Genomic DNA, 137,642 nt, shown 5'->3' with positions numbered 1-137,642 from the left:
TCTTGCTAAGCTTACACTTGAGTCGGACGCCTTAGACCACTCGGCCAAATTGACGGGCTATTTTTCTTCAAAATTTGAACATCCAGGACAACAACTTTAGGGCTAGGGATAATTACCCCAATAAGTAATAATTTAACGTTCTCCCCCCATTTTTTGGATCCAAAGTGCTTTATAAAGCGGTCATGTCATGATTGGTTGTTTTAAAAGTGTTTGCGATCGAATTCGAACCTAATTATCTACCCTTGGATTTGTTTCTTACCCACCCAACACTTACCATTCTGTAGTTGACCCCCACTTTGATCACATGACCCGACTGATAGGCTTCGAGGGGTAAGCATGTGCATTTTGTCAGTGCATGTTGTCCCAAAATCTCGACTTCAGTATACTCTTACTCAGTACCAGGTATTGAACCTGCAGATCTGCTGTGGATACGGAATGGCGAGTGATTTTGACCCTGAGCTCGTTCTCTATAATCACATGTTAGTTTTGCCACTGGTCCCCAAATCTTCATGCGTTTCAGTTTCGTGTTTTTCACATGCTTTTCTGAAACATCTCGTGCCTGCCTCTCAGTCTGCACTTTGGCCTGCAACTCGTATATGGCTCCTAATGCCAGAGTGATGAGGAGCGTGATAACGACGTTAACATTTGCCGTGACTAGAGTGAAGGGGTGTGGGTGGGTGGATCGCTTGCTAACTGAAGCATCCGTAGGTCCAAGTGCTTGTAGAACAGTAGCTGCAAGTAGGTACCCCAGATGATGAAGTGTGGGGTACGTTTGTGCTTTTTAAAACACGTTGTAAATCGCCCCATAAGTCGTTGCTTTTGGGGGACAGCAGATAATTGTGGATGGTTCCTAGGTGGTGAGGTTTGTAGGGTGATATGAAAAGGGGCACGTTTCCGTCCTTGTTTGCACACCCTGTTATGGTCTAATTGTTGTCAGAGCTAATTAGTTTTTCCGCTAAAGCAGGATTCACGGGAACAAGTTGTGAAAATAATAGTGCCATACTTGTACATACTGTAGTGCTGATAACATCGATAGGGTCTAATTTAGCCTGGGGATATTGTCACCTTTTCTGCGCGGCACTTGTGCCCGTATCGTATGTACTATACCGGCGCTTGTATTGGAGGAGTCGGGGCGTTTGTCTCCTCTCACCGCTAGCTCTCAAGGAACTCGTTATCGTACATACGCTCCCCATGATACGCGATCGATGCAAATTGTTGGGTTTTTGAACGTGAATTCGCTTTCCCAACAGCTTTACGAGCTCAGTGTACATGACGAAGAAGCAAGAATGTGATTGCACGTACAACCGCAAGGGGAACGGTCTTGAGGCCACAAACTACACAAACAGAAGGTCGGGCTCCAAGACCACACAATACGACCCCAACCCGCGTCACCCATTGTCCCCCTCTGGCCGGAAAAAATGTGTGTCTGACGAGGTGGGAAGTAATAGACGTGCGGCGATGCATTGAGTTGCCTTAGCCCCAGCTTCGAAATCAAGCTTTCCATTCCTGAGCCTGAGGAATGGGACGGAGGGGGTGAAAATTGGGGCTGGAAGTCGCTTGAATAAATTCTCCGAAATGGAAATCCAAAGACCCCAAGTGGATTTATTTTTTCGAGATTTTACAGATATTTCTCGCAGTTTTTCACGTCCCCTTGTCCTTGTCCTATTGTTTCAAATAAACTCTCGTCTACTGATTTCACATGGAACCTTTGCTATTTCGGGGATAACCCCCTTTGCCATTGCACGATGGACGTGGCAAAAGAAAGATCGCCCTGCGGGGATACTTATCATGTGGTCACATGCTGTGATTAGAAATAAAGAAAAAGGTGCTTTTTTGGCGCTGTGATTAACATCTCGTCTGCCGTGCTCTACTAGTCGCAATAGCAAAAACTCGCTTAATAGTGTGCATAGTGCGGGGTAGCAGGATACTGAACTACAGTACGATTTGCTTGCTACTGCTTGTAGCAATTACCTTTACTGTAGGGACCACACCTCCTGGTTTCAATGTCTTTCCTCGCCTCGACAAAGCAAAACTGTCACCCAATCACACCTTGTTCATATTCATTAGTGCATCCGTTAACCTTGACATGACACTTCTCATACTAGTGATAGGGCTGTAGTTGAGACAAGTTGATTCACACGGATACATACAAAGCCTCAGAGAGCAAATGTTATATACTCAGGGACCGACCAATCAAAAAAACACACTCCTAATAACCACCATTTCCATCTACGCGTACTCACTCTGTCAGCTGCCCCACATTGCCCAATGCACAATGCACAATGATGTGTGCAAACAACGCAATCAAAAGTCTATGCATGCTGACCAAACTCTGATCACCAAGTTGCGAACATGAAAAAGAAGACCTGTGTATATATAAGTAAGGGGGAGAGCCCTAACTAGATCTTTCGAAAACCCCCCGACCTTCACCTTCCACAACCATGATCATCTTATACGTTTTGGCCGTTGCGGTCTCCTTCCTCATCTTCAAGAGAGTCACCTACACGATGCGAAGCCGAGAGCTCGCCAAGAAGTGGCACTGTGAGGAGCCTCACAACCTGAATGAGTTCCCCCTGAACTTGCCGCTCTTCTTCCTCATCATCAATGCCTCTCGACGACACGAGCTGCTCGATACCCTACTTGGCCTTTTCCGATCCTTTGCTCCCACCAAGACTGTTAAGCAGGTGCTTCTGGGCTCCTTCACTATCATCCCCACCAACGATCCCGAGAACATCAAGGCCGTTCTGGCCACTCAGTTCAAGGACTTCTGCCTGGGCCAGCGACACGGCCAGCTTGCCCCCGTTCTGGGAGACGGAATCTTCACTCTGGACGGCCAGGGATGGCAGCACTCTCGAGCCATGCTGCGACCCCAGTTTGCTCGAGACCAGGTGTCTGACGTCGAGATGATCGAGCGACACGTGCAGATGATGTTGCTGCGAATTCCCAACAACAAGAAGTTCGACATCCAGGAGCTCTTCTTCAACCTGACCCTTGATACTGCCACCGAGTTTCTGTTTGGCCAGACCGTCGGCTCCCAGACCGTCGAGATGCCCAACGAGGACAAGTCTACCGTCTCTGATATGCCCAAGGATATGCGAAAGTCTTTCCAGGAGGACTTTAATGTGGCCCAGCACCACGGTGGAATCCGAACTAGATTCCAGATGTTCTACTGGCTGTGGCGACCCACTGAGCTCTTCTCTTCCTCCAAGCGAGTCCACGCCTTTGTCGACCACTACGTCGAGAAGGCTCTTGCCAACTCCGACGAAGAGAAGTCCGACGACAAGTACATTTTCCTGCGAGAACTGGCCCGAGAAGTCAAGGACCCCCGAGTTCTGCGAGACCAGGCCCTCAACATTCTGCTTGCTGGCCGAGACACCACCGCCGGTGTTCTGTCCTGGATCGTCTACGAGCTGGCCCGACACCCCGAGGTGTGGAAGAAGCTGCGAGCCGAGATTCACCAGGACTTTGGTGACGGCAGCGATCTCTCCCAGATCACCTTTGAGGGTCTTAAGCGATGCGAGTACCTGCGATTTGTCATCAACGAGACTCTGCGACTCTATCCTTCTGTTCCTCTTAACGTCCGATACGCCTCTCGAGATACCACTCTTCCCCGAGGAGGAGGACCCGACGAGTCCAAGCCTATCCTTGTCCGAAAGGGAGACACCATTGTCTACAACGTCTTCTCTATGCACCGAACTGAGGAGTTCTGGGGCAAGGACTGCGACGAGTTCCGACCTGAGCGATGGGCTGAGAAGGGCTCTCGAGGCTGGGAGTACCTGCCCTTCAACGGAGGACCCCGAATTTGCCTGGGCCAGCAGTACGCTCTCACTGAGACCTCGTACGTCATCACTCGAATCTGCCAGCTGTTCACCAATATCGAGAACGCTGACACAGCTGTCGAGCCTCCTCAGAAGCTGCACGCCCTCACTCTGTGCCATCTTAACGGTGTGTTCGTTAAGATGACCCGGGACGAGGCTGCCTTTGCCGAGACCGAGAAGCTCATTAACGCATAAAGGGATGTATACTTGTACTGTAGATGGATTAATAAATTATTTATGATGAACAAACATTGACTGAGAAAGGCACCATATTGTAGCTTCAAGTACTGTACTGGTAGAAGTAAGCCTGTCGTTACCCACTTATGGAGATCCAATATTGTTTGATGCGGCCATCGGACTGCTTGGAGCGTACAGAGAATTGGTAAAATGTGGTGGCTGGGTTGGTTTCGATTGAAATTATCAAGATCTCTGAGGTATTCTTGGTGTTGAAGGGATGTTCTTGGACTACTGCTTGTAACATAGATGGGATGTAGGGATGGCATGGGGTATAATCGAGACAACCATTGTGGAGGTAGGCAAGAGCTCTTACAAGTACCATACGAGTACAACTACTGAGGCATAATGTCTGGAATTCCCGGTTAAGTCCATTACAGTTGATATCATTCAAATCGGACAGATATTCTCCGAGGTGATACATCTCTGTCCCCGAGAGAAGCTGATTTGGAGCACATCCAGGTTACGGGGGGAGAGAAATTTATGTAATGTGAGGATTTTTTGGAGCTGAATAATAAAGTCCTGTTGATCTAGCTTCAATTGAGTCAACATCCGCCAAGTTGAATGGTTCTGTTTGCTCACAGACATTCCAAACAGGACTGAGAAACACACTTGGGCAAGTTTTGAGGTGTTGCAAGAGATACTCAGTTTGCTTTGTATTTAACAGGTTGCTTAAGATCGAAATCTCAGCCGATTGTAGCATATTTAACAGAGATTGTGTAGATATTAGCCCTGTTAGAGTGTCCTGTCAGGTGATTGCCCGCTTGAACGTTCCGCCATGATGAGGACTGACTAGAGAGACTGGTTTGAGATATTTTCGGAGTATGTACTGTAGATGGAGACAAGCTTATATGGGAGGATATATTGGCAAATATATTTCAAATAAAATCTCAATAGAGCTGGCTATAATTAAATCACTTCTAAGCAAATTGGACAGTGCTGTTTGTGATAGAGTGGAAGATCGATGCAAGGCCAGGTGGTGTAAGAGAAGAGACGGAAGATAATTGGTATACAAAAAGGCGTTCCTATGTATCTGATTAACTATTCACTCATTATAAGGCTCAAATCAAGCCAGAAAACAGGGAGTTCAGTGAATCTCCAGCTAGACAGATACACGGAGGGGAGCACCTACCGTAGGGAAGTGTCTCAATGAGGATGTTGGAGTCATTGCACAGGCTAACGAACATGAAAAGAATAACCAAAATCGATATACTCAATCAATTTCTCCTTTCTTGTCCAGATCCGCTTCGTATCACAGAATTTGATGCTCTGATCCACAACCCCTATATATCGATACATTATCTGCGATCCTTCAAAATTGTCTACACACCAAACGGCGTCAAGACGCTAATGAATCGCTCCAAAAAAAACAAAACACCCTTTTTGCAGTTACATTAACCAAAAAGTATCGACAGCAAATGGCCCAAAAAATTTAGGTCGTACCCGGAATCGAACCGGGGTTACTGGAAATCGAAGAGTGCTTCAGAATCCAAGGTGATAACCGCTACACTATACAACCAGATTTTTTTTGAGTAGAACTCAGGTCCCGTGACTAAGCAGACTGATGACTCAGCCGCTGGCGTACTAGGTATATAGCTGTAATGAATCATTAGAATAAAAAAAAAGATTGTTTATATTTGATCTGTTAGCCATGATTCCCTACCACGAGACCACGACAAGGACAATAACGAGACGAAGCGTCTACAAACCAACTGACATGCGCCTCGCAGCTCACACCGCAATGATTCAGAAGTGTATGATTTATTGAACGCCAATAACCCGCCTTACTACAAGTAGGTATATAGCTGTAATGAATTCATTAGAATAAAATAAATAAATAAAATAATAATTATCGAATCATTAGAATAAAAAAAAATAAAAAATGAATCATTAGAATAAAATATATAGGCTTTAATGAATCATATTAGAATAAAAAAAAAAAAATATACTGTAATGAATCATTAGTATAAAATACTGGTTCAAATCTGAAAAATCAAAAAAGCTTGATAACGAATTGGAGAAAGGACGTGTAGTTCGAAAGATCACGTCAAAAGAAGTATTTTATACACCCGCAAAAAAGTTATCTCCACCAACATGAGGTCCTATTACCCGGGGGCAGGCAAGCCGTAGTAGATCAGTCACAACTCGAAAATAGGAACGTAGGGGTGCAAAGTAGATATATCGGTAGAGAACAGAGAAATTAACGAGTCGGTGAACTAATCTGTACCTCTAAAATGTCATGAATACAGCTAGAACGGATAAAATCGCAAGAGAGAACAGATTTGCGTATTCCAACATCAAGATACTGAGAGAAGTCGACTCTAACGACATTCTGTAGAGATTATTACATCAACCGTGAGAGAGAAATAACTACTGTATGTACTGTACACACTGTAAAGATACGAACGAACAACCAACTCCTTACCACCGTTACTCACCTCACCAGGTCAAATCATGGATCATTAAGCAATAAACAAATAAATAACTAGACAAAGAAAGACTTTGCTAGGTGGACGGCCTTACGCCATCCCTTGAACTGGGCCTCGTATTCCATCTCGGCCAGGTCCTCTGGAGTATCGTGGTAGCGGTCAGTCTCGACATCGACATCTTCCGGCTTAATAAGCAGAGTAGTTCGGGACCACAGTTGCCATCCCAGCCAAAGCAAAGGGAAGACAAGCAGTTCAATGTAATAGGAAAAGAAATCTGAGACATTCCAGGGTGCGAACGAACTCCATCCCTGGATCAGAATGATAACTGCTGAGAGAATAACCACCACCCAGGGTCCCCAAGGGTAGGTCCAGTTGACGTACTTGAGCTGGTGGACCTTGCCCTGGATGTCGAGCGCCTTTCTAAATCTGATGGAGGTGACTCCAATGAGCATCCAAGACAGCTGGTTAGACACTCCGACAAGGTTCTGGAGCCAGGACCAGAGTGTACCTGCTCCAATGAAAGAAGAGCCGAAACAGAGACCCGAGAGTAGCGAAGTGAAGAGCAAAGCAACGTAAGGGACCTTGGCCTTGGTCAGTTTACCGAAAAACTTGGGGGCGTATCCCTGGATGGCCAAAGTGTACAATAGTCGAGTTCCTGCAAACAGAGCGTGGTTACCAGCTGAGAGAACAGAGGTCATGATGACGGCGTTGATGAAAGATCCTGCAACCTTGGAGCCGGCCTTTTGGAACACAAGGGTGAATGGGGAGGTGGTGGTTTCCTTGGAAGACAGATTGGGGTAGTTGTAGGGCACGTTGATGCCGATCAGTAAAATCGACAGGACGTAGAAGATGATGATACGCCAGAAGACTGTCTTGATGACACGGGGCATGGACTTTGTGGGGTTCTTTTGTTCTCCGGCAGTGATTCCAATGGACTCAGTTCCTCCGTAGGCAAAGGCAGCAGTGACAAACACAGACGCAAAGCCCTTGAAGCCGTTCACAAACGGAGCTCCCTCGAGGTGCCAGTACGAGAATCCAAGGTACTCGTGGTCATGGTTTCCTCCACAGTTGACGACAATGCCGAGAATGATGAACACGATGATGGTGACCACCTTCAGCAGGGCCAGCCAGTACTCGAGCTCTCCATATGCCTTGACATGGATCACGTTGAGCACGATCAGAAAGACCCAGAAAATGAGAGAGATGGCCCAGCCAGGGAATTCGGACCAGTACTTGAACACGAGCTGGAGGGCGACCAGATCGGAGGCTGTGGAGGTGACGTCATTAAACCAATAGTTCCAGGTGAGGGAAAAGCCCACAGACTCAGACACGAACCGCGAAGCGTAGGAGCAGAAAGAACCTGCCACAGGCATGTAAGTGGCCATTTCACCAAGCGACAGCATTGTCAAATACACGAGAAAGCCCATAATGGTGTAGCAAATGAGCATTGAAGCTGGTCCTCCGTTCGCCAGCGACTTTCCAGTGCCCAGAAACAGACCTGTACCAATCACGCCGGCGATAGCAATCATCTGCACCTGTCTTCCAGACAGAGATCTTGAGAGACGATCCTGGTCGACGGGGAAGACGGTATGGTCTGCTGTTTGTGAGTTGGCATCATCGGAGAACTCATTGAAGGCCTTAGGGTATTTTTCCAGGTCGACACCAATGTCGTGTTTGACTGGCACTGCTTCCACAGTGATGTTACCGTCTGTTGAAAGACGAGACATTTAGGATGGAGTTGAGAGAAGATCAAAGTGTAGTGTACAGGAGAGGAAGAAGCGGGATATTTATCTACAGCTCACGCGACCTTTTTTTGGTCTTTCTGGAAACATTGTCCGTATTTGATCGGCTAGCATAGAGTTGGTGGGGCTTAATATTAGCTTAGATTAATGCAGCGTACAAGGCGATATTTAGCGTGAAATTAGGGCGATTTTGCCAATTTTTTTTGGATTAATCAATTCTCCTGCATTACAAGAGTTCATTTTCATGTTTCTTTCCCCATATTTCTTTCCCCAACATTCTCATTTTGCTTGTCCAAATATGTGGCTTATCAACAAGGTTTCATGCATATTTGCCGAGCATACCGGATTTCTGTGCTGGCACAAGGAAAACGTGCAGGTCACGTGAAATGGTCCCATATCCCAACCGATTGCATCATAGCGCTCTGGGGACATTGGGGGCGCCATGGCGCAAGTTTTCCCGTCATTCTGGCTCTTTTGGACACATTTGAAGAGATGTAACAGTGGTGGGGATCAGCAGGAAAAAATCAACCTGAAAAATAGTTACACTTTAGACTCGAGCTTGTACAAGCCACACGCTCGGGTGTGGCTTTGGACGGCACTCTTCGTATTGGTTACACGGTTTGAGTCTGTGGATTTGCTACCCGGGGGGTGCATGTGTACATCAGTCCAGTACGAGTACGACTAACGGTACAAGTACGAGCCCATCTCCCCAGATAGACCATCCCATGTCTCATATAGTCAGCTTATGAACAGTAGATGTGGCTGGTACTACTCGTACAGTACCGTCCTGTAGACAAGATCTAGACATCGCTGTCTTCACTTCTTGGAAGCTTGGCAATCAAACTGTCAACTGCCCGGGCCCGAGTCGTGTGAGACATTATCAGGACAGGAAGCATGCAGAAAGATGCCAAACCCTGGTTTTTTTCGACCCGAGGGGAATGAAGATCACCAGTTATGTGGCTTGCCAAGACGTAGGAGTACTTGTGCAAGTATGATAAGAACTGCCAATAAAAGTTGAGGCACTGTACGACTGTTTCATTGTGGAAAATGTTTCTTTGGATGATTTTTTTTCTGAATATCAACCGACTTTCGGTCTTGGCGTGACTGTACAGGTAGTACTGCTGGCCTGGCCACCAGCATGACCTCTCAATAGTCTAGACACTGGCCACTGAAGGTGCTACAACTACAAGTATCTGACACTTCACCACTCAATCCCTAGACACGCCACAACCGAGCCATTCTACAACACGAGGGTTCTGAAAGATATCGCAGTGGCCTCCATAGTATAGCTCTCTAGGAAGAGGCTGTCTTAGCGCGGTCGAGGAGTGTGCCATTGAACTGGGCCGTGGGGATGATACCATTAGAACAGACTAGAGTGCCTTGGACCAATAGAACAGCCGTGGCTTGTCTTCCGTGACCCATAATATGCTAGTATAGTACAAACAATTTCTAGACTAGATAGCCAGGTATATCCCCATTGTCCTACAATCTTGAGCCGAGGGCCAATAAAAAGCTACAAAGAGGAGCAGGGTTTTGGTTAAATGATTGGAAATATCTGGAGCTCCCGAATGGTATTAAAATCTACGTGGCTGGAGTCTTTCATGTGCTCTTGGAGTGAATTTTGAGCTAGAGAGTCGTATAGTTAGATTAATGGTTAAGGGAAAAGCCAGCTGGGGGCCCAAATTCGATGATCTAAATTCGCCAGGGATATAATAAATTTCTAACCAGAAAGAGGACAATGAGAGATTGTCAATAATGCAACTTTTGAAAAGTATTTCCATACAATAATTCATTTTATTGCTGTATGTCGAATGATGAAGACTCAGCCTAATACTTAGACTTTGTTTAGACAGAATTTGGAATCATTCGAACAACCGAGGAAGGTACGTGAATAACGAAAATTCCGCGAATGGGTTTGGAAATGCTCATATATCACAATATTCTAGGTTACAGAACATTCAACTTCTCTTCGTGAAGTTATAGCACACCCTTGTCTCTGGTCTGGTATTAGCACACAGCACCAAAACACTCTGGTGAGGACAAACACTGTATAATCTGCTCAATTGGTTCAATACTGCACATATCTGTGTCCCCAAGGTAACCCACGACACGATACTACAGTATTATTTGTATCAGTTGAATCCTAGGTTGAATGAACTCCTATAGGCTGTTATTTTCCATCGCCCATTGTCAAGTCAAAAGTGCGCATCTTTGATGTACTTATAGCCATGATCCCTATGTGTACACTGCTAACCGCCCTTATGAGTGATGCGACTAAGCCGCAAGAACCCGACACAAGAATATATATATATATATATATTAATCAGCTTAATTTCCCGTAATTTTCTCGATTTTATCCGTATTTTGTGTCTTTTTTCCTACTGTTCTTCCACCCGTCTATGCTCAACTGTGATGCGGCTCGGTGGCGAAATTTCATATATCATTTTAACATCAAATTACAATGCCGTAGAAGCAGCTGAGACAAATTGAAAAACGGGATGGAGTTCCGAAATACACCACAAGACCGAAAAAATCGGTTTAAAATGTTCTTCTGTCCTTTCCACCGCGTCCCGGAGATATCGGAGTTAATCAGTGCCCAAATAGGCACTGTAAGCTTAAAGTGACCGATCCAAATTTCAGTTGGGAACTTTTCTTATCGTGCAGTGCATCTCAGCATCTCAAGCCCGCTGCACACCTCTCCGACACAAGACCATGACAGTATCCGGCGACCTTTCCAGCGAAGACGGCGGCGGATTTGTGGTCAGCGACGCCAGTCCAGCCCCCGAAGCGCCCAAGAAGGAAACAAAACTGCCGACGTTCAAGCGGAAGCCGAGGACCGCTGCAACTAACAAGGCCCAGCTCAAGGAGTTCGATGACGAGGGTAATGAGGTGGTTCAGGACCCATCCAAGACCAGATCTGCTTCAAGTCAGGAGCCGGCTGCCGCGCCTAAGAGACGTGGCCGTTCCAGAGCCGTTATTGATGACAATAGCGAGGCTTCTTCGTCGTCGTCGCTCGCTACACGAGCTAAAGTCGCCACCCGATCCCGAGCCACAAAGCCAAAGGCGACACGCAAGCGGGCAATAGTGGTGAGTGACGACTCTTCCGGTGATGAGTATAAGGCCAGCGATGAGTCTGATCGAGAACAGGCCGTGGAAGATGGAGGGTTTATGATTGCGGATGATCTGGAGGAGGGCGAAGAAGAGAAACCCAAAAAGAGAAGAGCTCCAGCTAAAAAGAAAGCCAAGAAGGACGACTACGATGAGCTGGATGAAGACGGAAACAAAAAACCCCGGTATCTCAAATACTACGACCGGACTACCAAGGCTTTGTTTGAACAGCATCCTGAGTTGGAGAACACCTTTATTGATCTCGACAATAAACCGAGGATCCAGGTTGAAAAGGCCGAACAGCCAAAGTCTATGGCTGTAACTCTGCTGCCGTTTCAACAAGAGGGTCTCAACTGGCTTTTGAAGCAGGAGGAGGGAGAATACAAGGGCGGTATTCTTGCTGATGAAATGGGAATGGGTAAAACTATCCAGACGATTGCCTTGATCATCGCCTCGGGAGTCAAGCCCAACCTCATTGTCGCCCCTACCGTTGCTCTGATGCAATGGGCCAATGAAATTAACGACCATTCTGCGGGCTCTCTCAAAGTGGCTGTTTACCATGGAGCCAACAAAGATTCATTCTCTGTGAAAGATCTGGAGGGCTACGACTGTGTGATGACGACCTATGCGGTTCTAGAGAGCGTTTACCGACGTCAACAGAGCGGTTTTGTGCGCAAGGGAGTCGAGGGAAAGCAGTACAAAAAGTCTCCTTTGCATCAAGTTCAATGGGGAAGAGTTGTGCTAGATGAGGCTCATAATATCAAGGATCGGGCAAGTAACACCGCCAGAGCCGCCTTCAATCTCAATACCGAGAAACGGCTTTGTCTCTCTGGCACTCCTCTTCAGAACCGAATCGGTGAAATGTTTTCGCTGATTCGGTTCCTCGGAATCAAACCGTTCTGCGAGTATTTTTGCAAAAAATGCCCCTGCCGATCTCATGACTGGAGCTTTGTCAACAACCGAACATGTGTCACGTGCGGGCATCGACCCATGGACCACACAAACTACTTCAACCACGTGCTCTTGAAACATATCCAGAAGGGAGGTATCAGCAAAGAAGGCAAGGAGAGCTTCGGCAACATCCAGAAACTGCTCAAGCACATTATGCTGCGTCGAACCAAGGTCGAGAGAGCAGATGATCTCGGTCTACCCCCTAGAATCGTCACTATTCGACGGGACTTTTTTAACGAGGAGGAGAAAGACCTCTACCAGAGTATCTACTCGGACGTGAACCGGAAATTCAACACCTATGTGGCACAGGGAGTGGTTCTCAACAACTATGCCAACATTTTCTCTCTGATTACTCGAATGAGACAGATTGCAGATCATCCTGATTTGGTTCTGAGACGTGCCAACCAGGGAGAAGGAGGATACATTGACAATGCTATCATTTGCCAGCTATGCGACGATGAGGCCGAAGAACCCATCAAGTCCAAGTGTCACCACACGTTCTGTCGAGTGTGTATCAAGGACTACTGTTCTGGAGCCTCTGACTGTCCCGTCTGTCATATCAACCTGACTATCGATTTGAATGCCCCCGCTATTGAACAGGAGACCAACTCCAAGGAGAAAACATCGATTGTTCAGCGAATCAACATGACTGGTGGCTGGCGATCTTCCACAAAGATTGAGGCATTGGTCGAGGAGCTATACAAGCTGCGAAGCGACAGACAGACCATCAAAAGCATTGTTTTTAGCCAGTTCACATCTATGCTGGATTTGGTGGAGTGGCGGCTTCGACGAGCAGGGTTCCAAACCGTCAAGCTCCAGGGTAACATGTCCCCTACCCAGCGACAAAACTCCATCAAATACTTCATGGAGAACCCACAGGTGGAGGTTTTTCTGGTGTCTCTCAAGGCCGGAGGAGTGGCTCTGAACCTATGCGAGGCATCTCAGGTGTTCATCCTGGACCCCTGGTGGAACCCTTCGGTGGAGTGGCAGTCTGGAGACCGAGTCCATCGTATTGGACAGCATCGACCTGTTAAGATTACTCGGTTTGCGATCGAAGACTCCATCGAGTCGCGTATCATTGAGCTTCAAGAGAAGAAGGCCAGTATGATTCATGCGACTCTGGGACAAGATGACGGAGCCATCAACCGGCTAACCCCTGCTGATATGCAGTTTCTTTTCACTAACTAGAAGTATAGACATGATAGATGTTACGTATGCTCTATGGAAGTCTGTAGGTCATGTAGAAGTGACAGCGCCTGTCAACCGAAAGACAACTTCCTATGGAGCATTTGAGCCGTCAAAGATTCTGTATTATCAACTGGATGTCAACCTTTCTATAAACCATGGAATAACCGTCAACAAACACCTCTGTGCAATCTTGCGATGCTCGATCTTGGAGAAGCACGCCAACACCGTGTGCATTCATGGAGTCTACACATGCTGCGATATTTGGGGACGAAAAAGAACTTGTGGTGTCAGAAGAAGGAGGATGATGATGGTTTGAGTCCTGTAGTGTCTGGAGTGTTATCTCCATATCCAGAGAACAGTATATGAGCTGCCAAGTCTTACCACTGTCCAGAAGCCAGGCCATGAGGAAGCCAGAGCCGTAGAAAGCCTCGAACATTGAGAACTGGGAAAATGGGCTATGGGCCGTCAACACGTCCACAGCGTGCCATCTACCGGCACCAACATCAACTCTTTAGTTTGGCAGTCTCACTTCTAAGGAGTAGGACTACGATACGAGGTACGTATGGCTAGGGTCTGTCAGAACGTCAGAACTGATATTGACCCGTTGCGAAATCGAAAAACTGTGAGAAAAGTGCAAAATCGAAAAACGCAAAATCGAGCTGCACACCAACTAATTATCGTGCTAATTATACCGATGAGACCTGTTAGAAGCACCGGATTAATCGTAGAAGAGAGAACAAGCGTACGGTCAAGAGGACGAGAAAGAACAGGTACAGTATCGTAAATAGAGTGTGCAACTGTCTAATACAGAGACAGGTCAGCCAAAACACACAATCACATCACCAAAACAGACAGAATGCCTTTAGTTCACCCGTTCCCATTGCTTCATGCCGAGGTAGGACTAGTCTAGTCCCACAGCTCATCAGCATGTGGACATGACTGCACCAAAAGTAGATGGTGGAGAGCCATTTGGTTGGAGCCAGCATGGACTGAGGCACCGAATCGTCTTAGCCGCATCTTGGCGGGTTCTGACAACAGGGCTTTGTGTATCGTACAAGTACACACTAGTGCAGTACATACATACAGGTGTTTGTAGGTGGCTGGTGATGTCTGTTACTGATTCGGCTCCGGTGAACAAGCATCGAAAAAAGCACATAGTGGTTGCTTGTGATGTCCAAGCGAACCAGTCGTGTTGCAAGTAGTACGAGAATAGACAGTCAATGTACAGCAGAGGCATGTGATTACACAAACCCCTTTAGCTCCTTACACCAGTCTAGGATGGCTGAAACAGAACTACTTGTAACATGGTAGAGTTGAATCGTATATACTATTGCCAAAAAAAGTACGAAGCTCTGTACATACGATATTGTACTCATACGACTCTGGTACCTGTTTCTCACGTAATCTCCTCGTGACCACCGTCACCCATTCATCCACTCAGTCTGTTCAAAATAGTCGTCTTTTCTTGTATGTGCTTGCGCGTGTTTGTTTTGGTTTCCTCGTACCTATGCCTTTCTTCATGTGCCCATGCCCCCACTCGTGTATAAGTGTGCCTCAAACATGGGCTCCATGCGTCCACACGGTCTCAACCCGGACACCAAATGACCACGCCAAACCCGGGAAATTGTAAATACGCGCTTCATCCAGCAACAACTCTACTCATAGAGCTTCAGACTTGCTGCTCCCATTTTCACCTTCATAGCCGGACTGTTATAATTAGCGACCCTACAACTATGTATATACTAAGTTCGGGCTAATGTATAACAAGGACAGATGAAAACAATGCATCAGGCCCCAACGGTGTTTGTTTGCGGGAGCGGGAAGCGGGAGGTCCTGTGACCCACGTGACACGCCTCCGTGTGACTCCACATTGTTATTATTTTGCCCCCTTTGGCCTTGACGGGTTCGGCACTATTTTTTTCTTTCTTTTCTTGCTTTTTCTTTTCTCTCCGTGCCCACATTTTGACAGTTGCATATTGTTCACAAGGTGCATTGTTATGGAACCCAAATTAGACAGGGTGTGTCCCGTTTAAGACCACGCCCAAAACATAGTGTGGAAGGCTATCACGGGATTACCGGGACATGATTTACATACCGACTGGAGAAGTCTACTGGTAGCTCAGAAAAAGGAATTCCACGTAAACAAACCCACCAGGATCAATTGTAGATCGAGATACTAACATGGTTGGGTGTTTATATCGTCTTGGCTACGAGTTCGACTACTACATGTCATCCAACTTGCCCTGCTTGAGGCATTTCCCCACCATGTCTCACTCATTTATTGGTTTTAGTTCGACTGGAGATTCCCATGCTGATGAAAGACCCTGTGAAGGACTAATCAGAATGTGCAGCACTGGTAATAGCATATAAACCTCCGTGGGCTAGTACGTACGTGAATAAACCAAAAAGACTACGCCGTCAAATAAATGGGTATTCGACGACTGGCTCACAAATACCGTACACCCGATTGCTGCAATGTATCCCATCTCGCTGCTTCCGGCTGTCTCATTCACTCATTGTCTCCGGTAAAATAATTACTGCAAGGAGTTGATGATGACCTCACAAGTGCGATCGAGCTATAGTTGATACAACGCTTTGTCTCCGAACCCACATTTTCCAACATTGCTTTTGCCATAGAGACGTTGTATCACTCTGAAACGGTACTGCCAATAGAACACCCTCTGGAAAACTGCCACCACTCAGGAGAATCAGAGTCCATGAACGTCGCAAGGAGAGCTATGGGGGAATATATATGAGACACGAGACTCAGAGCAATGCAAAAATCAGAGGTCGAGAAGTCATACAATATCGACTCAATCGAATTGTCTCATGTCTCACAACATGTTCCAACTTTGGAGCCAGTGTAACATCACATCAGGAACAGGTTTGTGCGTCGATCGAAAAAGAAATGTCTAGGCGACCGTTACAAAGAAGAGAACATCACCACTACTTGTGCAAGTTGTATGTGCACTTCTAAGAATCAATCTACTTCTACCGTATTGTACTTGTACCTTGTCATTATGTGATATACATTATTATGTGTATTATGTGAGATGGAACCGTTTCAAAACGGCACCGAAATATGATGCAAACTAGACATGGCTAGTGGAAGAAGATAAAAGATGATTTCCAACGTTGATGAACGCGAGTTTTAGTGGAGAGGGCACACCGATTAGTCCTGGTTGTCCTGGCCGGGGTTGGAGGTCTCGTAGTCAAGGAACTTGAGGGTGTGGTAGAGACCAACAGAGAAGATGGAACCGAGGATAGGACCGACCCAGTAGATCCAGTGGTAGTGGGGGAAAGACTTTCCAACAATGCAGGGGCCCAGAGATCGAGCGGGGTTGATACCAGCGCCGGTGGGGAAGACGGCAACCAGATGGCCAATGAAGAGAGACATTCCAATGGGGAAGGGAGCCATGAAGGTGGCTCGGTGCTTCTCGACGGCGAGGAACAGCACGGTCAGACACAGCTGGGCAGTGCAGAACATCTCGATCCACATTCCTCTGGTTCGGGACACACCGTCACCGAGAGTGTTGATGAAGGTGACGGGGCCGGGGGTCAGGGCGTCGGCGACACCAGCAGCGGCCATACCGGCGAGGAGCTGGGTGATGGCCAAGCACAGAGCTCGGACGGGAGGAACGGCACCAACAAGGGTGAGGGCGAGAGTGACACAAGGGTTGAACTGACCTCCGGAGACTCGGAAGAAGATGAAGACGTTGACGAGGAGGGAGAAGCCGAAGCCGAAGGAGATCATGATGATCTTGGCGGCGTTGGGGCCGGCGACGGTTTTGTCGTAGTTGGCGACGGTGGCAATCAGGTAAGCGAACAGCAGGAACATGAAGGTACCGACAAACTCACCAATGCAGGCAATGAAGAGGTTTCGCATGTTCTCACCGAGACCCATAGGTCGAGACCGGGTGTAGGCCTCATCCGGGGGGACGTAGGCGGTGGGGGGGATGGCGTCCACGGGCTCAGCGGGCTGAGAGGTGGAAACGGTGGGCAGATTGTGCACAGACTCCTTGGTCATTGTCAATGTCGTGGGTTTGTGTTGGGGGGTTTGTGTTGGTGGAGTACAGAAAGGGAAGGCTGTAGAGAGGGAAAGCGAGGGTCTATATATACCCAACTGGAGTCACGAAGAGAGAGAGAGAGCCCGTTACCCAGACGCACAAACACACATGCGATTTAGACACCAGCCTAACACTACTCTGTTACTTGAACTGCTCTTCCCAAATTGGCTTTTACACAAGGTTGATTCATGCTGAGAGTTTGAGCTTTAAGTAGAGCAGGGTTCTCAAACTTTAACACCTGAGGTTGTCATTTTTTTTCGTACATACTTGCCACTAATCCATCGTGTTTAAACCGCTCAATATTTGGACGCGTTGTTTCATGTGATTAAGGAGTCCACCCATCACTTGTATCGAGTGACGGGCTTCCAGGTACTTTTCATCAATCCTCCGAATAACCTTCAGGACTCCACCATACGGCTACCTTTGTGCAACGCTTGTGCGTGGTGTGCGTGGTGTGCGTGTGCGTGCAGCCCAGCTCTCAAAAAAATGGTTCCCCAAACGTGCATTGCTTTTTCTTAGGTCCTGACAACATCTGTTTTTTCTTTTTCCAACGATTTTCATTTTTTGCGTTTTATGTCAATCCTCGTTTCATATCGTCTTGCCAGCAATGAATGGTGGAGCGAATGGTCAGCGCTATCTCGCAAACCCACACACATAATATTACGAGTGTCCCCACACACCCTCTATTCCCGGCAGCTAGTAAGTATCGAATGCTGATCACTCAGCTGATTCTGACCGAGACGCAGCAAAAGTAGTTGCATACAAAGACTTGTCCACAAACCCAATGTACGAACCTTGTTTATACGGGGCTTTGTGTTCGTCTGCATGGGGCCGCTTCGGGCCACCAAATGACCTACAGGGCATAAGACATAATGGCGCAACTCACAACGGGGTTCAATTAAGGCGGCTCTGGCTTGGAGGGGGTGCCGAAAGAGGCGGTTGTGGACCCCAAATGTGCTCGTTCAGGACCCCACTCGCCCTCGAAACGGCAGCATTGGGCCAATTGAACTAAAAATGTATTACTAACTCTTAGATATAAACCCTACCCGCTCCACTGCAAAACACTTTTTTTTTTTTGTTGCTTTTCGTTTTTCGTGTCGACAATCACATTGGGCTCTGGATAAACTTCCGTCAATTCCGGGAGCCGAGTACATACAAAAAGCTGTGCGCTGTAGTTAGGGCCCGTCAACGTCTCCCAGGCAACGACGCCCAAAAGGAGACAACCATGGGCTCGAAACAGATGAGCGAAGACAAGGCAACAATATTACTGTACGTGTGCCTGCGCTCTTGCCGTTTCGGATCCTGTGCGTCCGCACGTCTTGTATTCCTCTTGTCGAATGTCCTAATCCGGTATGGTAATCATGTTTGCACTGTAGAGACAAATAGACTCGAAAGGATCGCTGGAGGTGAGACCACGGGACCTCGAAGGAATGGATGGATGGATGTAGGGAGGGATTATCCTGCAGAGCCACTCTCAAGCGTTTCTGAGAGGCTTAGAACTGGATCGACATGGCTATATTTAGACAATGCCTATTGTCTATGCAGCCTCATGCATGTTGGAGTTTCACTTTGCTTGTTCCAATTCGGAGAGATCGTGTGCCAGACGTTGACGTATTGCATTTCTGACGTCTGCAAATAGCACGGGGCAAGTCTGCTGATATATATACGATATTATTAGACAAAAAATAGGGTACAATTCTGTGAGGTTTTCGTGTAGCGACCTACTACCCCTCAGTTGCACCATGCATGGAAGTTTCCATGCTCTATTGTGTGGTGTTCATCAATGCAAGTCTAAATGGCCCACCGTGTCTCAAGACGAAACCAAACCCAAGAAAAGTTTTCCTACCATTGTTCGTCGACGATATCTAATTATAGCCTGTCAGATTGACGGGTAGATTGGCGTCCGTCGGTGAATTTGCCGTGGCCATGTGATTAAGACCATTGTTAAGGATGTTACAGATCGTCGGGAGTAGAGCTTGTATTCGGCTTGTCGCTAAGATACGGTCTCCACAGATGGGGTTTAGTCATTGTTACTCACTCTCGTCGTCTCCACATGCAACTAACTCCTCGATGAACCCCTTGCTTGAGACCTTGCGTGTTGCAGGCCGTCGCGTTGTTAGTTGCGTGGCTGGCACTAGTCCACGATACTTGTACATACAGTAGTTCAGTCTAATGTGAGCTAAAGTATTGCTAGTCTCATGGTACGATAGAAGTCCCATATGGGAATTGGTTGCACAAGCGGCGGCTCAGCAAGGACTTGTGTACTTGTGATGGGGCATCTTTCTGTTCTGCTCTTCCACCAACCTCCGCGGTGCTGCCTAATTTGCTTTTTCCGAACCCTGAGTCTCAGATCGGAAGCAGTGGCTCTGTTGTGTGCGTTTTGCTCGTCAAAAGAAACGACAGTGAGGCATACCAGCGCAATGTAGCAATGGCCTGAGGATGGCCGATGACCCTGGAGTCTTCCGGCAAGGCACCAGATCACGGGCTGGGCCATAATATGAAACGATAATGGCCGGCTACGGAACCGGAACAAACTCTGTCTCAGCCGCGTGTGAAAAAGTCTTCACCGAATACATCTCACCCGGATGAGACAGCCAATGGCTCGTGCAATCAGACCGGTGTCCTGCCGTCCAAGTCCAAGTACAAGTGCCGGGAAATGTAGGCACAAATGCGAGCCTCTTTATTATCATGTATGTGCGATGTACTCCTCCCACATGGCTCGGTAATATTATTGCTATCAACCTGGGGAGCGAGATACGGGCACTTGTAGAAAACCCAGCTTCTGAGTTCAAGGCAAGATTAGGCTGGGATTTATGATAAACGGCGGCAAGGGATAGACGGCAGGTGGCTATTTTTGGCTAACAAAAAGTTATTACAGGTCCTTGGTTTCTTTTTTGCGTGTCTTCAGGGTTAACAGTCAGTCATGTCACCGCAACTGCAGTAGCTACTGCTACTGCAACTGTAACTGCACAACCGTCCTCTTGCAGAGGCTTGTAGTTTTTTGTTTGGTTATTCTGAAACAGTCGGTAATTAGTGTGAGATGCGTCTCAGACAAGCATTCTCTGTTTCTGGGGTATTCGGAGCCGAAAGCCGAGAAGTTTGCCTGACACGAGCTACTCGTAGTGCTACCGTATGTACTTTTAGTGTGGTTTTGAAGAGACGGAGAGCTCAGCTGTCTTCCAACTGTCAACGTCAACAACGTCTGACGTCCGTGCAGTTTCCTAAACAAGTGCCATAACACGGGCAGAGCCGGACATCTGGCAAATTCGCCCCTGTCGGAACGACTGGTGATATCAGACACATGACGATGAGACAGATGAGACTTGACGGAGCTGCTGTTCCATCTTGTGTCACCGAGTTTCGATGGTTGAGATTCAGAAGTATTACCTGTGGTAAGTAGCTCTAATGACTGGCAGAATTGAGAATAATGGGCTGGTACTGTTTGTATACCAGATTGGGCTACAAGTGGCTCCATTGTACTGTATGAGTTCTTGATCAAATCATCTATTGCACGTCTTGAGGCTTGTACATAGAGTAGCATGGAAGATATCTTCAGCAGGATACTGGTTATAGGATAACAGAGAGTGTTATTTTTGTGGGTACAATATGTACTCTACACCAGTCCTCTCTCGGTTGTAGCATTCCATAACTATACCAAATGCGTTTTTATTATTTCTTTTCATACAGTACACTAGCTAGCAATGTCCGTGGAATGAGAGAGAAACCAGCCCTTCAGTTATGTGAAGACAATAGCCGAATGTTTCGAGAAGAATCGTGTAAAGATGATCACTAACAAGACCATTCAAGAAACTGGTACAATCTGCCAGGAATAAGTGGATAATGGCAGAAAGAGCCGTGAAAGGAGAATACCATACCCCAAACGGTGACCAACGTAGCTACCAAAACTTTCATACCTTTGCACTTACTCAGTATCCGTGATTGGGTCAGCTCGAATCATCTACAGATGCCTCTGGACTAGACTAGATCCACACGTGTGGCTCTCGACACATTCTGATACAATTTCAAGTTGTATAACACTACTTTACTGTTCGGAAATGGCTCTGCTATGTCTCATAACAGCTGTGTCTAACAACAGCTATATCTAACAAACAATCACTTTTCATCTGTCAGCCTGATTGGATCGGTCGGCGGATAATAGCCAATGAAATTCATCAGACAAGGCCGGACGTGCAACTTGTATTCCTTCCAGTTGGGATAGAACTTGTCACACCAGTCGCAGGTGTAGCTAGCTCCCCGTTCGGCAGGTTCATCAGTGAAGATTTCGTAGTTGGAGTGCTTTTCGTGAGCCACATACGGGTCCACGCAGTAGTTGCTGATAGTCATCTTGGTGGTGATGAGATAGAATGGTGAGAGTGGAGAGAGATCGATACTGCTGCTTCACTTCTTCCGCCGTCTTAAGTATTCCAACATCTTAGTACTAATAGTACTCACAGCCCATTCAGAATCTCAATCCAGCACGCTCAATAGCCAGACCCAGGATGTACATAGACATCCAACATGGGGCTTCAAATGAGGAACTCATTGAGGCTGTTTTATTGAACATTATAATCAAAAGTCATTTAATCTCCAACCTGCTGCGGTGAACTGCTTATATAAGCCATAATGTCTTGTCATCCAGCCTGTCTTGTCATTTGTGTGTTTTGTTGCGTGTTGCGTTGAGCATTCTCAAACCAGTTTCAACAACCGTCGCATCCTCGAACTGCCGACACCCCCAATACGGTTCTACCAAATTATTGTACAGAAGTCCTAACAGTTATTGGACGACTCATACCACCGAAAAGACCCCAAAGAGTAGCTTTTGATCACAAAAAAAGTAATGAATTCCCATAATTATAATATTTAAGCAGGGTTATCTACTTTTAAACACCCACAAGAGCCCCACCTCTCCACATCATCAGTCTCACACCATCCATCTCACCTCCTGCTTCCACCACCACCAATTAGTCTTTCCATACCACGATCTTCCAACTCCACCTGGAACTGATAGGGCAGTAGAAAACATAATAAAGACGCAAAATCGTATAGCTGCTAACATTCTGTAGTCCTTACATGAGCTCAGAAATCACCCTTGGACGTTGGTCGGTCTGTATCCCCCACACACGCCTAACCCTAACCCATGCAGTATCTCAGTGAAATTTCTAAACTATCGCGAGATCAACTTTTCTCCACCAAACACAACACAATGCGCAGGGTGTGTCTGGGTTTTCGGCGCATGTCCACCAGCGCGGGTGAGGCGTGGCAAGCCGACAGGTTTGGGGTCTTGAGTCCGGCTAGCGAGAAAATCTTGCCGAAACCGCTCATCCCACAGAAGAACTACAATAACAAAAACGGAAAGCCAGTCTACACACCGCCCGAGGAGATTGGGGCGGCCGAGGTGCTGAAATTCAAGAAGCATAAGACGTTATTTGCCAAGGATATCCACCAGATTTTGAAATTACTCGGAGAAAAGCTCTACAAAGACCCGGACTACATCTTGGCAAGACACATCCCCAACCAGTCTCTGAAACGACTATCTTACGCTATAGACCGAGAAGGAGACCCTCAGGACAATTTGGTGGCGCTGGTGGTGGATCTGGCAATGCATTATCTCGAAGCCCGGGATCTAGCGTCGGTGGAGGCTGCATTACGACACAGTGAGGTGTTTGAGGACGCTGCGTTCGGCAACTATGAGGAACACGGCTTCTCGTCGTATCCTCAGTGGCTCGGGTACCAGATTGTGTCGTTGGCGGTGTCTCAGAACCTGCTCACGGCGGCTATAGCCATGACCTCAAGGTTCAACAGCATTTTTGGACCTCATCCCGCTGTGGCAGATTTGCTGTTCAAGGCCATTGCATACCATCCGCTGCACAAGAAAGCACAGCTGCTGAAACAGTTTGCTGCGATTCAAAACCTCACAAACGAGCTGGACCGTCAACCGTCTTACGTCATAGAAGAACTCATGGACTGGGCTCGGTTTCAACAACGTGTTCCTACTCCTGCAAATGAGCTTGCCGAGTTCTTACTCAAGGGATACAAGAGCAAGGTCTCACAGACGTCATTTGTGTCCCTACTGTGCCAGAACCTCGACAATGGGAACCCCTGGGGAGCTGCTTATTTATGGGAGCTGTACAAACCTCGTGATCTGATGACCTTGCCGCCAGCCATGATTTCTTCTATGCTTTCCAAGCTCACAACTACCCCTGAACTGCATTATATCTGCCGCGATATCATTTCCAACCTGCAATTTGACTACACGGCTTCTTTGGGAGCGTCCGTGATCGAGTTTTGCGCACACACTAAACAACTGGAGCTCGGACAATCATTTGCGCTGCGATGGCAGCAGATTTCCATCTCCCAACGACCCCGTCACGTGCTAACAGCTCTCTTGCATTACGCTGTAGTGTCACGTGACTCGGATATCACCGAGGAGCTTTCCCAGGAGATCAAGCGTCGAGACGGTCGGCTTTCTCTGTATGAAACACAGCTTCTGGTGACCCATATGGTGCGGCAATCGGTCGAACAGGGTCTGGAATATATTTCCAAGATGGACGAGCATGTGGGTATGCATATGTATGCCGCTGTGGCTGTGATTCTGCGTGACTCTGAGCCGGAACTGGCCCTACAGTGCGTACGGGAATACCAGCAGTTTATGGCTCGAGGAGGAGTTTCACCCGACCAGCATGTTATTGACTCATTTGCAGAGACGCAGGTTCATTTGGTACTCAACAGTAACCGTCCTAATGCCACAAGAGAGGCGCTAGCTCTTATTCAAGAGTGGGTAGCCTTTGATGGCACAGATCTACGCACTCTTAGTATTTCTGTAGAGGAGAGACCCAGCAGAGAGAGCCGTATGCGGATGTTGTTCAATGTGATCGGCAACTGTGAGAGAACGAAGAATCCCACTGCAAACACAAGGGGCAAAACCAGAGGTAAAGGTAGAGACAAACCCGTGTACGAGGCGGCTTGGGAGCATTTGAAAAAGGACGGACTGGGCGATTCCACCATCGACTTTGTCCTCAAACATTGATTGGAGGAATCGATGCTGTATATACTATTTATATAGGTAACAAGTAGATACCGGGTAAGGAGAGTCGGGACGTTTGTGAGACAAGGTGGTAGTCATCCAAAGGGTGTGGAGATCACAGCATTTTATAAAGGTGCTGTAAAGTGTGTTGTTGTGTGTTGTAGTGCTCAGCTATGTTGAGGTGGAGTTCTTAACTACACCAGGTAGTTTTAGTTGAGATCTCAAATAATAATAGTTATGGAAACTGAAAAGTCGTAATACCGGGTATTTCGAGCCATATTACGCACCCTGCCGTAAGCTGTAGCATTCTATTAGTCTGAAATATTGTCCACTTAACTCTCCACTAAATGTTTGTCGATTATAGCGTCGTTGATATGTTAATTGCTGCAAAAACAAGATGTTACTGGAAAAACTGTGACAATTACGGCATAGAATGATAGAGAGGATTCTGTTCTAACGTGTGACTTTTTAAAAAATTTCAATCCGGTCATGTAATGCTGCCAAAATCCCATTTTAAAAATTTACACACGTGACTTATATGGTCTAATATAAGGGTTCAACGCCGTTTTTTTTGTAACGGTTGCGGCCATATCCTGGTGAAAATACGGCTTCCCGTCCGATTAGCCATAGTCAAGCACCAGAGAGCCTAGTTAGTATTGTAGTGGGAGACCATACGAGAATCCTGGGTGCTGCAATCTTTTTTGATGAAGCCCTTGGGCAGAACAAATAACAAATGTGTTGTATGCCCACCTGCACTGCATCGTACGAGTACAGTACATACCCCCTTTTGTTGAGACTCGTTGATCATTGCATTTCTTTTGTCTCTAAATGAGCCAGAGGCTCAGCTCGTACCCAATCATCCATTTATAGCAATCTACAAGTACAGTATACTGTTTCGTCAAATTGTCTCACATATGGTTGGGTCTCATTTCGTCCCGTTTTTAGACTGTGCGCTGTTCAGATGTTTTGGGGAACCATGACACCCGTGACTTGCCAGAGTGGTTCACTGGATGTAGTGTGGGTCCTCTGTTACACAAACACAATGCCTGAACCTATATAAGTGTGCACAGCCACCTTTCAAACTGCTCCTGAGCCCCGCTATGCCTCCTATTCACTCACTTACATCTGACACCTTTCACGTATCAAACTGGCGCCGCGTCTAAAGTTCTTGGACGTTGCTTGTTAGTGGTATGTGCTCACACCAGTATGTACAGTAAGTAGGTTGAGACTGAGCTACAAGTACGAGGGAATGTTGCGGCGATTGTCGAGTATGAGAGAAAGGGAAATGTAGGGTCACGTGATTTCCCCATGACGCCACGTGAAGCCACGTGATTGGCGTTGCTGCTCCGGCTATTAATCACATTCACATGGTGCTGTATTTCTTTCCCCCTCTCCCTTCATACCCCTACAGCTACCTGCACATTGCACGTGCTGCTCAACTTTATTGCTCTATGGTGAACGTGTTCCAACTCGAGCTACACAGCACCCCACACAAGACAACAACAGCCAACATGGACGACTTTTCTTCGTCTCGAAAAGAGATCGAGGACGCCTTTTCGTTCGAGGGCGATAAGACCGATAGACTGGCTTCATCGCTCAATGATTCGCCCGAAGAAAAGATGATCCGAAACCATCTCGATTCCGTGCCTCCCCCCAACCCCTTCACGGTGCCGCCTCCCATGGCGTTTGACGAGAAGTCGTTTGAGAAGGAGCGATCGTTTGATCGATCGTCAGCTGCGGCGAGTCCATCTGCAAGCACGTTCCGTCAATCTGACTCGTTCGAGCCTCTCCTCACCAAAGACGATATTCTCGGAAGAAGCAGCAGTGAGAGTGTCAACAAGATGACTTCCCAGTCCCATGGAGCACCCCCTGTGCCCTCGTCTCGACCTCCGGCCTCTCGAGTTCCCGTCTCCGGCTACGACTCTCATGACAGCCACTCTGTCAGCTCGTCTCACTCGTCCCACTCACCCGTCACCACCCACCACCACCCTGCTCCTCCTCCTCCCGCCTCTAGACCCGTGAGAGAGTCTGGCGTGGCTCCTGTGACCGCCCCTGAACCAATTGCCGCCCCTGAACCAATTGCTGCCCCTGAACCCATTCCTGCTCCGGAGCCAATTGCCGCCCCTGTTCCTGAGGGACTCAAGTCCGAGCACAAGCCCGTGGAGAGAGAGCACAAGCCTGTTGAACGAAAGCCCGTGTCTTCTCCCGCTGAGAAGTCCATTCCCGCTTCCTCCCCCGTTCACAAGGCTGCTCCCACTCCTGCTGCCTCCCACGCAGTTCCTACCTCCCAGAAGTCTGCCAAGTCGACACCTGGCTCTTACGCCGGTATTCCCTCGCTCCAACTCATTGACGGAAATAAGGAGTTCAACCCAGACGTCTCCTCTTACTTCAAAAAGGTGCATCTTGACCGTGCTGGTCTTGACTACCATGTAGTTGCCGTCTTCGGTTCCCAGTCCACCGGTAAATCGACTCTCCTCAATGCCCTGTTTGGCACCCAGTTCGACGTCATGAATGAAACCGCTCGTCAACAGACCACAAAGGGTATCTGGATGGCCCGTGCTCAGCTCGAGGCTCCCCACTCAGCCAACTCGGCTCACAGCCAGGATTGTTCCGACTCGGGAGTGCTTGTGATGGACGTCGAGGGAACTGATGGTAGAGAACGAGGTGAGGACCAGGACTTTGAGCGAAAATCGGCTCTGTTCGCTCTCGCCACCTCCGAAGTGCTCATTGTCAACATCTGGGAACATCAGATTGGTCTCTACCAGGGCGCCAACATGGGACTGCTCAAGACTGTGTTTGAGGTCAACCTCAACCTGTTTGCCACCTCTCAGAACAGGTCGCTAATCATGTTTGTCATCAGAGACCACATTGGAGCTACTCCTCTAGCCAACCTGTCTACAACCCTCAAGACGGATATGGGTAAGCTTTGGGACTCTATTAACAAGCCCGAAGGTCTGGAGCATGCCAAACTAGAGGACTTCTTTGATTTGCAGTTCACAGCTCTACCTCACAAGCTTCTGCAGCCCAACGAGTTCTACGCCGACGTGGAGCAGCTGGCATGTCGATTCACTGTGCCCAAGGACCCCAACTATGTCTTCAAGCCCGTTTACCACCGAAACGTGCCTCTGGACGGATGGTCTTTCTACGCCGAGCAGGTCTGGGACCAGATTGAGCAGAACAAGGATCTGGATCTGCCCACGCAGCAGATTCTGGTTGCGCGGTTCCGATGCGACGAAATCGCTGCCGGCGCGCTCGATATCTTCCTTTCTCTGCTAGTCAAAATCCGAGATCAGCTTTCTGGTGGCGCTGTGGCCTCTGCGGTGCTCGGAGGGCTCATGGGAGAGGCTCGAAAACAAACAGTGGACGAGTATGACTCCCAGGCGTCTCGATACACTCCCTCGGTGTATTCCGCGACTCTTGAAAAGCTGGAGGACCGCGTCGACAACGACTTGGGCAAGGTGTATCAGTCGTATCTCGCCCAGCTGAAGCGTGAATCTCTGGAACAGTTCAACGCCGCTCTGGAGTCCTCTTCTGCTCTCACTTTTGGCGAAAACCTCTCTCGAGCCTCCAAAGCTGCCCATGCTCATTTCATCGACAATGCCAAGCAGGTGACTGCTGCCATTGGCCAGCCCAATTCGTCGCACTTCTCGTATGACGACACACTGGCTGCTCTGGAACAGGAGCTGGACACTCTGCGTGACCACAAGAGCAAGGTTGAGATTGACCGGCTTATTTCGCGGTCTGCCAAACGGTTCAAGAGCTCGTTCCACGAGGAATTCGACGAGAATCTCAACAAGCCCGATGAGACAGTGTGGGACCGAATTCTGGAGTCCTTCGAAACGCTTCTGAATGCGTCCATCAAGAAGATTGACCCCAACTATTCGCCTTCCGCCCCCAGTGCGTTTTCTTTCGGCTTTGGTTCACCCAAAACTTCTGCCGAGGGTCTCAAACAGATCCAGCAGGAGGCCTGGGCTGTTTTCGGTGCTGAGCTCAAGGAACTTTCCAAGGAAGAGCAAGTTCTCAGCCGTCTCAAAAACAAGTTCAAGGAGTCCTTCCGATACGATGCCAATGGAGTACCCATTGTGTGGCGTCCTGGAGATGATATCGACGGCGCATTTGCCAAGTCGCGAGAGCAGGCTCTGGAAATTATGCCACTGTTGTCGACTGCAAAATTGAGCTCTGGGAAGTCTATTGAGCCTACTGTTGCTCTTGAGGATGACGAGGACGACGATGACGAGACTGCGTTTGCAGTGATTCTGACCCCAAAGAGACAGGCGTCGCTGATTGAAAAGTTTAAGAAGCAGGCTGAGGGTCTGTATCTTGAGGCCAAGCGGTCCACCATTCAGTCCACTACCCAGATTCCTCTTTACATGTATGGTCTGCTGCTTCTGTTGGGTTGGAACGAGATTATGGCTGTTTTGCGATCGCCAGTCTACTTCATGTTCCTTCTGGTGGCTGCTGGTGCCGCCTACGTCATCCACACATTGCATTTGTGGGGTCCTCTGACTCACATGACCAATACCATGATTGCCGAGGCCACGGACATGGCCAAGGCCAAGCTCAAGCAGGTACTGAACGAGGCTCCTACCGGCGAAACTAGGGAGCGAGAGGCTCCTGTGGGTTCGTCCAGAGATGATGTTGAGCTCAAGGACTTGTAAGTAGAGTAGATTTATTGTATTGCCAGATGGAATGATGAGTGCGAAGCACCAGCTGCTTTTGCACCTGTAGAGTCAATTGTACGACTGCAGAGTGTCGATGTGCTAAGTTGGAGAAATTGCAGAAACAGGACAGACTTGGCTGTATCGAGCTAAAGACTGTCTGCGTCTTCCACTTGTAGACACTGTCATATTGACACGACCAAGAGCATCGTCCGTTCAAGTTACTAAAAATACAAACGATCAATCGTTCTCACTAAGCCCTTAAACATCTTCTACACTTTATAACTATGAAGTCTACTGCCATCATTTGCTTGTTAATAGGGGATATATACTACTACAAGTAGTAGCACAAGTTCCTTGAAATGACGACAAGCCTACTTGTAGTTTGATAGCTTGTGCAATAGTCATCCCGCGCTGGTCGTGCTACGCACTCGAAGCACACCCATTTTCGAAGTTTTCCGAGTCCCAGGCTTCTCGCACTGCGTAAAACATAACGCGCTTCATTAATCATCGTCATCGTCATCATCATCATCGTCAAAGATGTCCAGACCCGCCAAACCACTCCTTCCGTTCATATTCGTATCGCCATCATTATCGCTTCCGTAGCCCGTCGATAGTCGTCGTTCCATAGCATATCCATTGTTGTGGTTCTGAGCTACTCCGTTGGCCACGGGAGCCGCTCCATTGGGAGCCACACCATTTGCAGCGGTGTGTGCGAACTTCTCCGGGTCCGCCAGCTCTCCGAGCTCCGTCTTGTCCTTTCCTACTTCCATAAGAGCCAGCAATCCCTTTCTCATCTCGTCTTCAATTGGCCAGGGCAGCTTCGAGTGCTCAGGCCGCTCTCTAAAGTACGGAGGAGCTGTGGTGAAGTTTGCAATTCGCGTGGCATATGTCAGCAGATCTGCCGACGACAAGGTCGACTGGTTCTCGTTGTTGGGCTGGTAGTTTCGCAGCTCTCGTCTGCACTCTGCCAGTTTGCGGATCATGTCTCGAATCTTGTCGTCCAACCCTTCACTGACACGTTCCAGTGCCGCGATTGTCTGTGCCGCCTGTTGGTGCTCCACCAGCTCGTCCACGGCCTCACAAAACTGCGATTCTGTCTCCATCAGGGTTTCTGCCAGATCCTGTCGAAAGTCGTACTTGGACAACGCCTGTACGAACCGAAGCAGCGTATTTTCAAATGCTGGTAGCGCCTGATGAATCAACAGCTCCTTGTCTTCATCCATGCAGATTCTCGCCGAAGAAAGATGTTCCAGATGTGCTTCATCTTGAGATCGAATAGACGGCGACTCTCCCGCTTCACTTGCACTATCGGGACCTGGAGACACTTCCTCCACGTTTTGAAGCATTTGCAGCAGCCGCCGCCGGTCCGACACACCCACCACGTTCGACGACAGCCGTCTACGGGGCTTGGACCTGGTCAGAGCTATTGGTGCGGGCGTTGCAGCCGAGGAGCCTGGTGTGAAGGGTTGTAATGGCGGTAGAGGCGTTGAATTGGCCGGAGTTGAGTTCATTATGTGTGCTGATTTTATCCGATGGCTTCCACTCTTTTTGTGTTAGTTGGACTTGTATTTGGCGGTGTTGTGAATCTCCGATAGTCCATGCTTGTCGTTTATGCTCAGCGCCAAATTTCAAACCTTGTGGAGATAGTGGTGAGTAGCACTAGGCGAGAAGAAGGGGTGTTAGCTGCGATGGGTACAGTTTGTAGTGATAAGAAAGTGTTATTCGACGATATATTGGTGTATTTGAACGTTTTTAGACCTACAAAATGGCTTCATTGAATGATATCGGTGTACGTATTTTACTTGGTCTTCAACTTACATCAAACTAATTAGTTGACCATCTGACTGCAATAGTTAGCTTGTTTCGTCTCTATGTGAGTCATTTTGTTTACTCTTAGTTCACGTCCCACTTACCTGTACCTAACACGTGCCTGACCCTCGAGTCAGACACAACATAGCCTCGAGATATTCGTAGATTGATTAATTGTACGAAGTCACATCACAAGACCTAATAGAATCACGTGAGACAGGTGTGTATTTCCACCAGTCCTTGCTTCGTAGCTACTGTACTAATGGAGTGCCTCTTAGTCATAGTCACCTTCACACCTCTACATTCAACCATGTAGAGCAACTTATCGGGTGTCTCTAACAAACCCTTTAGGTACGGGATTAATAGATAAAACCCTCCACAGCAATCCTTGGAGTCACGTAACCCATACTACACCCTCCCCCCTCTCCATATCTCTCTCTAGAACCTCTCTCAGGTCTCTTGTCTTGACTGTACCCCCCTATATGCCAACTTTATAGGTGCTTAGTTCAGATCTTGTCAGCGGCCGTTTTTTTGGGAGGGACGGTATAATTAGTGTGCATAAAACATACATACAGCACAACCGCACAACACCACAGCACTGCGCAGAAGGCATAACAAGACACTACGACTGTACGTGACGACCCTACCACGCCTCCACTAGTGCAGACGACCTCCTCCCGAGAGTCGTGCCCCACCGTGCAAAGTGAAACGAACACACCGACGACTACTCTCCCTCCCCCATCAGCCTGTCCGTCTACTGCGCCACGTGTACGTCAAGGGCGTCACTTTTCTCTCCAACCAATACACCCGCCGTATGTCGGAAAGTATCCCCTTGGCCAATCTACAGCCACACATGGACGAGGACAGCGTGCCACTGATTGGCGACGGTCCCCAGACCGAGCGGCGAGGACACCGAGACCATCGCAACCGTCACAATCAAGAAGCCGAGGCAGAAGAACGGGTCATCGACCCGCGACATCCCGATCTGTCCACCTCCAACGCCGTGTCCAACGCCAAGTACTCGCCCTGGTCATTCATTCCAAAGATTCTCTATGAGCAATTCAAGTTTTTCTTCAATCTCTATTTTCTGCTGGTTGCTTTGTCGCAGGCCATTCCGGCACTGCGGATCGGCTACTTGTCGTCCTACGTCGTTCCCCTGGCCTTTGTATTGACGGTAACGATGGGAAAGGAGGCATGGGACGACATCCTGCGACGACGAAGAGACAATGAATCAAACTCAGAAACTTACACGGTTCTGGATCAGGTGACCCAGGTCGCTTCACGTGACATCCATGTCGGCCAGCTCGTCCAGATCCACAAAGACCAGCGTGTCCCCGCAGACATGGTGCTTCTCCAGTCGTCGGAAGAATCAGCTGAGTGTTTTATTCGAACCGATCAACTCGACGGTGAAACGGACTGGAAACTAAGAATCGCACCTCACATCACCCAAAAGCTGTCGGAAACCGATCTCAAGGATCTCGTGACAGTCACGGCAGAACCGCCGCGAAAATCCATCCACCAATTTGAAGGAAAGGTCACTGTTGGAACCGACTCCATGGGTCTCTCAGTCGACAACACAATGTGGGCCAACACGGTTCTCGCCAGCGGAACAGCCGTTGGAATCGTTGTTTACGTAGGCGCAGAAACCCGCCAGGCTCTCAACACATCTCGAGCAGGCACTAAAACCGGTCTGCTTGAACTCGAGCTCAACTCTCTGTCGAAAATGCTCTGCTTCTGCGTCTTCTTGCTCTCCTTTGTTCTTGTGGCACTCCACGGATTTGGAAAAGAATGGTACGTCGACGTGATGCGCTTTCTCATTCTTTTCTCCACAATCATCCCTGTTTCTCTCCGAGTCAACCTCGACATGGCCAAGTCGGTCTACGCATACCAGATTGAGCATGACTCTTCCATTCCAGACACTGTTGTGCGAACATCCACCATTCCCGAAGACCTTGGCCGAATCGAGTACGTGCTTTCCGACAAGACAGGAACACTTACCCAGAACGACATGGAGATGAAGAAGATCCATGTGGGCACTGTTTCGTACGCCGGGGAGGCCATGGACGAAGTGCGCGACTTTGTCAACTCTGGCGGGGAAGCCGGACCTCGATCAAGACGAGAGATCGGAAACCGAGTCAAAGACATTGTCACAGCTTTGGCCATTTGTCATTCTGTCACTCCTTCCTACGAAGACGGCACTCTGACGTATCAGGCTGCATCTCCCGATGAAATTGCCATTGTCAATTGGACTGCCGAGGTCGGCCTTCGTCTTGTTCGTCGAGACAGAAGCTCTATGGTCTTGCAACTGGAATCTACCGGCCAGCTACGGGAATACGAGATTCTCAACGTGTTCCCATTCACATCCGAATCGAAACGAATGGGCATTGTTGTTCGAGATGGAGACGACTACTGGTTTTTTGAAAAGGGAGCCGATACCGTCATGGCTAGCATTGTGCAGACCAACGACTGGCTGGAGGAGGAGACAGCAAATATGGCTCGCGAGGGTCTACGAACACTGGTGGTGGGCCGAAAGCGGCTGTCCAAGAAGTCGTACGAGGCCTTTTCTGAAGCATATGCGAAGGCGCAGATGGCAATGCATAGACGAGATCACGCGATCGCTCACGTGATCACGGAGCATCTGGAGCACGATCTGGAGCTTCTGGGTCTGACTGGTGTCGAGGACCGACTCCAGAAGGACGTAAAGGTGTCTCTGGAGCTCCTGCGAAACGCAGGCATCAAAATCTGGATGTTGACCGGAGACAAGGTTGAGACGGCTCGATGTGTGGCCGTATCGTCCAAACTTGTGTCACGTGGCCAGCATGTGCACACAATCACAAAACTCAAGGGCCGCGAGGCTGCTTTGGATCAATTGGAGTACCTGCAGTTCAAGACTGATGCTGCTCTGTTGATTGACGGAGAGTCCTTACAGCAGTTCCTGAACCTCTACCAGACCGAGTTCATTACTGTGGCCACAAAACTCCCCGCAGTGATTGCTTGTCGATGCCATCCTCAGCAGAAAGCAGATATGGCCTTGTTGATCAGACAGCATACAAAGAAACGGGTGCTCTGTATTGGAGACGGAGGCAACGATGTTTCCATGATCCAGGCTGCCGACGTGGGAGTTGGTATTGTTGGAAAAGAGGGCCGACAAGCCAGTCTGGCAGCTGACTTTTCCATCACTCAGTTCTGCCATCTCACCAAGCTGTTGCTTTGGCATGGAAGAAACTCATACAAACGGTCGGCCAAACTGGCGCTGTTTGTCATTCACCGAGGACTCATTATCTCCGTGTGTCAAACTGTGTATTCTGTGTCATCTCGATTCGAGCCTCTGGCTCTCTATCAAGGATGGCTCATGGTAGGCTATGCTACGGTGTACACCATGATGCCCGTCTTTTCGCTGGTGCTCGATAAAGATGTGGACGAGCACCTGGCCAAGCTCTACCCGGAGCTGTATAAGGAGCTGACAGAGGGTAAGTCGCTCTCATGGAGCACCTTTTTCATCTGGGTGCTCATTTCCTTGTACCAAGGTATCATTGTGCAAGGACTGGCCCAGGTGTTCACCGGTCTCGACCAGACCCTCTTCACCACCATGGTTGCTGTCTCATACACGGGTCTACTTCTCAACGAGCTGTTCATGGTGGCTCTGGAGGTGATCAAGTGGAACAAGACCATGGTAATTACCGAGGTGGTATCTCTCGGGCTATACTGCGGTTCCATTCCGTTTCTGGGCGAGTACTTCAACCTCGAATACTTTCAAAAGCCAGACTTATACTGGCAGGTGGCTGTCATTCTTTCGGCTGCCCTTATCCCCGTGTGGGCTGCCAAGGCCATAAAAGCAAAACTCAAGCCTCCTAGTTATGCCAAGGTACAGGATGCTTAATAGACAGTGCATGTTAGATTAGGAGGAGAGTGGTATCGGAACGTTAGATCAATAATATACGCAATATTACTGTCGGTTGTGAGTGTGAGTTATGGTACAGTAGAAGCACACGAGAGGGGCTTCAATTATGAGCTCTCCTATTATATAGTATACATACAAGATACACTACTGATTCAGAAGTGTACATAGAACGTTGACCGTCATACACAACTCATTTATTCACTCAGACGCATTTTTCTACTCCAGGACAGGCCAGAACTTCTTCTCCATCTCGAGAAGCTGCTCGGCAAAAGCCTTGGTTTGCTTTCTCACCTCCTCATAGTGCTCTGTAGACTCTCCATCAAACTGCACCTTATCGAACTTGTTCGCCAGCACACCCAGCTTCTCGACAAACTGTTCAAAGTCGGGTTTGGCCCACCATGAGATCATTGAGTCGATTCCCACACCCTCGATGGTCTCGGGGACTGCCTTGGGTGAGTTGATGTTCTTCTTCCGCTCAGAAGCAATGTAGAACATGGCCTCCTTGTAGACTTTCTCGAGCACCCACATGCCGGCCACCAGGGTCCGGATGTCGAGCTTTGAGTTTTGAGAAGACTCGATCATGAAGTTGATGTATTCCCAGACAGGAGGGTGGATCTTCTCGGAGCCATGGGACGACAGAGCCTTGAGTTGATCGAGTCGACCAGAGCTGTTGGCGAGAAACTTTTCGTGCTGGGCAATGGGATCGGGATCCAGACGCTCCAGCTCGGTCATTTTGATTTGGCGCTTCTCTCCAATCTCCTCAAACTTGACCATTTCGTTCTGGGCCACCACGTAGCAGCCGGATAGCAGAGTATGGAGCTCGTCGACGAGAGGGCCGTACTTGGGCTCGACCTTGGTCCACATTGGGTCCTTTTGCAGCTTTTCCAGCTCGGTGATCATTCGGCTGACGTAGCCTCCACATCCTCCGACGTAGATATGGTCTGAGAAGAGCCAGTGGTTGAACTGCTCATCGGTAATCTCTCGTCGGCCGACTTTGACAACCCACGGAGCCTTGATGGACGCAATGTCGAATTGTTCTTGAAGATCGGGCCATTCCATGGTGAAGTGATTGATGTTTGACGGGTTTTATTGGAGAGAGAAGGGAGAGAAGGGGACTTTTTATACCCGCTATATAACTCGAAAGACTCATTAAACTTTCGGCTACCATGCAACCTAGTCATCGTTTGACTCGTCTTGAGTCATCTGTCCAATGAGGAGTGGGGTGCAGCTGCAGGAAGAAGGGAGACGAAACGACATGTTGAGAACAGCGAATGGGTCACAAAAGTTGTGTTTGTAGCTGTTTCGCGCCCCAATCGTCCAATGGGATTGTCGCATTTACCCTAACTCCGAAACTCTACATCGAAACCACCATCCACTCATGTGTACGATCTACATCAATCGATCAACGAGTCTTGGTTTGACCCAACCCCCAGTATAGATAGGAAGCAATTTTATACGCGACGAGGTTGTTTCTGATGGCAAATGAGTGGTAATTTGCACGTATATCAGTCAAGGAAACGTTCTAAATCTTCTACGCAATAGCCATTGACCTCTAGCTACTCTTTTCCAGCCTTCTCTGAGGTGTCCAGTTATCTCCAAAAAGTCGTCGAATAACCTCTCTGGCTGCGGCTACTGGAATACGAGAAGAGGGTAAGATACGAGGGAGAGGGAGAGAAAGAGAGAGAAAGGTATAGAAAGAGACAAAGAAGTTACTAGTATACCTCACTGTAACAATGTATTATGGGTACGGTACGAGTACGAGTGCGAGAACCTGTATCAGAACTCATGGTGCTAACTGAACGATTCTCTCATGAGATCATCTTTGGGTGCGGCTTTTGTCAGCTCATGTCTTCTGTAGTAACCAACTACAAGTACAGTACAGTATGTACCGATATTGTAGACCGACTGAAATGACTATCCTATCACATTTCTGTTACCAACTTCAGTTTCTTCTTCGCCCTTTATTTTTTATTTTATTTTTTTAGTTTTTTGTCATGCTTAGCACTGTAGCTACAGTACAACTACTGGCGCTACTGTAACCTAACTCCATAGACTTCATAGTTGAACTTTGTTAAGAACACAAGTCCGCTGGATGGTTTTTTTCGGAAAAAAACAAAATTCTGACGTTTTAAGAACCTCACTGCTTGGTAAAAGAGTCCATTTGGGCAACAGAATTGTTTTTAAAAAAAAAGACTAAAATAATTTATCAAAAAATGTTTGTCTTACATTTACTATTATTAAGAATGTTGAATTTGGGCAACTCCGGTGAAGTGTGTGTAGTTGTATTTTTAGTTCACTTTAGTGACAGAACTACGCAAGGTTGGAAAAGCGTCCTGAATCCACAAATTCCACCCCCAACACCTCAATTTTTGTATCATCAATTGTAGCAGAAATACATTTCAATAATTTGGATCCATACACATGTTTACCGTTTTATCTCTCGCTACAGTAGCTGAAAGGATCACCACTTCTTCATTTGTTACAAGTAGCCACGATGTGAAGAGGTCAAGGTACCATCCCAATATCTTTGAGCAACCAACATACTGTGTAGTACAAGTACAGTACCTGTCTCCTCTAGTCATCCACAATTGGAGAGGATAGCCACAATTCATTCACCAAGGAACGCAACTCTTGGGCCTCCAGATGAGACATGGCTTCACCAAGAGCGGCATCGTGCTCTTCGGAAGTATCTCGTATCTCTCGCATGTGTCTGGAGGCGTAGTTCTTAGCACGTACACTCTTCTCCTTGAAGCCCAACCGCCACATGGCTACTGTCTGGTGGATGTCCATTGGGTTCGTATCGAGGTACTGAGTTGCTAGTTGACGCAACACAAATATCTTATGATGCTCGTAGTAGGTTATCAAATTAACAGCTTCCGAGTGGTCCATCTCTGGCTCCGCGTCGTAAAAGTGCTGAGTAATGAACACCAAAGTTGAATGAGGTAGCTTAAGTAACACGAACGAGTGTCCCTTACTTCGGGCTTCAAAAAAGGCCGTTTGGAACACCTTCCATCTCAGCAGAAAGTGGAGTGGGTTCTGTATACCCATGGCTTGTCGGTCGCATTTGCTGACTAAAAGAAACTCGCGTTCTTGGAGAGGATATTGTACCAAATCGAGGCACGTGACGGGGTGGAGTTTTCGACCCATTTGGTAGAGAGATGGCGTGTTGCACGTATAACTGTACTGTAGATGATGACTTTAGAATGTGTGTATTTGACGTGATTTAGAAAAAGGGAAAAATGACGTATCGCTTGTTAAAGTACAACACGATACAGACACTCCCTCTCAGCTTAAACTGTTCCTGTTTTAGATATGTCACCGAAGAGAAAGTGTTGTGATTGCGATGTATGGGAGCTATATAAAGCACAGAGATAACCAAAGCGCTTACAATAGGATCGTTTGATCGTCCATGATACATGTTTAAGACGTCAAGAGGAGCCCCCTATTGTAGTTCCCCTTCATTGGAGTCTGTGTTTTTTCAAGTACAGTACAATATCTAATTCAACTAATATTTGGAGTATAGTTAAATACTAATCCCTTTCTCGCTACTACTACTTGTACGAGACTTTCCAGTGTGCTCGTCTGCTACTCCTTCAAACTCAACAACTGCCCCCTCCAGCGTCGTTTTCGGACCAGTGTACCATCTGTAAGCAAACAGATAATAGTACATCAAACACCCTCCCCAGACCACAGCTACAATGACACAGGTGTAATTCATTGTATCCTTAGTAGGATGGGCAGTAGTCTGTGGGAACTGGATCAGTACTAGACTGAACATCAGAAAGACGCTGGCAAAGCCCCCAATCAGCTTGGAAGGAAATCTTCCGAGATAGAAGGGGCCTGGAACGAACCGGTTCTTACCATACAGCAACTTCAGAGAAATTGGAATCAGCCATCCCAAAGAAGTTCCTCCTGCTGCCAGCGAAAACAACGCCTGAGCAGCCGCCGCGTTGATCATACACAGACATCCGATACACAGAGCCAACAGGGCACTGCCCCAGACACATCTGATTGGGTTGGAGTACTTTTGGTTGACCACTTTAAAGAAGTCGGAGAATTGCAGAGCCCCGTCTCTTGAAAAAGCCCAGGCTTGTCTCGATGCAGAAGTGACACTGGACAACCCCATAGTCCATTGTAGGATGAAGATGGCCGTCATGACTCCAATTGTCCATTTCTTTCCCAGAGTATCATACACCAATTGAGCAAAAGGTTGCTGATAGACTGTCTCAAGAAGAGGCTTGACATCGTGGGGCATAACTGCAACCAGGACAATGACGACAACAAACCCCAGAATCCAGCCTACACTGATAGACGCAATGATTCCAAATGGCACTGCCTTGGTAGCATTTGAAGCCTCTTCTGACATGTGAACACACGAGTCGAATCCTCCAATGGTCCACGAGGGAGCTAGCCAGCCCAGAAAGAAGACCCAGGCGGTGGGCCATCCGTCGGTGGTGTTTTCAATTTGTCCAAACATGTAAGAAGCGGAGTTGAGATGGTTTCGCGCGCCTATGGGAAGTGCTATGATTAAAACTAGAGCGATAGCGACATTACCATAGATACACACGGTCTGTAGCCTAGCCATATGTCTGGTTCCCATGGACCCCACGCAAGCATGAGATACTACGCAGGCTGCAAAAATGCCGTAAAGCACGTAGGCACTTGGATTCCACTGGCCGTCTGTAGCCACAATGATCATACTGACCAGCATTTGAGCAAATCCATAATCAATGGACATGAGGCCTCCAGTGAGGCCCAGGAAGCTGCTGTAGCCTGCGAGAAAGCTCAGGGGCCGTTTTGCCTTCCCAGGAGCAAAATAGTACGACCACCAGTATAGGCCTCCTGAAGTTGGTAGAGAGGAGCCGAGTTCTGCTAGAGCCAGTCCGACTGTCATGATGCATACCGAACAGGTAAACCAACCCCACACCATTCCGTATGGGCCAGCCTGGAGAGAGAAAGAGATGGTTGAGGCTATGGAGGGGATCAGGCCCATGAGTGAAAACGCAATTCCAAACACTTGAACAGTGGAGAAGTTGCGTTTCAACTCGGGCTTGTATCCAATGGTAGCAAGAATCTCCGAGTCGTTGTAATATGAGTCGGGGACTTGTTTTTCGAGTTCTGACATGGTGGGTCGTGGTAGTAAGGCTCTCGTATACATACTAAAGTGCATGTCTTCAATTATATATAGCTAGAGAAGCCAGGTCTTATCGGAAAAGTTCTGTGGACGAGTTAGAGGCTCAAGGTGTCATCATTTGGTTGTAGAGCTGATCTCCGGAAGTTACACATTGTCTATTGACATGCTAAAGTCCAGTAGCTTCGTGAGACACCCGTGCTTGTAGCGGGAGTCTGAAGTCTACCAACTGACGCAATTGGCTGTCTAGGGGACCAAAAGGATCAAAAACTCATAAATCAAGTACTAGAAATGTTTCTGTTTTTCCACTGTGGTCCCTACTACCCTCAATCACTTGGCACGATCTCCCTTCTTCATTCTATGCAACCTTGACATTGACAATTCGTGGCTGAGATCCAAAGCCACAATTAACAAGTTTTTTTCTGAAATCCGTGAACGTAGCCACAGTATACGACAGATTGCATTGTGCCACAGAGCCTCCGTGTAATCACAATCGGATCCTGCCGTGCCCCAGAACGGAACTTGAACCCGCACCCCATGACTTGAGTGCATGGATAATGCAAGTGTCTTCAGTAATCGTGTTAACTAATAAAGTGATCTGTATCAACTATCGGTTTGAATAAAGTCAACTAAATACTTTGAGTTTTAATTTGCTACTGTCGTCACTAAAGAGCCCACACACTCAGCCAAGCGTCACCATCGGTTATTTATCACGTGATTCAATGTCCTTCACACATTCTGCCATACGCTTACAACGTAATTACAGTACTTGTACCCCGGATTTACACGTCGCAAAATAAGGGGCGTCTTTTTGGGCTGGTTTGAGGAATTTAAATTTGGACATGGGCATGGATGGATGGACAGTGCGAGCACCACAGATCAGCTAAATGTGCTATCAATAGACCAGAAATTGACGGATTATCACGTGACTAACGGTTGGCTAGCCCATTAAATACATTCTGGCAACCTTTGTCGTCATTTTCTACAGTTACAATCGATTTTTGTCGTAGGTCAAATCTCTCTGAAATGCTCTCAAAACAGACAGTCTGCACCACCCAATCCCCAATCCTCCCAATGTTATTTTGACGTCATGTGCGTCATCATTCCCACCTCCCCCAAACATGTATAATGATGAAGAGGAGAGAGCTGTTAGAACACTTGTATGGTTGTTGCGGTGATAAGTGCCTGTTTAAAGGCCCCAAATATGAACAAACAAGTCTCCCCGGATTAGCCCCAGGTTTTTGCAAGCGTCCATCGCTCCGCCAATGCCCAGTAATCTGCCCCTCCTCCTTTTCCCTCTCACGTGACCCTGCATACCCACTACGCACCTAAACCATAGCTCCAGCTCCAGTATCGCGCACACAGCTAGACGGACCAACAGCCAACATGAAGCCGCCACATCTGACGGACAAGCAGTGGCGGATGGAGCTGCTGGACAAGCTGGAGATCGAGGCGAAAATCAAAGATGGCGCGGAAAACATGCTGCAGGTGCTGGACAAGAAGGAGAAGTCCAAGACGGACACTACTCGGGAGGGAATGCGGTCGCGGGTGGAGAGTGAGCTCAATGCCAGTGTGGCTCGGATAGCGCTTTTGAACGAACAATTGCGCGAGGTTCCGGTCGGCCATGATGTGCCGATACGGGGTATTCATCAGCAAAATCACATTCACACCAACAACCACATGAATGGAGGAGGAGACGGCATGGATACAGACGACACCAACAATGAGAGCCCGTCGTGGCTCATCAGCAACATTGTGCAGGCGTTGGACGACCCGGCGGTCAATGCCGACGACCTCGTGACCAAGTGCAACGAGCTGGTGAGGGTCTTCACAAGATACCCCCTGCAAAAGTACGATCTGGTCTTGTCGCATGTGGGCGACCGGATACAGCGGCTGCTGTTACACAAACGCACAGAGGTGGTGGCGGCAGGGTACAGAGTGGCACGTCATGCTCTCACGGACATTTACTCGTTGAAGACAGCCCGGGGGTTTCAGACAGATCTGTTTGTGATTCGCAGTTTGGCACGGGACAACAGGTGTCATTTTGAGCGGCTGCAGGCACTCAAATTTATTCGTGCATTCACAGACGTGCCGCAGGGAGTGGCAGAAATCAGCATTGGAGTCGTGCGAGCTATTGTCGCTGTTGCAGAACAGACTGATGACAGGCTACGTGTGGCGGCTTTAGAGACATTGGCTGAGCTGCTGGTTCTAGATTCACATCTGGTGCATAGAGCAGGAGGAGTGCGCCCATTGCTGGCGCTGTGTGTGGAGGGCCCGTTTGAGCTTGCAGCTCTAGCTACCAGAGTTCTTCTCTATACTCTTGACTCACCAACCACGCGTCACGTCTTGCAAGGAGGTAAGGATCTGGAGTTTCTAGTGTCCGTGCTCACTGAGGTGCAGCAGAAGGGTCACGTGAATCCAGAGACGTTGCGTAACTCGTGCATGGTCATTGGTGTGGTTTTGTCGTCCTGGGCAGGTCTCATGTCTTCAGAAGGAAGTTCGTTGGTGCGAGCTTTGATCCAGTGCTTGGCCCTGCCGCTGCCTCTTCTTCGAGACATTGTTTTGTCGCTTCTGTTTGATTTGTTTCGCTTAGAAGCCCCCTTTTGGTCTCATAGCTTTGTGGCAGGCAAGAAGCTCACTTCTCATGGCAAAATCGAACCCAAGGCTAACAACCGGAGGCGCCCACGGTACATTAACCACTTTCTCGCGTTACTTCTGACCGTCTTCTTCAAGGAGGGGCTTCTCAGGGAGCTCCAGCAGGTTATTACCACCAAGGAAGACGAAACCAGTACTCGAAAGGCTCTCCTTCTAGTGTCTGAGCTTCACAAACTGGCTGGAGAAGTGCTCCCACGTGAGCTCTTGAGCGAGATCGAACGACTAGAAACACTGGTTATTTCAGCCCAGGTCCAGTCGTCTTCGGGACCCAACGCTGCTGCTGCAAACGCCATTTGTGCCATTCATCGCATTGATGCCATTTCGCGTAACCAGCATAAAACCGCGGCGCTCAACTCGTCCACTACCGTCAAGGTGCAGATGGGTGTGCAGATTGATGATGCTCACTTCCGGCAGCTCATCACAGACACAAGAGTGCTGCAGACAAAAAACTACACCAAATGGAACTGGAACGTACTGTTGGAGTTGATTGAGGGCCCACTGCTGAACCCAAAGCGGCTGGAAGAAGTCACTATCAAGCACTTTTCAAAGTTTGCAAAACGACTTATGTCGTTCTACAGACCATTCAAGTACCGGTTTTCGGCTATCAAAAGGACCAAATACAACCGGAAGTACGTGGAGACCGGTTGTGCTCTGCTTAAAACGTTGTTAGCCACCCAGGAGGGAGTTGACTACTTGACTGAAAACAAGTTACTACGGCAAATGGGCGAGTGTCTGGCTCAATTGGATCCCATGAGCGGAATTATTTCTCTGGAGCCTCTCTTCTCCGCCCAGAGACTCGAATCCACACTTTCCTACGGCTACTTTGAGCTGTTGGGGACCCTTTCTCAAGACAAGAACGGTCTGGCTATGATGGAGCGATGGAGAATGTTCAACATGCTGTATCACTTGACAGACGTGCATGAACGTCAGGATCTCCTCATTCTGATCATTGGTTCGCTAGATTACACAATTCCGAACCATACCCGGATCATCCTCTCTAAGGCTCTCACTACAGGTCCTTCTCCCGTCAGACTGTTTGCCACCAAACGTCTGGGATCTCTATTGCATGTGGGAGGCTACACTCAGCCTCAATCTAGTCCCCACTGGGCCATATCTCTTCTTGTGGGCCAGCTTTATGATCCAGATGTGGAGGTGTGCAAGCTTGCTGTTCAACTTTTGCAAGAGTATTGCTCTGTGACTGAAAATGTGCCACATGTGGTCAAATGTCGGCCTGCTCTTGATCATCTGGGTGCTGTTGGAGCTCCTCTGCTCTTGCGATTTCTGTGCACCTCTTCAGGTTTCCAATATCTGCAAAAGATGGATTTCGTTGCTCTGGAGATGGACAGCTGGTTCCACGGTCAGAATGAGGCCTATGTGGGTCGAATCGAGTACTATCTTGAGCAGTGCATGGTCCCCTCATTTGGCACTGTTCTCGATCTACAAGAGAAGGACGCCAAGGACGATGCTCTGGCATCTCCTCCTCCTCATTTCTACGGCGAGCTGGCCATGACAGAAGAGGGCTGTCAACTGTTGCAGAAGCGTGGCCACTTTACAGAGTTTGCCGATTTCATTCGTGAACACGGCCTTACTGCCCAAGACAGAGACACAGTGCTCAAGCTTAAGGGTTGCTTGTGGGCTGTTGGCCATGTAGGGGCTACGGAACTTGGAGCGCCGTTCCTGGATCAGTCGGGAGTCGCAGTGGATGTGGCTAACATTGCAAAGCATTCGCCAGTGTGGTCTCTCAAGGGCACCGCTTTCTACGTGCTTGGTTTGATGGGTACTACGAACCTCGGTTCTGAGATCATCGACGAGTGTGGGTGGAACAGCACGCTTGACGTTTATGGCAATCCCAGGGGCTATGCCTTGCCATATGAGTGGGATGGGCTGTTTACGGAGAAATCTACTGTTGTTCGTACGTCACAGACAGTGCCTCCCATTCTGGAGTTGCCTAAGATTTCGTCCGATCCGATCCGACGTAAAATCATGACGGCGCTGTCGAATCTGAGTAATCATATTCTGGCCAACGATGCATCGCGCACACTCATCAAGCTGGACGCGAAGTACCACGACCGGTTCGACTCGCTTACGCTGTTTCTGGAGGTGGTAGAGCTGCTGGAGATTTATCGGTATCGGCTTCCTCAGCGGCGATTTATCTTTGAGCTATTTAACACCCCGAAGATGCTGGAGAGGAACGCCCGACGGCAGAGAGAAAGAAAGAGACGAAGCCAGAGGGATTAGATTTGCATTATTTATAATATTTATCGCATCAAGAACCAACTACATTCTAACCGCGAGCTTTGCGAGAGTGTACAGTAGATGTAGACATACAAGAACTGGTACTTGTACTGTACTGATGAAGTGACTGACCGCTGATTGTTGAAGTATTGTTCATGAAGAAAAAATCAATATTTGTTTCGGTCGATTCCTGTGTGGTTCCTGAGAAAAGTGCCTGTTCGCATTGAGATGTTTTGGTGCTATAACTCTTCAGTTCAGACTGCACAACAGAGAGACAGAAGATGATGAAACAAAGGAGACTTGCTCGAAACCCGCCATACAAGTACAAGTACTCGTAGACTAATCATATGAGTATCTCAAACTATCCATATGATTTACAACACATTCTTATATGTCATCGCCACCTCTGTGTCTCTAAGGCCATCTTCATCCTGGCCCAAGGTTCTCCGCCAACAAATTCAGTAGCTTTAGTTGAGAAACTGCCAACACCGTATTGGCCAACTAGGGCCAACTCTCTGCGAGGTGTCGCAGAAACGTAGGAGTGACGAAATCACATCGCTAGAGCATATACTGTTAATACTATAAGATAAAAAATACTTCTGTTATATTATCCTGGAAAATTCATAGTCATGCCATAAACCGTACTAGAAATACTTGAACTATTACTTAATAATTACTCCAAAAAGATTAAGCTTACTTAGCTGTCTTTCCAGCAAGCTAATGTTAGAGGCTCTTCACATTATTTTCTAAAAAGTCAAACAACTGCCATAACAACCAGGAAACACACTAAAAAACCAATGTCATTGAGCTGTTGTTCACTTCACGTGACTTTTTTCCCACCCGTGCTCTCCCAATTACCTTGGAAGCGATTCCGTCGCCACCCATCTATCAGATGGTCTTCCCTAACCCTACCACTTACACCTCCAGACGCCATGCAGCTAAATACAATTAAACCGCGTCGCGTCATGTTTCTCTCTTTTCGCACCCCGACAACGCGTCGAGTAGTATTCAACATGGCCAAGCAGCAGACGTTAAAGTGAGTATGCGAAGCGATGGACCGAGGTTGGATCACATTGTTAACGCAGTTTTTTCGGCACTAAGAGAAAGGCTTCGGAGGAGGTGGAGGATAAGAAGGTGGCTAAAGTGAAGATTGAGACGAAGACCACCAAATCTCCTGAGCCCGAGACATCCAGCAAGCAGTCGCCAAAGTCGCCTAAGAAGCAATCACCAAAGTCGTCAAACAAGGAGTTGTCAGCCTCGAAACAATTCCTCAAGTCTTCTACATCGACAAGTTCGTTACCGTCTACCAAAACCGTCTGTGCTGAAACAGCCAAGAAACTAGCTGAGGAAGGATCGGGACATACCCATGGCCCGTTGCTGTACCGAACCATTGTGGACACATTTGAAAAGATCGAAGCGACTACTAAACGGCTGGAAATCACGGCCCATTGTGCCGCTCTGTTTTTGTCGGTTCTCAAGAGCCATCCTCAGATGATGGCCACTGTGGTCTACCTATGCATCAACCGACTTGGTCCCGACTACGAGGGTCTCGAATTGGGCCTCGGAGAGTCGCTTCTGATGAAATCCATTGCCGAAAGTACCGGACGAACGCCTGCCTACGTCAAGACCGAGTACCAGAAACTCGGTGATCTGGGCAAGGTGGCCCAGTCGTCCAAGAGCAACCAGCGAGCCATGTTTAAGCCCGAACCTCTCAAGGCTGCCAACGTTTTTGATACCTTTCGAGAAATCGCCCAGACAACAGGTAAAGATTCTCAGAACGCCAAAATCAACATGATCAAACGAATGATGGGGGCCTGTCAGGGAAACGAGGCCAAGTTTATCATTCGAAGCCTGGAGGGCAAATTGCGTATTGGACTGGCTGAGAAGTCGGTGCTGGTGTCGCTTTCTCAAGCCTTTGTCACCTTTGAAGCTGAGAACAAAGGCAAGAAGGTGAACCCGGATGATATCACTGCAGGAGAAGAAATGATTCGAGATGTGTTCTGCCAGCTGCCCAACTACGCGCTCATCATCGACGCCATTCTGGAAAACGGAATCATGCGCCTTTCTGAAACTTGCAAGATTTCCACTGGTGTTCCTCTCAAGCCTATGTTGGCCAAACCCACCAAGTCTATCTCAGAGGTCCTGGATCGCTTCCAAGACACAGAATTCACTTGCGAGTACAAATACGACGGAGAACGAGCTCAGATCCATAAAACCGAGTCCGGGGAAATGTTTGTGTATTCTCGAAACTCGGAAGATATGACTGTCCGTTACCCTGACTTGGTTTCCATCATTCCCAAGTTTGCCGGAGAGGCCAAATCCTTCATTCTCGATTGCGAGGCAGTTGCCTGGGATAGAAAGCAAAACAAAATCCTGCCGTTCCAGGTTCTGTCAACTCGAAAGCGGAAGAACGTGAACGAGGAAGAAATTACTGTCAGAGTGTGTATATTCGCATTCGACATTCTGTACCTCAATGGCGAGTCTCTTTTGACCCTACCTCTTGCCGAACGACGTCAGAAACTCAAGGAGGCCTTCACTGAGGTGCCGGGCGAGTTTCTGTTTGCCAAGTCGATGGACACGTCCAATGTTGAGGAGATTCAGACATTCCTGGACCAGTCCATCAAGGACTCGTGCGAGGGACTGATGGTGAAGCTTCTGGAGGGTAAGGAGTCTGGATATGAGCCGTCCAAGCGGTCGCGAAACTGGCTCAAGGTCAAGAAGGACTACATTGACGGAATTGGCGACTCTCTGGACCTTGTTATTCTCGGAGGATACTTTGGCAAGGGCAAACGGTCTCAGTGGTATGGAGCATTCTTGTTGGGTGTGTATAATCAGGACTCGGAGGAGTTCGAGACAGTCTGCAAGACAGCCACGGGCTTCTCGGAAGAAATGCTGCAGAAGATGTACGATAAACTAAAACCCACGGTGATCGAGACCCCCCACAGTGATGTTTCGTACGACTCCACGCCTGCTAACTTGCCAGACGTGTGGTTTGATCCTTCTACTGTGATTGAGATTCTGGCGGCCGACTTGTCTCTGTCTCCGGTTTACAAAGCTGGCATTGACCAGATGGACCGAGGTATTTCACTTCGGTTCCCTCGTTTCATTCGAGTGAGAGACGACAAGGGTATTCATGATGCCACCAGCAGTGACCAGATTGTCGAAATGTACCAGAACCAGGCTGCGCTGGTGGGTTAGCGGAGGACGATAGCATTCTAGTATAGCATTAATACAACATTACTTACGAATAAATGAACGATATGTCATCAAAATAAGGAACTAGACATCTCTCATTGTGGACTAAACATCAGTTGTACAGACTCGAGTCCAAGAGTTTGAGCAGAAGTTGTCATAGAATCATAGAAGACGTGGAAGTATATGATTGTATGTTTCGAAACGAGACGATTCCAACGGTCTTGTACGTACTCAAAAAAAATATCTGCATAATACATTCATTAACGACAACTTCATAAGCACTTCTGGCCCCCAGATCCTTAAAATAGAATATTATTACTTGGACTTCTACTTACACAGTACTCACCTTAGATAGCTTTCAAGGCAGGGCTGACTACAAGTGTTATACATACCATTCAGCGGACTTACCACTTTGTGTACAATATACAATGCATTTCTCCCTCTCTACTTAATCTTTCATAAGCTGAAAGTTGCTGTCCTCGTCATCATCATCAAACTCCTCCTCCTCTTGTTCATTGTCCTCAGCATGCTCAATAACGTCAACCTTCTCGTGCATCTCTGCTGCTCCAACCACAGCGGCCTCGTCCACATCCACCCAGGGCTTCATCTTCTGCACTTGCTTGGCGCATCGGTAGCAGTTCCATCCATCTCCGTCCCCTTGGGCCAGCTTGGTCACTAGACACACGTAGCAGTACACGTGTCCGCAGTCTGCCTGGTAGGGGTTTGTGACATCTGTCGAGTAATGCGACGCTCCTCCGCCTCCTTCCTGCTCCTCTTCGTCCCTGAAACAAATAGCACAGGTCTTCTGAGGCAGATGGGCCAGCTCGCCCTCAGAAGCCTCCTCCACGTTACCCACACGAGTCACATTGAGACTCTGCAGCTTGCGTTCGATTCGCCGCTTGAGTTTGGGCAACTGAAGCAGCGGTAGGATGAAAATGAGAAACTCGGTGAAGGCGTTCCACACGAGCTGTCTGTTCTGGAACTCGTACGACACCTGTCGAGATGACGTTCGCTGCGAGGGCACCAATCTGATCCGTAGCAGTCTCATGATCACGGTAGCGTAGCGGCCAGTATACAGAAATGCCACAAAGTTGCCGAGGGTGGCTGCCGAGTAGAGCAGAGATGCAAAGTTGGCCACCTTGAGAGCGCCTCGAGCCGCACTGGCTCCACGCACAGAGGTTCCATCTGTCGCCACGTCATCCTCCGAGCGCGCCAAAAGGTAGCCCTCGATTTTAGACCACAAATACCCGCCTCCCACTACTAGAATGCCGTATCCGAGTTTCTGGATCACACTGGGTTGGATCTGTAACTTTGAAGAGTGTCGTGAGTCGATGAATTTGAGGTTTTGCAGCTTTCCACCGTAGGTGATGGCGTGATCCCATACAGTCAGCTTGAAGAGAATCAGCTTGAGCGCCAGAACCAACTCAGACTCGTACTTGTCTCTGAATTCGGGATGGAAGTTTGTGAAGCCCTTGAACAGCTGGTTTTTCAGCAGATCGACGAGCTCGGCGTCGAGGAGAGATGCGTCCAGCTGGTGAACACGCACATTGGGAACAGGCGCTCCGATCTTGAAAAGTCGTAGAACCGAAGACATGAAATCCTGTTGCGGGGGTGAAGATGGTGATGTGCAAGTCTAAGGTGTACCTCGGTAAAAGTGTAATTTCATGCACCCCAGCTTTTCACCTGTACTGTGAAAGTGGCAAAGAGATCTGGTAATGTGTATAAAGGGGAAAACAGAGAGTGTGTGTGCGTGGGTATATATCTGAGTATCCCGATGGAGGGGTCAAATTCTACGCCTGGTTTATTCTGTTCAACGCCCAAAACACTGACAAGCTTACTAATCAAGCCCTCTCACACCCTTGATGCCTGGACAGTTAAGTTAAGTTCCAGTCGGACACGTTGATGACTAATCAAAGTTGGGCGTGGACTGATAAAAAGTACATTCCAGCGTGTCGAGTGTGAGTCGTGTTGACATCAGAGACAGTGGACGAATACTTATAAGCTACTTGTAGGTTAAGGCGTATATACCTGGAGTATGGAGTTGCATGTGGAGTACGAATATAGATATTGTACATACCGTAGGAGAGGGAGAATGAGTTGAGTGAATAATTGTGTTCTGAACTCACTACTTGTAAACAATCTCCGCAAACGCCTCAGATACGTCGGATAGCCCGCCTGGATAGGTTTGGCTTGTAGATCTTCATCTTTGAGTCCAATACGACTAATTATTGAGACCTGTGTGAGACATGATGATGATCCGTATCGTACGAGTGTGATGTGGTGATCCTGTTCGAGGACTCGTTTGTAGTGGGGCAAGAACTACATTACTGTAAGTATTATTAGTACCAGTAGTTACGGTACCATACTTGTACCTACTGCTTTTTTGGTGCTGGAGGGATACACGCCTGTCTCTGTTATGTTTCAGTTGGTCCCCATGTGAACTATGAGCGTCCTAATTAAGCCCGAAGTAAGCAAACAACGTCTGTCTCTGGCTCCTGTCCACGGGCCGTAATTAGTGGAATTCGACGGGGCCCTGTCCGTTGACTGTCTCTCTTTGGTGAGCAGATTATATCTGTGAGATACATTGTCTAAGATAAGAATGTCTGATGGGTGCATACAATACCAGCAGGCGTATACTGTACTCGTATTTGTACTGTACTCTTCCCGCAGTACTAAGTAGATCTATACAAGGGGTTGTTGTTTGCCGGTTCACTTCCTGTTATTACCCTGTAACATTGAACTCATCAGACCCTGCTTTAGAGGGGATTCTGGAACCTCTTGGAACCCTCTACTGTATTGTACACCCCTGTCGACGAGACCATGTCGGTTCCTGACGGAATGTGTCTCACGCATTTCCATGTCCAGGGTGTGCTCCACGGAAGGGCCTAGCGGGTGAGGGGTGTATAGAGGGTGGTTTATGAAGGGTGAGGAGTCATGGTGACAACTTTTACACAATTCTGTTCATGTTGTACTCGTACTGTACTCGCTCTGACAGAGTTGTACGAGTAGGTAATCAAAGCTATACGGTTATCAGACCGCCATATCCTCCCACCCACTCAAGGACATCAATAAACAAACTCCATTTACTCAAATACGACCCAGGCTCGTATACCTCTCCTCTGTACAATGTGTTTGTACCGAATGTACAGTACCACCATGTCTCATGTCTATTCAGCGTGTGCGTTTTATCTCGGTTTCTCCTTTGAGAAGACAGGCTGACAGAATGAGGTGTAGACATGAATGATTGAGGGCGAATACGCCAGCAACAATGGGAGAACCAATAACTTTCAGGCAATATTGATAGACGGAAACTTTGGAATCAAAGTCTCGTGCGAGAAGCGCCAAGGGTGTGGAAAAAGAAAATTCCTATTTGATCACACTAAAGTACTCTTAGCAACTGCACAATTGACGGCTTGCATTTGACGGCCCAAGACAAAGTGCCTATCCCGCTGTAAGTCTCACTACTTCTACTTGTAGTAGCAGGGAGTCTTGGTTATTTGTCAAGTTCAGAGTGTGCTCGTGCTGTATAGTTACTGTAGATGTACATACTTGTACCCTGCTGAGCGTGCAGAGACCAGTAACCATGACGACCGGTGGATACAAAGTATCCACCACGGGTCTATTAATAACCAGCTGATTATTGCGCCTGTTGAACTAATACCTCCGATTATTGATACCAGTGGTTGTTATACGTCGGTGTACAAGCCCTAATCCGAGTATATTCTGCGGTGCTTGTGGGTCCACATCCCAAATGAAACACCCCCTAAGTCGACATTCCAGCCCCTCATAATATTTCGCAGTAATTTTGCTCAGACACGAGTTGAAGAGGTGCGGGAGTCAACGAACAAACGGCTATCTCATGTTTTCTCCTCTGTCAAACTTTTCTATTTGGGCTGTATTTGGAGTTTTTGTTTTTGCCTCGTCTATAGAGTTAACCTCTCGGGGTCGACGGAAGCCGATCATGATAGACAGTTATGCCAATCCAGTCAACGGTACGACGAGGGCGGGGGACAGCAACGGTTGCCGCAGTTGCCCCATAAGCCGCAGCTGGGGCTTCTTCAGCCTCCACGTGTACAAACACTTGTTCTGAGGTATTGCAGTCTTGTCAGGTTTGACTTTCGGTAGTCAAATAGACTTGCGGTCGGCGTGGAGTTTTTGTCCTCCAGAATTTTGTCTTTCCAACCTCTTTGTAAGGCGATGGGGTCGGTGCATGATAGCGGTTACCAGGGGTGGGGGAGGCTGGTGGGGTGACGTTTGTCTGTGACGTTTGGTGAGAGTGACGTTTGTGGGGTGGTCGTCCAGTTGGGGTGCTCTGTATTCGTCCCGTAACAGTACAGGTAGTACTGCTTTCGGTTATGGCTGTGAGCCTCTCCGATGTCTCAGGTATCCAGTCTCATTTCCAAATACCCCCATTCAAAAAAGGTCAATGTCTCAGTTGGTTCATCCGCAACCGTCGCACGTTCAGAGCGCAAAAAACACCTCCATATAATGCGAGAAGCTGCACACATGCGCTTTCAGCGGTTGTTTTCGGAAGCACTGTACCATAGTAAAGTGGTTTGACGTCTGTATTAGGACGCATCAGTGCCTTCTTAGGTGGGGGTAGATGTAATCACGGTACAACATGACAGACAGATATTGAAAACTGTCACGGGATAAACTGTTCTGGTATAGTGACACCTCCCGACGTCTGAAGGACCAGGGCACTACCTGTTTGGGCCCGTACATTGCACAGTGCCCAGACTTCAAACCATACGCCCTGAGCAATCACTTTTGGTCTCCCCGGTACAAGTAGTTGGTGAGAGTTCAATAGGTCGCTTGTTCCATTTTGCTTTTTCAGCTCTTCTCCAGTGGGGAAGCGACAGGGGTGGTGCGCAGGAAGTCAATGTTGCAGACAACAGAAAGAGACGAGCAAGAGGACATGGTAGCTGTAGAGATTATGGGCGGCAGTGACGCTGTGTTTGGTCATGTGACATCAATCAATCAATCCCAAATCGCAACTGTTTTTTCCCCCCGGCACCTATACTTATCGCTCCGCGCACGCCGCACCTACTCCAGATGCCCATCTTCGCCCCACGTCATGGCCAAACCTATATCAGATTAGCGCAACTTTAATAGAGGGGGAGGGATACGAGACTCATAAAAAATGGCAAGGCAATTTTGCAAAGGCAATTTAGAGAAGGCAAAATAACAGAGCCTGGCAAAAGAGATTGCCAAAGGTGGAGTGATAGAGCGATAGACATCTGGCAATGTCAGCATGTCCGAATAGACGCTCGATTCGAGCGGCAGCCTGACGTTCATCAGAAAGCCGCAATCTCTGCAGACTAATCATTTCGGCATACGGCTGCCAGGCACTAGCCTCCGTTGTCGGGGTCTTGGCCGTCACGTGAATACTTATATTAAGTAATTGCCGTAACTAATACACTCTCAACTAGTGGGCTCCCCGCCTCCTCCACCTGCAATACACACTGACACTCAGATGCGGATGAAGCATAGACGATCACCGCAAGACAAGAAGATCAACCGTCAGGCTTGTGTTGATCGGTGCGCCGGCAGTACGATAGAAGGGTTGATCATTGAAACACAAACGGAGATACGGCAAATGAATATGGCAAACAGACACACCACACCCTATACACACAAGATACTCAACACAAGTAATGTCTCCGTCACACCTCCACGCGACGCGTTGGCTGAGACAGTGAGATATTTTGTCCACAACTGGCCACAAGACATTTTTTTCGCCTGTTCGTCAATCCCAGACTTGCTCTTTGTCCCAAAGTAGGTTGAGCTCTCCAAGACCCAATGTGCATTAAACCTCAGCATCAGGGATGGCACTCCGACAACCTGGACTTTGTCTCTGCAGAACCATGTTGATGCTTGTTTCTTTTTGTGTTTTTGTCTCGCTCAAGCTCTGCGTTTCTTTTGTGTGCGGTGAGCTGAAAGCTCCCTTTCAGGACCCGAAGCTCCGACTCCAATGACATATAAAAAGAATGGTCCCCTCTCGAACATCAGATACCCCAAGCTAACAACAATCACACTCGTTTGAAACCACAAGCAATGGTCTCTATCACAAGGACCCTCCTGGTGGCCCTCCCACTCGCCCTGGGTGTCACTGCTACCCCAACCGACTACGGCCTCGTTGCCCGACAACAGCAGAGCTCCTGTGTGCCTCCCGCCGACATTGGCACCCAGGCCGACTGCTACAAGAAGTGTACCGATGCAATTGGATCTTTCTTGAACTGCAACGGAGTGCAATCCTGTGTTTGTAACGTTCTCGATACCTCTCTTAACGTTGTGGACGAGTGTATCACCTGTGGAGCCATCTTCCCTTTGGTCCACGACTTCATTGAGAACACTGTCATCAAGAACCTCCTCCAATGCGACAATTACAAGCCTCCGGCTCAGACCCCTTGTGAAACCCCTTCTCCTACCCCCTCCCCTCCCGCCTGCGATCCCGTTGCCGCAGCCTTCGCCGCAGACGACCCCAACATTGTGACCATGTGTGTTGCTGATCCTGCCACTTACACTCACAACATTGGAGATCTGGGAACTTGCATTACTGACTGTCTGTACGCTGTTTTCCGAGCAAAGGAATGCAATGGTCTACACTCGTGTATTTGTTCCGCTCTTAACGCTGTGGTTTCGTCCGTTGCCCAGTGCTTCAAGTGTGGTACTCTTTATGACGAGATCCACGGACTTGTTGAGGCCCTTCTGATCCCTAACCTCCTTGCATGTGATCTTGATCCTCGACCTTCTACCACCTATGTCATTTGTTGGGATGGCCAGACCACTGCTGTCCTTCCCAGTGGCTGTACGTCTATTGTTCCCTCCGGAACGTCTCTGGCTACCGCTACCGCAACTACCGCCTCGGCTACCACCTCTGCGCCTAGTTCTTCCTCTGCTCCTGGTTCTTCCTCTGCTCCTGTCACTTCTGGTCCCCAGTCTTCTGTCGAGTCCAGTGCTCCTGCTTCTTCGTCTGAGGCTTCCAGCTCTGCTCCAGCTTCGAGCTCCCCTGAGTCCAGCGCCTCTTCTCAGGCCACTTCTTCCTCCCCTGAGACTAGCCCTTCCTCTTCTGCAGCTTCTGGTACATCCTCTACCGGAGGTATCACTCCAATCACCACTGGCGGCCAAACTTGTTTGCCAAACTCTGAGATTGGAACCCAGGATGATTGTTACAAGAAGTGCACAGACGCAATTGGCTCTTTCTTGAACTGCAACGGAGTGCAATCCTGTGTTTGTAACGTTCTCGATACCTCCTTGAACGTGGTGGACGAGTGCATCACCTGTGGGGCCATTTTCCCCTTGGTTCACGACTTCATTGAGAACACCGTTATCAAGAACCTTCTCCAGTGCGACAACTACAAGCCTCCTTCTTACACACCTTGCGAGACTGCCGTCCCTACTCCGTCGCCTCCTGTCTGCGATCCTGTTGCTGCAGCCTTCGCCGCAGACGACCCCAACATTGTGACCATGTGTGTTGCTGATCCTGCCACTTACACTCACAACATTGGAGATCTGGGAACTTGCATTACTGACTGTCTGTACGCTGTTTTCCGAACAAAGGAGTGCAATGGTCTGCATTCGTGTATTTGTTCCGCTCTTAACGCTGTGGTTTCGTCCGTTGCCCAGTGCTTCAAGTGTGGTACTCTTTACGACGAGATCCACGGACTTGTTGAGGCCCTTCTGATCCCCAACCTCCTTGCGTGTAATCTTGATCCTCGACCTTCTACCACCTATGTCATTTGTTGGGATGGCCAGACCACTGCCGTTCTTCCCAGTGGATGTACGTCTATTGTTCCCTCCGGCACCTCTCTGGCTACCGCCACAGCAACAACTGCTTCGGCTACCACCTCTACTGCTGGTTCTTCCTCTGCTGCTGGTTCTTCCTCTGCTGCTGGTTCTTCCTCTGCTGCTGGTTCTTCCTCTGCTGCTGGTTCTTCCTCTGCTCCTGTCACTTCTGGTCCCCAGTCGACTGGCGAGACCAGTGTTCCTGCTTCTTCTTCTGAGTCTTCCAGCTCTGCTTCAGTTTCGAGCTCCCCTGAGTCCAGTGCTTCTGCTGAGGCCTCGTCTTCCACCGTTGAGTCTAATACAGCTGCTTCCAGCTCTCCTGTTTCTTCAGGAGCTTCTGGATCTGCTTCCGCCTCTTCTTCGCCTGTTACTTCATCCCCAGCCTCCTCTGGTGCATCCTCTTCTGGTACTCTCACTCCTATCACCACTGGCGGGCAGACCTGTTATCCCAACTCTGAGATTGGAACCCAGGGTGACTGTTACAAGAAGTGTACCGATGCAATTGGTTCCTTCCTTGAGTGTAACGGCCTGCAGTCGTGTATTTGCAACGTGCTCGAGACTTCTCTGAACGTGGTTGACGAGTGTATCACTTGTGGTGCCATTTTCCCTCTCGTCCATGATTTCGTTGAGAACACTGTCATCAAGAACCTCCTTTCTTGTGACAACTACAAGCCTCCTCCTTACACTCCTTGCGATACTGCCGTCCCCACTCCCTCGCCTCCTGTTTGTGACCCTGCCGCCGCCTTTGCTGCTGCTGACCCCGCTATTGTGACCATGTGCGTCGCTGATCCAGCTACCTACACTCACAACATCGGAGATCTTGGCACCTGTATCACTGACTGTCTTTACGCAATCTTCCGAACCAAGGAGTGTAACGGCCTGCATTCTTGTGTCTGCTCGGCTCTCAATGCTGCTGTTTCGTCTGTCGCTCAGTGTTTCCGATGTGGAACTCTCTACGACGAAATCCAAGGTCTTGTTGAGACTCTGCTGATTCCAACCCTGCTTGGATGTGACCTTGACCCCCGGCCTTCTACCACCTATGTTATCTGCTGGGGTGGTCAGACTACCGCTGTTCTCCCCAGTGGCTGCACTTCCATGGTGCCTTCCGGTACTTCTCTTGCCACTGCGACCACTGTTCCCGTTACCAGCGGAGGCTCTGCAACTGGTTCTGTTACTGCGCCCATTACATCTGAAACTGGCGGTGCTGTGGAATCTTCTACTGACAGTAACGGTTCGGTCATTGGAACTGCCACTGAGAGTGGTCCGGAGACTGTCACTTACACCACAACTGATGACCAGGGTAAGACAGTGACTGTTACTTCATGCCCTGTTTGCGAGTCCAAGACCGCCTCGGCTTCCAAGTCACAGGCCACTGATACTTCCGAGGCTGTCACTGTGACCACCACTGACGCTAATGGTTCCACGTTTACTGGCATTATTGTGCCTCCCAAGACAGAGACGATCACCACCACTGATCAGCACGGATCTACCATCACCGTCACCGTCTGCACCGAGTGCACCAAGGAGCACCCAGAGTCTACTAATGTGGTTCCTCTTCCTACCGGATCTGATACCCCTGTTATTCCTGCCCCTGATGTCTCTACCCAGTTCATCACTTCGGCGAAGACCATCACTCTGACCACCACCGATCAGCACGGAAGCACAATTACCACCACTTTCTGCCCTGTCTGCGAGAACGGCGGTGGCCCCGGTCCCCAGCCTACTTCTGGCTCTAACCCTGAGCAGCCTGGTTCTGGTTCTGGTTCTACTCCTGGATCCCCTGGTTCTGGTTCTGGTTCTAACCCTGGTTCTCCTGGATCTGGTTCAGGCTCTAACCCTGGTTCTCCTGGATCTGGTTCAGGCTCTAACCCTGGTTCTCCCGGCTCTGGCTCAGGCTCTAACCCTGGTTCTCCTGGATCTGGTTCAGGCTCTAACCCTGGTTCTCCCGGCTCTGGCTCAGGCTCTAACCCTGGTTCTCCAGGCTCTGGTTCGGGCTCCACTCCTGAGCAGCCTGGTTCTGGCTCTGGCTCTACCCCCCAGTCTCCTGGATCTGGTTCTGGTTCTAACCCTGGTTCTCCTGGATCTGGTTCAGGCTCTAACCCTGGTTCTCCCGGCTCTGGCTCTGGCTCTAACCCTGGTTCTCCCGGCTCTGGCTCAGGCTCTAACCCTGGTTCTCCTGGCTCTGGTTCAGGCTCCACTCCTGGTTCTCCAGGCTCTGGTTCGGGCTCCACTCCTGAGCAGCCTGGTTCTGGCTCTGGCTCTACCCCCCAGTCTCCTGGATCTTCTAAGCCTGGCAATGGTATTGCTCAGGCCAACGAGGGAGTGGCTGTCAAGCCCACCATGGTTGCCATTGCCATCATTGGTCTAGTCATGATGGTTTAATTTATTCTTTCCATATAGTGTCTATTTGATTTCCCCGCACGAGGACGAAGTCCGAGTGTATTTAATGATTAAAATTGTCTGATTTTAGTTGACTTTTGTATTTAATGTTTTTTGTTTTTTGGTTGGATTCTTGGTTGAATTTTTGTAAAACACATGAATATGTCAATCGTTTTTCTCATTTGCGGTTAGAGTATTTGTTATAATAGTGAATGGCTAGATTTTTTCGTTATAAATATTGACGAGAAACTAATAAAATATATAGTACATAAAGAGACATCCACTATAAGTAGTGCAGCTCAAAGGATCTCGCAATGAGGACTGTCCAGCTCCAAAAAGTCGCTCCAAAGAGCCCCATGAGCATCAATGCCACAACTGGGATGCCCATGATCCTGTGGTTCTCTTGATACAGCTTGCGGTACTAGCTTCGACGACACGGAGTAGCTGATTGAAAAACAGTAAACAGCTATATTGAAGGAACTTATCTACAAGTATTTACATACTTTGATTAATCCATAATCCATACCATTATAATACATACTATATACATGCTAATTCATTGTATTGACCGAGTTCATGGAGACTCGCCGCCATTTTTTGGGAGCCAGCAGCGGGGTGCCGGGCATTGACGCCGTCTCGTTGGGGGTAAGCTCGTCGACAAAAGACTCCTCGTTGCCGAAATAGAGAATCTTGATGATGTTTCCAAACACCACGGCAATGGACTTTGTGCCGTAGCGCGTGACAGGGCCCACCGATCCGATTAGAAGACGACCCATGGGCAGATGTGTGGCCAGCCCGACGCCAGGCACCGTTTGCGAGCAGTCGCCGCTGTCACTCTGCTGCTGCTTGTTCTTGGTCTGGTTGATGAGCGACGTTTCGGGAATGTCGTAATACGACACCTTGCCCGACGCGCTCATGATCCAGCCCTCCCATGTGACTGCCAGGGGAGGTCGCTTCTCAATCACCGAGCTCAGCTGCCTCTTGTTGTGAGAGCTCATGGCGTTGAGCCGCGAGTACACCGAGTCGGGGGTCTGGTAGGGAGATGCAGACGTTCCAAATAGCGACGTGTCTCGCACGGGGTCGCTATAGGAGATGATCTCGCCCGTGTCGGCCTCGTTCGGCTGCTGTTTGCGCGACACACCCATGATCATGTTGATGCCAGTCGTCTCCCAACCTTCGACGTTGCTCATCCAATGCTGTTTCTCCTGCGACGCCTCGAACGACAGGCATCGGATTTCTCGGGGATCTCGCTCCACTCGCAAGCAAATGTTGGACTTGGACCGCGAGTCTAGAGTTACCGTATGGCAGATGACGAGCCCGAGAGTTTCGTAGTCTGAGTAGGCCACCGAAATAGACTCAATAGACGTAGAGCCACAGAACCGGCAATGAATGGGGTTGGAGTGGAACGCCCGCAGAGTTCCGCGCTTGTAATGGCCCACATGCATGCGTTTGACCACCGTGCCGGTCTGCAGGTCCACCAGCAGCACCTCCAGGTTGATACCAATGAGCACCATGTTGAGCTGCGGCAAAGCTACCAACTCCACCATGTCGGAGGGCAACTGGAACTGCCGCGATGCTGCCGCACCTCCTCCAGTCATCATGTGAACGCCGGCAAAGCGTCCCATCCCCATGGGGCCACCGGGACCGGGTGCAGAGTGGTGAGAGCCAATCTCCTGGAGATCCAGGACCCGGAAAATCCACTTTTTGCGCATCGGCGACACAATGAAGATCTTGTTGGATGCTGACGCCATGACGATCCGCTCCATCATGCGGGGGGTATTGATGCGGGAGGCCCAGATGATGGTGTGGTGGTCGAGATGCAGCTGGTCGGGAACGGGGCCGGGGCCAGCTGTGATCGACTTGGTCAGCATATCCACAGGCACACGAGTAGCTGAAATGGTGCCTGCATCCACGTCTGAGGTGTGAACAACCACCAGATAACCGCAGGAAGTCACCACCAGCAGGTCTGTGTTGCGGAAAAACGCCAACACGGGCTTGTGTCTGAAGAGAGGGGATTCTAGGCATGTTACCACCTGCCCAATGCGATAGTTGAACACAATCACGGTGCTGTGCGACTTGGAAAACATCGCCACGAGCTGGTGCGACGTGTTGAGCTCGCACGAGTGCAGCGGCCAGTACTTGCGGTGCACGGGGATGGACACAGGTTTGTCCACGAGTGTTCCACGGTGTGAGCCGGCCGAAACGGCATTCCACAAAAACACTTTTCGGTCCATAGACACGGTCAGTACATGCGAGCCCTGAGTGTAGATTTGCAGGATGTCCAGCATGTGGTACCCAATGAGATCCTTGGCGAAAAACTGATTTTCCGATACAGGCACCTCATCGATCGCATCTGGCTCAGGAGGCAAAATAACCTTGAGAATGATGCCTGTAAGCGAGAGAATAAAGGTCAAGGACGCGATAAACTCCAGCGCAAACGATATTCGAACCGACGGCAGGTACGACAGCACGTCTCCGTCAGAATACAGAAAAGCGGCTGTTGCTGACGAGCCATATTTGCGCACAATGAGCGGCGAAATGACGTCCACGGATTGCGAAACAACTGACTTGACCATGCTGGGCGTGAACAGAGCCACAGAGTCGACTCCGTAGCGGCTGGGAGGCAATCCAACCAGAATAGCCGCAATGTAGAGCACAATGAAGACTGCTGTGGTAGTCTGGGTCGTGTAGGGCAGCTTAATATTGTGGAACGACGGGTGCAGGTACACAAACGCTCGCTGGTGGAGCTTCAGGCGTCGTCCGTCTTCACCGGACGAGTTTTCGAACCGGTCAATGGGAAGCTCCGTGGAGATGAGGTCTTCCAGCTCGACTCGTCGGACATCCACTGACAGCACCGACAGAAAGTAGGTGAAGTGCAGAGTCAGATCAATGAGTACGGCTAGCGCTGACGCCAGAAAGACCATGGACGCCTGCGGGAAGTGTGAATAGGAGGCGGCCGATGCAAGGACGAAAATGGACACGTCCACGGCCACCTGTTTGATTGTGAGAGGCGCGGAGGCCAGTAGAGCTGTCTTGAGCCGTGTGAAGGGGTGGTTCTCCTCGGGCGTTCGGCTCACGGCATTGACAAGTCTGAACATGTTGCCGGTGCCGATGACAACCACGCTAAACGGGAACAGCACAAAGCAGTGTGTGGAGCGGGGCACAAACGCCGGCACAAACAGCGAGATGATGGTGCATGCCGACAGCACCGAGAGCGCGCACTGGACGCAGAAGGACACAAAAAGTCCGAACCGCGACCGCACCGATGTGATGTTTGACAGCGACAGAATGATGTATACAAACAGCAGCAGGTAGGCCGCGAAAAGCGTGATTTCGCCGAGCCGGTGCGACACGGACCGCTGCGACTCGTACAGCAGTCCTAGCAGCGACTTGCCGAACGGCTCCGATAGCCGCTGGACCCTGTGTCGTGTGGGGGTGAGTTGTCGTCGGTGTGATGGGCTGTTGAGAATCCGGCGCCACGTAGTCTGTGCGGGTGTGTTATCAACAGTCTCTCCGTCTACACGCTCCACCAGCGTGAGAATAAGCCCCTCAGCGTCCACCAACTGGCCGTTGCGCACCCTGGGGTGGTAGAAGAGCGTCTCGAGAAGGGTCTCCAGAGTAGGATCCAACGGCAGCGGCAGCTTGGGCGGCTGGGGCAGCTGGGGTAGATCACGGTACGACAGCAGATGCGAGGTCTGGATGCGGCCCAGGTCGATGCTGTCGGTGACATTGTCGTAGTAGCTGTCCAGCTGTGGGTGCAGCGTGTCGAGAATGGGGGCAATAGAGCCCATGAACTCTGGTCCGAACACCGAGTTGTCGGTCGCAAATATCGTCTGCTGTACCCGGAGCGCTGCGCTGGAAGTGTTAGCCGCGCCCACATCGCTCACCGACACGGTGGGGATGCACAGCGACACCAGCAGAATGATGTAGGGGTACGCCAGGGTGAAGGAGACCGAGGAGGGCCACAGAATGAAGGCGTGCGGGAACTTGACAATGTTGGCCGCCAGCATCGCCAACCATATGCGGATGCGCTCTTCGGTCCGGGCGGACCACGCCACCCTTTGGTTTTGGCTGGCCATGCGTTTTTTCGACCCTGTTGAAGAAGTTGCCTTCATCGGTCCATGCGTTGTGTCTGATGTGGAGTGTGGTTGAGACTGTATCGTGTATTTGTGCGGAGGTGTACTGTGAGTGTCGATGCTCTGGCTGGTTCTTGGATGCCTTCTGGGCGCTTTAATATCAAAAAATGCAGTCGTGTCAGTAGTGGTGTTGTGTAGTCTCCGAGGTCCTGTTGGTGAATTTTTCTGAGGTAAGCAAAAGTCGCCAGAAAGTCTATTTTCCCTTGTGTGTGTGGTGGTGTGTGTATGGGTGTAAGCCCCAGTGGAAGACAATCTCTTGTTAGCGGGTAGCGTCTGTACGGGGGAGGTTTGATATAAATTGGGCGAGCCAAACTGGCAAGGTTGGGTTCGGTGAAAATTGAATTGGGTGTGAGTGCGTGTGTGGGGAGATAGAAAAAACTGGCCATGAAAAATGTAAAGTCAAAGGGATTGAATTGAGACGGACGGAAAAACCTCCGGCGACGATTAGAAAACGATCTTGAGAACTCAACCAGCGGGATCGCGTGGTTCCTCTTAATTACGGCCTTGGAGTTGGGGGGAGGGGGCTACGTCTTCGGCATCTGGGACACAGCTCTGTAGTATACTGTACATCTGCTCCTGTATGATAGGCCAGTCAAAATAATAAAATCAGGGCAAAAATCCGATGAAAAAAAAGAACTGTTTGAATGAATGTACTTGTACAGTGCACAATGATTATAGACCGCACAATGATCATAGACAGAACAAGGCCCGCGCTCCACCCGTTCCGTCGTCAGACATCAGACCAACTCTGACTGTACACTCATTCACTCTAAAACGACAATCGAATGTTGTCGTCTGTGCGGTCACATGAGAACATAGCCTCGGACTGGCGGCAGTCTGGGACCAGTTTTCAGCCTGACCCAGATTTTCAACCGTCTCTCCCGTCAGTGCTGCAAAAAGCAACGCCAGCAACAGAGTCTCAAACCCTGTCGACGCACTGGGACATGGTATTATGTGGGTGGCCCGGAGGTAGCGGCACGGGTACTCGCAGACAAGACCCTGTCATGCAGTGGTGTGCAGGATATCTGGCCTTGCCAGAGAGCCTATGTTTGTTGTCTCTGGCCAGACCAAGAGCCCACGACTGCGACGTACAGTAGACCTCGCCCTGCATCCGTTCGCATCTCTCGTATCCACACAAAAACAAGCCTCGGCGGCTTTTCCTACCTTGTTAACGTAACTTTCCTCGGCAAGGTTTGGGCTATGAGATGAGATGGAGGTAGGCAAGAGCTGAACTGAGTCTCGTTCTGGACTGATCTGGACACCTGAGTCAGGCTAATAGTTTGATTGAGCCGTGCTATCTGGGCTTTGCTAGCGAAATCGATAGTCTTTGGCCATTGGGGGTGGCTCCTGCACAAGCTGTTGTACAAGCTGTTGAACATGCCCACTTGTTCCTTGTTCTAGTGTCTTCTGTTACAGTAGGTGTTGTACTTTACAGACAATGATCACATTCCAACCCCCTTCCCACCTGTCAAATTACTCCCCAGTCCTATCTCCTATACCACCTGTCCCGTATATGCCGCGCCGTGTACGATCAACAGCCATACTACCGAGATGGCATCCCCGTGACCGCACGCTTCTCGCCTCCAGTCGGATCTACCCTACCTTGTCAGACAATGGCGCAACACATCATGTGCGCTGAGCTGTGCTGTGCGGTGCTGCACCGGCAGCCAAAACACAAGAGCTGGCTTCTGCAGGAACATGTAATCGAATCTACGGGAAAAACCGAGTGCAACAAGCCAGCACTGTCGTATCATGGATTTTTGTTACTAGTCGAGTGATTCGGTTTTAGCGCCTAGCTACAAGTAGTGCCCATCAGAAAAAAGTGGTCTTATATATCGCATGACGTGGCGTTCGAAAAAACACGAGCGAGCTGCGCTAATGCTGGCGCTAATAGTACACTCCCGGTCCGATCAATCTCCTCCACACAACCCGTCTCGTCTGTTTTTCCGTTACCTTTTACCTTCTGCCTTGTCATGCGTAGGATGTGCAACAGTAAAAATTTCAGAACCAAATATGGTCCCAAATCTTGCCCACGGTTGGCTTTTTAGTTGCAAGGTGGTCCCATATGGTGGTCATGTGGTGAAGACTCCTTGGGGTAACTCAACTCAGGTGGCCCTAAGAACACGGCACTACCACCGGAAGAACCACAGCGCGCATTCTAGAAGACGTGGAACTTGCTAGAACGTAGGGCGTGCACATGGTTGCAGCCCGTGGTCTCCACTCTCTCAGCATCCTCTCTTCCTTGCTTCCAATAACTCACTTCGACAGCAGTGGTTACGCCCTGTTGGACAAAAGTGGTTGTGTGGATCGGAGCTGGTAATTATACGAGTTTGCATGTTGCAGTGTATGTCGGAGGATAATTGAGCACAGAAAGCAGTCTTGTCGGTGTTCTGTAAGAGTATAGTACACTATGTACCGGTACTACTTGTAGTTACAACCCTTATACCACTGCTATGTGCTGGTAGCTGCGTTTGTATATACGATCGATACCGCTACAGTATGTATGAGTGCTCGTACATATCACAAGTAGCAGTGACCGAAGGTCTCTACTCGGGGTACGAGTACCTGTTTTTCAAACAGTAGTTGCCCTATGTCCACTCTGTGGCTGAAAAGCTGAAAAGTCGTTATTACGTCTCACTAGCCACACGCTAGCCACCGCCGATGAGTCGTCTTGTGATTGGTGCAAGACGAAGATTACAACTGCAAGAACCAGTCGGATACTCGAGACCGACCTGACGATATTAAATCGGGGGAAATCGATAAAAATAAAGACCCACCCTCGTTATTACATGCTTGCAAGGGCTTTAGCTGGTTTTCTTGTGAAGTGGCCTACATCATGTGTTGACCCTCTCTCTACCGTACACTCTCCCCATATCGTATCTATCGTGTGGATTGGCATCTGTTGAGTTAGCCAAATTAATTGCAGCTGCAGGGGCGCCATCTCGCACGACATCAATAATGGGGTCTTTGAAATGGGAAAAGTTGCCGTGTGTTGTATAACGCCCTTATGAAGTGATTACCTCCTTGTCTTTTATACCCAAGAGACAATTGAGTCTCCTTGACTGTTGGTTTTGAGGTGAAATGTTCCTCAAATTCAGCATGTTTTACTTAGATCTGTACTTGACAGGTTCAAGTAGTCAAAAAAGGAATAATAAAAACACGCTCGATTGCACATCCACAGCCACGGTTTCGACCTCTACCGACACCCATAAACACAATGTTGAGCAGTTTATTTCTCATAATATATCTTGAATAGATCTAGGCTTCGTAAATCTCGTATTTACCCAGCCATGACGTCATATAGTGCTACTAAGGGGGATATTGTCCCCGTATGTATCGTACTGCCTCATAATTAATTACTGTACTCACCACAATTGGTATCGTAGTGCGCGCGCGGCTAGCTCCTTTGGTTAGCCACTCCGTCTTCTTATCCACGCCTGATTACGTCAACAGTCTGACATGTGCTACATGTGATTGTTGGGCGGCAGCTACCAGGTTCTTTTACAATACGTGTCTTCAGTTGTATTTCGTTCATAATGGTTCAATAAATAAGGGTGGGTTACACCAATAAATCATGCTGAGGAAGTTGACTTCGCTCCTTGTGTTACTCGGTCAGTTTGCTCTTTCTCATAACTTCAACCGTGTGCCATTCTCTGGCCAGCCATAGTAACAGGCCAAAGGCACACACCTGGGCGGGGAAGTTGACCATGAAGCCAAGGGACACAAACCCCAGCACCGGATAGAAGCCCGCGGTGTAGGTGGGTCCCAGGAGCACAGCTGAGCCGATCACGGCCCATTGCAGCCACTCATAGACCACGTGGGATGACAAGGGGAGAGCTGTGAAGATGGCCAAGAGGCCAAGCCAATGAGGTCGCTCCGAGAAGAAGTTGTAGACGCGTTTTCCGGTCGAGATGATTTCCATATTGTTTGTCGAGTTTGTGCTTGTGCTTGTGCTTGTGTTCTTGTTGCTGGAGTCACGCGACTTGATCTTCTCTAGCTCAGTATCGCTATCGGATTCAATGGCGGAGTTGTTTGCAGAGGAGAGTCTGTAGTTTTGATGTGTAAGCGAAGGGGCAGGGAACTCCTCTTCCGGTTCCAGGGGGTCGGCTTCGTCGAAAATCTCCACGAGAAACACGGTGGCCTTTCGCAGCCACTTGAGAACGGGGCCCTGGGACTGGACGGACTGGCGTCGTTGTCGTTGGTACGCGTCGGTGTCGAATGAGAACCGTCGCAGCGGTCTGTCTGAGGATGCGGAAGATTCGGAGTAGCGTCGATTCCACACCTGGGGCACGTGCGACTGCTGGGGGGGCGAGAAGGATCGCTTGGGTGAGATGGGCGAGATTGGTGACGGCTCGCTGTCACTAGCTGTGCCGAGATGCGTTTCAACTGTGTGGGTATGCAGGGCGTGCAGCGCTGACGGGGAGGTCTGCTTGAGAGTCGAAATTTTGGGCAGGGAGCGGGGCTCTAGCACGTTTTTGAGTCCGAGGGCGGGCGCGTCGTCAAAGTCGGACGCAACCACAAATCCTTGGATGGGAGACGGATACATGGGTGGCGACCAAGGTTCATGCATTGTGTGTGATTACGTGGTGGGGATGAGGTGTGTGTAGAGGGCTGGTAAATGGGGGGGGAGTTGCTTTTAAAGTAGGAAGTATTGATGAGATTTGGTTTTAGTCTGGTCGTCACTGGTATCGCTTGTGTGTCTGGATCTCCGACTTAGGGGGGGGATTACTGGCTGTTTCTCTTTACATCCGGATTCGTGTAGATATATATATCTGAGCAGTGTCTAACGCTTTGAGCGCATCCCTCATGTTCGATAGTAACTTTGCCGTTTGGCTTTTTTTTGGGGGGCTACTTTGTAGGCTCTTCAGCACAGTTAGACTCATATCACCGGACTTATATCCAGCAAATGTGCTATCCAATACAAGCACTACAGTGCCCATCAAGGGGGTTCTATCATAGTCAATCTGCCTTAGTGCGATAGACAAGAGGGTCTTAGCCTGTGCCAGACTTGGCTGGCTGGCTGTAGCATGTGCTGAAATGGCTGTTCCTACGTAGGGTGCACCCACAGTCATCTCCACAAACCATGTTAAATCCCTAAAAGTGCTCGACAGGGTTGTAGTGGAAATGCTCTCGGAGACCCCAAGTCAAACCCCACGGTGTATGAAACATTGCTGGGTGTCGGGACAGCGGAAACGAGCTGTCTGTCGAACGGTGGTCTGGACCGTCTAGTTCCTAGTTCCACAACCTGCCCCACATGTATTAGAACGAATTGGCTATATGGCCTATTGGCGGGGGGAGGGGGACAATGTACCACCGTCTTCTTTCGAGATTCGGCTCCAACCACCCAGAGATATGCCCGAGAAAGCAAGATGGATACAAAAAAGACGCCTGTCTTCACGCTCGACGCAAGTTAGACACGGGACAAGCTCCGGTGGCAACGCTTGAGTCAGGCAAGACGGGCGCTTTAACTTGATCAGCCGAGCCACTCTAGATTTCTCATCCTCATAGACTCCAGGTTGCACTGTCACATTCTCATAACAACATACCCCTCATGGCCAAGTAAGATATGTGAGCTAAGAGCTGACTATTGCCTACCGCTAGACTCTTGTATTGTGCGCTGTGGGTGTTTAATTGTTCCGTACTTGCAGTAGAGAGAATCCGACAGTCGAGACTTGTACTGTAAAATCCCCCCCCCCCCCCCCCACGACGCAATGATCTGCTTGCAGGCAAATTTTTTGCTACTTGACAACCTCTCGAGAGGTTCGGCTCTACCTCTTAAGTTCTCGGGTGAAAGCTACTCTCTACCTTCTACGGAGTTATCGTTATAGCCAGTACAGTTTGTTCTTGGACACTTTTGGTAACATGATAACTGCGTGCAACTTTGGTATTTTATACCGTACCATACAGAACCTGCTTCGGGACACAGTCACCGGAATCATTCGGAACGGCCATGTGGGCTATCTGCACATCTACGTCGTACGTGAGACAAATAGGGGTATCACAAGTTTTATCGTCATGCTTCTGACCCCAGACAATTCACTTCAAGGTTGGGTTTCAGGTCACGAATCTGAAAGCCGGCCAGTAGATCAAAAAAAAAGTGAGTGCATAGTGGGCGGGCGAGCGAGCTGAGTCATTGAGAGAAAACGGCTGTGACCACGAGGTGAAAAATTTGCCGTAGTGCCGTTTGCCGCACTGTGTGGCACAGTTGCTGTACTCCAGAGTGCGGGCACATTGCATTCCACACCACATACTTGGACTTGCTTGTCTCATGACGATCAATTCCAGCACATACCTCTGGGTCTCACAAATGACGTCGACGGACTTGTAATGGAATTTCGCACCTTCTATTCAACGGTCACGCGCCCCCGGCGGATACTTTTTGCTCTTTCCCCCGGTCGTGAAACAAGAAATGTGAACCTCATCTCGGCCGCCTCATCTCGGCTAACAGGTGTAATGCCCACCCTGCAGCCACCGTCGGACATATCGGCTTGACAAGCTTTTCATTTCCAGGTTAATAGTGCATGGTAGGAGGGACAGACAATGTGACAGTAGTGGAATATGGCATGTTGAGCTCAACTACCACCTGTAGAGACCAGTGAATCTATCACCAACAAGTTTTCTTATCTGCCCTTCCTCCAAAATGTGGGCCAATGACAGCATGAGCCATGTAGCACTGTTCCCCGCTATATCGTGTTGCATTTATTTATTTGGCCCTATTAGCGGCTTTAATAGCACTCTTGGTATCATAATTGGTGATTATGAAGGAGCTGCGAAGATCGTGAGTCGGACCTTCTGCTAGACATACAGCAGACGGGAGAGGCAAGACAGAGGAATGGATTGAAATGTCCGAGTAACGAAATGAAATAATGTCAGTGACATGTCCGAAAGAAGAGTATAAATACAAATACAAGTACAAGTACAAGTACAGTAGTAATCTGTCGCCAATATGTCGATCAAATGGCCGTTCGTAGAGCCGTGTTTTAGGATAGCTAATTACTATTTTATTCGTACTTCTATCATATATTTCTTTATATCCCGAATGACTCAAACTCCCAACCTGAATGCACTGTTGGTACAGTATCACCAAACTCTACTCACAATATCCCCCTTTTCAACCCGCGCCAAACTCGAACCCACACCTTTTCGTCTCCCCATATGCAAACAAAATTTGCGGGGGGGGTGGAATTCCCACCAATAACCTCAGTTACAATCAGCATTCGCTAATGGGGGGTTGTCCGGAGGTTGCAACAAGTAGGTCGAGGGGTGGATAATGTGCAATTTTTGAAATAAATATATACTAATTTACATGCGGCCAATCATATGCCACGTCTAAAACGAAAATTCACCCACCAATACACCCACTGTAGACCATTCGTGGCCTGCGGCCACTCATTTCAAGGAACCCTAACCTCGTCCCTCCCAACCGTCAGCCAATGAAAGCAAGCAAAATTACGTGACAAGCTTAAAGGTGTAATACTGCTTGGAGAGGGTACAACACCACACACATCACCACCACACACAAACCAAAAAAAAATGTTGAGTCTGGTCCGACCCGCTGTCACCCGATCGATTCTGCGAGGCGCTCCCGGATCCATGCGGCTGCTGTCCTCCACAGCCCGGCTCCACGCCCCCGCCACAGACTCCGCCATCAACATCTACGCCGGAGGATCTGCCGCTGCTGCTCCCCCAGCAGGCTTCCGAATTCACAGACCCGCCACCTGGGAGGAGAGCGAAGAGGGCGCTCTTTCCAAGGCCACCAAGTACTTTTTGCTGGCCGAGATGTTCCGTGGCCTGTACGTTGTGCTGGAACAGTTTTTCCGAGCTCCTTACACCATCTACTACCCGTTCGAGAAGGGACCCGTCTCTCCTCGATTCCGAGGCGAGCACGCCCTGCGACGTTACCCCAGTGGTGAGGAGCGATGCATTGCCTGCAAGCTGTGTGAGGCCATCTGCCCCGCTCTGGCAATTACCATCGACGCTGAGGAGCGAATCGACGGATCGCGACGAACCACCAAGTACGATATCGACATGACCAAGTGCATCTACTGCGGCTACTGCCAGGAGTCGTGCCCCGTGGACGCCATTGTCGAGACTCCCAACGTGGAGTACGCCACCGAGACTCGAGAAGAGCTGCTGTACAACAAGGAAAAGCTGCTTGCTAACGGAGACAAGTGGGAGCTCGAGCTGCAGTACGCTCTGGACGCTGATGCTCCTTACAGATAGAGAGGGGAAATGCATTTTTATTAGGAGAGCGAGCAGTTGGGGTTGCGGAAAATAACAGGACTGTAGCGACTGTTGTTTTACGGCTCCATCTGCGAACGAGTGTAGCTATCAGTGTCGTAATAAGAGCCAAGCACTACAACCGGAGAGCGCATGTGTTGTAAGAAAACACTTTCTATTATCCGCCCATCTGAGTGTTGTAGGCGCTCTCTTTACGGTCAATTCAGTTGTAGTGCTTATTGGCGAGCCACATTATGTACGAGTAATGTGCTCGAGCGAATACATAAATAACTGTGCGGAGACAGTATTCATCATATTAGCACCTTGTACAGTACAAGTAAAGTCTTGTCCATCCTTTGAGATTGCTTTTGTCGATTCAAGATGGATATTGTATAAGTACTCGCGCAATTGTACACACAGTATTGTAGATCTGCAGGATATGAGTGGATGCAGTATGTTACGTGTGCTACACATTACCACGTAAATCACGATAATACGGAATCTAAATGGTTCTGCGGCTCAATAACACTCAATAACGGACAGATTCTGGACGGATTCTGAACACATGTCTTGCCACATGTCTCTCTTCCCTAGCCTAAGACAACCTCCTGACCTTCAAGTAGAGTGTATATCTCATCATCTCAGCATCAAAGTGTAGTATCAACAAGTGGTCTCGATATATTTGCAGCTGTAGACTTTTGGGCATCTTTGTAATGTCGATTTAAAGCCCCAGATTAGCGAAATCCAATGATGTATTTTTCATGTCATTGGACGTTGTATTCGTTGTTCTAGGTCGACGCTGGTTGTGATTACTGTAGTCTCTAGTCGACATTTTAGTTGACAACTTGTTGAGGCAAAAATACACCTGGGAGTTCGTTTGTAGTGTTCCCGCAGGGATGGAGAGCTAATATTTATATTTATAGATACAAAATCATCTAAATAAAAGACTTATCTCGGTTCAAATGATCTACATCAAGATCATGGATGAATATGTGCACTTCCATGTGTATTCAACCTCCATAGTTAGTTGACAAATTAGTGAAATTGGAATACACTTTTTTGGAGATCTACAGGACAGCAGTTGGTGAGCGAGAAAAATCACGTGCTGTTGTATTATCAGTGAAAGTAATGCAACAAACTGACACTGAAATTTCTCTTTCACTCATTTTGGGCCTTGTACTGGCTCGTTATGTTGAAAATTGGCCATGTTTGAAAGTATCTCTCAAATCAGTCAACTAAATAAGACCCTTCTCAAAACCAATTGTTTTTTTGATTATGTAAGCTTATCATAACTCTGCACTTGAGCACGAGGTGTCTAATTAAGACATCCCAGAGTGATCCAAAATGGTTTAAATTACTTTAAATCCATATAAACTGAGTATTTATTGTATTTATAAAAAAACATTAGCCGCATATCTTCACATTGCCCTTCCCTTATGGCACACCAAGTTGGAGATATGCTGTAGAGTCTACTCTCATTAGGTCCAACACCAGTCTTAGGAGGTTTGTATGGAAATGAAGTCTTGTGATCTGAGTAATAAAGCCATATAAGCAATATTCTCTAGTCTAACAGTTTCTCATCGAGTTCCATTCGGCTGTTATATGGCTTTGATGGCGTCCAAGATATGAAGTTCATCCAACTTGGATGTCTGACATGAGTTACGAGATAAAATATGTGTGAATAATACTTTTCACGAGATTAAAAACAAAAATGTCTTTCAATATTTCCGATATAGCATCGCTAGGGCCGGTTTATACAACCCAGTGCTCCGTCCCTCCCTCGCTTATGTAATACAAACCCTAAACCTCGACATGCATGATTTCGAAAATTATTTTTGTCGTGCATATCTGTATCCAAGACAAACTCATCACCACCACATTACACACAAAAGATGGGCGTTTCAAGTGCTTCTGAGGCCACCGTTGCCAAGCTACTGAGCCGAACGCTTGCTCCGTCCGAGGACGTGAGCCGACGAGTGCACAAAAAGAAGTCTGCGACCCAGCGAAAGCTACGGCAGAAAGAGCAAAAACAGAAGGAGGAGCTCAAGCTGCTTCTGGACAAGGAGCTCGCTGACAAGAAGCGCAAGGCTGAGATCAAGAAGAACGCGCGGCTGGTGCGATCCTATGACGTCAAGGAGTCCGAGTACGCGATGGACGAGGAGCAGCTTCAAGCCCAGATCATGAAGCACGTCAACTCCAAGCGGGGCTCCCATATGCTCAAGTCCAAGCAGCTTGCTGAGCTCACGGGTCGTCTGCCCAAGCCTAAGGTGAAGCACAAGACGTATCCCAACTATGTCGAGCCTGAGGAGGAGGAAACTGAGTCTGAGGGAGAGGATGAGTTTGAGCGGTACAAGGGTCAGCCTGGCTTGACTCCTGGTCTGGCTCCTGTGGATTACGAGTCGAGTGACGAGGAGGAGGTGGATGAGTGAACTTTGCGAACGAGCGAACCCATCTGACAGCCTGAAGGTCGTGCTCAACATTCCTCGCCGTGACAGTTGTACGGATCAAACGACCCGTTATTGAGTGGGCTGTTGCAGAGATATCTGCAACATTACTGGACGATTGGCAAATCATTCACAGCTGCATCACTATGGCAGACGACAACAGCATGGATTTATTGCATTAATTTATTGTTATTAGAAGTGAAGTACTGTACTGTACTGTACTTGTAGCTCGTACTTGACAAACAGAGGTCTACTCTCTCGAAGGTGGTTATTTGGTGTTCTGGTAGCTAAACCCCTTCAGGGTACATTAGTCCAAACTAATATAGGTAATGTTGAGTCCTACATTTTGGTCAATCCAGGTATATCGAAATATATTAATATATATTCGGCTACATTTTTTTCTCAAAGATCCTCCTTGGATCTCGAACGACGCTGGGATCTGTATTGAACCTCAAGCTGGCATTTTCTCTAACTAACTTCCAAGTAAATGATCCGACAGAGGTAAGAAAAGCGTACATTCATTTCAAAGGTTATTCTTTCACAGCAAAGTTATAATTAAATGAATGTATATGCAGGAAAAAAAAAAAAAAAAAGTAACGGAAGGACAATGGTAAGCCAGCTATAGCAATCTGCTGATCAGATTTCTGCAGTTCTTTTCAATCAATCAACCAAGTCATCCAATGAATCTAATGGACTTGAGTGGTTCAAAATAAATCTCTTATCCAGCAGATCAAGATGTCTCCATCCAGTCCCAGTAACATACTACTACAAGTAGGAGTTCCGATGTGAGCACCATCACACGAGGCTTCAAAAGCTGTTTCAAGAGGTATTTCGGACGCTGAAATTCATTTATTCAGCCCGGCCACCTTCTTAAAGCTTCTAACTGCTCCAAAATCGTTATCGATTCAATACCAACGAAGTTGCAATCCTTCACCGTTGGTTGTTTTGCTACTTGAATCTTTAGTTGACTCCCCTTCTACTTGTCGGTAATTTTTAAGCCCATCTACACATCACTCTTTCTCAGCTCCTAGAACACCCTAGAACTTATCTCGTGGACCCCAAACCGGTCCCCACTGACCACGAAACTTCCATGCTGCTTCGATTGCGTATACCTTGCTATCTGAGGCACCAACCCACGCCCCAGCACGTCGTTTTTACTCGTGCCCAGCGTGCAATTAGATTGTGCATCAGTGATTAACTCGAGACAATTGGGATCCGAGATGAGGCGGTTGAAGGGATGAATAAATATCACGCAAAAAGAATCAAAATATACTGCCCATGGCACACGTATATTTATCACTATTTTTGCGTGATATTTAATTGTGTCCCCACCATCGCCCTTCCTCGATGCGATCCCGCTCCCGTACCTGTAAATTATAACTCGCGATTACGTCACTAAGTTGAGCTCATCGAACATTGGGGAAACTGGAAGAAGGTCTTGGAACAAGAGCTCGCACAACTGAACACTTTATGCACGACGTCAGAGACCCCAAAACGGCCGCAAAATGGAGCCAGAGACCCGATTTCGCGTGGCAAAAATACACAGCAAAAAACCACTCCCACGCCACCCCACCAACGCCCTTCTTTCTCCACTGGCACGGGACTGAGCAGGCAGTGTCTGGATCTTTCTACACCCTTCTTTGTGAACCTTATTCGCGTTAAACACTCCCAGTACTCTTTGTGCCCTCTAACTTTCAGGCCCATCCTCAAATTTTTTGGCAGTGTATATACAAGCCAATCTACGAGAAGTTGAGGCCTCCTGGAAAAATTAGACCTAGACTCTCACAACAACACAAACACACGACACAGACAAAATGGTCAAGGAATCAAAACTCTACGACGTTCTCGGTGAGTATGAGAAGAGAAGAGAAGAGGAGAGTGAATGGACGGAGCGGTTGAGATGAAGCTGAATAGTATGAAGACCACACACAGACTTGTGATCAGAGTCTTATCATATCAAGGATCAGAAGCGAAGCGAAACTGTGGTGATGTTGAGTGGGAGGGATTGGCAATGTGACAATGTGACAATGTGGCAGTATGAATATGAACACAGTGCAATCTGAGGATGGTTCTGTGTTTGTGTACATGACTGGCTGTTCATCTGGATTTGTCACACTGGTTAGTAGCAATGTTGCGGCTCTCTCATTACCATCCTGCGATTGCCATGACCAAACCACACAACCTGGTATTACCAGACACGCTACGTGCTCCCACATCTCTCCTGTCTCTCGCTCAGTCGTGCCACGCACCCCGAAGTGCTTTACTAACCCAGGCGTCAGCGTAACCGCCACCGAAGTGGAAATCAAAAAGGCATACCGAGTTGGTGCTCTCAAATACCACCCCGATAAGAACCCCGGCAACGTCGAGGCCGAGGCCAAGTTCAAGGAAATCTCCATGGCCTACGAGGTTCTGTCAAACGACCAGAAGAGAGCTGCATACGACAACTTTGGAGAGGCTGGCCTCGGCGGAGGAGCCGACGGAGGAATGGGCGGCGGATCTGCTGAGGAGCTGTTTTCGCATTTCTTTGGCGGCGGCGGTGGCATGGGCGGCATGGGCGGCATGTTCGGCGGCGGCCAGCCCCAGGGCCCCCGACGATCCCGTGACATTGTTCACGCCGTGTCCGTGACCCTCGAGGACCTGTTCCGAGGAAAGACCTCCAAGATGGCTCTCAAGAAGACCGTGCTCTGTAACGGCTGTGACGGTATCGGAGGCAAGGCCGGCTCCGTCAACAAGTGTGAGACCTGTAAGGGTCAGGGATTCAAGTTTGTCACCCGACAAATGGGCCCCATGCTGCAGCGATACCAGACCAAGTGTAACGACTGTAACGGCGAGGGCGAGATCATCGACCCCAAGGATCGATGCAAGGACTGTAACGGAAGAAAGACCAAGGAGGAGCGAAAGGTGCTCGAGGTCAACATTGATAAGGGTATGGTCAACGGACAGAAGATCACCTTCTCTGGTGAGGGTGACCAGGGTCCTGATATTATTCCTGGTGACGTTGTCTTTGTGCTGGATGAGCAGCCCCACGCCCGATTTGTCCGACGAGGCGACGATCTGTACTACCACGCCAAGATTGATCTCAACACTGCCCTTACCGGTGGCTCTTTCATGATTGAGCATCTTGAGAAGGAGGAGTGGATCAAGGTGGAGATCATCCCCGGCGAGATCATTTCGCATGGCACCACCAAGGTCGTGGAGGGCAAGGGTATGCCCTCCTACCGACACCAGGTTCACGGCAACCTGTTCATTCAGTTTGAGGTCGAGTTCCCCGCATCTGGCTCTCTCAACGAGGAGACTCTGCAACAGCTGTCTGCTCTTCTGCCTGCCAAGCCTGCTCTTCCCAGTGTGCCCGAGAGTGTCCATGTTGACGATGTTGTTCTGGCTGACGTGGATCCTCTCAAGCACCGAGGAGCTATGGGCGGCGATGATGAGATGGACATGGATGAGGATGGACCTGGAGGAGCCCAGGGTGTCCAGTGTGCTTCTCAGTAAGAGATTAAGTACGGTTATATAGAAACTCTATTTATGTTGCAACCTTGGAGGTGACAAGATAGTAGGTAGATAGAGGTTAGAATGGATTGATGATATGAGAAGAGAGCCTGAGGATCTAGTCCGCTGAGGATCTAGTCCGAATGAGAACAGTAGTGTAGAAGGAGATGTGAGTATAATTGTTTGTAGTTCGGCTGTCTCCACGGATATATGAGTACAGGATGTACAGCACAGTACATATGTTGGTGACAATGTAGGTGTGTGTACATGTTCGCGCAAAGCTATGAGGATCCCACTGATATCTCCGAACACATGCCATATTGAAGTTAAGAGGTACATTCGATCGTATTTATTTGCTTTTTGATCTGGTTCCTGAACTACTGTAACATGACTGTCTAGGCTCGAGAGCACTTCTTGTACATGTAGTGTTCGAAGCAGAGAAGGGTGGTGCTATTGATTCCAGGGTAGTTTTTGGTTGTTTGTGCCACTATGTGATAGCTGTTTTGGTATACTTGTACAGTAGCTACTTGGTTTAGATGAGTAAGCGTACGTAGTTATTGAACAGTATAGTGTTCTTAGTAGCTAACACCCATATATAGATATATTGACCCAATTGGATCATGATAAATGAGTTGTCTGTACAGTACTTGTACAAACCGGTATTATGAATAATGGCGGACCTTGTCGTATCTTTTTCTATTTGGATTGATAGGAGCAACATTCAAGCGTCTTGTTCTTGGGCGTTGGCTGTGTTTGGACACATACCAACATCCCCCTTTTTTCCGCCATTATTTGTCTATGTTAATAAATCACTAGAGAAAAAAGACGATGGGGAATCCAACGGTAGTATTTAATCACAGGAGGGCTAGTGAATGAGACTAGTTGATGGGTTCTTAGAGGGGGTTTAAGGTGGTGAATCAGTCGTAACGTTCCTGCGTTACAATAAATGGTACAGTAGCGTGTCTGATGGTGAGTCTAGAGTTCCGAGTACATGACCGAATGAAACGGGAGTTGCGGCTAACAGATATTCACAGAATCCTTGAATGATTAATTGACTTATTTTCCTCATGTCATGTTTTCCTCATGTCAAGTTTTCCTCATGTGGGTATGTTTTCCTCATGTTATATCCTCTGGATGTCCAGTAGGGGCTTTGCTGTTTGACTGAATGGATGGATACTGGGGCAGTAGTCCTGTTACAACTACAGTACTGGTTGCAAATACTCATCTACTGTTGACATGAGTAGTACATACTGTGACACCCAGTACAGACTACAAGTACTTATAGCATGTTATTTCGGGCTCCCCTAAGATGTCGGTTCTTGTCGTTCAGCAACTGAGACACCAACGGTAGATAATCGAATGACCCCGCTGATTACTACTTGTAGTGGGAATGGGCAAGCTGGTGACGCTCCTTTTTACCGCTCTCAAAGGCTCAACACACTCTCGTACTCGTATCTACACATACCAGTACATTGTTCGATTGACATCCAAAGATGAAACATTGACCCCACCATACAAGATTGTCCATTTCTCACAAGTTTTCGGCTCCATCTCTCACACCCACAGTTTACATCTGTGGCTTCTCTTCAAACAAGCTACCTGTACTTGTAGATGATTAGGTTGGCTTGGCTCTCCATTTGAATCCGTCGCTAGCTCGAAAGCAACTCGTATTCGCTTCTCTTTCCGTTCGCTTAGCTTTGCTTCCCCCAGCCTCTCGCGAAGTCGACAAGACGCCGCCTATAGCTACATTTGTAGGTATGTCCTTGAGCTGACACTGTGTGACTACGGGATCAGCTGATGGGTAAGAGTTATGGACACTATCCGCGCTCTACAGTAGTGGCGCTAGGAACTTCAACTAAGGCGGCTCTCCGCGCTACTGCTCTTTGTGATGCTTTAAAACGCCCGTTAGTGTGGCTAGACGTGATTTGTGGGCGTAAGGGTGAGCCCACTGGTGGATAAATGTAGCGTGGACTCCAGATACATACCAGTCTTGATTTTCTTCGCCATTCTCTCCGCCACTCGTGTCTCATTGAATGCAGGTCGTCCACGGAAATGCACCCATGTCGTATCCAAGGTCTCAGAGGACGTGACCATACTCATTCGATGCTGTTCCACATGTCTTTGGTAGCAAGCAAGTGCCGTGTCTCACAAGCGTGCACTTGTACACTTGCTCGACGCACTGATACGACCACAGAGGCTACTAATCGAGCTACAAGTAGAGACAAGTATCGTACATGTCTGGGTGGAGTTGAAGTACAATTCAGCTGTACTCGTACTGTAGGAAGGAACCAAAGGCAGCCAACTATCGACACAGCCCCAGAACATTGGCTTCTGTACGTTCATATCTTGTGCCTTGCTCTGTACCTGCACCAGCACCAGGAACGGATCGAATATGGTAATGCAGCCATACATGATGGACGGTTCGATAGAGAGATTCACTTTGGGGTCGCTCTCTTTTGCCTTTGGTGGGCTCGACAAAGAGGTGGCTGCAAGATGAGATATGGACAGATGAGATGTCCTTGTGAGACTGTAGATCGTGGTGCAGTAGGTGGGAGGGGGGTTCACTTTTGAGTATGTTTGAGAGGAGGTAGTCTGTTTGAAAGCCGTTTGGTCAATCAATTGAGCGATTCTGGGTCGATTTCAGCTTTCCTCTTGTCTCTGCGACCTTTACTTGTCCGTTATACCTGTCTCCTCTCGTCTCGCGTCCATTTCCCATTTAGACCGTGTTCATCGCGACCCAGACCCAGACTACCCTTAACGCATGGTGCCGATCACGCACACCCTTTTCCACACATGGTTTCAGTTTGGAATGATGGTCGACGTGTCCATATCGAGCTTCCTGAGCTCTTCTTCCAGCCTCCTCATGTCAGGGGTACGTGTCATGTGACCGCGTCGGATCCGTTTATAACAATTTTCTGTATGTACTGTAGATGCTAGATGCTCGGTAGACACTTGTGGTTGTCACACTTCCTGTAGAGTCCCATTGGCCCTCCACAAAGGCAGGCAGCCAAATTATGCTGGGGATATTATTTGAAAATGAAGACAAAACAATGCCAATATTACGAGCTAGCGTTTTCTAGTGAAACGTCTTGTGAGAAGACTCTGACAACTGACACACAACTGCTGGAGCCCCCGGAATCTACTCGGATACGTCTACCTTTGGTCGCAGTACAGTTTTATGATTGTAGGGTTATTTTGGCTTGATTTACTCCTTGATTGAGAGACTGGGGAACAGAGCCCCTACGGGCAATACCAAGGAAAAACGGTGCTCGCGCCGGAGTGTGGTACATTCCGAGGCCTTTGCAAGTGGATACCCTGGACAATGTCTGCACGTTGAGCTGGTTCTCGCTGCTGCTCCCACGTTCATACGTCATCCCATACCTCCGTTGAGAGTGGTCCTGAAACCAACAACGAAAAGCGTGCAGGCCTGCCAAATCTAAAACCGCAGGTTTCACTTGGGTGCACTGGTGTCGGTTAGTTTTAGTGCGTGAAAAGATGCATTTAATTTTTGCACGTCTCACGTTGAAACACGGGTGCAAAACAAGGGTGCTTCAGATGCGACTATCAGGAATGAATGTGAGTCGGCGGATGGCTGGAGGGCACGTGTGGCCGAAATCTGGGGGACTTGCAGCTGGTTTCGGACCGTCCTAGCTGGGTATGTACACGTTGTACTGTACGAATGTATGCCGACTCTGTTGATACTCCCCCTCCCGACGCTCCCACACAGTCTTGTGTTGTGCACCCTCCACAGTAACAAGACTATAATCAAGTACTGTAAATCAAGGATGTCAAAAAAAGGACAAAAAGGTCAAAAAGAGACAGTGACAAAGGCAAGGGGTAAAGAGTAAAGGGCGAAGGCAAGGTACGAGTGGAGGACTCTGCTGCCATGACGCCAAAGTGAAAACCGGAAAAATCAATGTTGGGCCCCAAAAAAAAATTACAAATGCCCTGCCCAATCTCGCGGCGCCGTCCTCACGCTCCAAGCTGGCGTTTGGCCATCCCACAATGGATATTTATAGCACCACAGCGCTCACATGGGAGCACAATAAACTCACATGAGCTACCTCCCACATGTGGGTGCGTACACAAAAATAGATCAGAGTGCCAGCCTCAGACGAAGGTTAAAAAACAAGGTGCACACTAACTTTGCCAAAAAGCCAGAATAGACTCCCTTGTACATACATGTATATTGAATATACATTGGCCTCACCACCACCGCACAACACAACACACACACACACCAAAGTGCGACGTACTCACGCCCGAGAACCAACTCATCTGGATACTCGCAACCCCCACGCGCACCCGGCACTCTCCCGCAGCTCTCACGACTCGAGTCCCGTAACGACAGGCCCAGAACCAACCCCAACTCTCCTCACCTCTCCCAGATACCCATGAACTGCTCGGTGGCCGACATGGCGGGTTCGCACGTGCCCTCCAACCACCACCACCCACAAGCACAACAGATACACGATCCCGACGCCATGGACTCGTTGCCGGCGCCGCCGCGCCACCTGCCGTTCCGACCGCCCAAGGGCAAAAACTCCAACACCAAAAACCTGTCGTTGATGGTACCTCAAGGTAGCAACCAGAGCCACAACAGCCACAGCAATAACAATGTCTCGCCGCCTCACACATCTATAGAGCCTTCGATAGCGGCGCCGCTGCCGTTTGTGCTGCCTGTCAGCTCGACGCCCGTGCGAGCGTCCGCCCCCTCGGTTGCTGCTGCTTCTCCTCTGGCAGCCTCCTTCTCGCTGGGACTGTCTCGCAAGGGTTCCGTCAAACGATCCCACGTCGACGCCGAGCCCGAGGACGCAGCCTACGACAGTGACTACCGCAGCGAACACAAAAACTACCACTCCAGAACCTCCCCAAAGAGACAGTCCCCCAGTCCGCAGGTACAACCAGCCGCTTCTGCCACTGTGTCTAGTGTGCCTCCCTTCAGTATGGAACCACCACCGTTTACGATGCAGAGACGAACATCGCAACTGAGTATCAGTATCCCGCTGGCCACGTGCTCCGGCTCAAACACTCTGCCTGCCCCCTTGGGCACCCCGACGTCCCAGTCGCACCATTCCGCCAACTCCGCGGCCTCTCAGCTGTCGCTGTCGGACTCGGAATCGGACCCCAACTCCGATAACACTACACACACTACACCGCCACCAAACTACGACGATGCGCTTCCACCCAGCAAACATCACCTGTTCGCAGAGGAGCTCATGACTCCCTCCGTGCACCATGAGAACGCATACCCAGATGGACCCTTGCTCATCTACCCCAGCAACGTTTACCTGTACTCGGAGCCTTCTGTGGAGCTCGCCCGTACGTTCGACGTGGTCATCAACGTGGCCAAGGAGATTGACAACCCGTTCTCCGAGGAGCAGTATGCTAATGATGGACAGACCAACCCCGAGTACGTCTACGTGCCCTGGGGACACAACTCCAAGTTCCTGCCTGACCTGCCGTATCTCACGCAGCTGATTGATGACAGAAGTGCTGCTGGCAAGCGTGTGCTGGTTCACTGTCAGTGTGGAGTCTCAAGAAGTGCGTCGCTGCTGATCGCTTACATTATGAAGAAGCAGCAGCTTGATCTGAATGCAGCCTATGACTGGGTCAAGTACCGGTCGCCGGAAATCGGACCGAACATGACGTTGATTTTTCAGTTGATGGACTGGCACAAGCATTTGCTGGGCGAAAAGGATGCGTTGGAGAGCGACGAAGATTAGGTGCCAGAGGCTTTTGTCAGTCTAGGCCGGCTACACGCTCAGTTTTATGCGAGCCAGAAGTCCTGCCTTGAATTAGGGCTCTACAGGGGACTTCACCATCGCGACACCCGGTCTACTGAGTCCTGGACCAAAAGCACTCGAGTCTGAGCATTGATGCAGACTATAGGGCTCAGAGGAGGATCATCTGAAATGAGGCCTCCATCTCAAGGCTCATATCTGGAGCTTGTGATCCACAAGATATTTCTCACCAGCTTCAAGGACACTAATCACTTTCCCTCTATGCAACACAGTGCGTTTGTTTGGGGCCTGGGCTCTCACGCGCAGGCTACTGAACCCGTACTTCTACTTTTTGTCACTGGATGACTTCGATGGACACTCAACCCACCATATATTTATTCTATTGCATCTTACTTGCAGATTTCATTTCAATACATCTTGATTTCTATCCGGGGTTGTAATAGAGTGAGGGCTAGCCGTGGCCATCTTGGGCTCCTTTCGGGACTCTCGGGACTTATTTAGGGGTCGTCATGACTTACTTAGGGGCCTCGAGGGTCTCTAGATCATTTGCTTATTTATTCTAATTTATTCTAACTAATTATAATAACTGATTAAGACCACCCTATTATGTACTGTACCGGTACTGTAATCACGAAACGTCTTTCAGACCGTTATATGTGACATTACATACTAGTGCTGATACTGTCACATCTGATACACACACTCTACTATGTTATACACGCTGGTCTGCTATTTATTTTGTACAATTAATTTTTTGTCCCTCTGCATGTCAATATTATGTCGAGTATATCCCATATTGCTGTAATGTAATTACAGTGACTGTCAACAAGTGTCAGTCTGAAGAATAGTATCAGTTATGGAATCGTTCACAAGTATAGTACAAGCTCCGTGCAAGTACTTGTACCGTGTAATCCAGGAACACCACGCCTGCTGCCAGACTCTGACATTTGTCCGGATGTTTCAACTGCACCCTTCACCTTGTGCATGGGACATCTTCTCATGACAGAAAGGGAACAGAGTTCGGTTGGTGCACAATTATTACGTCACTGAGACGGGTGGGCAAGACACGGTTGCCACCATGTATAACAGCTGTCTCTGGCCATCTCCATCTGACATGCCTCATGTATCTGGGATGGGCTCTGGCACCTCGGCGGAAGAAGCAAAAGCAAACCGATGTGACAGGCAAAGCCAGTGCTGTACAGTACATACTTGTAGGCGGCGGGACATATGTCATCAGCCATCACAGATGACCGGATACAAGTATGACTGTACCTTGACAACAGGTCTGGGCACTTGTACGAGTATGCATGCACCAAGTGCTCTATTAATAGTGTAGACTCTGTCTCCTCTCATACACACACAAATCCGGCCATCTGCACAACCCGTTGCATGCGTTTTTCCGAGTGGAGATGATAGAAGCGTGAGTAGCAAAGCCGTGGAGACCAACGGTGGCGTATATAGATTTTTGATTTTTGATTTTTTGAATTTTCACTTTTTCATCCGAAATATGACTCTCTAATGTCATCGGTCCCAAAAATCACGTGAACCTGAATATGAAAATCTGTAGCCGATTGGTAGATGATCATCATATGGTATGTAGTTCTGCCAGTAGATCTACAAGTACTTGTACGATACTCGCAACGCCCCATGACTCTTCGGAAACCGTGACCCGGGTCACCTCACCACTGTCTCTGTTTCAAAACAAAACGGCTGAAACAGAAACATGTAGCCGAGACGCTCCAAACACAGATAATTGATCCTTACTGTAGACTGCAATACGAGCTGGGTGCGTGCGCAACGGTGTGGGAACTCGACAAGATGAGGGGACAACTTAGTGCTGCACCTCTCTTGATGTGCGTTCGGCACGAGTTCATGTACTGTACGATGGGTACGAGAAGCGAGGAGTCTACAATGTCGGTTAATTGACTCTCTCAAGAGAGTACTGTACGATTCAAGTGCACTAGAGTAATCGTACCCTTGGGCATGTTAACAATAGGCACCCGTCCTGAACAGGTTCTGTACAGGTACGAGTTGGTACAAAGAGTAGCGTCTAGCGTCTAGCCCTGTTGTTCGGTATACACGGGTAACTTACATTCCTGAAGAACTATCTATAAGTAGCCTCCTACATACTCGCATCACCCACTTCAACCAGAGCCGTATTAAAACCGTTTACTTTCTCTTCTCAAAGTAAAGGCTACAGGGCTCTTGCAAGCGGCCTCTCACTACCGCGCGTCCGTTTATACTCATTAACTATTCATCTAATTCATGTCCACAGCCCGTCTCCTACCCTATGCGTGAGCCTTCTTGATTTCGGCAATGTCCTCCAGAGCCTTGGTGGAAAAGTAGCGCACGTCCACATCGCCGTCGGTGGAAAGCCGCTCCAGGTGGGGGATCACGGTCGATGTGCAAATCTCCTCAATCACCTCAGGCGAGCTGATCTTCTCCTCGTGCAGAGCCCGCACCAACTCTGTGTACGTCTTGGCCACATTGAAACGGATGTTGGGGATGGGGTCGTTGATGAGCTCGGCAATGAACGGCAGAATGGATGTCTTGATCATCGACTCGTCCACCACGGGGATGAGTGTGGTCACGGCACAGAGGGCCGTGAGTCGGTACAGGTAGTTGGAATCCGCAGCAACGACGATAATGTGGGGCAGAATCTCGTCCTTGGCCCAGTCCACACCAAACACCTTGGTCAGCTTCTTGAGGTTCTGTGTGGCGGCCTCTCGAATCGAGTAGACGCTGTCCCACAGCCAGGTCATGCACAGGGGACCCAGCTCCTTGTCGAAGAAGGAGACGCCCAGCTGTGTGGCCAGCAGAGGGATGTACTCGATGATGGCCAGGCGCACTCGCCACTGCTTGTCCTGCGCGAGATCCGAGACTGCAGGAAGCAGACTCTGGCTCAGTAGATCAATACCAATCACCTTGTTGACCAGATGAAGCTTGGAAATAATGTTGAGCCGCACATCGGGGAAGTCATCCTTGAGCATCTGCAGAAATGTAGGCAGCAGAGTCTCAATTGTCTTCTCCTTGCCGAGCAGCGGTGCCAGGGCCGAGATCTCGGAGCCCAGAGCAGCCCGCACGTGCTGGGACGAGTCCTGAGATAGTTCCTCGACGTTGGCAACAATCTTGTCGAGGTTGGCGGGGGTAACGAGCCGGCAGAAGCCAGGCACCTGCTTGGCCACCGCTGTCCGGACCTCAGCCTCGCCGTCCTGCATGAACTTGATGAACTCGGGCACAAAAGCTCGCTCCATCTCGTCCACCTCCGTCTTCTCCACGCCCTCCTCAGGCACCACTGAGGTGAGCGACTCGGCTAGCTTCTCGAACCGGTCGGCGCACATGTATCGCACCCGCCACGAGGGGTCATGGAGCAGTGCGAGAGCAAACTCGATCAGCGAAGACGTGTGCTGCGAGTTGCCCTGTCGCTTGAGCTTCTCGGCCTTGGCAATCAGCACGTTGACCGACAGCAGTCGCACGCTGTCCTGGTCGTCGCCCACCTGTGCCTTGAACATGGAGTAGATTTCGTCGTCGGCCTCAGGAGAATCAGCTTCCGCGGGCAAAGCCTCAATCACTGCAGGCAAGTGGGTGGCGGCAGCTCGACGGACCATGGGGGTGTCATCTCGTGTGAGCTCTCCATACTGCTTGAGAAGCTCGGGAACAGCCTCGGTAGGACAGTGTCGAATGGCAGCAGCATAGAGACCGGTGGCAGAGACCTTGGAGGAAAACCACTCTGCAGAAGAAAGCCGTTTCACCAGAGGCAGGATGGTCTGGGCCACGTGATCACGTGACGGCAATCCCTCACAGATTCGGTTGATGGACTCCACGGCCTTGTCCCGAACAACAGGCTCCTCCATGCAAGACAGGGTCTCTAGAGAGGGGATCAGCAGGTGCGAGTACTCGGGGCCTCCGATGTAGGGAACCAGGTTGGCGAGCTCCTCAGCCAGCACGGTCAGGACCTCGTCCTCGTCCTCCTGTGTGACATCCTCCAGAAAGGGGATGAGTTCGTCACGGCATCGCTCTTGGCGTAGGGCTGCGGCGATGAGCTGCAGTTTTTTCATAGCAGAGATTCGCAGCGAAAACTCGTCGTGTTTGAGCTCGTCCATGAGCAGAGCCAGGGGGTACAGCTCGTCAGGAATGTCAATGTTTTCTTGTTCCATCTGGGTTAGTGGGTGGGACCAGGGGCAGAGCGCGGGCGGCAAGTCTCATGAGTGAGTGGAGCAGATCTGCTATCCCATCAAAACTAATTGCCGTCCTTTTGTGTCACTGTTCCTTCTCCTGCGGTTCTTTCGCCCTCTCATACTCACGTTGATGGCTATGTTGTGTGGTTGTTGTTGTGAAGAGAGTGTGGTGATTGATGGTCACACCCAAGCTCAGTTTAACGTGCATGTCGAGGGTTTGTCGCAACCCTGGCCCTGGTTCGGGGGTCGGGTTTGTGGAAAATTGGGGCCATGTGGGGGTCTGAAAATTATCGAGATTGGTCAGACGGTCCACAATTGTCTAATGATGTGTTTTTTTCACGTCTCTAGCTGTACTACTTTGGCCTCATCAGACAATTGTCTTCTAGTAAACACGTACATGTTTCTCTCGCCGTATAGTTTGATGCACTTTCTCCCAACCTCGACCCGCGAGTGAGCAGTTGGAGTTGCAGTAGCAAGTGAAAAAAGGACTGGGCCCGTCAATTATGAGGAATATTTGGGGCACGAATTATTCAATTGGCTCTTAATCTATAGGCACGAATTACTCAATTGGCTCTTAATCTATAGGTGCACGAAAGTTTTTTCCACTAACAAATTGTCACATTGTCACATTGTCACATTGTCAAATTACCACCCATTATTATCGTGCATGCCGCCATTCCACAGATCACTATAACCTCACAGGTTAGGACTGGCCTGGGGAGATGAGTAGAACCACTTTTGGGGCGATAGAAGGTACATTTGAGGTATTAGAACTTTTATGGTGGTTTCAGATTGCTATTGGTATATCGGCTGCTGACTTTTATTGATTATTTTTTCTCTCCAAATATGATTCTGAGAGACATGTTCTGTTCATATATGTACAGTGTATGTACTATTCAGTCCTAAACACTCTAAATCGATGATGTATAGATAAGTTGGAATAAAAGCTGAGCCGGAAGATTTTGATCTATTCAGAACTCTCAACATCACGAGAACCCCCAGAAATGTACATGTAGATCCGTGCAAGTACCTGTACTCGTAAAAACCCACCTGCTCATGGTCGACAGTCAACCCGCCCATTACCCTACCGTCAGTGTGGTGTTGTGGGAATTGCACCCGAGATGCGAGTGGGGGGAGGTTCAGAGAAGCAAATTAGGCAAGCCAGAAAACATGAATTTTTTAAAAATATGAAGAAAAAAAAAATGAAAACCAAAATTTCAGAGAGAAAAAATAGGCCAGACTCGAATGTGAAACATGTATAAAAATTGCCAAAATCTGCCGGAAAAAAGACACGGGGATTACGTACCATCTAGTCTTCATCATTTCACTGGAATCACCGGCTTTTCTCACACCACTCCGGTCTCTCAGTAGGGTCACATCAGTTGCTGTATCCATGCTACTCACTTATACTCGTACACTATGTACTGTATCGGCACTTATACCTCGTTTAGCAAGGACAACAAATACTAGAGATCTGTTGTTCAGAGAAGAACAGATTTCCCCACGACTTGATATTCAACAACGTCACTGATACAGTCACGTGATTACCACGACGTCGCCATCAGCTCTGAATCTTCTCACTCAACAGCATGCCCACACTCAGGCGGTTCTACGCGATTGATCCCACCCCTTTTCCGGAGCTCAACAAGGATGAAAAGCTAGACGTGCGGGCGATGCAGCGCACGTTCGAGGGCGCGTACTATCGGTCGGCCATGGGTCAGTTGGGGTTCGCGCTGCTGGTGCTCAAGGTGTTCAGCGTCAAGTTCATGCCTGTGGGCACCACCTTCACGGCCTGTGGGATTCTCATTTTGGTGGTTGCGCTGCGTCGCAAACGGATCACGGACCACATGATGTATGAGGAGACGCTTGGCAATCGGATCTTCATCACCAGTGGCAACGCCGTCATTTGGTTCGCAGCCTTCAGTTTGGCCAGTTATATTGTCATGTTGGTGTTGCTCATGAGACTGGACTAACGAAAGGACAGGCGACAGGTGATAGAAGAAGATCACCAATGATAGAAGAATAACCGGGCAGGGATTGCCAACGACAACCTCAGCTAACTATTTATTACCAATATTTATAGAAACCACTAATGACACTGTCCAGCGCTGAATTGGCAATTGGCACTGGTCATTCTATGGTAGGAGCTCGTAGAGAAGCCACGTACTGATCTGGGATAGTCAGTGAACGGTTCTCGTTCATGTTCTCGTGCCGTACTGTAGTGTACGGTTCTTGGTCGTTCTGGAACTAGATTAGACCCATTCGGACTGATAAACGGGTCACGCCGTGTATTGAAATTCCTATCCCAACTAAAGCTAAGTAATTATGGGAAAATTCTTAGAGAAGAGAGATGTGTACTCGATGATAATCTATATGAAGTGAGCATTTCTACTACAATGCCAGGACCATTTCACTCTACATAATGTCGATATCAATCCATATTTTATGACCAACCCCTGTTTCAATCCCCAGGTGTATTTCACTTGACCAATTCCTTCCACTAAAATCTAACTAACTTGGGCTTTAGGAAAAACCTTCTGAACGAGCTATCTAGGAGGAGTCTGGCGAGTGACGTGATGATAGGCAATACGTTCCAGGAGCAACCCCGAGATATAATAATCCGACAGTGCCATTAGTCAATGACCGGGCCCCTATGTTGATAGAGCTACTAGTCCTCGGACAGTCGTGGTAAGAGGGTAGACCCAGACAGACCGCCGCGAACTACTTGTAGTTTTGAATAAGTCTAGACTTGAGGTTATAAGACGCTAACAGTGTCTCACGAGTGGGCATATTGGATCCCCTGGGCTAAGCTCTTTTTGGAAAAGTCCACTACAGTAGCTAGAGTTAGGTACAAGTCTAGATCGAACTGCTTTCAACGCAGGCCAAAGACCCTTGTTCAACCCAGTCTAGTGTCTGGATTAATCCATAAAATAGGCCAATTTAACGAGTTCCCCTGGTCTAGAGATTGTATCTACACTTGTAGGGGTACAACTGTAGTTGGTTGTACTGATAGTCTCGGTCCTAGATCAGAGGTTACAGTTCCCCAGGTCCACATTTGATTAAAGCAATCAATTACTATTTCGTTACATCTCCTTATCAATCTCTTTTGCTGCTTGTAACGGTCTCGGGAACCAGAAGACGCAGAAACAAAGGTGGTATATCATCTCCGCAGCTAGCTCTCCACAGGCTGGAAGGAACCATTGGTACTCAAACAAAGTCCAGTTTTGTTGCACGTGTGCTTTAAAGGTCAGGTAGACACCTGCATAGACGATTCCCAGAGCCAGTAGAGCCATGGTGAGCATGGCACTTCGTCTGGCCAGTGCCGACTGGTTAGTTTTCTTCAGATACCGGGTGGTGACAACAAGACCCAGCATGATGGGGATGTAGAAGGTGATCTTGAGAGCCTCGGGAGAGAAATCAGACATGTCAATGGGGAGATTGAGAGGCTTGAGCAGGAAATAGGCCACACAAAACCAACCTCCCTTCACCACCCACGACAGAAAGTAGAATTTGAGAGACTTGGACTGGACAATGGTTCCATAACCTAGAGACATGACAATCAGAAGAGACAGAAAGAGCGAGTCGGCCACAGGCTTGACTATGGATGCCACCGTGGCGACTAATTCAGGCGCAGTTTCGTATTTGTTCGTCATAGACAGATTGACAAACACCAACACGGACTTGAGCACCAGTAGACCCATGGCCTTGGTGAGGTACTTCTGGACAGGTACCGCGTGTTTCGAGTTCTTTTTATACGCGTAGAACCAGATGGAAAAGGTCACAAAATGATAGATGATTGAAATACGGCTCAGTAACAGCAGACCCACCTCGCCACCTCCCAGAAACCCATATGCGCTTTTGATGGACATTTTGGCGGCAAAGTCATCGTTGGGGATCACAGGGTGCACCATGGCACAGTACTGGCCGGATTTAAACACCGTGTACCGGAACTTTTGGATGCTCTGGAGATTCAGAGGAAAGGAGAAGACTCTGGAGTACAGGTTGTCAGTCTCCTCGGGCTTGACCTTGAAGGTGGCATATTCATGCTCTTCACATTTATTGTTGTCGATGGCAGCATCGTCACACACGCCTCCAATCCGGTCATAATCTCTCCACTCGAAAATCGCCAAGGCCATCACTCCAGGCGTCTCCAGCTCGTCGAATGAGAACTGGATGTACGTGTCCTTGGCAGGGCCCACACTGTCTTCTCCAGCGTTTACATTTGCACATGCGAGACGCGTCTCGTTATCCAAATATAATACTTCGCCTTTGACCAGTGTCAGCCACAGCAAGAGTAAGAATTGGGGTATCATGTTTACTGGTATGGTTGTGATGTCAATGTGTCAACGATATGAGATTACTGTAAGTTACCGCTTGAGTGGCACAGTACATACAGTTATCGGATGATAAGTAATTCACAAAACTACGGAGGGAAAATATTCAGAATGACAGATTATGAGTATGGACGACGAAGCTGGTTTTTCTTTTGATTTTTTACCCGACCCTTGTATCTCAAAGTGTTGTTTGTCTCCCGCTGACTTGTTTTGTACCAACTCCTTCGGCTATCATGCATGATGCACGTCACGGTTACGCGTATGTTTGGAGTGATGAAAAGTACAGTGTAGAGGGCTCATTTTGGATCGAAAAAGTATCGGGTTTTAACAGGAGACCCAAAACTGCGAGAAGAAGTCTGTCAGAAGTTTTAGATTCGAAAACTGACAAGAAATGAACATTCTAGATCTCTCCGTGATCTCGTCAAGATCTGCATCTGTTAAGCATATCTAACATTCCAGCTCGGAATGTCGCTGGTGTCCGTGAGAGTGTAATACCGGAACTTGTAGAGAAATGGACTCTCTCTGATCTTTGTAGACAGTGATTTGGATTGGCCTAATTGCACCAAATGTCTTTTTTGTTTATAACACATTTAATCAGGGTTCTTTCATCCATCTATTGGCTAATTTCTCTTTCTTCCAGACTGATCCCTCTGGGTACAGTAGCTACGAACAAGAACTAAACTCCTTCATATCTAGCCGATTCGTAGGAGCTCAATTGGAATCGACTCATATAACAGATTGAACTAGACCATCTCATACATATCAGTCTGTAGAAATCGCTCATGCATCCTCAAAGAGACACCTTGCGTTTGCTGTATTACAGTGCATACTATTCTTTCCTTTTCTGTAACAGACGATTCCAGATCCCTCAATAATGACTTGATTAGTACAAAATAAACAGGAATAGATATACGAAACGATAATAAACAATCTATCTCTTAAAAAATAGTCCCCATATCCACTCAAAGTGTCCCAAAGCAACGTCTCTTTTCGCTCCCTGCGAGTCGAACGAATGATTCATGCACCCACCAGACACAATGTCCTCCAACCTCCGAATATTATTAACTCAATCGTTGTACACTCAATGGGAATCAACCAAAAGATCCCTTCTTAACAAATTAAACCATACAACAACATCACAAGCCACCGAGAACCTCCTTCAAAGCCGGTCCTTTACTTTCTGCACATTCTCGCGCTTACATAATCACTACGTTCAAACTTTATTTTAATTCACCACTACTCTATCTGTGTTCACTCCAACCCACCTACACATACATCACCACTTTTGAAACACCACCATGCGCGACTATAGCGACGTCTCCGAGGCCGAAACGGAGGTAGCGCCGTCGCCATACAAGCTGGGCAGCCGACTCAAGCGGCTCAAGCGGCGTATCGACGACGATGACGACTACTCTTCCGACGAGGGGCCGTCCAACCACTCTTCACAGGTGTTACGCAAAGAGCCCAAGCGCAAAAACTCGTCGGATATGAGCCGGAGTGCCACACCCATGCCACGTGTCGGGTCCGGTTCGCGCAAGAAACGGGACGCAAACGGCAGAATGAAGTTACAACGAATGTGTGACAAGGGCAAATACGAGGAGGCGTATCAACTGGTCAGGGATGGCGCGGATGTCAACGACAGAGACTATGCCGGCAACACAGCGCTCCATGAGGCGGCTCTGAAGGGCCATGTGGACATTGTCAAACTGCTGTTGGACCACAAGGCCATAGTTGACATTCGGTCGGGACCTACAGATCTTGATACCCCATTGATTGATGCGGCGGCCAACGACCACGTTGAGGTGGTGCAACTCCTGCTGGAACGTGGAGCTGATCCGCGTATCATCAATGCGCTGGGAAAATCTGCCATGGACTCTGTGGACGAGGAGATGCCGCACTCGACGAAGATCCGCTCGTTGATCCAGGAGGCGCTTCACAGCTTCCGCAACCGGCCACGACCCCCAGAGTCACGCGAGGACGACCCCGAGGCGTTCCCCGACCCGGAGCTGCACAAAATCTACAACCATGGAACCGGAGGAGGAGAAGGAGGAGGAGCTGGAAGCGATACGGGATCTAGCAGGAGACGTGGTGTGCGTGCGCAGGCCATGCGCAACGATCTGTTGTGGCTGGATCTTACCTCGAAAAACGGTCGCGAACAAATCTATCAAAAGGCCGCCGACGGAGATATCGAGTTCATAGGCTCCTCACTGGAGGGAGGATGGAAGCCAGATACCCAGTCCTTGTGTCTGGCAGCACGTCACGGCCACACAGATGTGGTGGGGTTGCTGCTGGCATTTGGATGTGAGTGTGACGAGCCTGGGGAGGATGGCGAGACTGCACTGTTGCGAACAGTGGGCCGGGGTCACGTGTCGACTCTAAAGCTGTTGCTAGATTCTGGAGCAAATCCGTTACGCAAAAACTCACAAGGCAAGACTGCTCTTCAGGTTGTCAAGGAGCTGAGTGGCTACGAGGAGGAGGTTACCCTGTTGGAGGAGTGGACTAGTAAAGGGAGTGGCAAAGACAGAGGTGACAGCAAGCTTGTCAAGTCAGAGAAGGCAGATAAGTCAGAAAAAGCTGACAAGTCTGATCGCGATAAGGCCCGACTTGAAAAGATGGAAAAACGAAGGATTGAACGGGAACGAGAACGAGAGAGGGAGAGAGAAAGAGACAGAGAAAGGGTCAAGGTGGAGAAGGTCGAAAAGAGTGAAAAGTCTGAGAAGCGAGAGAAGCGAGAACGAACTAATTCTACTTCTGAGAGACACAATTCAACGGCTTCCACACACTCTGAGCGACACAATTCGACGTCAGAGATCCGAGACCGTGAGCGGGAACGTGAACGTGAACGAGAACGTGAACGTAAACATGTCAAGAAGGAGCCTGTGGTGGATACCCACGCCAACATGTCGTCTTCATCTCCTCATCACGTGGCATCTCCCCCCCGAGTTGCCTCGCCCTCCCAGATGTCTCCTGTTTCGACTCCTATGTCTCGTACGTCTTCTCAGGCCGACGAGAACAAGGGTTCTGTGAAGCACGAGCGGACTCCAAGCATCTCTTCTATATCTGATAAACTACTAGTCAAGAAACGTAAGCTGGCTGGTGGCAAGGAAGAGATGGAGCGACGCAAGAGCAAGGAGGAGGTCAAGGTGAAGAAGCGGTCTATTTCGTCTGCTTCCGGGGCTTCCAACAAGCCACAGTCTGTATTCGACAAGCTGTTTGGCTCTAAGCAGAAGGAGAAAGAGGAGCAGCAACGTGTGGCTCGCGAGAAGGAGGAGGCTGCACGGCTGGAGCGCCAGGAGCGGATCCGACGTAAGAAGCAACAGCAGCAGGAGCAGCTGGAGGAGGAGAAGCGCAAGCTTGAGGAGGAGAAGCGCAAGCTGGAGGAAAAGAAGAGGCTGGAAGAGGAGCGGCTCAGGAAGGAACAGGAGAAGCGTGACAAGGCCGAGAAGGCTGAGCGTGAGCGCGTGGAACGAGAAAGGAGGGAGAAGAAGGAACGTGAGAGAAAGGAGAGGGAGGATAAGGAAAAGAAAGAACGGGAAGAGAAGGAGCGGGCCGAGCGGGTTGAGAGAGAGAAGCGTGAGAGGGCTGAGCGGGCTGAAAAGGCCGAAAAGGAGGCCCGAGAGCGCAAGGAGAGGGAGGAAAAAGAGCGCGTGGAGAGGGTGGAAAAGGAGAAAGCCAGGGCTGAAAAAGCTGAGAAAGAAGCCAATGAGGCAGCGAAGGCTGAGAAGGAGGCCAAGGACAAAGAGATCAAAGAGGCTGCTGAAAAGGCTCAAGCCAAAGAGGTCAAAGAGTCTAAGGAATCTAAGGAGCCTAAGGAGTCTAAGGAGACTTCCAAGGAGTCATCCAGAGAGTCTCTTTCAGCTTCTTCATCTGCTGCTGCTTCCACTACTCCCTCAGCTGCCACTTCACCAGACAGTCGCAAGTCTCCTCTCATCAAGCGGCCCAAGGAACTGGACCGTCAAAAGTCCAAGGAGTCGCTTGACCGGCGGGAGATTGAGCGGGAGAAGGAGCGCAAGCGGCTTGAGCGCCAGAGAGCCATTCTCAAGGGCATTGAGGAAGACGAGCGGCGGCGAAACGAGATGCGACGACGCGAACAGGAGCTCAAGGCTGAGCAGGAGCTGTTGGCTGCGAAGGAGCGAGAAAAACGCGAGGCCGAGGAGCTGGAGCGGGAAAAGGAGCGGGAGCGACAGCGGCGTATCCAGCTTGATATCGACAGCCGAAAGGCGCTCCCTTACGGCCTGCGAGAAGCCATATACGAGCCTCGGCAGGTTGACCAGATTTTTGCGTTTCTGCCTTTGTTTGTGCGTCAGTCGTGTTTCCTCGACATCCAGCTGTCTCTTCTTCTTGGTGTGAAAAACTTTTGCGGTTCGTATCCTCGAGTGGCTCGTCGCATCGTGTCCACCACCGAAAAGGAGCGACTTTGGAGCACTTTGACTCCCTTGTTGTGCCGAGCTCCAGGTCCTGGCGACGATTTGGAAATGGTGGGTCTTGAGCGACAGGACGAGCGGCGCAAGTTTCTCGGCATGAACTGTTTCTGGGTGTCTTGCAGCGATGTGCTGGAGGTGATTTCAACGAACTTTCCTCTGCTGTTTGATGCTGTCATGTCTGTGGCTCCCCTCAAGGTTGACATTGATTGGGAGGAGGATGCTGAGGCTGCGGCTGCTACAGCGGCATATGTGGAGGCCGAATCGGAGCAGATTGATAAGGCGATTGCGAAGTTCCCGTTGAGAGTGAGAATGAAGCTGCAGGCGTTGAGACCTCAATGGCCGTGAACCCATTGAGCGAGCGACGCGTAGCTTGTGAGAGTGCTGACAACCTAGAGAATAGCCTAGCTACTATGGACGGCTCACAAGCGTGAAGCAGTTAATGATAGTGAACCGCCTGTCTCCACTCCATTGGCGTGTAGAAGGAAGGCAAAATGCTAACATGTAATTTATTGTATTATAGTAATGATGATTGAGAGTGATTCGGTAGTGGGTGTGTGTTTTGACCATTTCCAGATTTAGACAGCAGTTGTGAATCTTGTATAGTTCTCAGTGGATCTGGTAAGTTACTCGAGTTCTCTCATGTACTTCTTTCCAAGGAATGGGCAGTACATTGCTTGTGTGTTTGAAGGAACTGAAATCCAAGCGTTAGTTGGATTATCACCAGCCCTTCATTAAAATCAAAACCAGTCTCAACTAGCCACTGAGTACGAAAGACGGCCTATCCAGTAGCAAACGTAGACCAAGACCTCTTGGTATGAAAACTCCCATTCCAATTGAGCCATGATATTGAGAGTAGCTTCTCGAGCCTCTTCTCCCTTGTGCTCCTTGATGTAGTTGCAAACCAAGAGATCGTGTTCCTCAGTCCAAGCCATTGTCCAAAAAAAGTCGTGATTTTGCGTGCACAGTCAGATGCTGAGAAACGAGACAGCATGTATATATATACACATTGTGGTCTGTTAGTTTTCCACATACCACTTGGCCTCATATTACTGGTGTGGATAATGTTGGAATTGAGTATCGCCTGCTTAGGTTCGGGTCTGATCTGAGAGAGAGAGTAACTGGCAGTTGGGTGTATATTCTCGTTGCTGGTGTGTTTATGGCACGTGACCTAGCTGAAGTGGTACACCAGCATAAGTTGTAGTCCTTCTAATGACCCAGAGTCCATCTACCAGCCGACAGGACCCGTCGTTCTACGACACAATCATTTGCCTGTGGTTCAATAATATGAAACATCCCGGCCAAATTATCAAGTGGGAAGTTTCATCATGCTCCGGTGTGGTGATATTCGAAACAAAGGATTCTGAGCTGGCACACGTGACTCGAAGTATACCCTATGTGGGCGGCTGGTCATAAACTGCTCACGTGACTCAATAGTCCAAACAAACGAATTCCTGTCATGGATTCGTGACCCTTAGGGACGACTCTATGCACTCTATGCATGGTTGTCTTGTTTACGACGGCTTTTGTTAAGAGTGAAATTTCAATTACAGCTACTTTTGGAAATGCTGCCCAATCTGTGATTACAAAACTTTTTGTATTGCAACAACTGCCATTTACGTCGGATTTGTTATAAAATAATATTCTCTCAGCAGCATTGATATATTTTCCATGGCTCTACTGTTCCTGGAGCATTTCATAGAATCCCCCAGCACACTTGTATTTAACAAAATTCCAAGTAAATTGACTCAACTTGGTCAAGAGCGGAATCGAGCTACTTGTACACTGGTAAATGCACTACTGTACTTGTAGTTTTGGGCAACTTGTATCCTATAGGGTCCCCAGGTTCTATCCGCAGTTCCTTTATAGCTATTGGTACTCCTATAACGATAATCTACCCAGTACGATGCAGTATGTACATGCTGAGTGCCGTCTAGTAACCTATACTATGTCCATGTATCATTCGTCTATATCCACCAAGTCACTGTACCATCTACAAATAACTCACCTTGAAACCCATACTGAGGGTCTGCAAAATCTTGATCCACAGCATTTTGAGGGTGTCGACAACACGCTTTCGAATCAGCGGGTTAGCGGCAGACAGAGACACAATGACGATGAGCGCAAGGGTCCGGAAAATGGCATTGCCGTCAAATTGCGACTTGAGCGATGTCGAGATGATCTGCGACAATGTTCTTGGTTGTCTGGAGGACTTGGATAGTTCCCGTGTGGTGTCACGGGTGACATCGCGTGAAGATGTGGATGAATCAACAATAGGAGACTTGATTTCCCTCGACTGTGTATCTCTCGAAACCCTCTCTTCTCTTTCCTTTTCCTTGGCGTCACTCTTTTCCTTTTCCTGAGCCTCCTCCAGCAGTCTCTTGTGTTCCTGCTCGGCGTGTTTCTGCGACTGGTCCAGCTTGTGGGTCATTTCCTTCTTCTGCTCATGGGAGAACAGATTGGTGTTATTGACAAAGCTATGAGCCACATCCCACTGCCCGAGGTCGGGCAGCACTCTCAACAGGTACAGATCCAGCACCTTGTAGAACGCCGTTTTGGTCTTGACGTCGTCACTGCCATTGTCGTTATAGGTGACAATGAACTTTTCCAGGTTGTCGGCCATCAATTTCGCGTCGGTATCATGTCGGATGGACAGAGAAGCCAGCAAAGCCAGAATAGTGGGATGAATGTTGCCAGTTCCTCCCGAGGCCGTCACCAGCTCGTCCCAGACCGACCCGGAAGTCAGCTTTCGAGCCAGAAGCTTTCGAGTCTGGTTCCACTCGCCCGAATCGCTGCCGCTGAGATCCCCTGTGCTGTTCAACAGAGCCTCTCCCGCCTGTTTGCAAGAAGCGTCCAAAATCGCCAGGTACAACGACCACACCTTGATCCACAGAGACAGAGGAATATTGTGGGGGTTTTCGGCGTCCAACACGGTCGAGCCGTTCTGCTGTGCGCCCTTGGCGGTGATCTCATCGAAAAACGGCCGAATCAGCTCGTACGAGTTGTAAAAGTTCTTGTTGACAAATTCCCGCGCAGACTCCCCAAACGTCTGGTACATCTGGTCCACCTTGGGCGTGGCAGCCTGGTTCACTGCAGATGTGACCGAGTCTGTCAACAGCGTGGATGTTGTCATTTGTGGCATTGCGGGGGGCATTTTTTTGTTGGTTTGGTGTCGTGGATCGTAGACGAAACCGCGGCGTGTGTAGTGTTCTGTCTGTTCAAAGTGGTCTCTGAAACTCAGAGAATATCGTCGTTACCTCGGTATATGCACCGAGAGCTAAATACAGCGGGGGTTGTGTGGGGTTGTGGAGGCAAACACATGTGATTGGAAGGACAGAGTCATGTGATCAGCGCGGGATGGGAGGGGGGTCACGTGACAGGAATATGACTCAGAGAAAGGTGTTCCATGTGCACGGTGGGTAAACAACTCGTCACGTGACCTCCCCCTCTCTCCCACCCGCCAGACCATCCATGTCTCCATCTGCCTCCCTTGACACACCCCAGATATTTTTTCTTAGCCCGTATCTAATCATCAGACTACAGTAAAAATATATAAAGTTGGGGTTAGGGTTGTCAAAAAAACGGTTGTCGAATAAACGTTGTCAATGAAACGGTTGTGTGGATTTTCTGGGGTTAGTGCGATGGATGGGGTTTCTCGGAGGCTGGGCGGCGGTTTTTTCTAATCTGAGTTTTGTATCATATTGTTGATTTGGGGTCTTGTCTGATTTGATTACTAAGTACTGTGCAGTAGTAATGTAGAGTTAGTACTTAGTATTCTCCCCACAGAAATTGATGATGTTACTTTCTGTATAACAAAATATCAACTATCAAATGCCAACTATAAAATTCCAGCTATCTGTTACATGCAATGGTCCATGTCTATCAATGGTAACGGTGTTGACACAATACTTCTGATGGCAGTCGTGTCTCCTTGAGCATCTCGACGACGAGTTCAAGGCGTAGATACACTGAATCAAGGCTCGCCATATTTTTTAAACCCCCCCACAGCAAGCCCATTGAGGTGTTCGTGGTGTGTGGGTCTATTCCGTACTGTACTGTAGTCCTAGACAGACGGGCGATTGAGGAGGCTAAAACAGCGAGACCAGTTCAAATGGTCAGTTTAGAGGAGAGGGCCAGACTTTTAGCAGACCTCAAGGACAGTTATCTGGGAGCATTTACTCCAAATGCTGGAACCAACTTCTATGGATCCACTTTAGCTGCCACATTGAAAACGCGTTTCGGATTAACTTGAACCAAGGAACAAGTGGAAAACAAGTTCAGTATGTATTGTACAGCAGAATGATGAACACATGTTGGTAGATCTGTTGGATCAAGTGGAACAGAAATGGGTCTGGCTGGCTCTTTTCTTGATCCTGTGGATCAAGAAAAGTGTGCAGTACATACTGTACTGTCCAAGGCTCTTCGGAAGTACTGGATCCCATCTAGAACAGCGTCAGCGGCTGAGAAGCCACTTTTCAAGAGCTCTATACGCTTCCAACAGCTATCAAGAGACCAATTTTGGTTCTTCAGCAGACAGAAACTTTTCAACTACAATTGTCTCTCGTTCCACTACTTATCGCGATGCTCGATTACGAAGCCATTCCAGGCACCATTTCTTTCGTGGACAGCTCGCAATCTGACATTGTTCTCCACCCTACTCCCTCATGTCACCCCGATCATCCTCTCAACCGGTCCTACCGACGTAAACTACGAATGTTCAGCATGGTCACGTATACCGTTGCAGTGACAGTCCCCTCTGCCTCCATATACTCGGTTCTCACCTCCATCTCTCATAGCACAGGTCTCCCTCTGGCGACTCTCAACCAGGGAACAAGCTACATGTTTCTCTTGTTTGACCTGGGTTGTAGTATTTCGCAACCTCTTTCTCATCAGTTTGGCAAACGACCCGTCCACCTGGTTGCAGTGCTAGGAACCGCCCTCATTCAGTTGTGAGCTCCCAATGAGACTTCTTCGGGGCAGTGGATCGGCTCCAAATTCGTTCAGAGGTTTCCGGGAGACTCTGTCGAGTCTTTTGGTGAGTACTGGAGAGACCCTGCTGAGCTTCACCCGAGACATCCCCGCGAAGGATCATAGGGAGAGAAATAGAGATTAATGGCAGCTTCGATTGCGGTGAAATACTGCTACCCTTATCGTTTCTTCATTTCTTTAATATTTTACAACAATTTTATACCTTTCCTTCGCAGGCTGAAGACAGTTGTCTGGGAGCGAAAACATTTGTTAAAATAATTAATAATAATAACAAAAGAATTAAAAAAAAAAGACAAAAGGGGGGGGGGGGGGGGGGGGGGGGGGGGGGGGGGAAAGGGGGGAAAGAAAAAAAAGAGAAAAAAGAGAAAAAAAAAAGAAAGTATGTGGTAGGTATACCTGTCTGAGATACCCTACACGAAAAGTTCTTGTGATTGCCAGCATGCCAGAACCCATCGTATTGGATCACGAAGACCTTATGAACAGAGTCGGATTCGAACAGACATTTTCCATTCTAGAACTCACCTACAGCGACACAACGTGTATTGGAGAATACAAGTCGTGAAGACGAATTATAAAGCAATAAATAGTCATTAATCATTATATACAACAACCACACTGCGATACAGTATATGAAGCTGCCATATTAGCCTTGAACATTTCTACGTCAAAGGCTATTTTCCTACACGTAAGCGCGCCTTCCAAATTACTCCGAGAGCGCCTTCAAGATTATTCCGCGAGCGCCTTCAAGATTATCCCGACAACGCCTTTCAAACGACTTATTCCGAATTGTAGAGGACACACTCGGCTATGTCTCGTGTCTCGTTAGAACCACACCAACGGATAACTCACATCCCCTACCGCGTGAACCGGAGGCCCAACTCTCCTCTGGACATCCCGCTCAGTCGCCGCATCCATCTCATTCGAAGGAGGAGCGTTCGCCTGGGCAAGAATGTTGCTGGCCTGCGCATGCGTACCTCGCTCAAAATGCTCTTCGGGCTGCAATAGACCTCTCTTGATAAGGTAAAGCTTCAGAGCATGCTCGCTGTCCTGATACGTCGGGAGCACATTGTCCTCATGGACCCAGTCGTCGTGACACAGACAGGGCGTCGAGGAAATTGTCGAGGTGGCTGTAGTCGATGTGGAGTCGATTCGCTCGAGGTCGGACTCGGAAATGGACGATCTGCAGGAGCTCGACTCCGAACTAGATCCTCCAGAAGAGTCAGCCTCAGCATCCATGTTGCACTCGCTCGAGCACACGACACAGGACATGTAAGGAGGAGGCAAACAGCTCTTTACCATGTGTTCGAATCTGATGTTTGACAGCAGTTTCAGGAAGGAGGAGGCTCGTGCGTGGGTGGAGAAGGGCACGGTGAGAAAGTTGGTGCCTTCGTACGCGACAAAGAAATAAGGCTTCTTGGACAGTTGCGGGTGGCTCCAGTAGTCGTAATCCACGTCACAGACGGCCATGCACACCACCTTCATACAGTCGAGGTTGTCGATATGCACGTAGAAGCCCTTGTGGCCGGCCTTTTGGGGTACAAAAATGAGCCGTTCAGTGGTGATCCAAACCGATCCCGTCTCGGTGTCGTTGGTGAGATAGCTGACCGCGGCTTCGGGAGGCGCATAAGTGGGCAGTAAGTTTTTGAGCAGCGACAGGTTGAACCGTGGAGCTGCTTGTGTGATTGTGTGTGTTGCTAGGGAGGAGGCAGGAGCATCAGAAGTTATTGGTCGGATGGTGCTGGAAGTTGGGGTTGTGGTGTTGGAGGCTCGGTGGGTTCCGGCGGTTGTTGGTCTAGGGGTGTCTGTTCTGAGCGACATTTCTCTTGCTCCTGAGGCATCTGGCACTGATTCGGACGCCCATTTTTTGAGTCCCTTTTTCAGCGAGGCGACAAACCGGTCGCGTTCGGATCCCCCGGGGTTCTTTTTGGCCTGTTGGTGTCGTTCTCGCTGCCGTTTTTCCTCCCGTTGGCGCTCCTTCTCCTGCCTGAGCTTGTCCTGCTCCAACTGACGCTGTTGGTGCAGCCGGATGATCGATTGGCGGTATCCGGACGACTTTGACGAGAACTTTTGCAGTAGCAGCTCGTTAGGCAGCAGAATGGGGGTTTCGCCTCCCACGGGAACTGGTGCGAGCATGTGGATGTTGTGAGTGTGTGGGGTGGCAAGTGTGGGGTGGCAAGTGTAGGGGTGAGACTTTGTCGTATATGGTCTTTAGTTGTGGTGCGGGGGGATTGGTCAAGTGGGTCAGGTCTCGGGAGTTTCTGCGTTTGTGTTTGTGGCTGACTTTGTCCGTGTCTGTCCGTGTCTGTCCGTGTCTGTCCGTGTCTGTCCGTTTCTGTCTGTGTGGTGTCGCTGCTGCCACTACCTGACGGATGATGCCTGGGGCTCCTCTTGGATCCTGCCGCTAATATATATTTCTTGCTTCCTGCAGCGTCAGATAGACACAAGGTGTGCGATTGACATGCGGGGAACCAGATGCCGGGCTGGAGGTTAAAGGCCCACAGGCTTTTCGCTCTGGGTTCAATTTTATTTGTTATTATTGGCATGATTAGCCCATTTCGGCGTGACGAGGAGACATAATACGGGCGGACGGGGACCGGTGGCGGTCGGCTGGAGCCCGGGCGGAGGGACATGAGCATCCACAGGACTTTGTCGAGCGTCTTTTGCGCCCATTCACACCAATGTTGTGCAGAGTTGTTTCACAGCCCTGCCTCACGCCTCAACTCAAAAAGGAGGGAGAAGGAGAGAGGAAGAGAGGAAAAAAAAAGACCAAAGAAGAAAGGACCACCCTTAATCCTAGGGCAATTTTTACCGTCCTAAAATACACCCCTGATCAAGTGCAAGTGGGTCAAATGGGCAGGAGTGGGAGCGGTGGACGACACTACTTTGGAGCAGCACTCAGCCAGGGCCGTGACACAATCCCCTCAAGGATCAAAAAATAGTCAACCATGAGCAGTCCTGGATCCATTTCCCTTTCTCGTTCCCCAGCATGGTTGGTTGTGCGCCTCAAACGCCGCCATGCCGGAACCACAGCGACTCGGTGCAGTCGGAACCCATCCCAAGCCACCATTCATGTGCGATAAGAGCTATGTTTCCTTGCTGGGAAGTTTTGTGCGGAAAATTGCATTTTTTCTGCTGCAAATATCCCGGTGGGTCCACCGTCACTATCGAATCACCAATACCAAATCACACTATCAAAACACACTATCAAATATAAGTGGTGCCAAGAGACCTATCCAGTAGCACGGAGTCATGAGACGAAGACAGATACGACAACACACAGCTGAGATCATGTGTCACGAGTCGCGAGTCACAAGTCGCGCGTCACGAGTCACGTGCCACACCACAAATCACGTGCCTCAGCACAATCATGTGCCATGTCGTACTCTTGTCATCTGCCATCTGCCTCTCCCTCACTCGGCAAAACCTCCCTGCTATGCGGCTGGTCTCAAAACAAACTCCATCGAAAAACCCTCAGCCGTATCCAACAAATATTCTTATTTGATTACAATACGAGGACCTCCAGTCGCTGTCAGCTCGACTCAGGTACCCCCAAGGTCCCCAAACGAATCCAAGACTCCGAGCTGGCCATTTTCGACGCAATCTGAACACAGAAACAACCAACTTATGACACATTCCCCCGTGTTGGAGTCACTGAAGACATGCTCCACTCACCTCTCGCCAAGAGTCTGCGAACCGTAATCCGGCATTTGGTGCGGCGTTTGGTGCGCGAAATATGTATACCTGTGAACAGAATGAAGAGATAAGAGAAGAGAAGAGACTTTGGTTTGGTTTGGTTTGATTTGGTGTGCCAAAAAGACGGAAACGGGGCGTTGCCACGTATTTATCGGTCACGTGACCGAGCAACCGTATCGAGGGCCCGTTCTTTTCCGTGTGTGTTTCCTTGTTCTCTCTTTTCTCTCTGTCTGTTGCTGGTGAATCGACGACAGGGTAATTTCCCCCATGGTTAATACAAATAAAATTGTACTTAGCATGCCTTTTTGGCTGGAGTGGGTTGGGGTTTGAATACTGTGAATACTACCACGACAGCTTCAATCGACGACTTTGGTACAGTACCAGACCAAGGAGGGCGACCCAGGGATGTTCTTATGATTGTTCAATGCAATGTCTCCTTTTGATGCTCATCTTGACCGCGGTGCGACCCCATCATATAGGTACAGCTTGTAGTGTAAAGTATGAGTAAGTAGTTGTATAATCTGGGAGATTAAAATGTAGCCATTATATTCGTTTCAAGTCTCAAAAACTGGATTCATTTGGTACCATTCAATCGAGATTTTTTCCCTGATTACTATGATATATTTCTTTCTTGGATACGACCTCTGTGGGAGGAGTTGTATTGACTTAGCCAGGACCATAAACTGCGATTAGTCAGCATATATAGGGGCACTGCTGTTTCTGGGACCACGGAATTACGTCGATTAATTCATTTCCGACAGTCCTGAATGTGTTGTTGTCTATTGACGGTGATAAATATGTTGATTACTCACTTCTATGTTTTTTTTCTTTTTTTCTTCTTCTTTTCTTTAATAACAATACATTAAACTCTAGAATATGAGAAGACTACCAGATGTCCTGATAATAGCACACCAGACGCTCGTGCTTGCTCGTTCACAAGAGATTCTAGATTAGTAGATAGCATTTTCTACAATGGGCATCTCGACCAAGCTGGTTCCTCTCATCACTATGTAAGGAATTGGCCCCGTATCACCCTACCGGGTATTACCTTCAACACTATGGGATGATTTTGAACTCACTTATTTGTTTATTTTAATTGAGAAATCCCGAGAAATCCCGAATAAAACCCCAGATCCAAGTCCACACCTTCAATGACCCCAAAACCTTGCAAATACCACCCTTTCCCCCTCTTCAGCTCACATGAACACCAAACTGTGCAGTTTTAGCCGTTCCCTAGTTATCTCCACCCGGGGCAGCAGCACACATGTGCACCTTACAAGTATGTACATACTGTACCCCACTTTCCTCAAACATCTGGCGCAGGCGCGCAGGAGCTGGACATTCCAATTACTGGTTCTTTGCACGGGAACACGTGTTGTTATTGCTGTGATATGTTCTGATGCGAGCAGCTGTTCGTTATTTGCTCCTGAAGCGTGGTGTTGTGTTGTGATGATTAGTCAGAACTGACGTCATGGAGAAGAGGGGGAGAGAGTGACTATGGTCGAGTTTGAGTATCATGAGAGTGTGAAGAATGTTACTGAGGACTTGTCTGATAAATCTTCAAGGAGGATTGGTTTTAGAGGGGCTAGTGGAAGATGGACAGAGAGTAGATCCTTGTGAAAGATGGACAGAGTATAGTCTCTAGAATGATCCATACCAGGGAACGAGTCTTGAATTGCTGTTATTGTCATTGCCATTGTCATTGTCTTTTTATTGTCATTGCTATTGTTGTTACGGTGATGGTATATCTTCCATATGCTCCTCTGAGGTTTGGTAGAGTTGTAGGGGTGGATTTTATTAGTTGGAATTTTGTTAAAAGCGCCAAGAATAGTTGAAATTATTGTTAAGATAAGTAAGGGATTACAAATGTCCAGAAAACGGTGATAGAACCAGGGTGGCTTTCCTACAAGTTAAATAGCAATCACAAGAGTCCTGGTATTTACCATCAACTATTTTTTTCTCCCCTCTGAACTGTCTGTTCTGGAGACCCAGTGAGATCTGATGGTGTCCTTCGAGAAGATCACGTGACGAACCCCAATAATTTCTGAGCCGCACCACTGGGGGTGGTGTTTTGGGGGGTCTTCGGAAGGGTCTAATTGAGGTATTTTGGGCCCATTTTTTTTTACAAAGCGTTTTTCAGCTCATTTTAAATACAACGAGACTTTTCGTTTTCGAAAAGCAGTAGAATTGAAGGGCTGGCGGGTATTGATAAACCTCATTAAAGCGACGGAGTGTGATTCACGTGAGCTGAGGAGAAGTGTAGAGTCAGAGTATAATGATTGCCGAGTGCTGGAGCCGGTAAAAGTCGGGAGAGGTACCAGATCACGTGACCCCTCCCCTCAGCCCCCATGCAGGTTCTCTGGTGACAGTTGAAGATCTCACTATTTGAGATGGTGTCATGCCGAGAGGATCCACTTGGACGGCTCTAATTGTTGCTTTTTTTGAAAAAGAAAAAATGCAATAATAAAATGCAATAATAAAATAAAATAAAATAATAAATGAATGAATAAGATAAAACAGTAAAAGAGGCTTTTTCCCCTGTCAGTGAAATATACACCACCCCTCAATACCTATCTAATATCTTCACCTTCTGCCGTTTTATCGATCATACGAATTTACCCTTTTTTTAAATGTTTTTTAATCTATTTGGCGGAAAAACTGTGCTGCGGAACTAAGGTGCTGTTGAAATTACGTGCAACTTAAACATGTGCCAGTCCTGTGATAATGGAGGGAATAACGGGAGATATAATTCATAAAACGTCTATATACTTCGTTGATATACAGTCCACACGGAGAATATCCACCATGACTATTTCAATTCGCTCAACCCGGTCCAATTGAACCTCTTTAATCCCACATTGTCAATCCCCACTCCCCGCTTTAGGCCGGATCAATCAGCCCGCCTTTTGTCTGGTCTCCACAATCGAGCCATCATTATTTGGTAGCAATGGCGCCACGAAGGAGGCAGTTGTCGAATGGTCCAGTTCAGCTCGGGCAACACCCCTAGACTCCTCTCTGACAGCTGACGTAAGCCCTTGTACCAATGATGACGTCACCAGAGTTGCACTGGTCGCTCCGCCGACGCCTCCCGGTCACGTGAAATGGGCCCATGGAAAACCAAAGAAGAGTTTCAAACCCTTGCACATCATCTCCAAAACACACGACGCTCTCCAGTGTCTCCAGTCGGTCGCCAAATCGCTGCGAGCAACTTTGGCATGCATAATAGATGCAATTATGATGCCTTAGAGATGGAGGCGTGGGATGAGGGGGAGGGGTCTCAACGGGGCGATTGAGTAGAGGTATTGGAATATGAGTGGTATCGGCGTGTTCTCCTCGCTGGGGGGATTCAAACCGTGCACTTTTCACCGCCGCATCTCCACTTTTCGTCGTTTCAGATGGACCTCTCTTTGAAGTCAGCAACTTTATCGTAACTTTGTTTGTCAGAGAATCGGGCAGAACGGGCAGAGGTTGTGGGGCGATTTTTCGACCGAATAAAAACGAGAGTAATCGTAAAAAACCAAGAATAAAAATCTCTACATTCAATTGATCATATCGATACCAAAAAGGGGTGTATTTTATGAACAATTGAACAATAATTAACAGTATATTTTTTATAATTTTTCTAAATACCATTCTTCTCTGCATACTGACCTGCACCTACCAGTTACAAGTAGCTCATGTCTGTCTCTCAATATATTCACTTTGCCCTTCGATAATCTTCTCTGCATTAGAATTGCTTGCTGTTTGTATCCATAACTCGTGTATATATAGTCCGGCTCGCCCGGCCTTGGTTCTCTCTCTCTATCACCACCTACCAACCACCACTTATCACAATGTCTTTCCCCAAGCGAGCTCTGATTGCTGTTACCGACTACAACGGCCCCTTCTACCCCGACGGATCCAAGACGGGACTCTTCTTCTCTGAGGCCTACGAGCCGTTCGAGGTGTTCCAGAAGGCCGGCTTCGACGTGCAGTTTGTGTCCGAGGACGGCAAGTATGGCTACGACGCCCATTCGCTGGACCCCAAGTTTGCCACCGAGGAGCAGCTCGATGCCCAGAAGAACCCCCAGTCGCAATACAACCTGGTTCTGGATGGCATTCTGCCCGCGTCGGAGATTGACGCCTCCAACTACAGCGTTTTCTTTGCTGCCGGCGGCCACGGCGCCATTTTCGACTTTGTCAACGCCCCCGTTCTGGGAAAGATTGCCGCAGACATCTACGCTGCTGGCGGCATTGTCTCTGCCGTTTGCCACGGCCCCGCCATCTTCGCCTCCATCAAGAACGAGGAGGGCCAGCCCATTGTGGCCGGCAAGGTGATTACCGGTTTCACCGCCGAGGGTGAGAAGGAGATGGGTGTTTCCGAGGCCATTACCAAGCACGGCAAGAAGCTGGTGCCCGAGATCGCCAAGGAGGCCGGTGCCGAGTACCGGGCCCCTCCCACCCCCTTCCAGGACTTTTCCATCACCGACGATCGAATTGTCACCGGAGCCAACCCCGCCTCTGCCAACTCCACCGCCGAGAAGGTGGTTCAGCTGTTTGATGCCATTGATGCTCCCACCCAGTCCGGAGCTTCTGTTCTGAAATAGACGGAGACGGAGACGGAGTGAAGTCGGTGTTCAAGTCGGCGCTCAAGTCGGCTGGAGTGTCGACATGTATTTAATGAAAATGATGATTTGAATGACGTCTGAACTGGAATGTAGATTGCAAGCTGAACGAGAGCTGATTACATAATAAATCACTGCGAGGGGGACTGAATCTATGAATCGATCAGGAGACAGAATAATAATCGTCTTAGTACTAATATCCACCCGCTATCATGATCTTGAATTTAAACCATTTTCAGGATCGAACTGGGTCGATAGTTGTCTCCGCTCAGAATGCCTCAGTTGACCCAACTGCTCTACCTTGGAGTGGTGATAATGCAGTATAGGAGAGATGGTTATGGCGATATCTAGGAGGTATTGCAGTATCGAAAAATAAAAAAATAAAAAATAAAAAACCGAAGCGTCGACGAACCAACTGACACGCGACTGGCAATGCAAATCGAAACGATTTATAAGTGTATGATTCATTGAGCGCCAATAACCCGGCTTCCTAGGTATATAGCTGTAATGAATCATTAGAATAAATAAAATAATACCGGTTTTGACCGATATGTCACCATGCTATTCAAAACAGGGATTTTTCACGACAGGTACAGAGCTGCTACAACTAGAACAGCTACGAGTACCACTGGTGGCATCGGATACTACCTGTATTTATTCAAAGACCCAAAAATATTGTAAAAACTTGTCCAATAGTTGCTCCAAGACCTACTACAAGTAGTACAAGTTCTTGTACTCAGAACTTCACCATTTCCAACTGGCTGTTATTTCTCTTCAATTAATTCACCCAAAAAATGGCTCAGGCCAAACACCAATTCAAGCAGAACATGGCACTGTGAGCCGTAGTCATGTCTAAATCAATCAGTGAAAAATAAAATCACATTTTAATCAGATATGCTTTATTTCACATATTAAAACCACAATGTTCTCTTTACTGAGACCAAGACCATAAGCTGAATCCAGGACTAGTAGAGATGAGTTGTGACGACTGTGGAGAAGGAACAATCTAGCTATCAACTGATTGATGTCCGTCTTGCCACCGTCGTAACAATCAAAGGACCGATTAGATGGACCTCAACTGGTTGGTAATCACAGGTAAGAGGGACCAGAAAAGAGGTGCGTTTCAACAGAGACCGTAGATGCTAGGATTAGAAGAGCAGTTTTTTGCGATTCAGGGGCAGCAAACTGAGCCAGACAGAATCAAACGGACACGTGGGATAATTGAAGTCACGTGATCTGGATTTCTTGGAAGTACATTGATCGAATCACGTGATCTGAATACCTTGGAAGTACATTGATGGAGTCACGTAATCTGGGAGTGAGTCGACGATAGTTGCAATGGATGACTCAATTGACTGGAAGAGACGAGGAGAAAAGTGTGCTCATGTTGTAAATATTTATATTTAGACAATTTTGGACTTCAAACTGACCATATAGGTCTGTAACGGGACTTATCCACTGTGTTGTAGTGGAAGGATTTCCAAGTATTTTTAACTGTATTTAATAAGACATTTCCTAATTTCTAAGCTACTTTAAGAACTTATCAACATATTTTCTAACTATTTGAATTGATTTTGTTTAAAATAGAGAATAAACGCATATATTCAATCTGCTCACTAGTCTATCAAACCTGTGTAGAATCAATATTATGGAGATAAAAAAGTGGATCAAAGTAATAATATAAGTGCCAGATTTCAATTAATACTACTTTTATTGCCTTTTACTACTTATATCGATCAGCAGACGACGACTATTTTCGACTCAAATTAATGATTCACTCTTCAGTTGGGTTATCAAGTAAATTTAGTTGGAGTTATCTGGTACTGTACCGATTGAACTAGCCAAAAAATGAAATAAAAATGTATTATGTTAGTATAAAAACGGCCTGGAAATATTGGCCTGGAAATATTGGCCTGGAAATATTGGCCTGGCTTTTGAAGTTATTGCCGTTGTAACACTTGTTTTCTATCTATTTCATAAAGCCGATTAGAACCTCCAGTTTAAATCTGCGTCGAAATGGAACACTACTCAATCATTCTCGGAGACATCCAAAACTGCACCAGTAGCTGACAATATGAAGGCTGCTTCAAGTCATATTTGACAGGATACAATGACAAATTCGTGCTTCATAGGTTTACTTTGTTCTTCTCCAGATACTGTAACAATATCTAAACCCTGGGATACAGAATCTTAACAATGATTTTAACAATTTTGTAAATATGGTAACTATTTAAACAAAATATCGACGTTTCAATATTATTATGTTATAACAAATAAAATAAAAAAAATACAAAAAACTAACGTTAAGTAATTGATTCGGCTTCGCGCGTCATACCCTATTGAACTCAACTTGTCCATTTGTCGATCTATATGATTAGTATACACGCACTTATGGCGAGATGGAGACCAAGTGTATCTAACAGAGTACATACTATACTACTCGCCCTCCAGCCACTCTCCAAACCTCTCCAGCCTCTCCTCATCTTCCTCATCACCTCCCCGATCCTTAGTCTTTCTCCACTTGGTCTCGTCATAATCAATGTATGCCTCGAGTTTCTGGCCACCAAAGAAGCGACCGTTCATCTTCTCCACGCACTCCGCGGCATCGGAAGCTCTTTCAAACTTGACGGTCACCACTCCGTCGGGCTCCAGGTCGTATAAAGTCACGTTTGTGACTGTTCCGATAGCTCCACAACCGTTATAAATATCTTCCTTGATGTCCATTTCGGCATCCACGTCATCCTGGAGCTCCTGAATGGTAAATACCCGTTTGAGAGTGACCACCTTGGACGACTTTTCACGAGACTCCGTCTTGACTCGTTTGACCTCCTCCTCATCCCAATCGTTGAGCCTTTGCTGCAATTGAGTGTACTTCCTCTTGGCCTTGGCCTTGGCTTCTTCGGAGTAATTGGGACCGGAATTCGTCTCTTGCTTCTTATTGTCGCTACTGCCCTTTTCCTTGTCGAAAACTGCCGGCTGGACATTCAGAGTGACCATTGTGTCGCCAACGTAAACTGGCTGATTGTGCAGCATATCCACCGCCAATTTCACGCTTTCGGGCTTGAAAAAAACCACCAGACCGTCGCCCTTGCCCTTGCCCTGCTCATCGACATAAACCCGAGCCTTCTTCTTGCCAGTGTAAACATCTTCGGCCAACACTCCGTACTTTTGGAAAATGTCCACCAGCTCATCGTTGGTAGCAGTTGAAGGAAGCCCACTGACATAGATGGCCTTCTGAGGAGGCTTGTCGCCCTTCTGCTGAGCCTTTTTCGCATTCCGTCGCTCCTCAATTACCTCTTTGCGCCTCTTTTTGAGCTGCTCCTGAACCGCCTTCTTGTCCGAAACCGGCTGGTTTTTGCCCGTATCCCTCCCACTCGGTTCCGCCTTCGCAGTCGCAGTTGTGTCCGTCGTCTCCCCAGCAACCAGAGCCGCTTCCAACTCGTCTCCCTTATCCTCCACCTCCTCCTCCTTGTCCTCCTCCTCCTCCTCTATCAACCGCCAGCCTCTAGTCACATGGTCAAACTCGAACATGGTCCCATCTTCCTCCTTCTCATACAGATACGTGCCCTTGATCGTCGAGTATGTCACGTGATCGGGGTCTCCACCGGCGGGCGGTAACGGGGCAATTGCCGCGATTTCCGCCAATTGGTTGTCTGACATGTTGGAGTGAATTAGTATCGTGTAATTGTCGAGCTTGGAATTCCATATTGGTGGGCGATTTTAGGTTTCAGATTAAGAGATATGAATTGATTTGGGAAAAAAATTAAATGAAAAAACAAAAAAAAATCCTTGATTTAATGAATTGATGTATTTGTATTTTTGTATATTTGTATTTTTCTCCATTTTTATTGACCTTTGGTATTTTTTTATTTCTTTATTTCTTTTGTGGTTTTTTTTAAAAATACATTTTTAATTTTTAATTTTTAAATTTTTAATTTTTATAAATTTATTTCATTCAGCCTAAAGCAACAACCAAAAGCCAGACTATTTTGTGCTCATTTCCAGGTGAATTGAACTGATCTGGGAAAACGAAAAGAAATATTAAAACAAAAAATTCATTGAAATGGCGGAAAATCGAACTGGTGAACAATTTTCCACCACCACTCTTAACCTAACCCATACTCACCCACCCACCTTAGTCAGCCGTAGTTTTAAGTTCGCCTGATGAAAGTGCTTTTCTTTCACCTCAAGACCCTCAACCCTAGTCTTTGATCACATCCGTTTTACGGTGAGTATGGCGCGGCACCGCGCTCGGAGATGGGCCACGTGACGTCTCCGGTGTCGGTCTGTGTGTGTTGATTTCGCTCTTTTCTGCCTCTTTGTGTTTGGATCAACAACGATGAAATGTCCCCAATGTGAGGAGGTAGAGAGCGGCAGAGAGTGAGGCACAGACACGGTGGTAGGACGACGAGAGCGGTGAGAGACGCAGGTTATGTTGTTGGCTGGTGGATGGAGCTGTTGGCTGGTTGCTGGAGCTGTTTGCTGCTTCTGTCTGCTGTTGACTGTGTGTGTTCTATCATGATGTTGTTGCTGTGACTATGTGGTGACTTTGATGTGACTAATGCTGACATGAATTCAGTGAATGTTGGCCACCGGATCTGTTGGTGCTGATTTAGGGCTGTCATACGTGTTCATTTGGCCCTTTCGGGTGTTGATTCAGTTCATTACAGACCATCTTGGTCTCCCACCTACCGCCAGTCCCACGAATACACGCATACGCAGTTGTCAGGCTGACTGCAGAGAGAAAAGATACAGCAACTCACAGGTCAAAGAGAAGACACGTCATTAGCGGATAGTGCTCGTCAGGCAACACTCAACGTACAGCATCCAACAGACAGCACTCGACAGATCACCGCAGACATCATCATATCGCTAGTGAGCTGGCGACAGACCCACATCTGTGATCCCAATACTGCATCTCCACTACAGATCTGCTGCTGTCATACACAAAAGCTGGTCTCTTGCACCCAGTCTGACGAGCAATAGTGTCTTTTTCCCGTCTTACGACCTCGCCTGCGATCCGCACTTGCACTTTTCTTCACCTCGCTAACCCAGATGTCCCCCACCGCTGAACAGATTGCATGGCTGTTTGTGTCGCAGTACTTTAAGCGACTGCACTCGGACCCCAGCGAGCTGCACCACTTTTACGACGTCGATGCGAAGCTGCTGCACGGCAAGGAGCAGGACGACACCGCCGCGATCTCTGGCACAGAGAGCATCCAGGAGCGGATTAGCCAGCTGCACACCAAGGGCTGCAAGACGCTCATCTCGTGCCTGGACGCCATGGAGGGCCCCAACAAGTCCATTCTGATCCAGATCATCGGCCAGATGTCGTCCACCGACGATGGCGTGCCTCAGAAGTTTGTGCAGTCCGTTGTTCTCGAAAGCAAGAGCGGCACCAACTACTCCATCTACAGCGACGTGTTCCGGTTCCTGAAGGATGACGACGAAGAGGTGGCCAAGGAGGATGTCAAGGAGGAGCCTAAGGAGGACGTCAAGGAGGAGCCCAAGAAGGAGGTTGAGGCGAAGAAGGAGCCAAAGAAGGAGGAGCCCAAGAAGGAGGAGACCAAGAAGGAGGAGCCCAAGAAGGAGGAGGCCCTCAAGAAGGAGGAGCCCAAGAAGGATGAGCCCAAGAAGGAGGCTCCTGTTGCTGCTCCTGTTGCTACTCCGGCCACTCCTGTTGCCGCCTCTTCTTCTTCCGCTGCTTCCGCTGCTCCTGAGACCAAGGAGGAGCCCAAGAAGGAGACAGCTGCTGCCGCCCCCCCTGCTGCAGCCACCTCCGCCCCCGCTGAGCCTACCAAGCCCTCGGGACCTATCTCTTGGGCTGCCCGAGCCCGGTCTTCTGACAAGCCTGCTCCCGCGGGCTCTGCTACCCCCGCCGAGACCCCCTCGCCCGTGGCTGCCGCTGCTGTAGCCAAAAAGGAGCCTTCCAGCTCTCCCACTGTTGCGGCCGCAACCACGTCCTCCGCCTCCTCGGCCGCCGGCAACCGAAAGGGAACCTTCCACTCGGCATACATCAAGGGCGTGGACGGCAACACAGACTTGGCGGTCGTGGAGGCCGCGCTCAAGAAGATTGGCAACGGCATCTCACACTTCGAGGTGACCAAGTCCAGGAACAGCGTTTTTGTCGACTTCAACGACGCCCAGACGCTGCGAAAGGCTCTGGAGCTGCGGGAGCTCAAGGTCGGCGATCTGACCATCATCATCGACGAGCGAAAGCGCCGAAAGCCCGGCTCTGGCTCTGGAACCAGCAACGGTGGCGGTAGCGGAAGCGGCTCGTCCGGAAACAGAGACTCTAACAAGCGTCAGGGAACCAAGCGACGTTAAATAGATTGTAAATACACGGCCCTGGAGGAGTTCATTGCACAATGTTTTCTTTTCCATAGTCGTGAGGCTTAGTCGTGTGAATCGCGCGGCTGTTAGCTGCCTCCCGGGGTTGTCCGAGCCCCCATGGCAAGGATACGTATCACGTCTTTCTTGAGAGACGTGTATAGGTTAATACAGTAAAAATTCACTGTTGTATTTGGAGAGAGTAGTAGTAGAAAATGTTCCTATAGAATGTTCAGTTCAAGTTACTGATTTGATGGTTTTATTTTAAAATTATTTTGTAACACATTTGAACTCTATAGATTTTCCAAGTACTTATAAGTATATTTCCAACTAATTACACTTATAGCTGGGTATATATAACTCTGATATCTCGAAACAATCGTACTGAAAGGGGTGATTATTTGTCGATATTTGTTGAAAAACAAAGTATTGGTTTTTCAATTGTATACTTTTTATGTCTGTGGGAGTTTTGGATCGTTGGAATGGCACCCCCAGCCAACTTTTTTATTTAAGTATTCACTAAGTAGACTCAACTAAAGTTGTTAGTTAAAAGTGTTGAAATTTACCGTCCTCGATGTAGTTGATAGGGTCTATCGAATATCTTGAGATTTCTAATAAGTATTTATTGGAGATATTTGAACAAATTAAAATCTCTTCCAGATGTCTAGCAGCTTTCTAGCACGAATTTTGTGTGCGTCATGTCTGATTTTCCACATAACAAGATGATGCGGCTGAAACTGAGCTTAAAGACTTTGGGGGAATCTTGGGGGGCTCGGAGGGTTGTATTATGGGTACAAAAGGGATATGTATTTTTTACCACGAGTGGATTTATATCTCATATGAAATAAATCTCGGCCAGGCCTTGTTTTTCTGGCCTTTTTGGTCATTTTTTGTGCTATTCGAGAGCTCATGGATTGGGCAAGGCTTTTGCACTTGATGTGCATGCATGCACTTGTAAGGCGAAGCATTTCACTACACCATCACCAGTGTGAAACGCCAATCTGAACGTCGACCTGAAACATCGACCTGAAATAGCACCGATTATACCCAAGCCCGATCAACTGTTGATTGGGTCTTTCTCATACCCCTCCGTCCCATTGCCAACACCCCATTGTCATGCTCCCGTCGGAACTGGTTCAGCTCATCGCTAGTCATCTGGACATGGCGTCGATCGTCTCTTTGTCTCAAACGAGCTCGTCATGGAGATATGCGGTTTCCGAGGACGTTTTCCGCTCCCGAATGAGCTCCCTATGTCCGTGGTTCGAGCCCCAGACGAGCCAATACAAGACCTGGAAAGAGTGTGCTCTGGAGTTCGTTTGGAGAGTTAGCAGAAAGACGTTTGCGCCATGGTTAAAGTATAGACCTGGAGATGGCCTTGACGATGGTGAATTCAACTTCAGCAAGAGTTTGACCCCAGATCAGTCGTCCCAACTCCTGCGAATATCCCTCTCACCATCGCAACCCTCCGTGTACACCAGCAAGTACGGAATCCAAGTCTCCTTTGCCAACGTGGACGTCTGGAGTGCTCCGGACTTCCAGGAGATTCTGTCCCTGCCTCAACTGCTGGCTGTTCTGGTCATCTACCAGGACGTGACTACCATGATCAGAGGAATTCTTGTGGTCAAGTACCGAAACTCGCCTGGTCTGGAGCCCGACGTGAACACATCTCTTCCAGTGTGTCAAAAGTATCGCCTGCTGACGTCTGGATCGCACCTGTTTCTCCATATCATTGACGAAATTGAACCAGAGGGAGATATCCACTATGGGGAGTTTTTCCACGTGACCGGAGGAGGACTCAGGCTGCTGTTCACGTGTCAAAAGCCGGTGGTGTGTTTCAACGGTCTCTTTTACTTTTTCTCCAGGCGAAAGCTCAATTGCGTTCAGGTATGTCTCAATGGTTCGGAGGCTGGGACGGATACAACATCGAAAAGAGGTCCAGAACCACCTACCACTGTTATCTACAGCCGCTCCACGCGCCCCCTCAAAATCAAGTACTGCCTGTATATAGGCTGTGACGGCTACGCTTTTCTGGGCACCCGGGACCGAAACAAGCAGCTGATGTGGAACATGTTCACCAACGAAATCTTTCCTCTGACTCACCAACTGTCTCAACCTCAGCGATTCGGATTCCATGCCGCCAAATACGCCTGTGACGATGTGACTCCGTTTTACAACGTGTCGGCTCCCGGAATCAACTGTCTCGACGCTGAAGATGCCGAGGCGTCGGGAGAGGAGCCGGAACCGCCGGTGATGAAGGCGTTTGCTTTGTTTGTGTCGTTGCAAGGGTTGGAGGCAAGACAGGATCTTGTGTGGTAGTGGGAGGCACTATTGCGAGTCATTGGGCCAGTAGATAGCCACAGACAGTCGCAGATAGCACACAGCAGCAGCAGGTGAGCCGCCAAAGAGAGCTCAGATGCGTTGAAATCAACAAATAAGACACGTGACCTCGGTGGACACATGGCGCGAAAAGTATTCTCGCCAAGTAGAGTGACTTTTTTGTTGATTTACTCTGTCACGGTAAGTAAAGTGCATACTAATCAATTGTCCTGAGTTAGTGATGTTTGTGTAGCTGAAATCTCGATAGATAATGACATTACAGAGAAGGAAAACATATAAATCACTTCACCGTGTTTTTGTCGTTATTTTCCTGCAATTATGCCGTACTTTGATGTCTATTAGTTGTCCTGGTCACATCTCTGTCCACACTATGTTTTTATGTTTTTTTAAACAAAAAACCTGACTACGTCCCAGATTCTAACTAATCTCCAACTATGGGACACATTCATCTTAAGTAAACATGTCAGCCAAAGACTTACACATTATTCAGAGAGTTACGTCCAATATGTCACTCAGAAACGACCTCGGGACCTCACAATTGAAATCAAAAAGATCTACCGTCATCTCCGCAAGATTCCCTATCCAATGAGCCCCTCCAATATCCAACAGCTCCATTTTTCAGGTTTGTCATCGCCAAAAAATAAAAATAATAAAAAAAGGAAAAAAAAGAGAAAAGGAAAAAACTTTAAAAATACGTGCACCGCGATTTTATTTATTTTTAATATATAGATCACGCGTCGGAATCGATAGCAGAACAACACACAACACGCGCCACAGGCCAGCAAACGGCGTCGTTGCAAATGGCGTTTTCTTTCGATCACGAGAGCATCAAGAAATGGAACCGGGCAATCACGGCTGTTTCTCGGATCGGCGAGAATCTCACGTGGGAGGTGACGTCGGAGGGCCTGAATTTGTCGGTGATGAACGCGTCGGGTCTGAGTCACATGACCATCAGTTTTTTGCCGGGGTTTTTCAGCCGCTTTGAGAGTCGCCAGCGGCTCACTTTCCGCACCGCCAACAAGGGCATTTTCAACATTTCCAAGCGCATGGAGCAGGACCCGTCGGTCAAGGAGTGTCATGTGACTGTTCTGGAGGACCACACGGTTTCTGTGCAATCCGAATGCGTCAATCACATCAAGCGCACCTATTTTCTGTCCTACGAGCTGCTTCGGTCCGTTCCTGTCATTCCCGATGGCGCCTATACGTCGTCGTTTGCGCTCCATTCGCGCCGGTTCCGCGAGTTTGTCGAGCATCTCAAGGGCGAGCAGGTGGAGATCAAATGGGATGCCATGGACCAGGAGCATCTTGGCGGGGAAAACACCCATTATGCCGTGTCTATGAAGTCGGTGACGGCTCCAATCAAGAATATTCGCGGCCGGGTTATTCGCCAGGCGGTCAACAGTCGATTGAAGATCTCCGCCAACATTTTCGACGATCTCTCGGCCCATGGAGGCCAGGTGGCCATGCCCATGGTGGATTTGCGGCACTTTTTGAGTCTGTCCGAGTCCCTGTTGGGCACCATTCTGTGCCAATTTGGCGACGAAAACACCCCTGCGCGGTTCGAATTGGTGACCGAGACCCTCAATGGACCCCATGATGTCGAGTGTGTACTCCATTTCATGAATATGACGTCGGCCGCGACTCTGGCCCGCTCCAAGCGAAAGGTCGCCAGTCGTCAATTGAGCAGAGACGAGTCGAGAGACGGGTCAGCAGCGGCTGCTCCGGCTAAAATGCGACGGTTCAGTTCAACCAACAGTTCGGTGGCAGAAACGGTCGATGATAACGTCAACGAGGACCAGATCTACTACGACGACACCGTTCTGTATCCGGAGACGGCGGAGGTTGGAGCTGATGCAACTAACGAGGAAATTGGACCCACTAATGAGGAAATTGGAGCCACCAACGACCAAATCGCCGACGACCAAATCGCCGACGACAATCTGGAGATGGAAGAACCGCTGTTTCTCGATGACGATCTGAACGACCCGGATCCGGTCTCCGAAATGGGACCCACTCAGACCACCCGAATGACTGGAATTCTGGATTAGATTGAACGGAATGAACAGGTCACTGCGATGTTGCACGTGATCAGCACCAGAGAGCTCCTGTTGATACTTGTCGCACTTCTCGGGCGTAAATCAGCTGTTTCTCGGCTCTCCCGCGGTCCTCGTCCACTAAATGGAAGTCTCTGAATAACCCCATTGCATCTCTCGGGATTACCAACCCTCGCCAACCGTTCGTGCTATGGGTACCACTCGAGGGTTGATGGTTTTCTGCACCAAAGAGTTCTAACACCTCTCATGATGGATTCTACTGCAGAAAACTGCTGACAGAAAGACCCATGCTGATCGCTCTGAACTCATGTCTCTACGACCATCGAGTGTCTTCTGGCATCATACGTCAACTCAGACTCATTCCAGGAAAACTGCAATGCTCTTCGTTATATTTGATCAGTTGAAAAAGATCCTTTCTCGCGCGGTGACATGTTCACACATGTTGATATGATACGATTCCATATGAAGAGTCACGTTTGGCTGGAATATCACCTACTTCCTCAAATGTCAACTAATGGACTGAGATCGGAACACAACTTGATAAAAATGGCGTGAATTGATCTACAAAATAAATACATAATAAATAATAGATAGAAGCTAATTAATTTATATTGAATATATTGAATACATACCTGATATATGAAGTCATGTGGCCAATACCTTGCTTATAAGTACAAGTAGAGATACGAAGATACGGAGGTAAACAGTCGGTGAAAAATTGCAGATTAATGTGACTACGGGATCATGTGACCGAGTCTAGATCCCCTATAAGGTCACATGACTCGTTCCAGTAATAAAATACAGCCAGCAGACTCAAAATTGAATAGCTGGACACTTTTTTGTTTTGTTGTTTGTTTCGTTGTTTTTTTTTGTTTTTTTTTAATTTATTTATATTTTTTTAGCTAAAAATCAACCTCAACACATATATACTGCTCAGATAAAAAAGATAAGTTGATTAATGGACTAATTCAATGATTCTCTACAATACCAACAAATTCTCTTTTTTTCTACATCAAGTTTCCAGCTACGTAAGAGTACTCGTAGTCCTACTTGTAGTACCATGTGAACCTCTCGTGTCCAATGGCCAAGATAGCAGCTATTACTAAGCAAAGTGAATTGGACGACTCCAAAGAGGTTATATTTTCACATTTCAAAGCTCACGTGACTCGATTTTCCATATTACGTGTTTGTTTGACGTCGTGTCGTCAACGTATCGTATCCAGAGGACAACACGTGACCTTCAAAACGAATAATATTGACCCAATGACAATGGACTGTTTACTACAAGCTGATTCTTTAGACAAAACTAAACAAAATGATGTCTTCCAATTGTCCCTGGAATGTCACCATTTTCTCCAGGATATGTTCAATCTCTTCTGAGAGATTATCACAGCTCAAAATCGCACCAACTCGTTCCTCTATAAGATTTCTTTTGCTGAACCTGAATGGTCTCTTCTTACTATAATATCACATCACATATCCAATCATCGTCATTATTTATATTCCAACCTGGTCAAAGTGAGTCAATACCAACAGGGTCTCTACCTCTGAGCCTTTTCATTCTTCTCCTGAATCTTGGCCATTCGGGCGGCCTTGACCAACGGCGCCAAAGTGCTCACATCGTCGGCAGTGAGCAAAAACTCGTGCTTGAGCAACTCGGAAGCACTGGCTCGCTGGTCCGCAGACACTTGCAACGCCCAGGCCAAAAACGCCTTGAAAATCGTGCTCAGAGCATCGGGCTCCTTGAGCTGAGGAGTTCCATTGGTGGCAATGAGATAGAGGGCTCGCAGAGGCGACTCGTTGAGATAGGGCGGCTCACCTTCGATCATTTCAATGCTCATGATTCCAAGCGACCAAATATCCACCTTGGAACCATACTCCTTTCGAGACACCACCTCGGGCGCCATCCAGTAGGGAGTTCCCACCATGGTGGTCCGCTTGAGATTGCTTTCGTTTATCTGGGCGCAGAAACCAAAGTCCGTGAGCTTGATTTCGCCCCGCATCGACAACAGAACATTGTCCGACTTGATATCCCGATGAATCACGCCCTTGGAATGCAAATGCTGCAGTCCCAGAAGCGTTTCTCGACACACGGCACCAATCTGACTCTCGGTCATCATGTTGTAGGTCACCACATCCGTCAGAGAACCTCCCTCCATGTACTCCATCACCACCCACAGATCACCGCCGTGCAGGTACGAGTCGATGAAATTGACAATGTTCTTGTGCTTGGAGTCCTTCATGACCAGAATCTCGTTGATGATGAGCTCCTTCTTGGGCTGGTGCTCGAGATTCATCTGCTTGATGGCTACCGACAGATTCGAGCCCACCTCATACGCAGTGAACACGCCGCCAGAAGCGCCCTGGCCAATCTTCACCAGGTTGCGATACAGCTTGGTGGGGTCGCCAGGCGTGCAAATCTGGTTCAGACGAGCCACCACCTGCTGGTCCTTTCGTAGTCGCTGCTCCCGCTTTCGTTGAGACGCCGCCGCAGCAGCAGCAGGATTACTAAGAACCTGCTGTGTGGATGACGTCACCGGACCGCCAACCTGGCCCCCGGTCGCCTTCTGCAACTCCAACAGCTGTTTCTGTTGAATGAGCTGCTTCTGCTGGGGAGTCAGACCCGAAGAACCGCCAGAAACAGATTGTTGCGCCTGCTGCATCGACCCGTGTTGCATCTGGGGCATGACAGAAGGCATAGCTCCCTGCTGAGCACTCTGCTGCTGTTGCTGCTGCTGCTGCTGCTGCTGCTGTTGCCGCTGCTGCCGCTGAACAGCCTGAGCATGCGCTGCAGCGAGCTTCTGCTTCTGCGCATGCCGCTCTGCCCGCTCCTGCTGCCGCTTCGCGTTGAACGCCTCCAGCTGAGTAATCATCTTCTGACGATACTCCGAGTTTGGAGCGTGCACCGAAGGAACACCGAGCGGAGGCGCAGGCGGAGGTCGCGGAGGAGGAGACTTGGGCGCAGCCGAAGGAGGAGCCGCTCCAGCACCACTATCGCCAGATGCCCCAGCACCACCGGTCTTCTTTGGAGACGCGGAGGGCGGCCGAGGAGCCTTTCTGGACGCCACAAAGTGCGCCAGGGGCTTCTCCTCGGGAGTTGCCGGCGCCTCCTCCCGAAGATTCTGCCTCGACTGAGAGAGAGCGAGGGGGGTGACGGGAGGCCCCTGGTTCGAGGTCCCCGAAGACAACGACGACTCACGTGTTCGGTCACGTGAGGGAATGGCGGGCGTAGCAGTCGTGGCGCCACCACTAGCAGTAGCTCCAGTGCCTAGAGTGGCGGTAGAAGACGACGCAGAACCACCACCAGCTGCTGGAGGAAAGGGAGCAGACCGCGGCTTGGCGAAATAGTCTCCCCCTCCGACTCCACCTCCACCGCCAGTGCTGGTACTAGTATCACCCTCGGTATCCAGATCCACACTAAGAGGAGTGCCCAGATTAAGCGCTCCCAGAGTAGGAGTGGTGGCGCCAGGAGACGCAATGGGAGAAAAGCCGTTCTGGGCATTGTAAGGCGTGGTAGCAGTAGCCCCAGAACCGGCCTGATTGGCTCCCCCAAACTTCTGCCAAACTCCGTCGTCCTTCTGATCGGTGTAAAAGGCCATAATGTCCATCACCGCCTGAGGGTGCTGCTCGGCCTCGACCTTGGAAATGCCGGACTCCGACAACAGCTTCTGCCACGGCTTGGGTAGTCCAGTGAACTCGCCGGTGTCGAAGTTGAACCCCACGTGGGTCACGTGTTTGGCGTCGTAGGGCCCCGAAATCTTGGGCGTCGATGGCGCGCTCGTGTCAGACTCAGACCGCCGCACAGTCGTGTTCTTTCGACTCAGAGTGCCCATGGAAGACACCAGGTTCGAAAACACGCCCTTCATGCCGCCCCGTGAAGAGATCGACTTGGAGCGCTTGTCGCGAGACTGCATGGGCTGTGAGTCACGTGACGGGTCCACCGCGCGACCCAACGCGGCGTTGGCGTCGTCAATCTGCTTGCGCATTGGAGCAGCGGAAGTGGACACGATCCGACGTGAGTTTTTCGTTGGCGCGTGCGGAGTGGTGGTGGAAAACGACCGGTGAACTGACGCCGCCGATGGGCCCCCTCCAGGAGAGGTTACGTGAGCCACTCCTCCAGGAGACATTGGGGTACCTCCTGGAGTACCTCCGGTAGGTCCACCCCTTTCTCCGTTAGCAGGGCTTGAATAGCCATAGGAGGGGACATACTGCTGCTGCCGATCCAGTGTCGCTGCCCTCTTTCGGCCATCTTGACCCAGCTGGGATTGGGTTGGGATCGGTGGAGCAGTCTGTGGAGTGTACTGCTCAAAGGCGCCTGTCTGCATCTGTGGAGTGATGGGTGGAATCGCAGGCGCCTGCGAAGTAGGCGCTGGGGGCATTCCAGAAGCCGCTGATGCTCCCGTGAGTCCTCCAGAAGAGGGTCCTGGCCGCTTTTGAGCCACATCTACTCCACCCATACTGGAGACACTGGCTCGCTGAGAAGCCGACGACTGGTTCCACGACTGGCCAAAGGAGGACGACGACGACGTGGACGACGCGCGCGATTTGTGGGCATCGTCAGATGGTTCGCCATGTGGCTCGTCACGTGACTCCCCAGCGCCGCCGGCCATGTGTTCGTCGAGCCGGAGCAACGACTGCTGCCGCTTGGGGAATACGGGCGACGCTGACACGTCCCGTGATGATTGCTCACGTGACTGGTCACGTGGTGACTCCGACGATGACGAGAACGAGAGGTGTGTGGGGCGGCTCTCGCTCACGTGATGCGACGTCTGTTCGGCGGGGTCGATGATTGTGGTTTCGAATTCAATGGGGGCGTCTGTGTTAGTAAGAGAAAAGGGAAAAAAGGAAAAGAAAAAGAAGGAACTGGTGATGAATGGAAGATATGGAGGAAGATGTGGCAGTGGCAGGTTGAAACACATTCTGAGAGGCTGTGGGAGGCTCTGAAGACATTCTGAAGACATTTTGAGAGACAGTATGTCAACGGACAGATAGTGACTCAGGCTCTCCACAGACTCCCTACCTGCCAAACCTCAGAATTGATACCATTCTGGGCCAAATACTCCATCAATTCACCCTCAGGTAGCGTCAAATGCAGCACTATCCGACAATACAGCTCTTTCCCCCTCTGTCATCATAGTGATGCTGCGCTCAAGGGCCCTCAAGAGGCCCCAAAATGCTACCGGAAGACACCAAAATACACCAAAACCTGCTTGTGATCATTCCAGTAAATCAAACCACAGGCAGAAGTACCGGCAGTTGGCTATTTTTACCAGTAGTCGGAAAAGAGTCAACTGCCAAAACTGCCAAACTGCTTCTGTGTACCAAAGTATGACTTCCAACCAAATAGAGTAATCAGAAGAAATCAGAAGTCGTAGAGAGCCTCAAAAAGTCGCAAAAAAAGTCGCACTCCAACCACTTCCATCTCTTCAATCACTTCAATCACTTCATCACTTTGTGCTTCCAAATTCCGTCAATCCAAATCAGAGGCGCTTTCAGTACCTCTGATCTGATTCCACCACCGGCAACCAAGAGCATAGCTTCTGGTTGCCGTCTGGTTTGTTACTACTCACCCAACTTCTTATCAGTCTCAGGACTAATCTCTCTACTCTCATCTCCTTTAGGGAGCGAAAAGGACTCGATGGAGGTCTGCGACACCTTGGACTTGTGCAGTTTGCGCGTGGCGGCCTTGTTGGGAGAGCTGCCTGTCTGCGAGTGCGATCTGTAATGGCCGGTCACGTCGGATTTGCTGGGTGAACGGTCGGAAAAGGAGAATCGCGATACGCGGGACTGAGAAGGAGAGTCCGGAGCACGAGCATCAGCGAGTGCTCCGTAAGACATTCCTGTCACTCCTGTCACTCCAGTTACTCCTGTCCCTCCAGTTACTCCTGTCCCTCCAGTCACTCCATCCTCAGCCCCTCCATCCCCAGACACTCCATCCCCAGCCCCTCCAATGGCATATGTCGCTGGCGTGGACTCGTCACGTGGAAGATCACGCTCCAACTCGCGGACTCCAAAGTCTCCCGGAGAAGACTCCACGTGATCCACGTCCGAGTCGTGAGTGGCGGGCGAATAGTGGCCCAGCGACGTAGAAACGTTGCCCGTAGAAACGTCGCCACGACCAGGACTGCTCACGTGAGTGGGGTCGTGACTGCTCACAAACTTCTGAATGTCACTTTGGTCGCTGCTCACGTTGGCCCCCATGGTGTATTTCTCCGAGTCAATGTCGGGAAAGGCCCCGGGGATGGGCGACGGGGGGTAAGATATGGGTGCATGGGAGGTAACGGGGGTCACGTGGGACGTGTTGTCGGTGCTGTCGGTGCTGTCGGTGTTGGCGATCATGTGATTAGCATAACTGTCGTCGTCGTCAATGCCGTCATTCATGTTACCCATGTCACCTGTATCACCGATGTCAACCTCACCCGCGTTATCCTCACCCTCATCTCCATCATCTTCATAATGCCTGACTTCGGCGTCGTAATTGAACGGAAGTCCAGATCGGGGAATCCCTGCGAACCCGAGTCCAATTGCTGAACCCGGCTCTTCTCGACCACCAACGCCGTGGAGGCCGTGGAGGTCGCGGGGATCGTGGCCCCCTCTGTTTGTGTTTGTGGCGACCCCGTTCGTGTCTCCGGCGCCGGTTCCGTTTGCACTCATCGCCGGAGTGCCTCCAGGAGTTCCTCCAGGAGTGTTGCCGGGGGTCATTCGACCATAATCAGAGTACATGCTGGAGGGAGAGGTGGGAGAGGCCACGTCATTGATGGTTGGAGTGGCGGTGACAGAGTCATATCCATGATGGGGCGGCGAAGAAGAGACAGAACCCCCTGCCGCCACAGACTCAACATACTTATTGTAGGTCTGGAACTGGGCAACATGAACATCGGGGTCGGCCTCCGACGACGACCGAGATCGGCCGGTGGCGGTGTTAAACGACGATGGCGAGTCCATGGTGTTGTCGTTGTTTTTGTGTCGTATTTGTGTCGGTGTTGATGGTGGTTTTGTGTCGTTTTAGTGTCGGTTGTGGTTGGTTTTGTGTCGGGTTGTAGGATTTGCGTCACTGGTGTTTGTGTCGCACAATGGGGCGGTCACGTGATGGGTGTTTGTGTCGCTGTCTGTCGCTCACGTGATGTGTGCTATGTCGCTTTTCGGTCGGTCACGTGATTTGCTGGGCGGCGGCTCGCGGCTCGATTCAATCACTCGCAATCTCAACACGTCGTCTCCAACTCGTGATTCAGATGTACAAGTAAGGTCCAAATGGATTTCCCACCCAGCCCTTTTTCCCATACACAAACCTTATTTTCAAAAACAAATAAAATTCTTTATTAAAACAACAGATTATGATGTAATCATGTGATCAGAATATGGATGCAATAATAATATTATGCGAATTTCTTAGACCATTTACATGATTTTTTTCATATTTTTGGTATTTTTCCTCGTTTTTAAAAACGCCCATTTGCACGTCTATTTTATAATATTCTTTTTTTATATTTTTCCCCACCAAATCAACTATGGTCCTAATCTCTCAGGGGATCGAAATTGTGGGCAATTCCAGAGATTATGATCTCTGTAGATTCAGATCGTCAACACGATGGCTTTGAAAGTTTCTCTGAATTCATTCGACAAAAATCCAGGGGAATATGAATTTCTGTGAATTATTCCGAATTTCATCAAATTACTTCGAAAAATAGGAAAAATTCGAAAACCGCCCCAAAAAACCACTTTGAGGCAAAAATGAATCAGAAACTCGAAACGAACATACAGCACAACGTTTTATTGTCTTCCATTGTTATTCTGCGCGCTCCCGCGGCTCTCCTGAACTCGTGCATAATTCCAACGAGTTTGACACGTGCCGGGGGGGTTGGATTGTATTGAAAAATTATATATAAAATTTAAAAATGATAAATAAGGCGTAGAAATTTACTAAAAACATTGAACAAAAAAGCAGAAATAAGGGAATCACGTGACACAAAAATATGGGGTACTTTCCATATTTTTCCGCCACTTTTTATCCACTTTTCCATCTAGTTGTTAGCCCCATTATCCCCGTTTTTCAACTGACACAAATTTAAATTCAGATGGCCGAAAATGGAATAATAATTTGAGAATCAAAGTGAAAACTAAACACACGGCCAAAAAAAATACCCCCAAAATTCTCCCAAAATCTCGCCCAAAATTGTCAAAAATGGCCCCACCATGGACCAACCCCTAACATAGAATAGCCCTATCCCTACTGCACACGAAACTAATCTCAGACACATTTCTGCAACCATTACAAAAATGCCCGGAGCTCCGAAATAATTCAGAAGAAAAGTAGTCACATGATCCATTGTTCAATCAATCATCTGAGACCCAACAAACACAGCTGATTACTGTTCTTTAATTTTCCAAGCCTTTTTGTAAATATACAATTTTTGGCAAGATATTCCACACCAATGCAACTCCATTAGTACAGCCCTAACCCTAACATTCGAATCCCTTTTGGGACGACCGATCCAAATTTCCTGGGTTAGGGTTTGTTCAAACGCTCCCATTGGTCGATATCATATCTCCTCCATGATTTTCTCCCAGCCAATCAAAAGCCTTATCCACTTATCTACAGAGATAAGGCAAAGGGAGCAGGATAGATATAAAGAAGACGGAGGGATGTGCATGGATAAATAACGACGAGCTGAGATACTGCGCTGATACCCAAAGGAGATGTGAGGGATTGGCCGGTCGGTAAGGTGATGGTGTTGGTTGTGGTTGTGGTGGTGCTGAGGAAGTTGGTGTACTCAGTGGCTTATGTCGGCGGATTATGTCAGCAGATTATGTCAGCAGATTATGTCAGCAGATTATGTCAGCAGATCATGTCGGCGGATTATGTCTGTGACTTATGTCAGCCGATTATGTCAGCGTGTACGTCAGTGGCTTACGTCATTTGTTCATGTGAGCTTACATCATTGCTCATGCTGTGCACCGCATCGCACCACATCACATGACTGACGTCACATGACTAACAGCTCTGAAGCGTCATGTCGCAATGTGTGGATGTCCATGTGCCCACCACATTGCTTCTGTGGTGACCACGTCACTTCCGTGGTGACCTCCGTGGTGACCACCGTGGTCATGTCATGTCGTGCGTGCTGTGGCTGTGGCTGTCATTTGTCACGTCACAACATCCACGTTGCACCGATCCCATCACCCTTGCTCCCCCACCTTCCTCTAGCTGCAATCGATCCGTTTGTTACCCTCCTTTAGATCATTTTAGTACATGACTCGGTTCGCTGGTCTGAACTCTATTGGGACATTTTTTACATCCCAACGGGACCTAGAACAGTGCCGAGAACCGTGCCCAGCGCTGGTGGCAGGTGCCCTAGCCCTGCGTCTGGGTCCGGTAGTGAACCCTAGCCTGGATATCCCAATACGCGTGTTTCCCCTAACCCAAATTCCCCAACCCGGACATTTCCCCTAGCCTTCTGCCCCAACTCAGTACCCTGCCCTAGCCCTTTCTCCCAACCCACACCTCCAACTTTTTAATCAACCCTAAATTCAAATTGAGTTCTGGGGCAATGTGGAGAATGCATTGCGTCACCCCCACAATTGCCCTCAAATTGAGAGTACATATTTACCGACAGCCCCGAAATCTCTAGCTTTATTCCTACCAAGTTACACGAACACCCTTCATCACAAAAACACAGCATCGAAAATGGTTCTCACCGGAAGAGGAGGATACGGCAATCACGTGTCCAAGAAGCAGCAATCTCTGTCGCCCAAGACTTCCCCCGTTTCACCTCATCTTCAGCCCCAACAATCATCGTCGGCTGAATGCGACTCTGTACCCAGTACTCTGGCTCCTGTTTTGTCCTTTTCGTCACCTAATCAGCGATTCACAACTGGTCGAGGCGGCTATGGCAATCGACGTCCGATTAGTCAGATGATGCCCGACACTCCTGAGGAGTACCTGGAGGAGTGCTACACAGCTTATGAGTATGTGCCTCCAGTGTATTCTGTGGGTCGAGGAGGACTGGGAAACAAGGTCACTAATCACAAGAAGGAGAAGGAGCCCGAAAAGGAGGGAAACCGACTTACTCGAATGTTTTCCAACGCCTCCAACTCCTCCAACTCCAGTCAAAAGTCGCGAAACTCTCTGCATGCCGTGAGATCGGAGCCCGGTCGTGTTTGGGCCAAGCTCAAGACCACCATGACCAATTAAGAGGATTACTTCCTCAACATTCATCATGTGACGTCGTTTCGTCACCCCATACACTACTCGTGTCAAAAGCCTCAGGCACTATTTATTACTAACGGGATTTTCCCTGTGAATTTTTCACTAATATCATTTATTAATTAAGACTGTTGTTTGTATTGTATTGCTTCCATTCGATCTGGGGTTTTTTTTCTTCTATTTTTTCGAACTTTTTAATCCTTTTAGTTTTTTAAATCGATTTTTTTCACGATGTTCCAAGGTGTTGAGGTCTAGTCCCGTGCGCTATTAAAGATGACTCATTTAAACTTTTTATTTTAAACTTCCGGCTTGTAACAAATAACAAAGCCTTATTTGCACACTTCCATTTGTTGTTCCAGAAGCCAGCCAGGTAGAGGAGTGTGCAGCTCCAGGAACAGAAGCCATGTAGGCAGGCAGCCGATTATGTCATCGTCTTGGACGAAGGGTAATCTGGGTTATGTAATCACACAATCGTGCTGACTACTACAGCATGTTACTAAGCGACATTGCCACTGTACAACTCACTGTACAAGTCTCTCTGGTTACGTGCTAAACATAGACTAATCACGCTACAGTAGTGACCCGGTTATCCGGATAGACTCATATTTTTGCAGCCGCACCAGAGTGAGGTAACGTTGCTGTTTTGTATTGTGGCGGTATTCTGGTTGCATCAGTGTTTTCAGGGTTCATTTGCGTGTTTTTGTTTTCCATTTATAATTATTTTAATTATTCTGAAAAAAATAAATCCAGAAATACTCAATAAATGATCGAGTAATAGTCACAAGTCTAGACCAAGTCTTACATGTCTAGAAACCTTGTTGCGAAGACCACGAGGGCAGGAGAGGCTGAAGAAGCAAACCCAGTCGTTCGGGAACGAGATTGACAAGCCGTGTAGAAATAAATTAAATCGATATAACAATATATAAAAATGAAATGATCAGAAAATGATTGAAAATGATGGAAAATGAAACGAATAAATTCTCTGTGGCTCAACATCAGACCCTAAAATATTCCATGCATTTTTTCTATTATTTCCACAATTTCCACCAATTTTCCCAATATCCGCAACCAAATCAATACATCTGCATGTCTCATCATCGCTCTGAATTCGGTAAGGCAAAACCAACTTTATTTCGGCCTCGGCACACCCAAATGTAACAATATGTTCGTCTGCACATGCACCCTACATGCATGCACTCTTCCAAACTTGTACTTGGAACACAAAGCCACCACAAAGACACCAAACGGAGCAAGGGAACCAACGGACCGTGACCGCAACGCACACAAGTGACACGTTCGGCTTGCCTCGATCACATCCAGCAACCCAACACAAAAAAACCAACACAAAAACAACCACCATCAGACGGAGACATCTTCCTTAAAACTGGGTCTAAGAATAGATCACAAAGTCCTCAAACATGCACTCTTCTGCACAAGTGCACCTGCAAACGACCAGTCAGATGAAACTGTAGCAACTCTACAGCTACGGCTACGGCTACAACTCCGAGTCGACTGCTCGATCCCAAACTTGCTCCTTTTTTTTTTGTATTTTTGTCAGTTTATTTTGTTTTTCTTGTTGTATTTGTCCCTATCAAAGACCCTTATCAGACTACTCTCAACGGTTTTCCCACCCCCACATTTTTCCAAAACCTTATTGTAATAGTACCTTACACGAGTCCACGACGTAAAAACTCGTCAAAACAATCTCCTAGAGACTCCAAACTGCGTCCAGTGGGTATTTCGGCGGTCCTGATTACGTCGGAACTTTCAGATTTGAAATAACATGTCTCAATGCCACACAACCACAGCCCTCAATCCAACATCCAAAATAAACTACACACAACAAGTTATACCCCCATTTTAACCGGTTGAAAAACGCACTCAATCGACAGAGAAAAAATACGTCAATGGTCACAAAATTCACACCGTTCCAACCGTCCCGTTTATGGCGCTCTCCAGCCACTCCCCGTCGTCTTATCCCCCTGAATATGTGTACTAAATGCAATGATATGCACATGGTGAACCTAATCAGAAAATTTTTATCTGATCAATCACGCGACTACTTGGACTCATACTTGTATACTGAACATATACTGGTAGTACAATCAATCTGTTAGCATTTATCTACTTTACTTAACTTCCTCCAGTCACATACCAGGTCATTAGAATACACGTCTAGAACGTTTTACATTTCTTGAAACAACACTTTCGCCTCTGGGGCCCTAGGACTCGCTTACAAGCGCTTAAAAGCCCTCCTCCTCACCTCGCTTGGTCTCCTCAACCATGTCGGCATCAGGAATGGAGCCACAGATGGTCTCGGTCATGATACCGGTAACAAGGTAGGGGTCAATGTTGGAGGCGGGTCGTCGGTCCTCAAAGTAGCCGTAGCCCTCCTTGGCCACAGATCGAGGAATTCGGATGGAGCAGCCTCGGTTGGCAACTCCGGAAGAGAAAGAGCCGATGGAGCCGGTCTCGTGTCGGCCGGTGAGTCGCATGTCGTTGTCCTCGCCGTAGACGGCAATGTGCTCCTTGTGTCGGGCAGCAAGCTTCTCGATGGCAGCCTCAATGTGCTTCATTCCACCGGGCTCTCGCATCGACTTGGTGGACACGTTGGTGTGACAGCCGGCTCCGTTCCAGTCTCCCTGCAGGGGCTTGGGGTGGAAGGAGATCTTGATGCCAAACTCCTCGGCAACTCGGTGCAGCAGGTATCGGGACATCCACAGCTCATCGGCCATGGAGATACCCTCGCAGGGACCAACCTGGTACTCCCACTGGGAAGGCATGACCTCGGCGTTGATACCGGAGATGTTGATTCCGGAGTAGAGACAGGCTCGGTAGTGGGCCTCAACAACGTCTCGAGCAAAGACCTTGCCGGTTCCGACACCACAGTAGTAGGGGCCCTGGGGAGCGGGGAAACCGCCCTTAGGCCATCCGACGGGGTTATCGCTCTCGTCGAACATGGTGTACTCCTGCTCGATTCCGAACCAGATGACCTCCTTCTCGTGGGCGCTCATGAGCTTGGCGCACTCGTGTCGGTGGTTGAACTTGTTGGGGGTTCCGTCGTTGTTCCAGCACTCGGCCAGAACAATAATGTTGTCGCCTCGTCGGAAAGGATCGGGGTAGATGGCGGCGGGTCGGAGATAGATATCCGAGTCGTGGCCGGGAGCCTGATCTGTGGAGGAGCCGTCAAAGTTCCACTCGGGGAGGTCTTCGATGGAAGTGGGCTTCTTGTCTAGAGTCTTGCACTTGGATCGGATGTTGAAATGGGCATCGATCCAGATGTACTCGGCCAGGACAGCTCCGTGCTGGGGGAGGTCCAGGTATTTTGACAACTGAGTTAGTGGGAGTCAGAGGAGCGAGGGGTAGACCTTGCGGTAGACCTTTGCGACAGTTTGTGACAGTTTGTGACAGTTTTGTGACAGTTTTTGTGACAGTTTGCGACACAGACAACCATGTCACCCACGACATGAACCCTGAGTCTGCTTTTGTGTCTGTGTCTGCATCTGCTGCAGCAACGTTGGCAAACCGTATCGGATAGCCTATCGCCATCACCTACCCCATGGGAAGGGTTCCGTGTCACCGGTTGTGGTCGGCTGTGGGCGCTTTGGTGGTGTGCGATGCAGCGTGCAGCGTAATGGGTGCTGCGCAGATGCAAAAAGGCTGCGCAGATGCAAAAATACCCGCGAGATGACGGCTGCGGTCTGAGTATTACTCAGGTTGCGTCTGGTGCATCTTGTGCGTCTAGTGCGTCTGGTGCGTCTGGTGCGTCGGATGTATCAGGTCCGTCAGATGCGTCTGGAGTGCACACTGTACGGACAAGTTGTACAGTGTCGATATGCTCAGCACGCAACCACCACCCGACCACCCAGACTGTGTCACCAAATTAGTTGCACAAAACCACCACCACAGCCCACACCACCGGACCAAATCGCAGAGGCGCAAAGTCGCCCGCCGCCCTTCTGATACTCACGTTGGAAGCTTTCGAAATGTTAATGTTGTCGGTCATCGTAATGCAAATAAATAGAACAGAGGACTGTTGTAGTGTTGGATCAAGCGATACCGAGACCCAAGGGACGTGCCACGATATATATATAACGTGTGCCAAATTGGGAAGTGCTAAAATACACAAAGTCAACCAAAAAGCCAAAAGGTTGATAATTTTCATGCCCAAACTTAAAGTTTAAAATTTGGAGATATATAATTGTACAGATGAGAGCTTCCGATGCACGGAAACCGCCGGTTGGAAGCCATAGAGATGTGCTACAGATATGGCGGAAAGGGGGTCGGGGTTGTTGGAGGCCCTCATAAATTATTGGCCGCCAAATTTATGTTCCTGGACCTCCGTTTGTGCCGATTGGGAATTTCTCCCAACAAGTCGTAAATTAGACTCGGGCATGTCTGAGGTTAATTTGGCCGACAGAGTTTCTAAATTTGGGCGCAACAAAGACATCTTATCGGCCAATGAAGTGTCGACAGAAGGATGTAAGATAATGTAACGGTCGACAACTGGCGTCGGGATGAGTGCGAGTCGACGACGAGCCGAGTTTGGGGGAGGTGAGTTGGACCGGGATTGTCGTGAGGATGCGGCGAGTTTGGTGGATATTTTTATTTATTTTTGCGGTTCGGAATGGGTGTTTTTTCTGTGTTTTTTCTGTTCCTTTTTTTCCCTTTTTTTTTCCCTGTTTCCCTTCTTTTCCCTTTTTTCTCTTTTTTCCCTTTTTTTCCTTTATTTCCTTTATTTCCTTTATTTCTTTTTTCCCATTTTTATCCTATTTTTTTTTTTTTATAATCACATTATCCCCCTCCTACCCTTCCTTCTTCCTTCTATCCTTCTCCCCTTCTCTCCGGACCCTCACACGATAATACAAACTCTCATCTGTCACGTTCCGCAGTCGGATATGATTCAGATAAGCGTTTGTGTTTCTGGCCAATGAAAATATGGCGGTTTTGCTGACCCGTGGGGGAGTGGATGTGTGCGCGATGATGACAAAAAAAAGGGCAAAAATATGAGGGAAAAATATTCCTCCTTATTCCGCCCCACGACATTGCCGCGGTCATCTTCCTGTAGTACAAGTAGGTCTGCTTTTCGCCTTTTTTTTTGTCTTCTTTTTTCCATTTCCCCGCTGATAACTGTCGAGCGATCCAATGACAACGGGGTTATTAGCCGCTACAGTATGGGGTATCTGCACGAGTCAACTTTGTCATGTCGCGGGTGCAAACGGAGGCCCGGGATGAACTGGGTGAGTAGGATGGGGTCGACAGGGTGCCAGTGACACAAACGGGGTGCCAGTGACACAAACAGGGCGTCAGTGGCGTCACAAACAGGTTCTGGAGACACACATGTTCTGGTGACACAACCAGGATCGTCGGCGATTGTCCCAAATTGTTCGAGTCTGTGGCCACTCTTTTTGTTCCCTGGCGACTCTTTCTGTGTCATTAACGAACGACTCTGGAGGCAGTTGCATTGCGTTTGTGTCAGTCTGGATCAACCTCGGCAAGTCACGTGTCGACGATAACGACGATAACGACGGTGTTGGCGTGGCGTTCGAGTTTGTGACATGGACGACTGGTGCTGATGATTGGCGCTGGCGCTGACTCATCCACTTTCCCACTGACTCATCTACTTTCGAACTAGCTCATCTACTTTCCGGCTGACTCACCACCAACTGACTCATCACCAACTGACTCATCACCAAACACTCCCTAACCCTCCCTAACCCTCCTACTCGCCTTGTTTGTGGGGTTTGGTTCATGTTCACAACCGTGATAAACTCGGCATGGTCATATCGGCACATCTTCACATGTTGCAGCTCACCTCGGTAGTCGAGCAAAAAGGAATGTGGGGTAGTGTCAGTCACGAATCGTCCATTTTTCCGAACCAGCATTTTGGCAACAGTCACAATTGTTGGTATTGGTGCGGTTACGAATGCTACTGGGACTGGGTGGTACTGACTACTACTTGTAGTTGGCTCGGTTACAACTGACTATCCAGTCTCCTCCTGGTTGAGGTTCGTTCTGGTTTGGTCTGATTTGGTCAGGTCCGCTCCTGACCGCCTGACTCCAACAGTACATACTCGTCTTCGGAAACACCCACGAGAACCCACCTCCTCATTCTAGATCTAGAAGATCACCTTCTCCTTCCACACTTCTTCTCTTCCACTTCCATCTTCTAGATCTTCCGCTCCTCTAATTCTTCTGTCACTCTAGCCACTGAGACAGAATGACCCCATCACCTAACCGCCACCCGCCTCTCTAATCCTCTTATCTCCCTACCATTCCCAATTGAGTTTCCCCCACGGCTCATGATTAGCTCCTTGGCTCCCTTGACTCCGCCCTTGACTCCCACGGAGAATAATGGCCCGTTGAGTGCACAAAAACAACGCTAGGCGCGATCTAAACGCCCTGTCAAAATTTCCCGTCAAAATCTGCACTCCCCATCGACCTGTCATCTTATCAGTTGGTCCAAGCCCTCCATTTCGGTTCCACCGGTGGTTCCACCAGATGCTATCTCGACGCGCTGCAGTTTCGGGGATTTGCAGAGCAGCCAATTGGATTTGGAGCAGCCAATTGGATTTGGGGAAGCCAATTGGATTTGGAGAAGCCAATTGGATTTGGAGAAGCCAATTTGATTCTGAGCAGCCACTTTGGTCACCCCACTCTCCCTCCCCCTCCCCGGACCTTTTGGCTCACGTATTCGTATCATCGTGTCTCAAGTCTATCATTCCATGCATCTCTTATCTCTCGGTCGTATCGCCGCTAGTGGAGATAACAGCCCTAAAGATACGACAACCGGTAACCGAAAAGGAGTGGCCTGGTTGGTCGGACCACGTGTCTGACCTTCAGACGCGACATCATTCGACGCACATCATACATCGACATGGCATACATCGACATGGCATACATCGACATGTCAGCATACGTTATCGGTGCACATAGATTACAGTACAGTCGAAATCTATGGAGATAGTGAAAAGTGCTATGGACTCCATGGATGTGTATAATGGGCCCTTCTGAACATTCCTGTCTGGTCTATTTTCACCAATCTCATTTCCTAATCATTCTATGCCCTTATCAGTAAGGGAAGAATTAATCAGGAATATGATCTCCTTTGCCATAACTCTTTGAAGTTGGTTCGGAAAAACAAAAAACATGCCACCGTCCTCTAGACTCGATTTGAACCGATGACAAACGATTGGTTGGTTGTGTTTCTTTTCTTTCTCTTCTCTTATCTTCTCTTTCTTTTTTTTTTTATTTCTTTTTTTTTTCTGTTTTTTTTTTCTACCAACAAAGTTGGCTATCTTGCATAATCGGCATTTTGTCTTGTTTGGGAAGTACTAGACAAACATGATGGAAGCGATATTATAACGTCTCCTGGTGGCTTACATCCACCCCGGGATTGTCACCCCATCTCTCTATATCCCACCAATGTCATCAAACATTGACCAGTCCACTCTCACTGTTATTCTTGAAACGGTCTGAGTTGGAATATGTATCTGAATTATCAGAACGAGTTCTGATTTCGGATCTTTTCACATATCGAGACTCTCCTGCTTCAGTAGACCATGTCGTCTGGGGCGTTTTTTATTTCTTTTCTTTTCTTTCCTTTTTCCTTTCTTTTTCTTTTTTTTTCTTTTTTTTTAGAGCTATGTCGATTTTTCTACATTTACATTTCTTTTAATTATTTTGTAAAATCGACTAAAATAGGCTCAAAAAAATAAAATTCTACCCGTAATACTCGCTCCGAACTTACTCCAGACCATGTCCAAAATGTAACCAGCAAATGCCTCGGGAGATTCTAGCTTTCAAACACCGTTATTGTGGCTGAGACAGTGCTTCGAAAGTGTTGCTGGCTCAAGAAGCAATGTTGTAATTCTGAAGTTTTGATTTATTTTTGTTTTGTTAAAAAAAAAATCTTTTTCTTTTTCATTTGTATTTCATTTTCATTTTCATTTTCATTTTTTCATTTGTGAAGGCTCAGTTTGGCGGTCCTTGTAGCCCCATTTACTACTCTTGATTTTCCCAAATTTTCCCAGATTTTCCCAGATTTTCCTCATTTTCCTCATTTTCCTCATCTTTATATCATTTTCCACATTTTATTTCATTTTATTACATTTTTTTCTCAACTTTGCTTTATTTATTTGAATTTTGCT

The 137,642-nt window shown here is 48.6% G+C and overlaps 41 protein-coding genes and 3 non-coding genes across 44 annotated transcripts in view; 24 read left to right on the top strand and 20 right to left on the bottom strand.

The window, feature by feature from the left end:
- The window catches only part of YALI1_F02155r, a 109-nt gene extending 55 nt beyond the window's left edge, over window positions 1-54 (bottom strand). Inside the window, exon 1 of the tRNA in view lies at window positions 1-54. This exon is cut by the window's left edge and continues 55 nt beyond it. This is a non-coding gene — a tRNA (tRNA-Leu).
- Window positions 55-2,441: 2,387 nt separating this feature from the next.
- On the top strand, window positions 2,442-4,013 carry YALI1_F02132g (uncharacterized protein; the record flags this gene model as incomplete). Its single annotated transcript, XM_504857.3, has 1 exon — window positions 2,442-4,013. One exon carries the CDS (start codon window positions 2,442-2,444, stop codon window positions 4,011-4,013), a length of 1,572 nt encoding a protein of 523 aa, XP_504857.1.
- Window positions 4,014-5,486: 1,473 nt separating this feature from the next.
- Window positions 5,487-5,571, bottom strand: YALI1_F02100r. Its single transcript has one exon. It is a non-coding gene; the product is annotated as a tRNA-Gln (tRNA).
- Window positions 5,572-6,537: 966 nt separating this feature from the next.
- YALI1_F02074g (uncharacterized protein) lies at window positions 6,538-8,208 on the bottom strand (the record flags this gene model as incomplete). Its single annotated transcript, XM_504856.3, has 1 exon — window positions 6,538-8,208. The coding sequence occupies one exon, from the start codon at window positions 8,206-8,208 to the stop codon at window positions 6,538-6,540; it is 1,671 nt and encodes a 556-aa protein (XP_504856.3).
- Window positions 8,209-10,935: 2,727 nt separating this feature from the next.
- Window positions 10,936-13,470, top strand: YALI1_F02047g (uncharacterized protein; the record flags this gene model as incomplete). Its single annotated transcript, XM_504855.3, has 1 exon — window positions 10,936-13,470. One exon carries the CDS (start codon window positions 10,936-10,938, stop codon window positions 13,468-13,470), a length of 2,535 nt encoding a protein of 844 aa, XP_504855.3.
- A 1,278-nt stretch (window positions 13,471-14,748) lies between these two features.
- YALI1_F02008g (uncharacterized protein) lies at window positions 14,749-15,100 on the top strand (the record flags this gene model as incomplete). Its single annotated transcript, XM_068283213.1, has 2 exons — window positions 14,749-14,777; window positions 14,821-15,100. 2 exons carry the CDS (start codon window positions 14,749-14,751, stop codon window positions 15,098-15,100), a joined length of 309 nt encoding a protein of 102 aa, XP_068139314.1.
- A 1,542-nt stretch (window positions 15,101-16,642) lies between these two features.
- Window positions 16,643-17,497, bottom strand: YALI1_F01981g (uncharacterized protein; the record flags this gene model as incomplete). The annotated part of the gene is made up of 1 exon (XM_504854.1): window positions 16,643-17,497. The coding sequence occupies one exon, from the start codon at window positions 17,495-17,497 to the stop codon at window positions 16,643-16,645; it is 855 nt and encodes a 284-aa protein (XP_504854.1).
- A 2,990-nt stretch (window positions 17,498-20,487) lies between these two features.
- YALI1_F01946g (uncharacterized protein) lies at window positions 20,488-21,012 on the bottom strand (the record flags this gene model as incomplete). The annotated part of the gene is made up of 1 exon (XM_068283212.1): window positions 20,488-21,012. One exon carries the CDS (start codon window positions 21,010-21,012, stop codon window positions 20,488-20,490), a length of 525 nt encoding a protein of 174 aa, XP_068139313.1.
- A 1,662-nt stretch (window positions 21,013-22,674) lies between these two features.
- Window positions 22,675-24,564, top strand: YALI1_F01929g (uncharacterized protein; the record flags this gene model as incomplete). Its single annotated transcript, XM_504853.3, has 1 exon — window positions 22,675-24,564. One exon carries the CDS (start codon window positions 22,675-22,677, stop codon window positions 24,562-24,564), a length of 1,890 nt encoding a protein of 629 aa, XP_504853.3.
- Window positions 24,565-25,139: 575 nt separating this feature from the next.
- On the top strand, window positions 25,140-25,258 carry YALI1_F01905r. Its single transcript, XR_002432151.3, has one exon. It is a non-coding gene; the product is annotated as a 5S ribosomal RNA (ribosomal RNA).
- Window positions 25,259-25,928: 670 nt separating this feature from the next.
- Window positions 25,929-29,219, top strand: YALI1_F01897g (uncharacterized protein; the record flags this gene model as incomplete). Its single annotated transcript, XM_504852.3, has 1 exon — window positions 25,929-29,219. The coding sequence occupies one exon, from the start codon at window positions 25,929-25,931 to the stop codon at window positions 29,217-29,219; it is 3,291 nt and encodes a 1,096-aa protein (XP_504852.3).
- Window positions 29,220-29,722: 503 nt separating this feature from the next.
- YALI1_F01849g (uncharacterized protein) lies at window positions 29,723-30,733 on the bottom strand (the record flags this gene model as incomplete). Its single annotated transcript, XM_504851.1, has 1 exon — window positions 29,723-30,733. The coding sequence occupies one exon, from the start codon at window positions 30,731-30,733 to the stop codon at window positions 29,723-29,725; it is 1,011 nt and encodes a 336-aa protein (XP_504851.1).
- Window positions 30,734-31,845: 1,112 nt separating this feature from the next.
- On the top strand, window positions 31,846-34,911 carry YALI1_F01838g (uncharacterized protein; the record flags this gene model as incomplete). Its single annotated transcript, XM_504850.3, has 1 exon — window positions 31,846-34,911. The coding sequence occupies one exon, from the start codon at window positions 31,846-31,848 to the stop codon at window positions 34,909-34,911; it is 3,066 nt and encodes a 1,021-aa protein (XP_504850.3).
- A 237-nt stretch (window positions 34,912-35,148) lies between these two features.
- On the bottom strand, window positions 35,149-35,991 carry YALI1_F01796g (uncharacterized protein; the record flags this gene model as incomplete). The annotated part of the gene is made up of 1 exon (XM_504849.3): window positions 35,149-35,991. The coding sequence occupies one exon, from the start codon at window positions 35,989-35,991 to the stop codon at window positions 35,149-35,151; it is 843 nt and encodes a 280-aa protein (XP_504849.2).
- A 1,515-nt stretch (window positions 35,992-37,506) lies between these two features.
- YALI1_F01755g (uncharacterized protein) lies at window positions 37,507-40,057 on the bottom strand (the record flags this gene model as incomplete). Its single annotated transcript, XM_504848.3, has 2 exons — window positions 37,507-37,740; window positions 38,621-40,057. The coding sequence occupies 2 exons, from the start codon at window positions 40,055-40,057 to the stop codon at window positions 37,507-37,509; spliced, it is 1,671 nt and encodes a 556-aa protein (XP_504848.2).
- A 1,392-nt stretch (window positions 40,058-41,449) lies between these two features.
- On the top strand, window positions 41,450-44,956 carry YALI1_F01742g (uncharacterized protein; the record flags this gene model as incomplete). The annotated part of the gene is made up of 1 exon (XM_504847.3): window positions 41,450-44,956. The coding sequence occupies one exon, from the start codon at window positions 41,450-41,452 to the stop codon at window positions 44,954-44,956; it is 3,507 nt and encodes a 1,168-aa protein (XP_504847.1).
- Window positions 44,957-45,885: 929 nt separating this feature from the next.
- On the top strand, window positions 45,886-48,151 carry YALI1_F01696g (uncharacterized protein; the record flags this gene model as incomplete). Its single annotated transcript, XM_504846.3, has 2 exons — window positions 45,886-45,989; window positions 46,039-48,151. The coding sequence occupies 2 exons, from the start codon at window positions 45,886-45,888 to the stop codon at window positions 48,149-48,151; spliced, it is 2,217 nt and encodes a 738-aa protein (XP_504846.3).
- Window positions 48,152-48,596: 445 nt separating this feature from the next.
- YALI1_F01659g (uncharacterized protein) lies at window positions 48,597-49,742 on the bottom strand (the record flags this gene model as incomplete). Its single annotated transcript, XM_504845.3, has 1 exon — window positions 48,597-49,742. One exon carries the CDS (start codon window positions 49,740-49,742, stop codon window positions 48,597-48,599), a length of 1,146 nt encoding a protein of 381 aa, XP_504845.3.
- A 4,463-nt stretch (window positions 49,743-54,205) lies between these two features.
- YALI1_F01614g (uncharacterized protein) lies at window positions 54,206-58,318 on the top strand (the record flags this gene model as incomplete). The annotated part of the gene is made up of 1 exon (XM_504844.3): window positions 54,206-58,318. The coding sequence occupies one exon, from the start codon at window positions 54,206-54,208 to the stop codon at window positions 58,316-58,318; it is 4,113 nt and encodes a 1,370-aa protein (XP_504844.3).
- Window positions 58,319-58,866: 548 nt separating this feature from the next.
- Window positions 58,867-62,430, bottom strand: YALI1_F01532g (uncharacterized protein; the record flags this gene model as incomplete). Its single annotated transcript, XM_504843.4, has 1 exon — window positions 58,867-62,430. One exon carries the CDS (start codon window positions 62,428-62,430, stop codon window positions 58,867-58,869), a length of 3,564 nt encoding a protein of 1,187 aa, XP_504843.4.
- A 3,625-nt stretch (window positions 62,431-66,055) lies between these two features.
- Window positions 66,056-67,021, bottom strand: YALI1_F01486g (uncharacterized protein; the record flags this gene model as incomplete). Its single annotated transcript, XM_504842.3, has 1 exon — window positions 66,056-67,021. The coding sequence occupies one exon, from the start codon at window positions 67,019-67,021 to the stop codon at window positions 66,056-66,058; it is 966 nt and encodes a 321-aa protein (XP_504842.3).
- Window positions 67,022-69,984: 2,963 nt separating this feature from the next.
- On the top strand, window positions 69,985-70,674 carry YALI1_F01456g (uncharacterized protein; the record flags this gene model as incomplete). The annotated part of the gene is made up of 1 exon (XM_504841.3): window positions 69,985-70,674. The coding sequence occupies one exon, from the start codon at window positions 69,985-69,987 to the stop codon at window positions 70,672-70,674; it is 690 nt and encodes a 229-aa protein (XP_504841.1).
- A 1,889-nt stretch (window positions 70,675-72,563) lies between these two features.
- YALI1_F01430g (uncharacterized protein) lies at window positions 72,564-73,100 on the top strand (the record flags this gene model as incomplete). Its single annotated transcript, XM_504840.3, has 1 exon — window positions 72,564-73,100. The coding sequence occupies one exon, from the start codon at window positions 72,564-72,566 to the stop codon at window positions 73,098-73,100; it is 537 nt and encodes a 178-aa protein (XP_504840.1).
- Window positions 73,101-75,152: 2,052 nt separating this feature from the next.
- Window positions 75,153-76,607, top strand: YALI1_F01405g (uncharacterized protein; the record flags this gene model as incomplete). Its single annotated transcript, XM_504839.2, has 1 exon — window positions 75,153-76,607. The coding sequence occupies one exon, from the start codon at window positions 75,153-75,155 to the stop codon at window positions 76,605-76,607; it is 1,455 nt and encodes a 484-aa protein (XP_504839.2).
- Window positions 76,608-78,656: 2,049 nt separating this feature from the next.
- Window positions 78,657-79,175, top strand: YALI1_F01369g (uncharacterized protein; the record flags this gene model as incomplete). Its single annotated transcript, XM_068283211.1, has 1 exon — window positions 78,657-79,175. One exon carries the CDS (start codon window positions 78,657-78,659, stop codon window positions 79,173-79,175), a length of 519 nt encoding a protein of 172 aa, XP_068139312.1.
- A 1,823-nt stretch (window positions 79,176-80,998) lies between these two features.
- Window positions 80,999-82,330, top strand: YALI1_F01346g (uncharacterized protein; the record flags this gene model as incomplete). The annotated part of the gene is made up of 1 exon (XM_504838.3): window positions 80,999-82,330. The coding sequence occupies one exon, from the start codon at window positions 80,999-81,001 to the stop codon at window positions 82,328-82,330; it is 1,332 nt and encodes a 443-aa protein (XP_504838.3).
- A 727-nt stretch (window positions 82,331-83,057) lies between these two features.
- Window positions 83,058-83,398, top strand: YALI1_F01324g (uncharacterized protein; the record flags this gene model as incomplete). The annotated part of the gene is made up of 2 exons (XM_068283210.1): window positions 83,058-83,149; window positions 83,197-83,398. 2 exons carry the CDS (start codon window positions 83,058-83,060, stop codon window positions 83,396-83,398), a joined length of 294 nt encoding a protein of 97 aa, XP_068139311.1.
- A 1,238-nt stretch (window positions 83,399-84,636) lies between these two features.
- On the bottom strand, window positions 84,637-86,505 carry YALI1_F01291g (uncharacterized protein; the record flags this gene model as incomplete). Its single annotated transcript, XM_504837.1, has 1 exon — window positions 84,637-86,505. The coding sequence occupies one exon, from the start codon at window positions 86,503-86,505 to the stop codon at window positions 84,637-84,639; it is 1,869 nt and encodes a 622-aa protein (XP_504837.1).
- A 1,610-nt stretch (window positions 86,506-88,115) lies between these two features.
- On the top strand, window positions 88,116-88,499 carry YALI1_F01275g (uncharacterized protein; the record flags this gene model as incomplete). The annotated part of the gene is made up of 1 exon (XM_504836.3): window positions 88,116-88,499. The coding sequence occupies one exon, from the start codon at window positions 88,116-88,118 to the stop codon at window positions 88,497-88,499; it is 384 nt and encodes a 127-aa protein (XP_504836.1).
- A 1,110-nt stretch (window positions 88,500-89,609) lies between these two features.
- YALI1_F01248g (uncharacterized protein) lies at window positions 89,610-90,839 on the bottom strand (the record flags this gene model as incomplete). The annotated part of the gene is made up of 1 exon (XM_504835.3): window positions 89,610-90,839. One exon carries the CDS (start codon window positions 90,837-90,839, stop codon window positions 89,610-89,612), a length of 1,230 nt encoding a protein of 409 aa, XP_504835.3.
- A 1,319-nt stretch (window positions 90,840-92,158) lies between these two features.
- On the top strand, window positions 92,159-95,629 carry YALI1_F01234g (uncharacterized protein; the record flags this gene model as incomplete). The annotated part of the gene is made up of 1 exon (XM_504834.3): window positions 92,159-95,629. One exon carries the CDS (start codon window positions 92,159-92,161, stop codon window positions 95,627-95,629), a length of 3,471 nt encoding a protein of 1,156 aa, XP_504834.3.
- Window positions 95,630-97,274: 1,645 nt separating this feature from the next.
- On the bottom strand, window positions 97,275-98,435 carry YALI1_F01172g (uncharacterized protein; the record flags this gene model as incomplete). Its single annotated transcript, XM_066094433.2, has 1 exon — window positions 97,275-98,435. One exon carries the CDS (start codon window positions 98,433-98,435, stop codon window positions 97,275-97,277), a length of 1,161 nt encoding a protein of 386 aa, XP_065950505.2.
- A 1,427-nt stretch (window positions 98,436-99,862) lies between these two features.
- On the top strand, window positions 99,863-100,234 carry YALI1_F01157g (uncharacterized protein; the record flags this gene model as incomplete). Its single annotated transcript, XM_504832.3, has 1 exon — window positions 99,863-100,234. One exon carries the CDS (start codon window positions 99,863-99,865, stop codon window positions 100,232-100,234), a length of 372 nt encoding a protein of 123 aa, XP_504832.3.
- An 858-nt stretch (window positions 100,235-101,092) lies between these two features.
- On the bottom strand, window positions 101,093-102,403 carry YALI1_F01132g (uncharacterized protein; the record flags this gene model as incomplete). The annotated part of the gene is made up of 1 exon (XM_504831.3): window positions 101,093-102,403. One exon carries the CDS (start codon window positions 102,401-102,403, stop codon window positions 101,093-101,095), a length of 1,311 nt encoding a protein of 436 aa, XP_504831.3.
- A 5,393-nt stretch (window positions 102,404-107,796) lies between these two features.
- On the top strand, window positions 107,797-108,549 carry YALI1_F01078g (uncharacterized protein; the record flags this gene model as incomplete). Its single annotated transcript, XM_504830.3, has 1 exon — window positions 107,797-108,549. One exon carries the CDS (start codon window positions 107,797-107,799, stop codon window positions 108,547-108,549), a length of 753 nt encoding a protein of 250 aa, XP_504830.1.
- A 2,454-nt stretch (window positions 108,550-111,003) lies between these two features.
- On the bottom strand, window positions 111,004-112,227 carry YALI1_F01034g (uncharacterized protein; the record flags this gene model as incomplete). Its single annotated transcript, XM_504829.2, has 1 exon — window positions 111,004-112,227. One exon carries the CDS (start codon window positions 112,225-112,227, stop codon window positions 111,004-111,006), a length of 1,224 nt encoding a protein of 407 aa, XP_504829.2.
- Window positions 112,228-113,622: 1,395 nt separating this feature from the next.
- Window positions 113,623-114,894, top strand: YALI1_F01020g (uncharacterized protein; the record flags this gene model as incomplete). Its single annotated transcript, XM_504828.3, has 1 exon — window positions 113,623-114,894. One exon carries the CDS (start codon window positions 113,623-113,625, stop codon window positions 114,892-114,894), a length of 1,272 nt encoding a protein of 423 aa, XP_504828.3.
- A 1,119-nt stretch (window positions 114,895-116,013) lies between these two features.
- YALI1_F00996g (uncharacterized protein) lies at window positions 116,014-117,213 on the top strand (the record flags this gene model as incomplete). Its single annotated transcript, XM_504827.3, has 1 exon — window positions 116,014-117,213. One exon carries the CDS (start codon window positions 116,014-116,016, stop codon window positions 117,211-117,213), a length of 1,200 nt encoding a protein of 399 aa, XP_504827.3.
- Window positions 117,214-118,034: 821 nt separating this feature from the next.
- YALI1_F00976g (uncharacterized protein) lies at window positions 118,035-119,282 on the top strand (the record flags this gene model as incomplete). The annotated part of the gene is made up of 1 exon (XM_504826.3): window positions 118,035-119,282. One exon carries the CDS (start codon window positions 118,035-118,037, stop codon window positions 119,280-119,282), a length of 1,248 nt encoding a protein of 415 aa, XP_504826.3.
- Window positions 119,283-119,322: 40 nt separating this feature from the next.
- Window positions 119,323-119,597, bottom strand: YALI1_F00960g (uncharacterized protein; the record flags this gene model as incomplete). Its single annotated transcript, XM_068283209.1, has 2 exons — window positions 119,323-119,529; window positions 119,574-119,597. The coding sequence occupies 2 exons, from the start codon at window positions 119,595-119,597 to the stop codon at window positions 119,323-119,325; spliced, it is 231 nt and encodes a 76-aa protein (XP_068139310.1).
- A 1,232-nt stretch (window positions 119,598-120,829) lies between these two features.
- On the bottom strand, window positions 120,830-126,233 carry YALI1_F00894g (uncharacterized protein; the record flags this gene model as incomplete). The annotated part of the gene is made up of 2 exons (XM_504824.3): window positions 120,830-124,104; window positions 124,859-126,233. The coding sequence occupies 2 exons, from the start codon at window positions 126,231-126,233 to the stop codon at window positions 120,830-120,832; spliced, it is 4,650 nt and encodes a 1,549-aa protein (XP_504824.3).
- Window positions 126,234-128,531: 2,298 nt separating this feature from the next.
- On the bottom strand, window positions 128,532-128,890 carry YALI1_F00867g (uncharacterized protein; the record flags this gene model as incomplete). Its single annotated transcript, XM_068283208.1, has 2 exons — window positions 128,532-128,735; window positions 128,810-128,890. 2 exons carry the CDS (start codon window positions 128,888-128,890, stop codon window positions 128,532-128,534), a joined length of 285 nt encoding a protein of 94 aa, XP_068139309.1.
- Window positions 128,891-128,973: 83 nt separating this feature from the next.
- Window positions 128,974-129,480, top strand: YALI1_F00866g (uncharacterized protein; the record flags this gene model as incomplete). The annotated part of the gene is made up of 1 exon (XM_504823.3): window positions 128,974-129,480. The coding sequence occupies one exon, from the start codon at window positions 128,974-128,976 to the stop codon at window positions 129,478-129,480; it is 507 nt and encodes a 168-aa protein (XP_504823.3).
- Window positions 129,481-131,735: 2,255 nt separating this feature from the next.
- Window positions 131,736-133,498, bottom strand: YALI1_F00821g (uncharacterized protein; the record flags this gene model as incomplete). The annotated part of the gene is made up of 2 exons (XM_066094432.2): window positions 131,736-132,824; window positions 133,463-133,498. 2 exons carry the CDS (start codon window positions 133,496-133,498, stop codon window positions 131,736-131,738), a joined length of 1,125 nt encoding a protein of 374 aa, XP_065950504.1.
- Window positions 133,499-137,642: the final 4,144 nt, after the last annotated feature.

This window comes from Yarrowia lipolytica, chromosome 1F, assembly GCF_001761485.1.
Source record: "Yarrowia lipolytica chromosome 1F, complete sequence".
NCBI lineage: Eukaryota > Fungi > Ascomycota > Dipodascomycetes > Dipodascales > Yarrowia > Yarrowia lipolytica.
The sequence above is the reverse complement of the archived record's forward strand: the minus strand, read 5'-3'. Positions and strand labels throughout refer to the sequence as shown.